The following is a 116,706-nucleotide window of genomic DNA, read 5'->3' as shown; positions in this document are numbered from 1 at the left end:
AGACTAACAGTGAGTCCACTGATAACGCAGATAAAATGTTTATCATTATTAAGTCCTTGTAGAAAATCCCTCTTCCTCTCTCTGGGGCTGGCTGCAAGATGTGGCTTCCTCATCACTATTGATAGTTTTGACTTTGTGCTTTAATATAAAACCAGTTGCAACTATAAAAATATAAAATTGGAATGAAACTCCATGTCTGTGCTATTTTGTTCTTTGCAACAAACCATTGGGTGGGAATTCCTTGAAGTGGTGTACCCTGCTACAGAAGGATTTGAGCTTATTTAGCGCTTGTCTGGTCTCCTGGCTACTCAAAGCACTTTTAGACTGCATGTCACACCTACCCATTCACACACTGATGGCAGAGGTTGCTTTGTAAAGTGACCATAAGAAGTCACTAATCCTGGGGGTCACAGTAGCCTTGTGGTTAGTGCTGTGTGAGCCATGTACAAAGACCAGTGCCTCAAAGCGGGCGGCCCAGTTTTAAATCCGACCTAGGGCTCCTATATATTTACATTGATTAGAAGACGGGTTGTATGAGCTTCTTTCTGAAATTACCAACAGTGTTACCTTCATATGTACAGCCATGAAATTCATGATTATCTGGTGCTGAATCGTTTGGACACAAATACTGCTCTTACACCAAGTTTAGCATGTGCTTATCACATTATGGGCTGAGATTAACATGTAATAATACTTACTTAATAATACTGGCAGGATGGCTAATAATGGTTACACAATATTTGAAGGCAAGGTGGTGTGCACCTCAGTGTTTAATGGAGGCAACATATAGTATATCCCTATGTATCTACACATTTCATTGTAATGTATCTTGCCTAAGTCATTAACTCTTTAGTGAAGACAATTCAATTCAAAAAACTTTATTTATTCCCAGGGGGTAATTCAAAACAAAGACAGTTCATCAGGTCCCTCAAAAAACACTGGTTTCATATTGTGTATATAATGTATTCACTTTGGGCAGCTGGTTGTCTCTTCTGGAGAATTGTACTTACTGTTCTGCACTGTACTGTACAGGTTTCAGGTATTGTTGTTTTGGACTGTCTCATCCACTCTATCGGGGAAATCTGTAAAGAAGACCTGAGCTAGCTGTGTACTAGTGTTCAGGGAAGGTGGCTGTCTAACGACATTATGAAGAAGCTGCACTTAAAAGCTTTGTTTGACCTGTGAAAAAAAGGTAAAACGTTTGCTTTGTCTGTTTTTTTTTGGGAAAAAAAACTACAAAGACATAACTTGCTTGATTTGGCAAATGTCCATCTGTTTGCTATCTAAAACCTCGCTATTGGACGAATCTTGAGCTTGCTGGGTCTTAGGGTTAGTGCTTTGATGTCTAGAGGATCTCATGGAAGGATGTAAGCTATACAAATCATTGATAACTTTATTTAAGGAATCACTCTTTAAATCCTAGCACTAATTGTTTTTTGATTGGAAACATCTGCGAGAGAGGCAAATTCAGCTGGAACTAACAAAGCTTATTTCCAGCTGCCCATAGAAGGATGAAATATTGGATCTGTGGGTCTCATTGAGATAAAAATATTTTTTTGTTCCTGTTTTAACTTTTTAGTTCCAGCTTCGACCCTGCTGTGCCAAGAGACAAAGGCTTGAGATCTCTCATGCTGTAGACAGAAAATAAGCCAAGAGAGATTCTACTGGAGTCAGGGAGTTTTGAAAAGGCTCACAGAACAATGACTTGGTTAATGTCCAGTCCAGTTAATGTCAGCACCAATTAGCCCAACACATCTCTGACTGAGAGGGAATGATTTTATGATGGACAATTTGTTTCATACAAATGTCCGAAACAGTCTTTTTTTAAACAGTGGATCAGTTTGTTACTGCAGCCTGTAATCGCCAACAGTAACAAAGGCTTTAGGGTTCAGTCTGTAAGGACTTGGGAACCAGAGGGTTCCCAACTCAAGACCCGGTGTGGGACTTGAGTTAGGAAAGTGGTCTGGTTGCTGAGAAAGTGCCAGTTCCCTTCCTGAGCATTGCTGAGGTGCCCTTGAGTAAGCTACCGAACCCTCAACTGCTCTGGTTTTCTGGAACTTATGGCATTCAAATTCTCTATCTTGTCTATGCTCAACACTTTATGCAGCTCCTTTTGTAGCAGGCAGCCTCACTGAAAATGAAAACAAAGCTCAGATAAGCTTACTAGCAGCAAAGGACAGTTAATGTTAGAAAGTGACGAGCAAACATTATGTGTAAAGATAAGAGTAGATGGTGTCAAACATCTTGAGTCGATATAGATACATAGGTTAAACTGAAAACTAAAATCTGTATATTCAAGACAGCACAAACATGAATCAGTCTACATCAAAGCTAGTCAAATTCACTGTTTATTTCTCGTCTCCATCACAGAAAACAAAGATGAAGCACTAACAAATGGACTATAAAAAACTGTCACGCACACAAAATGTCCATGTCGCTCGTCATCTTTGAAGCCACACCGAGGTTGTGAGCTTCAAAATAAAACTGAAAGCGAGAATGAGATAACTGTGGTTCTCTGAGGCAGATACTAAGATCAAGAATGAACCTAAAATGCAAATATCAGTGATGACAGTAAGGAGGCAGCTGAGTTGCTTTCACACCTCGGTGTATTTGACTCTTAAATGGGTTCTGATTGAAGGAGAGAATGTGCCAGAGGGAATGTAGATATGCAAACAAGCATCATCTTTTGAGGAGAGTTAAACCTGTACAATACAGATACAATTGTATATTATATTGTTTGTTCTTCATTTGAGGGATTTTTCACCTTGCATTAAATGTTTAATTAGGAAAATAAAATACTTTATAAATAAATTTCTCATAAAGTTCTGATTTCTCATTTCAATGTGGCTACAAATATTACTTGTGCACAAAGAAATGATATTCTACGGATGTTGCCCTGTTAACAACGGTGGACTGGAGCTCTCCCAGCTTGCATGTGATCCAGGCTAATGACTGGTGGCTGATAATTAGTGGCTGAGGCACATCAGGTGTGCACCTACTCTCACAGGGCTTCATCAGACACTGTTTTCCGTCATTCCACTCATGACTTGACAAAGGCCTTGTTGTCAAATAAATCTCTTTCCTTTTCCAGATGAGTGTGCGACGTTTCTCTCGTCCTCCTATTACCAGCACCTTGGAAAAAATACGGTGTGCGTTCTCTCCTCATCTCAACAACGGTGGAATGAAAATGTCTCCAACATGATAATATGTTTTGTTAACACAAAACTATCAAATTTAGACCAAAGCCCCCAACAATGAAACTGACATGTCTCAATGACATCAGCTGGACAATGTAGCTGGTTAGAAGAATGTATGTTGAAGAAAAATAAATATTATCCAAAACAATAATAGAACTTGAGGACCAAACTATAAACAACACTTTTTAAACCAGATCATTTTAACCCTTTGAGAAACATTAGATACATGATCAAGTCGGATACTTTGTACTTTCAGTGCCTTGAAAGCTAACTCCAATTTACATCACTGTAGCTCTCTTGCAGAATGACAGGGATGCCCATAAATGGCAAATATATGTTCCACCTTCTTTCAAAGATGCTGAGCTTCATCCCTCGATGTAACAGATGTGAAACTTTTAACCCAAAGAGGTATGTGCAACATGATAGAATTTGCCTTGGAAGGTGTTCAACCCAATGATCAACGATAGAGCAGTTTATATGGTGCTATACTTCATCACACACTACATACTACTGACTACTATTACCCCCTTGTAAACCTTTGGTGCTGCGTAACTAAAGCCGATTGGATACAAATAAAAATGTCCACTTTTGAAATTTCATCCTGCTATTGAAGAGTGTTGTTGATGCTGTTGAAGTCTAAAGCTCTGACATATCTTGTTTATTCTTCAAAACATAGCAAACAACATTTTAAGTTATGATACAATGTATAAGAGATGAGGCCTTTTGCTTCTCCTGTCACTTTATTAAAGAGTTCTGCTGGCAGTCTTCTGAGATCTGTGGTGTAGAACCGCTGCTTGATGTGATCCAGATGTGGAACAGGTCTTTGTGTTTCAAAATGAGAAGAAATCTCAAAACATTGGCAGTGCTCTTCAGTCAGTGGACCCAAGTACTCCTCAGCCAGTGGTTCTTGATCAACATGATTCATTTGTCTGTTTTACAGCCAACTCATGTTCGAGTAGATGTCCTGCATATGTTTGATGCCCAGCGTCAACATTTTAAAATGTAAGATTGTGTTGATGCCGGATCAAAGACTGAATATCAAGATGATATATCCTTCTTTTTAACAGTTCAGTTTGGCTCACTGTAGACTGTTTAGATCAGAATGTCTCTGATATCAGCTGACGACATCACCAATCTGTCCAGTCAGTCTCATAGGGGTCCAATAGAGTACTGGGACTCATTTTCATTGGCTAGCATGGTCCGTCCGTTGTCGCTGTAGCTGCGGTTAGGCAGGAAGGACAATCTGAAAAAGAGAAAAAAAATGGTAGTAAACAAAACTTACAACCTTGTAAATAGTCTCGATCTTATATAGCGCTTTTCCCGTCTTCCCACAAATCAAAGTGCTTTTACACTGCAGGTCACACCTACCCATTCATACCCCTTTACACACTGATGGCAGTGGTTGCTATGTAGTATCATCCATCAGAAGTAACTCATTTGTTTATGCACCGCCATTGAAGCAGCAGGAGCAATGCAGGGTTAAGTGTTTTGCTCAAGGACACATCAGATATGTTGCTCAGCTGAATTAGATCTTGAATGAACCCTCGACCTGCCAGTTGACAGACAACGACCAACTGAGCCACAGCTGTAGGTGACTGTCCAAAATGTGTTGTTCATTTGGGACAGAGACTTATGCAGATGTGCCATGGTGCATCAAACGAGGTATCACACAGATGTTTGGTTCCATTTCATAGGATTTTTAATAAAACAACACAACAGAGCAGCAACATAAATATTCAAAGCTAAATTCTCAAAAGGAGGACTATTCCCAAGGTCACAGTTAAAAATTTCAACAAAAGTAAATAATAAATAAATAAATGTAAATGCTGTTGAAACTACTAGCAGCCTGCTGTAACATAGTCCATCAAGTTTTTTTTATTATTATTTTTATAATTCAGATGAATTTATTTATCCTAACCCTACCAGGGAAAAGGATAATCAGAGTTTAGTGATGTTGGGCTGGGCGGGCACAGCCCATACAACCCCTCAATAACAGCCTAACTTTTCATTTTCCTACAGTACAGCTGTGTCGGACAAGTACAACGCATATACAAAACTATCCTGAAATAAAAACAAGTCAATTTGTGATCTCTTCTTCTGTGTGTAGTCTGCATGTTTTTTTTTATTAAAAAGAGACTGCATACACAATGGAAAACATGCAACTGATGTGGAGGCATGTCCGGGGTCAGGAGGTGAAGGGTAAATATAGGTCCAACACCTGCTCCTTTATTTGTGTGTGAGTGTGTGAGTGTGTGTGTGTGTGTGTGTGTGTGTGTGTGTGTGTGTGTGTGTGTGTGTGAGTGTGTGTGTGTGTGTGTGTGTGTGTGTGTGTGTGTGTGTGTGTGTGTGTGTGTGTGTGTGTGTGTGTGTGTTTGTTAAGGCTAGACTTGTTGAAATCTGTGTGTCCTCAGTCAATGCTATGTCATAGAGCTGATGGAAAGGGGAGGATCAGGACTAGACAGTTCCCCGACTGAAAATGGGAAATGTACTGGAGTTATAACAGGATTAGAAAAACTTGACATGCGAGTCCGAGGCCAAAAACCTCAACACAAAAAATGTGACTCAATTTGCTACAAACAAGATTTGCACGCAGTGAATTAGCATTTGCATATATGTTGTGGAGGGAAAGAAAGGTGGACTGGGTTCATGCTGGGCACTCTAACACATCATTTAATTTACCGGTAAGTAATTTAGTATTCCTTAAAAAGAACATCCAGGTAGGTTTGTTTAGAAGTTTATTGAGTTTATCTGAACTGATCCTGAATGGAGAATCCCTTAAATATACCCTAATGCAAATCTCAGTTTTTCGCAAATGGATTTTTTTTAAAGCGAAAAACTATCCCTGCTCTTCCACGGGATCTGGACCCTGACTGGATTTATATAAACTGTTCATGCAATGTCTTTGTCTGGATCAAACCCACCTTCTATTAATTATAAACGTATAAATTATATCTGTGAAGCATCACTACACTTCTATAACATCTGGGGACATTTTCAGATTCTTACTGCTGCTGAAAACTGATGCACATTTTAAAATAAGACATACAAATACGAAAATACTTCTTTGCCGCTGATAAATTTAAGACTTTGTTTATGTTTCTTATCACCACAAATGAATTCACGTTGGGTTGAGACTCGGGTCACTTTTCTGCACCTACATATATGGTTCTGTTCAGAAGGAAAACATGGACATGTTATCTTTAAATCTTATCCATAAGGCAGACGCAGATGTTTAGATTGTACACATTAGATGATACATGACACTTAAACACATACACATTAAATATCTCAGTCTAATACTCACACGGCACATATCTTCACTTTAGACATTCAGTGTGGCAGCTGTAAACCATGAGCAGCATGGCTTTAATTTGGCCAGTTTTAGAAGAAGCCTCGTGGCAAAACATTCTAAGATTTTAAAAAGAGAGGATAGAGGGAGTTCAAACATTCCCACAAGTTATATCAAATCTGTTGACATAAGTTTGATGATAAAACCACTGGACCAACATTTAAATAGCTTTGTGGTTAAACGTTCCCTTTAATGTCTCCTCTAATCTGTGTCACTCTGCTTTTACATTATCGAACTTAAAAAAAAAGAGAAAAGGAAACAGTGAGGATTTCTCTGATATTACATGTGCATTTTGTTTAGTCTGCGGTTGTGGAAAGGTTTTCTGAGGGGATGTCAGTCGGGTAGGGAACAGCAAAGCGGCCTGCATGATCCGAAAGAAAGAAACAAGAAATGACTTGTGGTATTTTTCTTATTACTCTCATGGGGATCCTCATATTTATTTCTTTTTAAATTATAAATCTTCAAGCATAAACTTAACCTGGAGTGAACTGGGGCGCTGGTTGCCCCATGTATGGAGGCTACAGTCCTCCAAGCAGGCGGCCCAGGCTCAAATCCCACCACTGGCTCCTTTCCCCCTTGTTGTTCCCCACTCTCTCTCTCTTTCTCTCTCTCTCGTTCTCTCCCTCGTTCTCTCTCTCTCTCTCGGATTTCCAACTATATCCACTGTCCTTCATTAAAGGCACATAAAGCCCAAAAATAGCCTGAAGTGAACTGAAGTGATGTAGAAAGCAAAAGGGACCATCGCTGTAATCACAAAAAAAACGTTCACGTCATGTCTCGTTGTTGGCACATGACTGAAATGTCCTCTTATGTGGGATTTACAATAAATGATTCAGCATGCAATCCAGTTCTTCTCTTATTAAGATCAGTATCATTTATTCTTAGAACAGGATGAAGTCAGCCACAATTATATTTACTGTAACTGGTAAAAAAAAAAAAGCTAAACATTGATCGATCATTAAAACTATGTTTTGAATGATTTCTTTATTAAAACGTTGGCTCAACATCTTATAACGATTGCTAACTTTTTGTTTCATAAATACAGAAACTCTTGCTGTGGAAGCTTCTGAGAAGCAGGTCTCAGGAAAAAAAAAGATTAAAATTAGCTTCGTACAGTTCACTATTTATCTAACTGTTCATGAATACATACAGTATGCTGCCTATACGCTGCCAGATTTTTTTTAATCCACAGATCTGATCTGTGGCAGAATTCCAGTCTGATATGAAAACAACAGATAACAGACACATGTCAAAAAACTGGAGGCTTAGGAAAAGTTGGACTTCTTGATATGACTTTTCCAGCATTGTGGGAAAAAAAGGCTTTAGGTTTTAACTGACAGCTTGAACAAGCATATTGATTTTTTAATTGAAATAACCAAGATGCTATCCGTGCACAGCCAACCAGGTGTCGCTCGGTTGCAGGAAAATACAATGAAGAATAAATCAATAATCCGTGGCACACTGAAAATTGCTTTACTGTAACTTTATTGTGAGCGAACACTAAGTTACAGGACCTAGAGGCCAAACGTATTGTGCAGTCACAATAAAGTTACCGTAAAATAATTTTTGGTGTGCCACAGATTGATTTACTTTTCATTATTCATTCATTGTTTTATTGTTTATGTTGGCAGTTTCCTGCACTTCACTGTGTCAACAGTGTACTGCTTCAGGCCGTTAATTGTCTTTGATGGGAAACTGCCTCCTTTAATTCTCTTGTAGTAAAATAGAGATTAAGAAAAAGACACGCACACAAACAAATGAAAAAACACAAATGTTGATGTGTCGAGTGTTGTGTGTTGACCTCTGTTGTGATCTGGCATGTATAAGGTAACGCCTGCGAGCTAGCTCGGGAAGACAATTTGAGCTGCAGTGATTTCACACTTGACATATGTCATTATCCATAATAAACGGACAACACCTCCTCCCAATTGGCAGTATATTTAAGCAGCAAGATTTCTGGTCTCACCCTCTGCTCTTTCATTTGTGCAGCTCTAACCTGCACCAGTAATGCACTTTTGTTTTACAATAACATCCCATCAATCCCCCTTTTAACATTGACCACAAGGAGGGGTTGGAAGCTCTGTCACATTATCTTGAAAAGAGACAACCAGAACAGATTGCTGCTTTCATCTTGCAACTTTTACAGCATGGACTTTATCTAACAATGTTTTTTTTTGTTTCAGAATCAACTCTATAGACAGAAGAAAGACACCGCTATGGGAGCATGTTTTGCACCAAATTACTCTAATTTGTTTATGGGGTATTGGGAAAAAAAGTTTTTGTTTTCCAGCCTGAACGTTTACCTTGACAAAATCATTTGGTGGGGTAGGTACAGTATATAGATGATATTTTGTTACTTTGGTTGGGGCCAGAGTCTGGACTTTTACAATTTCATTTATATCTTGATGAAACAAATAAAAATTGAAAGCTAAGCCTTTACTTTTCATCAACTGAAATACATTTCCTCGATCTAAATATCTTTAATGATGATGTTGATAAATTACATACAACCATTTTTTGAAAACCGACGGATTGTAACACCCTCCTAAGGGCAGACAGTTTTCATCCTCCTTGGCTGATAGCTAACAAACGGTACCATTTGATCAGTTTCAGAGAATTAAACACATCTGTGATTACAACTATGATTTCGAGAGAATGTGTGTGTGAGATATGAGACAAAGACTAATGATACAGCTTACAAAAAAGCAAGAGAACTTGCTAGAGAACAGCTCTTAGTCCAAAGGCAAAGGCAACAGCAGCCTTCTAATCAAGTTTGTAACACACAATATACAGTAGCTGCAAAGCAAACCAGATTAAAGAAATAATAAAAGGAAATTGGAACATAATACAAAGCGACAACTCTCTCGGAGAAGCTTTTCTAGATGCTCCTACCATCAGCTTCAGAAGAGCTCTGACCCTAAATGATAAACTGGTAAAAAGCTATCTCCCATCTGGAACACAAAAGTGTCATTAATAAATTCTAATACTACATGTGTGATCTATAGATTTAAATGTCCTTGTGGCTGTATTTACATCGGCAGAACGAAATGTAAACTGAAAGCAAAATTGGCTGAACACAAACAATTAGGTAGGGGAAACCCTCTATATCTAATGACCTTACGTTTTAGAGATGCTCATCATGGCAGCTGTAACTCTTTAAAAAATGCAGGTATTGATCATATACCAAGTTCAATCAGAGGTGGAAACAGACTAAAAAAGCTCCCACAACTGCAGATGTAAACTAGCTCTGAGCCAACTTCTGGTGTAATATATCAAATGGCAACATGTATGTTTGGTATTGTAAGCATTTGTGTTTAGTATTTAGTCCCTTTACAAATAAAGTTAAAGTTAATTTAAGTTAAAGAGAGTCATTTTGGATTTATAGGGGAGAGTGGGGTAATGTGGGACAGCGGACAATGTGAGACACCCCCTGTATCTAGGCAGCAGAAGACAGTTGTGGTCGTGTGGGCATTATATTTCAAGTCCTTCCCATTCCACACTTGCCAGTTAGAAAAAGTTGGGGCTGGTGCACTGATAAGTATGTTTTTTTTCCACAAAAATGTGTTTTTCATATGTAAAAGTACATTTTCTTGCTGAGAACATTAGTAAGTGTTGCGCCATAGCAAATAGCTTCAGGTAGAAAAACTTATACAAGTTGATGAACAGCCATGTGCTTGATGCCAGTCAAAGATCAGCCTGAATTGCTAGAGAGGTTGTTCTTTATAAAAAAGTGGCTATGGGGTAAAGATGGTGTTGATCGCCCTTCATGCTGATCTCTAGACACCAGTTGTTCTGATACCCACACTGTAAAGGGTAATTAATACATTTTGAGTCATTATGTTATATTTCATTTACAGTAGCCTACTTTGGAACGCTTTCATTGTTTAAAAATGCTTATTTGACGCCAAGACAGTGTACAAGCTGGTTCTGATTGCCCTGTGGTGACCCCCAGACACTAACTGTTATGACCCCCACACTGTGATTGTTAATTAAAACATTTTGAATTAATTATGTTGTATTTGATTTTAGCCTACTTTTGATCATTTTCAAACGTTTAAAAAAAAGCTTATTTGACCAATTCCCATGATTCTGTTACAAGTCCAACATTAGTTTCTGAATGTGTGGTTGTCAGTCTAGTTTTTATTATTATAACATGTGTTCTTATGGTAATTTTAAAGTGGTTCACTTTATCCCATTGATTTCTATTCTCTGTCTCAGTTTACCCCGATGGTGGGGTAAAGTGAGACGCATGACCACTTTTTTAAGAACAATCCATGACCCTTTGTCCTAAAGACATTCTGATCATTTCCATAGCAAGGAAACATCCTGAATTAATGGGAAATGTGTTAATTTTACCGATGTATCATTTTAGCTCAGCTCGAGGGAAGCAAATGTAAAAAGTGTATCACATTACTCCCATACATTGAAAGCTAAGCAATACCCAGGTCTAAATGGAGAACTGGACTTTTCTCCTTTCCTCTAAGTGTCTTGGTTTTGTTTTTCAGCTAGCAATTCTGTCAGAAATGTGCTAATATATTGAGGTACTTCAAAAAAAATATTGTAATTATCTGCTCTGGTCTCATGTATACATTTTGATGTTTAACTTTCTTTGTTTAAATGTACAACCCCTTTTTTGCTCAACCATGTAATAACTACTGAGCATGTGACTGGCTGTAAACCTCTAAAGGAAGCTGCCATTTTGCATCTGCCCTGATGAAGGCCTATATGGCTGAAACACGTCATGTCATGTCTTTATGAACTTTTAGAGCTGATAAATTTAAGGTTTTTTATACTCAACTCCCTCAGTGCCTTAGACTCATCCCTTCCATCTCTCTTTAAATTTCTGCTTGTAAAATAAAACTGTGAGGAGGGCTGAGATAGGAGCCTTAATGACAATTACAAACTGTTATGCTGCTGCAACTAATGTATTTAAAATGTGCAAAAATGTGTTGTCTGTCTGAAATAAGCAAGCTGAATGGATTGATTGTCTTTCTATTACTATCATGCATACAGTATGATGTTATGCAGTAGCTGCAAGGTGGTGCAGTGCTAAGGTCTGTAACAGAAGATACCTTTCTTCCCCTCTGCCTCTCTCCCATAGACTGTATGGACACCCCATGTCCCTGAATAAGCAGGATAGATAATGGATGTGTAGATGTTAGTGTATCAAATGGAGATCCAGTTCTTGTCCCTGTTACGGAGTTCAAGTACATAGAGGTTGAAATGAATATTCATATCAAATACACATAGATTTCTACCTGGGTGCTTGCATGTCTTCTGTGAGGTACATACTATTGTGTTGTTCCTGCCAAAACATACCACGATTCACCATCCACACACACTGTCAAATTGACACTTTGTGCACCACTCTAACAGTCACAGCAACATTCTTGTCTCGCCCCGAGTCACAAAAAATACTGCTGTCCTGTAGTAAAGACAACCAGTCACTTGTGTGGAAATCAATTTGATCTGTAACGTGACCTTAAAAGAGATCAAGTGGAGATAGAAGGGCGGTTTGTGTTCCTTTCATTTTGTGCTAATATCTTTCGAGGACATTAAATAATCAAATTTCACTCTCATCTCCTCGCTTTCAGGGCTGACATGAGATCACAGATCAGTGTAGTAGATATGACAGGTTTTCCCACAGGAACACTGAGGAGCAGGGATGCAACACATTCGTCTGTGCCCCCCTCACCAACCCCATGTGCCTACTCTAAATGTAAGTTTTCACAATTTACTCATTAATTACACAGCTGTGTGAGATTCACTGAAGAAAAAATACATATAGTATTTGGAGGAATAAATACATGGGCAAACCTCTCTGTCCTTGTTGTTTTGTCAGTGCACACACGTAAATACATGTGTCTAAGCACACACTTTTGTAGAAGAGCACGTACAGACAGGAGCCATGCTTGGACAGATCCAGGACTCGAGGGAAATTCGGTGGCGAGTTGGCAGTGTGAATTCATTCTGTACCTCCTATCTCAGCCAGTAAGGCTTCATTATTTCCAGAACAACAAATATGCTGGACAGATCAACTCAGAGTCAAAGGATACAGGCAACTGTGTACCTGAAATCCAACTAAGCTGGGCTCTACTTTTTATGATTTAGGAGCACCTGAACTGTTTTGACTGTAAATCCTAAAACCCCCAAAAATACCTAAAAACAGAAACAGGAAGCTAGTGCAAGCTCTCCGATACAACATATGAGCTCTTCCTGTGGCAAACAAAACATATACTGTATTTGAGGAGGTAATACCATGTCACAGATGTATGATTTGTTTTTGTTCTTAAATGAGTGTGGTTCCAGGATACAGGACATCACATTTTGAAGTTTACTACTTTCCACACACTGCAGTAAACTCCTTGTGGGAAATATACAAGACGTCTGCTTCTCTCATCCAGACAAGCCTAATTTCTCAGACAGACATTTCTTTCCATAACCTCCAGTCATTCCTAAATGAAGATTCTCGTCTGTCTTCCTGAGACAAAGCCAAATGAAAACATAAAGGAGGAAACCAGAGCATCAGTTCATGAATAGAAAGTGAACTTTAACAATCATGGCACCATGGCAAAAATAATCATTTTTACAGTGCTTACATGTGCATCTCACATCTCAAGTGCCCAGTGAAAAAAATGTCTGGTGTTAGTTTTTGTGAGGATGTCTGTCACAAGTTCATTAAATTGATTTGCTTTGGCGATAGTGATAAAGAAGGATTGGGACTCCTGGCCCAAATTCACAAATACTTGATCGTGATCACTATGTCTGCCCCTTTAAAAAAAAATGACACTGACCAGCTGAGACACAAACTGTTCTTTAGAATTAATTCTGACTTCTGTCCCTTTTTGGAGCCTGATCTGGGTTTCCAGGACAGAAATCCTCTGTGTATCAAGTTTGGCTTCCAACTAGTTTGCAGCAACAGCCATTTTTTATGAAGTATACTTTACACCATCTTCCAGCAGGTTCAATTGCACATAACCAGTGCAGGTTTAATTTATAAATGAAATGTTATTTTAATACTGTTAATATTGACTTTTATGTGTGTTCATGAGAGTGCTGCTTATGTCTCTTGTGTCTTTAACGGAATAACGTGCAACACATAAATACAACAGAAATCAAGTATAACCTCTGTAAATGTATTTCTGAGTCATGACTGTCTACAAAGTCTATATTTAGTGACAATATGGAATGGGAACCATTCATTGCATCTCATTAGATTAAATAGACTTAAAATACATTTTAATCATGTTTTCTACAGTGCTGTTGACAACTTGGGGTTTAAAATCTTTTAATTTCATAATGGTTTTGCTCTCCTCCTGTTAAACTCAATTGTTGTCTCCAAATAAAATAAAATGCCAGGTAAAATGTGTGTTTGATGTTTTATATGGGTTTTTTTTTTAATCATATAAAAACACCATCTCCAAATCAACTCAAATTAGCAGTTGTTTTTTCATAATTGCTTTAAGCTCTCTATAAGTTTTGCTTTAAACATGGAGATACACAAGGTGCAGTAGGTCCCCTCTCACTGCCACTCAATGGCAGCTAGGAGTGGCTACAGCACCCAAGGATATCAAGCAGAATAAATGGATGGATGGATGAATGGATGGGTAGATGGATGGATGGATGGGTAGATGGATGGATGGATGGATGGATGGATGGGTAGATGGATGGATGGATGGGTAGATGGATGAATGGATGGGTAGATGGATGGATGGATGGGTAGATGGATGGATGGATGGATGGATGGATGGGTAGATGGATGGATGGATGGATGGATGGATGGGTAGATGGATGGATGGATGGGTAGATGGATGGATGGATGGGTAGATGGATGGATGGATGGGTAGATGGATGGATGGATGGGTAGATAGATGAATGGATGGGTAGATGGATGGATGGATGGATGGATGGATGGATGGATGGGTAGATGGATGGATGGATGGGTAGATGGATGGATGGATGGATGGATGGATGAATGGATGGCTAGATGGATGGATGGATGGATGGATGGGTAGATGGATAGATGGATGGGTGCATGAATGGATGAATTGGTGAATTGGTGAATGAATGGATGGCTGTTTGGATGGATTGATTAGTGGATGGAAGGATTGACATTTTTTTCCCAAAGACAAACATCCTTATAGAATGAAAGGCTGTCTTATCTTTCAAGTACTAAAAAATCAGTCTGACCCATTTTTATGACTAACCCTTGCAAAAAAACTGATTTCTTTCTACCTGTTGCTAAGGAAACAAATAGTTGAAAAAACACTAAATGCAAAATACAAATATTTTTACAAAAACTCTTGAAATGTCTGGTTAATTGGAGGGCATAGCAAAAAGAATATTGCAAAAAGAAGTAAGAATGTGTACTGAAAAAATGATTGAAAGGTGTTCTCGCCCTCTTTTGTAACCACAGTGTTTACATGACCACAAAGCAGAGCAGGTCAGCAGCGAACAGCAGAGGGCTGAGTAAAGCCTGAGCTGTGTGAATTTGTGTGACAGAGTGAGAAGCTGGCCCTCAATAAAACTCCAATTCAAATTTCCCTGAATAAATACAGTAGACACAAACATCAGCTGTGTGCTGATTATGAGGAAGTATAATGAAAGTAGTACAACACACATTGACCTAGTTTAGCTTCGGTGGCAATCTCACTTTATCAAGTCTTTCATGCTCTGTCCTCGTGTTTAGGCCTTTGTTAGTCTGATGGTTACATTAGAAACAGTTTTTTTTTCTTCAAAAATGCTTCAAAGTGTTTACACATAATAAAGCAGGTCATCTTATAAACAAATTCTGAGTGTGTCCTGTCCTCTGCACTGCTCAACCATCTCCCTAGAATGGCATACTATACAAATAACTATATTCAATTCAATTCTATTTTATTTGCATAGCATATTTCATACAAAAAAAACCCCAATGTGCTTTCAATATTTATATGAAAATAATATGATGTTTTTACCAACAAGTTTTAGGTATACTGCTTTTTTTTTGCCCATGAAGAGTCAACAGTGAAAAGAATCTCTGTGAGGCTGTTAAACAGTCTTGCTGTGCGCTAAATGTTAGTACTCATAATAATTTAACCTTCAATTTGTTTCTTCATCAAGACAGATAGAAAGATCTAGACAGCACTACAGACAAAAAGAACCAATTCCCTTGGGATAATAAATAACGACAGAAAATGTCATGGTAATCCATGGAATAGTCTTTCAAGTATTCAGTTTGTCCAAAATGGTGGACTCACTGACTGAAAGAGCGTAATGCTGCCAGTAAGGTGAGAATTCAATTCGGGAACTGGAACTATTATACAACTTTTCTCTTTTGAATATCAACTTGAGTTCACTTTAAAGATGAACACATTGAAAAAAGGACAACTTTCTCGGAAATCAATCATCAATGCAAAATGTAACTACCTAACTAAATGTCCAATAAATTAAAAATCGAAAAGATACATTATAAAAACACCAATACATGCTAAGTCCATCCATCAAATTTCACTTGAAGAAATAGCTTCATGCCTTTCCATCCTAGAATAATAGTAAAAAAAAAAAAAAAAAAAAAAAAAAAGCTGCCAAAAAAGTGTCTTACACATAGGAAAATATCAAAATGTATTCATGGTGATAATCAAAATGATGCAGGATACAACCTGTCTTCTGTCTTAAAGAAAAACACATATCTGTGTTTTCTGATGTCTTCTCTGACTGCTTTGCCACCTAAAGTGTTGAAAAAGTCTTTTTCACAGAACATCCCACCACAACAAAATAAAAACTATAATAAACTATAATACAAAAATAACATGAATCTAGTAGTAGCACACAGAGTTTAGAGTTCATTCAGCAGTGAAGCGCAGCAGATTAAGTTTAATTTTTGGCAAACAGGGAGAGTCTTTAAGGATTTAACCAAGAACACAACGTCCAAACAGAAAACAATTTCACAAACTGAATTCAAATGAATCTAGGAATTATATCTCCATGAGGGAAATTTGCTCTAAAGACAGTTTCAACTAAGACTACATGATCAGGAGGAGAAAAGAAAAAAAAATTGAAAAAGAACAAACAGATCCTAAGAAAGCCTGAACCTCAACTCAAATGTAATATCAGCTGTGCACATGCTGTCTGCCAGTGTTTATGTCAGATTGAAACTGAGCTGTAATATTGCCTGTTCTTTTTCTCTCTCTTGAGCAGACGGAGAAATGTAAAGTATGTGATTCACCTGAAGCTAAAATAAGGTCAGCCGTTAAAGACTGACAGAGATTTCTGGCATTTCATCTCCACTGGAACTTAACAGTTCTATAGTAAACGCAATCTGATCAGCTAGACTCTGATGTTTTTGAACATCAGTTCTTGGGTGTCCATCCATTTCTGAACAAAATAAAAAGATCTACTATACAATCTACACAAAATACTAAACCCATGAAGCAGGAAATGCTGTAGATCAAAAACACAAGGGGTTATGGGTCACAGATATGCAGTAGGTGCTTATGCATGGAAAGCTAATCAGAATTAAATTGAATCATCACATTTGTTTAATCATATGTATTAGTTAAAAGAAAAAAAGAAGAAGAAAAAGAACCTGGCAGGAGGACTGGATATCAACACTGTGCTGGGTAAACTGTTAATAAACTGCTTGTGACTCATGTGATTGTTTCTTTTAATTAGGTCATAATTACCAAAACAAACCAAACACAACATAGCTGACATTTCCAGAATAGTTTGGACTGTTTGCAGGTGTGATTGCACCGTTACTCATCATCAAACGCTACCTTTAATCTGCTCTTCTTCCGTGTGTTCTTGCCGGAATCACCTGAGAAGAACACGGGACAAGCATTTTTCACAGCTAAATAAGCTTTGTGACATTTTTCAGTAGCTATGTTGGAGGATTTGCTTCCTTGCACAATTCTGGGAAAGCAGTTATAAATAATCTGCCAATGGCAGTGTGTTGCACATCTTCTGGTTTGTTTTGTTATGAATGACAAAACAAACTGGCAGACAACGCTGTTATCCCCTTGTTATTTCTTAGAGATATATACCCTCATTTTGAATTTCAGTGTCATTTCCCAATGTGATAATGGAGAGCTTCAGAGCTCCGGCCCAGTACAATGTATCTAAATTAGAATCCAAGAGTTACAGTAATTAATATTATAATATCTAATATTGTACATCTATAATATATAACACACAAAATAGTCAAAGTCATATCATCAACTGATATGAGGCCGGTAAAAATAGCCTTCAGCCATTATCTGTCATGACCACTGCTAAATCCTGGCCTGCAGTGTGTGTGTGTTCTTGATTGCAGGAGTGGACTCAGGTGTGTAGGAGTTGGGCTGCAGCTGCTCTTCATCTTCAATCAACTCTGCTACAAATACTGGGCTTCAACTCCACCACTCTGCCAGATCTTAGACTCTGTTTACGCAGTCAGTCTTGTTCTAGCTGCTTATTAGAAAATGGGTTTCCTATTGTTCTGTACATATCATTCTAAACCTTGTTCTCCTTCGTTGACAGTTTCCTGGCACTCAACTCCTGCCTCCATCCCACTCCTGCATCTATCTGGATTCCTCAGTCAACTCTTCACCCCAGCAAACCCAAACGCACCAGCTCGACTCGGCCCTTGACCCTCCCCTGAACTTCAGGATCTTCAAAGAGTCCTGTTGGTCATTAAACTTCCTTTTGCACCTGCTTCCTGCCTCTGACTCTGTGTTCTGCATTTCTGGGTTCTCGAACTCTTAGCCCTGCCTAACAGTAAGATCTGGCCCAGAGATGAACCCAGCAGACACAGACCCCCGAGAGCCCTCGGATTTTTTAGTTGTTCAGAATGCTCTATCGAGCCAGGGCAGTCTTTTGGGACAACATGAGCAGGTTTTAAGAGCTCTCTCTGAAAACAATGAAACTATGTTAAAACAGATCAGTCTTCTCACTAGTCAAGTGGCCACCCTCACAGATCACCTGACCCAGATGGTCATTACTCCACCAGTGCTGGCCACGCCCCCTCAGCCTCCACCTCCTGCTACAGTTAACCTGGATCCAAACCCTACTCATGTGGGTCGTGAGCCCTTCGTGCCTGCACCTGAACGTTATAATGGCAATCTCGGCTCATGCAGAGCCTTTTTGACTCAATGTTCTTTAGTGTTTGAACAACAGCCCCTCTCTTATGCCACCGATCGCTCCCGTATTGCTTATTTGATTAACTCCATGTCAGGAACTGCACGTGATTGGAGTTCAGCCGTGTGGGAAAGCCAGTCAGCAGTGTGTTTTTCGTACAAGGCCTTCATCACGGAGATGCAGAAGGTCTTCGATCATCCGGTCCGAGGAAAAGACACTGCTAAACGTCTGCTCTCCCTCGCAGTGTGGCTGAACTGTCAGTGGATTTTCGTACCCTGGCGGCAGTCAGTGGATGGAATGATGAGGCTCTGCAGGGGGTGTTTCAGAATGCCTTGAATGACATTGTTAAGGATGAACTTGTTTCCAGGGACGAACCAGAATCCCTTGACGAACTGATTTCGCTGGCTATTAAGATCAACAATCGACTCAGAGCGCCGTCGGGAGAGGGGTTCTAAACTCCAAAACATCACTTCTGCAATGCCTGGCCGCTCTAGAGCTCCCGAGCAACCCCAAACTCTAAGAGCCGAACCAGAGCCTATGCAGTTAGGTAGAGCCCAGTTAACACCTGAGGAGCGAACCCGTCGCCTTGCCTCCAAAGCCTGTCTCTATTGTGGCCAGTCTGGCCATTTCATTTCCACCTGCCCCACATGTCCAGTAAAAGAGGTGGCTCACCAGTAATGGGAGAGATCTTGGTGAGCCACACAGCTAGTTTATCTCCCTACCGTATTCAGCTCAGTGCCTCCCTCCTGTGGCAATCACAGTCATTATCCCTTTCTGCACTTGTTGATTCAAGAGCTGATGAGAGTTTCATTGATCGTTCGATAGTCCAACAAATGGCAATAGAGACCAGGGCTTTAGACACCTCCATAGGTGCTAAAGCTTTAAACGGTTTATTGCTAGCTAAGGTGACCCACCAGACTGTACCCATTATGCTCAGGTTATCTGGAAATCACCAAGAGAGAATCCAATTACACATCATGGACTGTCCTCAAACCCCTCTGGTTCTCGGAATTCCCTGGCTTAAATTGCACAATCCTCAGATAGATTGGTCTAAAGGGAGTATCACCTGGAGCACTTTTTGTCATACTAATTGTCTGCACTCTGCCCTTGTCCCAGCCTTCACCGAACCCCGGATCCTGCCTAAGCCTCCTGACCTTTCTGGAGTTCCTGAAGAGTTTCATGACCTTGCACCAGTCTTCAGTAAACATAATGCACCTTCTCTACCACCACATCGTCCGTACGACTGTGCTATTGACCTACAACCTGGAGCCCCTCTCCCCAACAGCCGTCTTTTCCACCTCTCCCGACCGGAACATGAGGCCATGGAAAAGTATATTCAGGATTCCCTCGCTTCAGGAATCATTCGTCCATCTTCCTCTCCGGTGGGTGCTGGTTTTTTCTTTGTGGGTAAAAAAGATGGAACCCTTAGACCTTGTATAGACTTTCGTGGGCTAAACAATATAACTGTTAAAAACAAATACCCATTGCCCTTAATCAGTTCTGCTTTCTCCACTCTCCATGGAGCCACTGTTTTTACCAAATTGGACCTGCGCAATGCTTATCATTTGGTTCGCATCCGGGAGGGTGATGAGTGGAAGACAGGATTCAACACTCAGCTGGGGCATTTTGAGTACCTGGTAATGCCTTTTGGTTTGACCAATGCCCCAGCTGTGTTTCAGGCCCTCATGAACAATGTCCTTCGAGATATTCTATACAGGTTTGTTTTCGTGTATTTAGACGACATCCTGATATTCTCCAAGACACCCTCTGAGCACAAGCAGCATGTACGGTTGGTCCTTCAGCGTCTACTGGAGAACAAGTTGTTTGTTAAGGCAGAGAAATGTCAATTTAATGTCCCTAAAATCTCCTTTCTTGGCTACATTGTTGCACAGGGAGAGGTGCAAATGGATCAGGCAAAGGTTTCTGCAGTGACTGAATGGCCAACACCCACCAACCGCAAATTGCTGCAACGATTCCTGGGGTTTGCCAACTTCTACAGGAGGTTCATTAAGAATTACAGTCGCCTCGTTGCTCCTCTTACTGCTCTCACCTCAACACTGCTCCCCTTCTGTTGGACCTCTGAGGCTGAAACGGCATTCAAAGAACTCAAGCGTTGTTTTGCCACTGCTCCCATTTTGGTTCAGCCTGACCCTGCCCGGCAATTTATTGTAGAAGTGGATGCCTGAGATATTGGAGTAGGAGCAGTGTTATCACAAAGAGCTGCTACAGATAATAAGATTCACCCATGTGCTTTTTTCCCCCGTAGATTATCGCCATTGGCTGGAAAGGGCAGAACAACAGTTTGTGGTATGGACAGATCACAAAAATCTTTCATACATTCAATCAGCAAAACGTTTGAACTCCAGACAAGCGAGATGGAAATTGTATTTTGGCAGATTTAACTTTACACTAACCTACCGCCCAGGTTCCCGCAACACTAAGCCTGATGCATTTTCAAGTCAATTCTTGGAGGAGCCCAGTTCTGACCCGAACCTATACTGCCACCAACCTGTGTGGTAGCGGCTGTTACCTGGGAGATTGAGTCCTTGGTTAAGCAGGCTCAGAACAACCAAGCAAACCCTGGTAATGGTCCCCCTAACCGTCTTCATGTCCCTGATGCTGTCCGTTCTCATGTGGGCTCACGCCTCCCGTCTAACTTGCCATCCCGGCATGATCCGGACTCTAGCCTTTCTTCGTCGTCGGTTCTGGTGGCCTACCATGGATGCGGATACCCGTTCGTTCATCTCTGCCTGCTCCATCTGTGCTCAAAACAAGACATCCAACAAACCAAGCTCTGGTCTCCTTCGTCCTTTACCCATTCCCAGCCGTCCATGGTCACACATTGCTCTGGACTTCGTTACTGGTCTCCCCCCTTCAGATGGTAAAACTGTCATTCTCAATATTATCGATCGTTTTTCTAAAACAGCTCATTTTCTAGCCCTGCCTAAACTTCTGTCAGCTAGGGAGACTGCTGACCTTCTGGTTAAGCATGTTTTCTGTCAACATGGCCTGCCCACTGACATTGTCTCTGACAGGGGACCCCAGTTTACCTCCCAAGTCTGGAAGGCTTTCTGTTCTGCCCTGGGAGCCACCACCAGCCTTTCTTCTGGGTACCATCCTCAAACAAATGGTCAAACAGAAAGGACTAATCAAGAATTGGAGGCTGCACTTCGCTGTGTCACCTCCTCCAATCCATCCTCCTGGAACTCTCTACTCCCTTGGGTAGAGTATGCCCTCAACACCCTGCCTAACGCCTCCTCTGGTATGTCACCCTTCCTTTGTTCTCTCGGCTACCAACCTCCCTTATTTCCTGCACAGGAGCAAGAGTTGGCGGTCCCCTCTATTCAAGCCCATATGTGGCGATGTTTTAAAGTTTGGAGACAAGCCAGGACCTCTCTGCTCTGTTCATCCACAAGAATGAAGGAACAGGCTAATCGCCGCCGGACTCCAGCTCCCAGCTACACCCCAGGGCAGAAGGTATGGCTCAACGCTAAAAATCTCCCTCTCAAAGTGGTATCACGGAAGTTGTCACCCAGGTTTATTGGCCCCTTTGAGATTGAGTCTGTTATCAACCCTTGTGCAGTTCGCCTCAAGCTTCCTGCCTCCTTTCGCATTCACCCTACGTTTCATGTCTCCCAAGTCAAACCTGTTTCCTCTAGCCCTCTTTGCCCTCCCATTCCTCCTCCTCCCAGGTTGGTGGATGACCAGCCTGTCTACACAGTTAGATGACTACTAAATGTACGCAGGCGGGGCCGTGGTCTACAGTATTTGGTGGATTGGGAGGGGTACGGCCCAGAAGAGCGCAGTTGGATCCCACGCCGCCAAATCTTGGACTCGTCTACGGTGCGGGACTTTCATCGGACTCATCCTGACAAACCAGGAGGTGCGCCAAGAGGCGCATGTAGCAGGGGGGGTACTGTCATGACCACTGCTTAATCCTGGCCTGCAGTGTGTGTGTTCTTGATTGCAGGAGTGGACTCAGGTGTGGAGGAGTTGGGCTGCAGCTGCTCTTCATCTTCAATCAACTCTGCTACAAATACTGGGCTTCAACTCCACCACTCTGCCAGATCTTAGACTCTGTTTACGCAGTCAGTCTTGTTCTAGTTGCTTATTAGAAAATCGGTTTCCTATTGTTGTGTACATTCCAAACCTTGTTCTCCTTCGTTGACAGTTTCCTGGCACTCAACTCCTGCCTCCATCCCACTCCTGCATCTATCTGGATTCCTCAGTCAACTCTTCACCCCAGCAAACCCAAACGCACCAGCTCGACTCGGCCCTTGACCCTCCCCTGAACTTCAGGATCTTCAAAGAGTCCTGTTGGTCATTAAACTTCCTTTTGCACCTGCTTCCTGCCTCTGACTCTGTGTTCTGCATTTCTGGGTTCTCGAACTCCTAGCCCTGCCTAACACTTATCAATCTGTGACTATGTATCCGAAATACTTAATCTCCATATCAAACAACTAAGTAAATAATAAAGCTCTTGTTTCAAGGCTGGAGCTCAGTTTGAGTTTGAAGCCATTGAAATTACATGCGGAAGGTCTCCCAGGCACAAAATCCTTTTTAAATAACAAAAAACTAAGCTGGCCTTTTGTCCTTTACACAAAAAGACATCCTTAATTTAATTTCAGAGAGCTGATTAGGCCAGGTGGGTCCTTTCTACGGACCAATTTGTCACCAAGGAAACTATATTTCTATAACACGGGGGAGCAGAGCGAGAGACGGATGGAGGGAATGATGGACCGATGAGTTTCATTTAGTGTCACAGATGAGTTGACCAAACCACGTCCATCATGAGGATTGAGATACCTGAGAACAGCTGACAACAGTCAGTTCGTCCAACTTTTACTGTCCTATTTTTTTTCTATATCCTTTTCTTCCCTCCAATTACACATTATAAAACCAGCAATTTGCCCTGTTTAAAAAGGCAGGAAAACCCTGCTGAGCAAATGGCCAGTTCAGACCTACTGAACATCATTTCCCACTTTTCTCTTCTCACAATGATTTTTATCATTATTTACCCTTACCACATGACTGGAAAAAAGCTTCGCACAGAAAAGAAAAACAGTTAAAGTTCTTCATTTAATAGTCAAAAACCCTTTGTAAAGAGGGAGAAGGAAAACACGACAAGAGAAGAAGCATAAGCATGATTATTGAGAAAAAAAGAACACTATGAGAAAAAAAAGAAACAGAAGGCAGCAGTAGCGGTGTGGACCAAATATGGAAATTTGTCTGGTAGCTGGAAAGGTGCCAGACCCCTTCCTGAGCACTGTTGGGTGCCCTTGAGCAAGGCACCAATGTAGATTAATGTAGTTGTTGCTCAGTCTATAAGTGTATTATTTCTGCTGTTTTAAAGACCCATGTGAGGACATTTCGGCTGGTTCAGAAACAGAGATTGCCACTTTATGAACTACATTAAGTCATTAGACTGTAACACGATTGATCCATTCTATACGGTTATTTTTAAAACCTCTAACTGGTGCCATTTGGTAAGTGTCAGGAGGCAGTTAAACACACGCTGCCATAACAGCCTTTGTTTACAATATTCATGTTTGGATTGACAGCATGTGACACTGGTGGACTCAGTGGGGTTCGAAGAGAAAAAAAACGAAGTGAAAGAGCTCTCTTGGATGCCCCTGTGTAAGATATCACATGATAAAGTGCCCTCCAGTTGACCAAACTATTTTACTCTGAATGTATGATGTACTTTATATGCACTTGTTCCCCACAGCACACTGGAGAGCAAGGGCCCTCTTTATTTTTTGCCACTGCCCCTCCAAAAACATCCCCAGTCTGCCAGTGGTGAGTGATGTGTTTGATGTTTAAAAGGAAGCCAGACAAGACTTTTCATTGGAAAACAACTGCATTCATGAGAGGATCAGCAAAAAGACACGAGGCTGAACAAAAAAAAATCACAGAGACTGTGTTGAGTCAACTTTTCAATTTGCCTCCATAAAAGAATGTTGTCTCTGGCTTGTAAAGTTTCAACAGACTGCTTTAAAAAAAAAAAAAAATTATGGGGACAATCAGATAGCAGATAAAGCAAATACACTGTTGATATATTTTGTCCAGAGTTTGTCAAACTAATTCATCACAGACTGTGCAGAAACAGCTTTGTACGGCAGGCACATATTCATAACTTCTTGCAACGTGCATATACAGGCAATCGAAAAATCCAATCGAATCTAACAAACTTTGTAAGAGTGACTGGTGATCATCCATAATCAAACCTTATTTTTTATCCCCAAAATCCAAATAATGACAATGCATTTTGTAATAAATTCTGATAAACTACCAAAGCTTAAGATTCAAGAAAAGGCAACCCAAGGTATTATATAGTTGTGTGCTCAGGGACCTGGTTTACTTTTAACATGATCAAAGTCTTGATTTGAATGCAGATTGAAAAAGTGCCAAGCTTTAAATTAAGGAAATAAAACAAAAATAACTGAATCAACCCTGGGTCATGCTTCTCGTGTTGTTCCTTCATGATGTTGACAACAGGCAGTTTAAACGATGAGAAATGTCAAGCTCGATGCAGCAGAGGTTAACATTTCCTGACTTTTGTATACTTGTTGGGTAAAGCTCTATGGAGTCTATACTGTATGTCCCGTGAGGCAGCTTGACACAATTCATCAGTTCATGTGCAGTTGAAAAACCTTGGGGAAGGGCTGTCAGACTTGAGGACGATGCGGTGGAAATGCACCGCAATAAAAAAATACATGTCAGACTTTTTGAAGTGGCTGAAGAACATGTTAATTTGAGGTCACATCTGCAGTTATCCATAGCTTAGCTTGTGTGTAGGAACTCCAGTCAACTCCTCTAAACAGGGGGCCAACTTGACTGTTATCTGCCGCCCCTTTATTGTGAAGCGAGTCTGAGTGAGCTCATGTGAGAATGCAGCAAGATGTTATCCACAGAACTCACCTCGATATGCTGTGACAAGAGTCAGTGCATAAACTGTATGCATGTGACTGCTACGATCTCCATGCACTTAATTAAACCGCTGCTGATTAAGGGTTGAACATGGCCCTCGTCTGCAGAGACAGGAGCCTGGCTTCTATGTCAGCACGACCGGTTTCTTAAAAGACTGGAAAAAACGTACTATTAACAATACCTCATAGAACCCAAATTCAAAAATACTGCACCACGCTGTCCCTTTTAACACTGCAATCAGAAGTGCATTTACTGCCAAACAACAAAATTAGACTAGTCAATGATCTTATATGTACATGTCTTTAAAAAAATAGTGGGATCCTTCTTTAGTATATCTCAACAAGAATTGAAATTAAAACCATCTTTCTTTCATTATCTGAGTTTTTCACACCCTCTTACCTCATATGTTGTATGCCTCGCTATGACTCCCTAATGCCCTTACATGGACTTGAATATTTTAAGTTATCTTAACAACAACAACAGAAAAATTTAGAAATTTAACGCAACGTTGAGCGCAGCGCCAGAGTTTTAGGCGCCTGTATTCCCACATGACCCTCACTCTAGTGGGATTTTAAATTTGGCTGTTGTTAGGTCGACAAACCTTGTTAAAATTGCTTAACAATCACGTTGATTGTTCAGGCTTATTACATTGTCAGGCTTTTCCACTTCATTTTGATGTTCAACAGGACTCGGGATCTTCATAGGGCAGAAGGTGAACTCAAGACGGATCACTGAGCCTGATTTACTACAACAGGAAGAGTTTGACATGAAGAGATGTAGCATGTTATTTATCCCATCACTCACTTGATACTTTTCAAGGACAAGGATTCCTGACAGCACATTGGCTCCCAGAAATGAATTAACTACGCAACAGTTTAAATCTAGATGTTTTTCTTTGATATGCACCATGATCAGCTCAGGTAATCTGCCATCTGCCATCGTCTACTTTGAACAAACTCAGCATTGCACCAAACTCTTATCTTGCACCTTTCACTCTTGTTTGACTCACTCCCAAACTTTATTTCTGAGTTCAAGCTCACACTTTCAGCCCACACTGTTTTTAGGTAGTGATGTCAGCTGCTCTGAAGGAGGGGAGGTGACAGCGAGAGAATCACTGATTAACCACAGAGGACCAAAGACATGAGATTAAACATCAATAAATTTATACTACTGTAGATAAAAACAACATGCAGCGCTAACAGCCCCAGCATGCTTAAAAAATAAATAAATAAAAAATAGAAATTCTCACAGCATTCATTGTGCTGCTTTTTGTCTAACACTGTGAGCCAATAAAAATATAGTAACCTTACTCAAAGCATTAATATGAGCTCTGTAATAAATTGCAATGTTTAAAATGAAAAAAGCAAAGTACAAATTACAAAGGACTACATTTTTTTACCCACAAGATATACATTTGTATAGTCTTGTAAGAAGATAAAGCCAGCAGACTACTAAATAATCATTTAAGACTGTAAACAGGCAGCTTGACAAAGTAGAGCTACCAGCATTAGTAAAGCTCTGTAGGTGTCAAATAAATGCCTAGTCTACTTATTCTCAAAATGAAAAGGCATCTCTGTTCATGTCTTTCGATTTAAGAATAAGGCAAAGTCCAATTAAAACATTAAAGGGGCTATATGTAACTTTCAAAAATACTGCGTTTGAGGCGAAACTGCATGGCCGTCAGGCAAACTACCTAACGGCCAAATTATTAATATGTAGCTACAAAGGACACATTAACATGTATAAATGTTTTTTTTATCGCCCTATAATAAGTTAATGTTCAACTGATGTGAAAAAGAAGATGTTCACTGTCTAGCTCCAGGAAGTGTCATTTTATTGTCAACCTCCTCACTCCTCTCTGCTTACAGAAGTCAATAGAAACAACAAACTCGTCACACACTCCAGTCCTTTACCTGCACCTACACCTAGGAGTTCTCACTGGCGGACAAACTCATCACAAACTGTAGAGGCGGCTGTGGATCAGTGGGTAGAGTTGTCGGCTCTCAAACCGGAAAGTTGATGCGAGCAACATGTCCAATATGTCCTTGGGCAAGACACTTAACCCCGAATTGCGGGACACTGCTCCTGGGGTCGACCGCTTGGAGTGTGAATTGCCCCACGGGGAGTTTTAAAAATAAATAAATAAAAAACTCTGCTCTCAGGCCGTGTATAGAGAATGAGACCAGTCTACCTCCTCTGGAAACATTATGCTGGTTAACATCCAGTGTTTCAGAGACTATGTCAATGATCGTTTGTGTATGTACGAGCGCGTTTGACAAGCAACCCGGAGGTTTCTGGGATGTTCGCCTGACGGCCATGTCATATTACTACAAATGTAGTTGAAAGTTACATATAGCACCTTAGATATACCCCTGAAGTCTCTACAACAACTTGCCAAATGTAATGATATACTTGATAAGCATGCAGCCTTGTTCTGTCAACAGCACTATATCTCTTTTCATGACCAAGTTGTTCCTTTTAGGTGAACATTTTGCTTGTATACAGTGTGTGTAGTTCCTCTGGAAAATCAAGGAAGACAAACAAACTGTGTGATATTTTAGGGGACTTAATTTGACTTTCTTAGGGAAGTAGTTTCTGGAGTTGTTACTTAGAATTGAAGTGCAGAGCCTAAAGTCTATCAGCTTCCTGCAACAACAGCCCAGGAGAAAGGAATAAAATCATGTGTATTCTGACTGAAACTATATCTCACCTAATGCCATTAGTGGGTAGTCCCTTGACCAGTGGTTCCCGAAGTGGGGGACACCAAAAACATTTTAAAAAGGAAAATGGCTTGGAATAGCATATTTTACCCATTCATTGTTAAAATATATACAACAATATGTTTGGGCTATTGTGTGGTGGTGGTCTAATGCCAGTGTTTGGAGAGGGTTGATCATGTGCGTGGCTGTCAGATGTTTTCAGCACCTAAAGGGACAATGGGGGTCCCCAGTCTCTAGCACCGTTATATTAGGGGTTGCAGGCTGAAAAGTTAGGGAACCCCTGCCCGAGCCAATGTGCAAGACCTTTTCTACTCACATTTCAAAGTTCTGCTTGAACTGAATGAAACTACAGAGCAATCGAACTGAAAACGGTTGCATGGATAATTGTACAAGATGTCTGACTAATATTTGTTTAATACAACTTGTAAAGTATGATCTAATGCGGCGGTTCCCAACCCCCGGGCCGCGGTCCGGTACCGGTCCGTGAGTCATTTGCTACCGGGCCGCACAGAAAAAAATAATAATTTACATTATTTCCGTTTTATTTGTAATCCGAGTCTGAACACTGTTTTATTTTGAAAACCACCGGATTCTCTCGGTTACATCTGTCAATAATGATTCGCTCGTCTCGTCACGTGATACATTACCGCTAATTTTAAACCCACAAGCTAGCAAAATGAATAACAAACAGACGTCTTTGAAAAAATTCTTTGGGAAGGGGAAAAGGCCCAGTGAGGAGACAGAAGAAGAACCTTGGACCACAAAGAAAAAGAAACCTTCATTTAACAGGAAATATTAGGAGTCCTACATGAAATATGGATTTATCGCGACAGGTGATTCCCACGCATCAAGCCCGCTCTGCATAATATGCGGCGACCGGCTCTCCAATGAGGCAATGAAGCCTTCAAAACTCAGGGCTCTCATTGATTCAGGGTTATGGTGAGTTATATATTTTCATGGACTTTATTTTATTTTTGATTTGTTTGTGGAGTATCTTATTGTGAAGGCATGTTTAAGCGTTACCATAGTGACCTGAGAGCGTGGGGACAGAGAGGATGTTACTGATGTTATGTTGTTGGCGCATTTCATGAAACGCTGTTAATAAAGTTCCATAGGATTACACAGTGGATTCACGTTTATTATTATATTTTACAAAATAGCACATTTTTTGTGTTGATCGTATCATTTTATTGTGTTGTATTTTTCCGCCACACCTTAGAGGCCGGTCCGTGAAAATATTGTCTGACATTGAACCGGTCCGTGGCGCAAAAAAGGTTGGGGACCGCTGATCTAATGAGTATCCAAGAAATCGTATTTACTCAACAGCTTTCACTTGTTTCAGATTATAGTAAAGCTGTCTTCTCTACTTTCTCTACTAGTGGGCACAGGGTCTTTGTTATGACTCTAATCACAAACCAGTTTTACTATCCACTGCTGATGCGTGGAGTGTCTACATTGTGTGTTTCTCTGTCTGTGTTTGTCGATGGGAACACTGGAGAAAACGGCCTTAGGATTTTCATTGTGGGAATGTTCTTTCTGATGCTGTTTCTTTCCTGCGCACATTTTGTCGGAAAAGCAGGAATCTACAGTTAATCAACAACAAAGTAAGTTGCACAAATAACTAAGAAAGCAGATATCAATAAGATTAATTTCAAGATTTAAGAATTGTATAGCCATGCTGTTTCCTTGCAACAGGGTCTAGCACACAAAACCTGAGATTCCCCCCCCCCTTTTTTTTCAACAATGTGAAAACATTCTCATGATTTTTTCCAGAGAAAATTAAACATTTTATCAGGACTTGTCACTCTTTTTAAAGAGCACGCCACAGAAAAACACACGCACCATCCACCCACAGACTAACCCAAAAAAACTTTCCAAAGTTATTCTACAGGATTCCTCCACTACTTTTATCTTTCTGTTGGCTGCAATCTGATTGTCTGAGTCTGTTTTCTGTCCTGGACAGATTTTAAGAGGGGACATCAGATTGGACTTAACACTGTTTCTGTTTCCTCTTCTCTGTTTCCTGTACATACAAAAGGAGATCCTTAAAATATGCAAACAGGCACCAGAGAAACACATAGTCGATGCACACATTATTAAGAAAACTGCAAGTGCTGCAAAAAATACAGGCAAACATGCACTGGTTTTCACAAAGCACATGGGTAAGTACTAATACCCGTATGTAAGTTTCATTTGCACAGTATATGGAATGTCCAGTGTCAAAATCTCTCTAAAACTCTTGTTACCGTCCAAATTTTTATAAATAATTTGCGCACTTCGTGTGTTACTGTTTGAATGTTTGTCCACTTTATTTTTGAGTGTGCGTGTGTGAGAGAGCGATTGTAATGTGTATGCAGTTGCCTCTGCGTCAGTGAGGCACTTGTGTTAAAGTTAAACAGTGCAGACACAAGCAGGTCACCTCCTTTATCATCCCCACTTGACTGGGCTGAGAGCACAAACACAGATGTCAACTAAATGACAGCTTTCAGCTTCAACAGAAATCTTGCTATGCAAAACATTTGGACTGTTCAGTCTATATACTGGATGTGATCATTAACGATCTGTGAAAAGACACATTTGGATAAAGCGACCAGTCAAACCCCCCCCCCCCCCATTACTATTTCAGCAGGTTAGATGACACCAAGTGAAAATGTACTCCATAAGCTCCATGGAGAGATGTCATGTGATGACTCATAACTTAGATAGGGCATGAGCAATACGTAAGCGTAGCTTTCAGTTTTCACTGAATACTTTATAAGGGCAATAAATATAAAGATAATAAAGTTTATAGCCAATGTAAAAAATATTAAAAAAAACTACCGGACATCCTCTTTATATAATACTTACACAAGAGATAAAAACACATTACAAAAGAAAACTTTATGTGTGAGATCCTTCAAAGAACTATATAATCTGTAGCTGCAGTTCATGGAACGCATGGCTGTTAAGTTCACAAATCTTAAAACAACACAAAAGTCAACCCAAGTGATGGAAGTTGAGAAGAACAACAGAAAGTGGGGGCAGCGTGAGTCAGGGCAGCACAACAAACCTGTTGGCTTCTCTTATACGATTAAGATTATCAGTAAAGCTTTCCTTTCACGGTGGTCATCATGCTAGTTTCGTGGGATAGCATGTTAATATTAGGGAATAGCAGAGTACAACTGCTGTAAAGCTTATAGGAATGTCAATATTTAAGCAAATGATAATGCAATCATTCACCAAGCACTTGACAAATATTGATACACTAGGGGAAGTGTATAATAATCTTAAACCCCGATCATTGTAAAATAATCTTTTAAAATAACTCGCTTTCGCCTGCTCGGAATGATGTTGGAACCGCTCCGATCTCAATCAGAGATATTCAACATCAGAAAACGAGATGATGTAGTGGCGAGGAAACACCGGGAATCCAAAAATCAAAACATGTTTGCTCTCGAGAGGTTTTGCGAGATTTCCCGCCTGATTGGGGGATGTTTGCGAGTGAAATCGGTTTGTGTGTTGACACCACGCACTGTACAACCAAAACTGTAAAACCTCCTATTATTTATCACCATGTGTGGTCTCTAAGGTTTGGGAAATCAACCGACAATTTTAAAATCCTGCCGTGTGAATCAAGCATTAGGCAAGCACACATATTTAGAATGCAGAGAAAAATCTGTATGCAGAATTTTGAGTTATTTCAGTCCAGACAAAATCCAGCAAATAGACTCTGCCAATAAATGGGCTAAAATGTAAGCTAGGCCAGAATAGCTTGACTGGCATTTCTTTGAAAATGCAAACTATGATCTATATCTGAAAATATATTAACACAGCAAAACATAACAAAATATGATGCGATTAAAGTTGTAACATCAAAATACTACTTTGAATCAGAAGGCTTTGGAAAAAACTTACTAAACTGATTACCTAATCCAAACAAGAAATTCTTACTGACTCAAAATTCAATATTCTGTTGTTACAGTCTATGTTAGTTTCTTGCTCTTTCTCCATGCCCAGCTTCCAATGTAATAGTTCATGCATTCAGGCTCAAGAAAGTTTAATAAGATTGAACCTTAAATCATAGATCAATGATTGGAGCTAATAGCTAAGCTGATTTCACCATGATGTTTCACAATACTCCTGATTCTATAGTTGATGAATTGCTATCATTACAGCAATTTTTTAAATTTCTAAAAAAAAAGCAGACATATTTGATTTGTTTACATAGTTTAACTGAGAGACAAACACATACATTTCATATATTACAGTCAAGCTGACCAGAGTGTGTGTTACTGAGTTTTTACCTCAATGCCATGGACGTCCCATTGACTGATGCAGCTGAGCATGCTCTGTGGGTGTGTCCATAAGAGCAGCTGGCCTGCCGCGCGTACCGCTCATCCCCACAGCATAGAATCACCAGAAATGCCCTCCGAAATGCCCGGTTCAGAAAGGCGTAAAGGAAGGGGTTCAACCCTGAGTTAATGTAACCGAGCCACAACCAGGCTGTCCACAGCTGCCAGGGCACTGAGTAATGGATGAAGGGATCCACCACATTGGTGATGAAGAACGGCGCCCAGCATAGACAGAAACAACCCATTATAACTGCCAGTGTCTTCGCAGCTTTTGTCTCAACACGCATTCGGCTGTTCGATATGGGAGCATGGTCTGAATGGGAGGAGCCCGTTGGTGTCCTTATGCGATAGTGCTCCATAGGATCTGAAGATGTAGAGGACCTCACGGTAATCACTGGAACTGTACCAGGAACAGGAGCTGAGCCAGCTCGCTGAAGTGTCTCAATCTGCCGCACATGGGTCATGGCAGTTACATAGATACGCTGGTAGGCCAGGACCATGAGAGCTAATGGGACGTAGAAGGCCACAGCAGAGCAGATGAGGGCGTATGGCCGATTGACCAAAAATACACAACTGGTGTCATTGGAGCCCCCTGCCAGAGCTCGCCTCTCCTCAATCTGGGAATAAGATCAATAAAAGAGTTACATAAATGTGAGTTAGAGCTGCAATTTGACAGTAGAACAGACAGTTTTGAAGTCAGATTACCAGATTATAATACATTAACTACATTTCCACAGGGTGTGGACAACGTTGTTAAATGAAATAGATCCATCCTTCAATTAAAATGACCACTATTGCAATGTGAATTTCTTTAGCCCATTACTTGCTATCTCTATTTTGAGTCTCCACTGAGCTAACAAACTCAGATACTGTACATCCTGGTTTATTTGTGAAAGATATCATATAATCATATATATTATTATTATTTTTTTTTTAATATACTTTATTAATCCCGCGAGGGGAAATTCGTTTTTTTCACTCTGCGTTAATGGAGAGGTCTCAGAGTGAGGTTGCTGCCCACAGCGGGCGCTCCAGAGCAGTTTTTGGGGTGCGGTGCCTTGCTCAGGGGCACCTCGGCAGTGCTCAGGAAATGGACTGGCACCTCTCCAGCTACCAGACCAATTTCCGGACTTGGTCCGTGCCGGGACTTGAACCGGCGACCCTCCGGTTCCCAACCCAAGTCCCTACAGACTGAGCTACTGCCGCCTTTGAGCTACTGCCGCCTTAAGAGTTACTGTTTGACAGAGGAGTGGGAGTTATATTTAGGAGGTCTTTTAGGAGTTGTTTTGAACTGCTATGCTAGGATTAAAAAATGCTAATATGCTACATTAAAGGGGTAGCCTACTGGATCTAGCTTCTCTGGATTTTTTTTTTGTTCATCGTTGAAAATATGGGCAGTTTGAACTGCATGAAAATCCTGCATGCAAATTTGATCTCATCACCTTGAGAAGAGGTTGGGCTCGAGGCTACCCGCTTGAATCAGTCCGTTCAAAACTTGGTCCTTTTGTGTAAATGTATTTTCCAGGATTTAATGCACTGAATACCTCTTGTTTCATTGCTCGGGGAGACAATGTATTCCCTTGTTCGAATCACCTTGCCAGCAGAGTGTAGTGGCTTATTCTTTTATTATATTTACTGCACAAAGTCAAGGCATTATTCAAGCCAACGTACATGAGCTACCGTGGTGTTTATCTCATATTCTAGTTTTTTTTTTATTTTTTAAATCAATTAATGTATCTTGACAGCTTAAGAGAAATGTTGTTTTTTAAATTAAAACTGAACTAAAACATGGCTTAAATGTGCAGACAAGCATTTAAGGCTTACACATCTTTTTGTCTTTAACACGAGTTAAAGAAATATCAGCTATGACAAAATCATTTTCTTTGGATGTCTGAATCAAATACAGAGAAACTCTGACTGAATCAATACATCTATCCCCTCTGCCCCTAGGAGTCTTGCAGCTCATTACAAGTCAGCTCTAAAAGAACCTCACCCCAAAACAGAGCCAAACAAGCAAAAAAAACAAAAAAAACTTGTTGAAGTGCTGTCTTTGCTTGCAGCAAGAGAGGCTCCACAGGGACTGGGGAATTGTTGTGTGATCAGTGTATTACCTCTTCATTGTACAAGGGATTGGAGATTTTATTAGAAACACAGAGTATGAATTTGGAGAGGTTCATGATGCATTTGCCCTCACAGAGAGATGATCTTTCTCTTTAGGCGATTTGTAAACGAACTCTTAAATATAAATATATAAATATATATATATATATATATATATGTACATAAAGTCACTTTTTTCTCTTTTTTTGTATGAGAAGAAATAAAGGGTTACAAACCAAAGCTCAACACAATAGCAACATATATCCGGTAGCACTGCCATCAAAATAAAAAACCAAAAAAAAACCAACCCCTCTAGCATATTTATTTGATGCAAAAATATGATAATAAAGTAATAAAGTAACAATCTTTTTGTTTTGACTTGTTAGCTCTCCCCCCTGATTGATTTCTGATCAACTATACAAAATAAGACTTACAATGTCTTCAATGCCGATTGCGTTCCAGCTTTGCATTATGGGTAGGAAGGAGATTAATGTGGGGATGAGCCAGCAGCCGCTGAGCATTGCTGCCACTCTGATGGGGGTCATTTTGTGTCTGTAAACCAGAGGCTGGCAGCAGATAGCATAATACCTGGAATTATAAACACATGTAAACACACTGTACTGTACACTATATTTTTTAAATGGTTCGTGCACATCCATTGTTCTCATTGTTTGTATAGGACTGTCTTTTCAGAATGCAAATGTTCTATTTCTTTGATGGGTGTATTACATTGCAGTGTTTAAGGTTTTCAGAATGGTCGACAGACTGAGACAGGATTCTTTCAATAGAACAACTTGTTTCAGCCTAAACATGACGTTCAAATCCTTCTCATCGTATATAAAGTGCAAATACACACAAACCTGTCCAGTGCAATGCAGCAGAGGTGAAGGATGGATGCCGTAGTTAAAAGGACATCCAGAGACGTTCGGACCAGGCAGAAGATCTCTCCATAACGCCATTGGCCAGTGGTCAGCTCAATCGCAGCAAATGGCATCACCACAACCGCAACCAGCAAGTCGGCAAATGCCAGTGATACAATGAAGTAGTTAGTCTTCTTCTTTCTAACAGGAGATACCGAAAAACAGGTGAGAAATGAAAATATAATCACAAAAGCTATCATTAAAAGTTCAAAGTATACTTAATATTGCACTTAATCATCATGTCTTAATAGAGTATTTTAAACTAAAATCTATTCATGGGAAACTTAATGATTGTGATTGAAGTCATTTGATCGTGGTGTAGTACTTTTATAGCCTAACATCTGTATCTTACCTTGACTGATTGTGTTTAATCTTTAGAAATGATGTGCTAAGATTGTCTTGATAAACTATTTTCAGCAATAATCCAAAAACACGTGGTCAAAACGCAGAAGCTTTTTGTCCATGGAAATTGCACAATGCCAACCGCAGGGATGGCCTAGGTTATTGGAAATCCATTGTTCATGTTGCTGCCAATGCTCATATGTAACTGTTGCTGTTGTTTTTTGGGGGGGTTTTTAATGTAAGATTTAGGCTGTTACACTTTTACCAATTCATGTCATCGATGTCTGCTAAGTGTATTGTTTGTATTTTTCTTGGAGTTTTATTCTGATTCATTGTTGTCATCCAGACTTGTCTACTATAAGAAAGAAGTAATTAAAGGAGCTATCATGCTCACTTCCTGGTTCTTGAAAAGACTTTGTCTGGCTGGAGTTTTAACTTGTGAGGCAAAAAACAAAACATAAAAAGAGCGGTTCACAGATTAAGGCTTGGTGATATGACCTCACATCAACACCACGATCAATTGAACATTTTACCTTGATGACGATTAATGAAGGATTATTTCATATTTCATTATTTGTTTAGTTTTTTGCCCTCATGGTTCACTAATATGGTTTCCACAGTAAATATGCTCCACTATTAAAGCGGAGATAATTTTCTCATGAAAGAGTGCATATCTGATGAACTGATTTGTGGTTATTTATGCTTCCATGTTGCAGATTGGACGTCTCGTCACGTGACCTTCAAAATAATCAACATGGGCTAGATTACGTCGGTTAGAGGTTCTCAATGTTTGTTTGATTAATTTTTGATTAGTTGTCCAACCCTATCACACATGCCTTACAAGAACATGAATTTCAATCCACTAGGGATTGAAATGCAGGAATGAATGCCATGGCTTTTATTGTTTTGACTCAATTTTCACATTAAAGTCACAACCTTCTTAACGTCAACACATTTCTGTTCTATAAACTGCAACTTTTTAGATCCACTTTTAGCTTTCTGAGAAATACAGAAATGCTTGAAGTACAGCGGTTTGACAGGGCAGGGAACAGAGTCAAAAAAAATTAAATCAGAGAGACAACCTCAAGGCCATGTTTTTAAACCCAGATTGGATCACTCATCTGGCTTTCAGCATTGAAAAAGACAATAGGCTCACCGTAGATGTCTGTCCTTGCAGAGTGCCACCATGACCAGCAGGTTACCAAACACAGTCATGACGATGATAATGGACAGAAAGATGGTGAGGACAACAGTCTCCAGTGAATTGAGAAATTCTTCCTGCTGCTGATGTTCCTGTTGTTGGCCAGTGTTTATTCTTTCATCCAACAAACTGCAAAAATAAAATAAAAATAAAATAAAATTTCACAAATATCCATCTGCATTTTTTGGGGGAAGAGAAGTGGAAATCTCACAAATAGATGATCAAACTGGAGTGCCCAGCCTCAGCATAACTTTGATTTCATACATCAACAACTTTGTGCGAGGCCTAGCTTGTCAATGAGCCATACTTCCATAACTGAGCAATTGATGCTTCATATGAAAAAAACACTTCCTACTCCTATCTTCAACGAACACAAATATTACAACTAAGAAACTGTTCGGAATACTGAGTGCAGCAGCTAGGAAAGCAGTCACAAAGAAATGGCTTAAACCAAATACCCCATCTATTAAGGAATGGTATGACATTATATATGAAATATATGTAATGGAGAGAATTACTTTCTCTTTGAGGCTCCAGGACTGCCAATTTGAGGAAATTTGGAAGACATGGAAAATGTATATTTCCCCGAGATGCCCGGCCCATGTTTGAAAGGGAGGGGAAGGAAGGGGAAACCTATTAAACTGTTTTTTTTTTTTTCTTCTCGTTTTCCTCCCTTTTTTTGTAATTTTACATAACACCCCATGTTTTGTTCTGATTAATGTTGTAATACGATGTATAAAAAAAAAGAAGAAGAAGAAAAAGAACAATGGATCAGACTGTAAAAGAATGTAACCCGCAATGACAGTGTGTTGGAAATGCAATGATCCTAAATAAAGAATAAAAAAAATTAAAAAAAACCCACTTCCTTTAAAATACATACATTCGTGTTTAAATGTTATGACTTACTGTTGAGGTGATGCTGTGGCCATCACTGGTCATCTGCATCGAGATCAGCAGAGGATAGTCCTCATCACCCCATGCTCTGGCCCTGTTGTTACACACAAACACATTCAAGATGTCCTTTGCTGGCTGTTGCAATAATTTTGCATTTTTCTGAAAATAGTAGCCAGCTTGCTCGTACAAAGGGGTTGGATTTCTTCTTGTTAGTCCTCGTAAGGAGGGTATCAGGGTGCCAAAAATGTGTTATTTGTTCCTCAAATAAGTAACTGGATCACAGCTTGAAAGAGCTTAATATTTATAAGACAAACAGGCTGCAAGGAGCAGAAGCTGTCTCTGCCAGATCCCATCAGCATGTTAGTTTGTCTTTGTAATGGAATGATAACACAATGCTAAAGGGACCGCCACAAGGGAAATTCTCCTTTCTTATTTCACTGTCAAGGATTATCAAAGGTCAAATATCAGCTCCTCATCTCTGAGGCTGGTAGAGATCCTGGTTGTACTTACTCAAGGACAGCTAACTAAAAAGGCCAGGTATACTGTGACTTACTCTTGTATTATGATGGGAATTCCTTTTTCTTAAACCAGGCGTTTAAGAGCCTGTGCTGGTATAAGTTGCCGCAGTGCAACTCTGTGCTTAATTCTATTTAAGCATGCCAACTACCAAACAATGATAGCACATTAAAACCATGATCTGTAATAACGCCTGACATTGTCTAAATGTATAGTTGTTGTTTAGTTGTTTGTTCATATTTTCTCTCATTTCCTACTTTATGTTGTTACTTACCTTCCAAATCCTGCTCCTCGTGTTTCCTGCCTTATGTGTCCCCACCCTGATTGCGTTTCTACCTATAATCATTTTATACCAATAGACATCTGCCAGATTTTACTTTGTGTCTTGCTTCTGAGTCTATTGTGTATTCTTTGTGTGTCATAAGCCTTTGTTAGCATGCTAACATGTGAGTAAGGTACACAAAAGTACACCAAAATTGAAAGGAATGTCATCAGATCTGAAAGTACTGTATGTCATAACCCATTGTTGGACTAACAACATTGTTGAAAATGTTAATGAAAATTCTCTGTAACTTAAATGTTGCTCCCGGGAATTATTGCAGTCAATTTGGTAATTGTTGAGATCTTTTCTTTCTTGACTAAAGTGTTGGACGGACTGCCAGACAGACATAATGGCCTCTACCACCAAGCTTTCAAACCTAAAGCTACATAGCAAAGGCATAGGTTTATTATAGAATATATGCAGAGATGTGCTGAACCAGGGAAAGATACAAGGACATATTGTTTTTCCTAGCATAACTCATGTTTGACTTGTGTAAAAAAGGAACACTAATGGCTAGAGTAATGCTTTGACTCATTTCAGTGTACGTATTGTATATGTTGAGGGAAGAGCAGATAGGCCATCATGGTCTTGTTCCAGGCCTTATCGGCTTTAAGCACCTATTACAACATCTGCCATGTCTCGGCTGTTTTATGACAGATACCTGTTCTTATTGCACTCAAGAGTCAATATCATCGCCTGAAAGATTTTGACAGGAAAGCGATAGAGTCAACAACATGTACTTGTTCCAGTCAGATCATTATTTGCACTTTGTCACACCTGCAGATAATGTAGTAAAGAAACACTCCTTGACCTGGCGTCCATATAATGAGAACTATAACACTTGATATAGTTTAACTTTAGATTTTAGTGACCATGCTCATGTAATTACCCGTAAATAACGAAATGGAATCTTGGCTAAGGCTTATTTCTCAGGTCTCAAACAAGGATAAAAACGTTCACAGTCCGACTGGTCTTGATTTTCCTGCTGGTCCACAGAGACATAAAAAGTCGAGATTTCCCATAGTTCTGACTTGTCCAGCAGATTAAATGTTGACATATCTGGGTTGTGAAAATAGATAGTGTGTGTTTTTCCTTGAAATGTCCTGAAAAGGGTTTATAAAGCTGAAATAGAAACTTAGGTCATAAGAAATTAATAATGTCTTTTATATTAACACATATTCCTTTCAGACAACAGAGAGGCAGGCACAAACAACATCTAGCCAGAAAGACGGTATGTTATTTTGCAAAACACACAAGCACCATAGACAGATTATAAAATGCCAGCACACACCAAATGATGATGTTTAGTAATCAAGCAAATTCCACCCAGTCAGAAGTGTAATCAAGAAGGATCATCTTATATCTCTTGGAGGTGTGTCAGGTAAATCCAGTATGCTCTCTACTAAAAGAATAATTAATGGTGCTTTTTGTCAAGTTCCTACAAATCCCACAAAAAGTAAACAAGTCAGTTGGTATAAAGGCTCTTTACAGTTTAGCGTCCATTAAATAAAACTGGCTGTAGGACATGACAATTAATGTACAAATGCAGTTTTTAATTGCAGGAATTCAGTGTCTTCAAAATGATCAACATGATAATGCATTTGGGATAAATGAAGAGAGCTTGAGAATGTAGTTAAACACCTGCAAACACTCTTTGACAAAAAAAAAGTAAATTATATATATATATATGTGATATACAATATACATAATGACCCCATGCATTTGAGCCTGTATTCACATAGAACATTAGAAGACAATAGAGACAGATTGTTGGTGGGCTATGATTAAATTCAAGTTGCTCAAGGAATAATTTAAGCAAACAATTGTAATCAGCATAGATGGTGTTTAGAATAGCTCACTCAAGTTTTCAATTGAACATTGGAAAATGACTGATTGCAGTTTGCATCTTGAATCCTCCATAGAAGATCTGTAATGATCAAGATTCTGTTGCTCTTTCTCACATTCAAACACAGTATGTCACCAGTGGACAACAAAACTAACACTACCCACCATTTAGCCTACTCACTGCCCATTCAGTTTCTCACACATTGTAATCGAAGGAACAAGAAAATATTTATTCAATCTGAATTTAAATGAGGTTTAAAGGGAAGAGAAAGAAAGAAAGAGATGAGAGTGAGAACATGGAAGAGTTGTATTTCAGACAGGTTACTGTGATCCTCCTGTCTGATGTGCATCCAGGGAGGGCACATTTTCACAGCTCACCGTGTCAATTTCACATGTGACTGACACAGCACTGAACTGAACAGGATGAGATCCAAAGAGCATGGGGAAACAAGAACACTGGTTCCTTTCATCTATTTTATGTGTTAAATTATTGATAGCGGTTTATTGAGGTGATACAGTCATTTCTACCACAAAACAATCCTTTTCAGCCTTTAATTTAGTCATCCATACTGTGGTTGCTAAAGGGAAGTTCTGCTATTCTGCACCACCTTCAATTTGTTAATGTTCAACCTCAAAAACCACTGACATTGCCACAATTTGCAAAGCATTGACTATTGCATACAAGCCCTACTATACTTTTAAATAAACCTGGCTCCACACAGGCTGCACATACAGAGAACTAATGTGTACAGGAACACATGCTTTTAGAGGAGCGGATACTGCACATAGTATGGATACGCTGTAAAAAAAAAAGTTGTTTGATTTTATTTATTTATTTAGTTTTGTTTCAGTGTCATATATATTATCTTACTTTTATATGTACAGACTCCTAACCTGCAACTGAAATCTCTCTTTGAAGGGAAGCTGGTTGCTGGCACACAAAGGTTCTTTTTTCCACCTTTTGAGAGGGACTGCCTCATTTTCTACACAAACTGACCTGCAGGTAACCAGAAGGTTAATTTCAGGATATTCATTCAGTTTTTCACTCAAGATTTAATTGGCCCTGAATTTGTGTCTATGAAAGAGGCTTTGTTCAATATGTCATTGGTGGATGGATCGGTTTATTTGTCATTTAGCGATCTACAATATAGTCATAGCCCATTATTGCTTCTTCAGTTGACAGGATTCGAGTTTTAAACAGTTCTGTGGGTCACATACTCCTCAACTGAAAGACCATCAATGAAGTCCTGAAGTGGTTTCAGAGATTTGTCTCCAAGACCTCTGTGTCCTGTCAGGTAGGGACAAGAGGCCTGGTTTTATTGTCAGCAGACAGGACTTTCGTAAGTGCTCTTTCCTGCTCCCAGACCCTAAGTCAGCTCTTACACAGGGAAATGGCCATCATCCATACCATGTCCGATGTGATCTCCTGTGCGATCTTGGGGAAAATAGCCGGTTTGGAGAGTGGAGACATGCACTTTTCATTTGCCAGTCTTACATCTAATGTACCTTCCCACACATATGGCTCAAAGGTCCTGCTGGAACACATAAGCCCCATTTCCACCGAGCGGTCTGGCTCGGTTCGTCTCGGTACGGCGTGCATTTTGCAGCATTTCCATAGACTAATCCCGGTAAACATTCCCAAATAACTGATCCGTACCGTCCGACTTTTTGGGACCCTTCCGTTGGGGTGCCAAGAATGTCGAGCCGATCTGAAAAGGTGGAGCTAAACACTGCGCAGGAAGAAAGAATCATCATTTCCCGTGTTACGTCGGCAAACAAAACTCCGCCGTGTTTAAAACATTGACTGTAATATACAGCTGATTGTTTACATCTGTATTTCTCCTCGCGGCACACAGCCTTCTCTGAAACAAAGCTTGATTGAGTTTTTATAATATCGAGTCACATGCCAGTGACAGAGTAGATGAACTGCTGGATGTCTTCCAGCATTGGTTTGTGTAGTGTTTTTCTCCTTTGTTGAATTTATAAGTGAGCGGTTAGCTGTTAGCTGCTATCATATGACGCTATTTACATAGCAGCTATTGTCATCCGGCTTACACGCCGCCTACCAAAGAGGGCACAGGTGGCTGTGGAAACACAAACGGGATCAGGCTTAATCGAACCAAACGGTACCAAACTGTACCGATCCGTAACTGACTGCTGTGTGGAAACAGGGCTATAGGTGTTAAAAATTAAATTGTCTTTGTAACATCCCCCACTTTTCTTTCTTTCTTGTCTTTCGTGAGGCACAACACAGGTAAACAAAGTGTTCAACAAGGTTTTGGGTTTTTGGTGCAGAAGGTTTCATAATATTTAACCTCTGGGTTGCGGCAGAGTTTTACAAAAACTTTGTCCTGAACTTTGTGGAGCTTCTGTAACTGGTAGAAGAGGTTTTTTGTGCAAAAACTTTTCGTTGCTGTTTGTTTTCGACATTCTCTACAGAATACATTATTCTGCTGCTCATCTGATATTTTGAAACCGAACCATCTCCAAAAGAAATTATTATTATTTTTTTTTTTTACCGGCCAACTCTTCTTCAGTAGCATTGCTCAATTATCTGTCAGTCTCCTCAAGGCAGGGCTGGTTTTGAGTATCACTCAGAGAGGAAGAGAGGCAGGCTGGAGTGAAAAGAGACAGACAGTGATGGGACAAATTGGCCAGCTAGCAGCTCTTTGTGAGAAAAAAAAACTGCAAATGGACATGAACTATATTGAAATGGATTTATTGTTTTCATACCTTTATAAAATTCATATATTTAAAGTATATATAAAATAATCTCATAGGGCTTTCACACTTGCAGAAAACACCTGAAATATTGTGGCGCTGTATGAGTGACTGCAAACCGCCAAATTTTTCGCTCAGACAGCCAGATCAGGAGAATCTCTGCAGCAGTCCCTCTGAAATTATCTGTGCATGGGTGAAAATGGCTTTCAAAACTTGATGCACCGGCTAATTCTAGCCCCTTTCCCATGCCAGTCTTTGAGGGGTTTATTTTGATGTCAGCAAAAAGTTAGTTAACCCAAATAGTTAAAATGTTTTTTTTATTGTATGTATCTTTTTTTTGCCACTTCTTTTTTTTTCAATCACATTAAATATATCACAATGTAGTAATTTTAAATATGCAGCTCCAATGAATATTTTGGAACATTCAGTTACACAAAAACATAATAGATAGACAGACAGATAGATGGATGGATGAGGTTGGACATTAACTGATAATCAACAACAAGCAGGCAGACAGACAGACGATGTAGGAGGATTTGACTGACTCATCTGATGTGAGCTGTAATTAGAAGATGCTCACTCGCCATCTGGGAGACTTCCTGATATAAGGCCAAACAAACTGCCTACCTGATGCATGTCTGAAGCCTGACTGTACAGTCTTTAACTGTACAAGTTAACGTTCTTGTCAAAGACAACCTCTAAAAAAAGGTTCTCATTGTGCTTTTACATTCTAAACAAGCATTTCAAATCAACAGCTAACATATCAATCATTTGTTGTGAATAATGCGTGACAACTGGTGGTGTTGAAAGGTTTCAGAATGTGTGATTGAAAAATGCACATTTTGTGGTGATTCAAACAACGGCATGTGGGAGCCAAAAAAACACACTGCAGACATACATTTTGAGAACAATGAAGGACACACAGCTAAAGTTCTAGATTTCTGAATTTAGTTTGCTAGAGGCGTATCTACAAAATATTACCCTCCAACTCTCACTGGGCCAAGGGGTCAGTGAGAAGACACTGATGCTATTTTTAATTTTACATCAGGACTGGAGTATTTCCTGCTCCTGTTCCATAACCCTGTTTTAATAAGCTTCAGGCTCTTAAAGCACAGGAAAATGTGGAACAATATTAAATTGGTATTGCACTTAATGCAGCCAGAAAATCCTGTAGACACGGGCTAAACTCCACACTACATAAACAATGGCCATTCAGCAAGTGTGTAAAGAATGTAAACAATAATTATGTGTAAGTGTGAGCTGAGATCATATTCATAGTCACAAAAAGTCTAAAAGTAAAAATTAAAATCACTTCATGTTGGTCAAACAGTGAGAAATGTGCCCATTGTGTCACGGCTAACAAACAAATAGAGCAAATTGAATGCTCTTTAGCTCGCCACTCTTTTGTTTTCTTGACAGGTGGAAAGAAAATACTTATCACATAATGTCACACCTCAGATTGTGAGAAGGCTGAACAGTGTGTTTGTGTGCTCATATGCATGTTGGTTTGTTTGTAGGAGGAGGAGTCTTCTTCATTGGTCTTGTTGCCAAGGAGACTGAGAGGTATCATGCTCTGCAGACTATCCTCTGGTATTTTTAAATGTTTGAGTAAGGAAGGCCAGCTCTTAAACAAACTCATGGAGTGACTGATGCTCTCACCACAGTTTAAAATGTACACAATTGTCTTGCGAAGAAGCTGCTGATTAGTGCTGATTATGGTCTGGAATTAAAAGTCATGTAGTTGTTGCCTCACAAACATTTTAAACTTTGATTTGATTATATTGTATGATGCTATCAATGTTTTATGTCCAATCTGCACACAGTGATAGTGCAGAAAAGGTTCTGGATTTTTTCTAAATATGATTTATAGACCCAAATATTCCCCCAATGTATCATCCATGATCCAGAAGTATTGTGTCAGTATTTGCAAAGATTGTACAGGTATGTGTATGAATGTATATGAATCCCCTATAGAAAGGTAGTCCCAAGTGATAAACCTGGAAACCTTTTTGAATATTTACTACATAATTACACTACCTAGCTGCTGATTCCCATGTGTCCATTTGTAATTGTATGCATTCAGTGTTTGCAGATAAATAGTGATAAAGAGAAAGACAGGGAAGAACATTTCCACAATTTCCCAGTTTGGGATCAATAAATTAAATCTGTCAGTCTATCTATTGAAATAGGCACTTATCAGGCTTTTCTGTGGGACTATATTGAATTCCTCTCTTCTTTACTGACGTGACAATTTTCTACATTAAATCTCATGTTAAATAATGGAATTACAAAAGCACACACTCTTTTCCATTTGCATGTGTCAATAAATTTAGAGTGCGCTTAAACATTTGCCAAATGTGGGTGTATAGTGTGACTGGGGGCTCTCTGGTGGATGTGATGGTTAATCAAATTGTTGAGAGATGTGTCTAAACAATTTGTTTGCTCAGCAAGTTGTTTTTTTTAAGAAACAAATGTTTCTCACTATTTTGCTGCTTGAAAATTAACCACAGCTAAAACTGCAGATGCTGCCTCCATCTGTTCTTCCCTTTAAAACACTGTTTACTACATTACAGACAGACAGACAGACAGACAGACAGACAGACAGACAGACAGACAGGCAGGCAGGCAGGCAGGCAGGCAGGCAGGCAGGCAGGCAGGCAGGCAGGCAGGCAGACAGACAGACAGACAGACAGACAGACAGACAGACAGACAGACAGACAGACAGATAGATAGATAGATAGATAGATAGATAGACACTTGATCCAGAGGAAAATTCAAGTTGTTGATTGAGCAACAGATAAAACAGAGATTATACCTCACATAGTTCTCATGTTCAGAGTTGAACTTCTACTGGATGAACCTGCAGGTGTGGAAAATGAAAAAAAAATTTGGCAAGCTTTTTTTTTTAGCTGCAGAACTTTAGCACAAAACATAAAACAGAACCCCAGTCCTTTTAACTCAGTGATGATCAGCCAAAAGCAAAATATACCATCTGCTTCCTCTCCTCCACACATATATAAACACACACTGAGCTCGGGAGATTTTCATTATACAATATTTAAAAAAATGATACCAGTGTCAGGAAACAGGGATGATATGTATATGATAGAAAAAGATGATATACATTCAAAATAACACCTCCAACCAATGTGGAAGAATCATTTAAGTGGTAGTGTTGCATACATTTGTCTTACTGTTACTGTTTGTTGCTCATGCTAATGTTTCACAACGGCAATGTTGATGAGTAAACTGTCAATCAAATTAAAATTAAGCTTGAGAGTGCCTTTTCTTTTCTGTTAACAAGTTACCAAATGACAAAAGATACCCAAAGGATAGTCTGGGTGGGGGGTCTCCGAGAGGGAAAAAGAGGTTTGAACTGTCTTCCTTTGTAGTTACACTACCAAACTCTGCTGATCACATTTTAATTGAGGAGTGTTCAATGAAACCAGCACTTCACAGGGTTTTGTAACACAACAGCATAACACTATTTAAAGGCAGGATTATTATGACCTAATGAGGGTGAAACTTAAATTAAAGTGTGTTGCTAGCTTCATAAAATAAAAAGAACATTTCCATTTATCTAGGCCAAACAATGTTACTACAATGTCTACTTTGACAGCAGTGCACCTTAAACTCAAAACTTCTGGATTATTGTTTTAAATTGTTGCTTTATCGACACATCCGTTTGACAAAACCAGAATTAAAACTTGTTTCATCAAGTCAGAGGTCATATATGAGATCATTTCTACATTACTTGATAGCTTTGTCTCCTTTAGAGTCCAACATTAACTGTGGAACTTAATGTGCAAAATAAAGTAAATCTGGTGGGTTGTTTTAACTACTGCTCCTATGAACCAATCAACGTCTAAAGTTTCTGCAAAAAGTTTAAAATACAGCAATTTCCCATTAACTTCAATATTTTTCTTTAATCATGCTGACAGAGTTGTTGACTTGTGTGAATAAAAAATGATAAAACCATTTTCCAAATTTCATACTGTCCAGCAAAATAAACCTACCTACCCTTTCATTAAGGTTGGTCAAACTTGCACATTTCTTCAAATCTTTAGTGTCAACAGTTGTTTAATTTATAAAAAGCCTACTCCTTCACTTATTTCCTCCCGAGGTTAAGGGGATTTTAATATTCCATGTGCTCACAGGGTCGCATCAAATCACAGCCTCGCCTCCTGCATGCATGACTGGAGCAAGATGCAACTGTAAGCGAATGGAGCGTGTCTTCTGAATAAAGCTGTGTGGGTGAGGGTAATGGGTTGTGAGCGGGTAATTTAGCGTGCAAGGCTAGTGACAATCAGAGTGCCAGCTCACTGGATGAAGGGGGTGAATGGAGAAAGAAGTGAATAACACACACAAAGATGCATGGAAGCACACACACATGCAGAGTTAAATGGGCACACATTTGAAAACCAGGCAGGCAGTGGAAATAAAGCCTACCCAGGGCCTTCATCAAATGTGTGCCTCCCCATGGATTTAGTGAGGAATAATCAGTTTTCCACTTTGTCATACCAACACTGTCCACATTAATAGACCTTCATCTGCACATATGCTGCCAGGGAAGGGCCCCTTCAATATGTTCAATATGCTTTTTCAGCCTCAAGCAATTGTTCAACTTAAGTTTGAAGGTCCGCTCATTAGCTGGTAGCAGAGTCAACTCACTCTTCATGACAATAGTTTTGATAGATTCTCTTGTTCTTGGCAAAACAGAAAAGGATGTGATAAGGAAATCTTCCACTTGATAAAATGTGAGAAAATACTTAGAAATCACTGTGATAGTTTCCTAGAGCCCAAGGCGACATCTTAAATGACTTGTTTTGTTCAATGAACAGTAAAAAGCAAAAAAAAAAGAGGTGTTGCATATTTACTTAGCATATCATAGGTACTTAGATGATAAAGTGTAAATTTGCTAGTCAAAAAAATGAAACACATTTAACAACATTCTGACTGTTACAACCCCACATTCCTCCTCTCTACAAGGAGACATGCTGAGCACCAGAACACTTGTAGAGTAGGTGTATTCTTATGTGTCTTCATAGGTCTGGTTATCGCAGTCATTGTTTGATATTTTCACACCACAGAAAAAAGACTGTAAGACTAAGAATGATACCCAGTTGGCAAAACTAGACGATTATGTTACTTTGACAAGGAATAAATCCTGGCTGATCTTTCAAATCAGGCTAATGAGTTGGTGATCGTATAGCCAGCCTAAAATTAGCCTGAAGATAGTGGCTCTCTCTTACATGTCTACATGGAGCAGCTAATAAGGAAAACTCTGTAGGTGATAACACAAACAATATGTGCCTCTGGTTAACTCAAAGACAAGGGCTAAAACCTTTTTTTTCTGACATAAAAGAAGAAGGATGAAGTTACTTAATTACATTCGCGCTCTCTCTGCACTTCTTTCTTTCACCTGCCTGATTTGTTTACAGATGCTAATACCTGTAAACTGACCAAGGTGCCAGTCTGCTTATGGTGGCTTTAGTCATTGTTTCATTCGTTCCTTGCTTTGCGTTTTCAATGAGTGGGTAAGGCTGGTGTGCTTTTTACAGATTCATTTTTAATAGAAAAGCAATGTTGAATCACTATCCCATACTACTTTCACAAATTGTCTTTCATTTATCTCTTCTTTTCCCAGATGCTGCCAGAGGTTAAAATGCTAAAAGGTCTGGGACAGTTTATACCTGGAAAATAACCTTTGAGGATCTACTGGTTCCTTTTCCTCAATCCTGAATACGACCAAAGCAGTGTTGTCTAAAGGACATTCATTGTGAACTCCATTTAGTATGTTTTCAGACAAGCCAAAAGATATCAGCAACCTAATAATGCTTTGGACAAGATTTAGTTTAAGACTGATGTCAAGGCAGACCACTGAAAGTGATTCAAAGCCAGAGAGGGGATTTAAACAGTGGCCTACAGGGAATTGCTTTTGGATGACAGAACTACAGTATATCAGCCTTGTTTGAAAATGCTGCATGCTGTGTGGTAACATAGACAGGTTCCAGTTAACTGAATGCTAGTCATGCCTTCATAATATCTGTAAAACTTACAAAGAACTATTGGATAAACGGTGGGTTATCCTGGTGGTCTTGTTGAGCTGCACTGAAGTGGCAAATATTTGAGTTGCCATCGGTGAAGGTGTCCACTTCTACCTTTGTTTCAAAAGCTAGAAACATGTCTTTAAAATGCCAGATAATAAGTCAGAATACACACTTTATATTCACCAAATGCACGATTAAATGTACATCAGCAACAATAATATACAGTATCAAAACACTGTATTTGACAGTCTTAGATACAAAACCATTAAATCAATGAAGCATTTAGCTTTAATTTACAAGGTAATTTAAGAAAAAAAAATTAGGTTTAGATAGTTAAACCTATGTGTCTGTTTATTTCCAGAAACTCTCTGTGATGTATTGGGTAACTGTGTTGTTCCCCACAAACCTATAAGGATTTTTTATCACACAGCAATGAATTAGATGTAACTATACCTGCTTTTACTCAAATGCATAATGTAAAGCATTAAATGGCATTGTTTCCATCTTTGTTTTCTTACCGCTGTTTTGTCTTTATGTCACTTGTAATGTTTGTCATGTTGTTGCATCACCTAAAGAATAGTGATTAAAATACTTACACCTATTGTAAATCAAGAAAAAGGTTACTGATTTGACAAATAAAGATTAGTGGATTGGGCTCCATGCTTGACTCCAGCCCTCAGTCATTTACTGCATGTCATCCTCTCCCTTTCTTCCTATGGTTCCTGTCACTAGGCTGCTCTTGAGAACAAATTCATATTCCTATACACACATTTTTAAAAAGATGAAAAAAACAACTTTAGACAAAGAATTTCAAGTGACCCTTTAAGACCTTTATTTACTAAAATAGTACAATATTTGAATATAGGACACAGTATGGCACTGGGCCTTTTCACAGCCCGCAAGTATCACAAACTTGTTAAAATCTGTCACTTAGCTTTTTTCATAATATATTATTTTATATATCTATATGTTTCTATATATATATTTATATCTATATATCTATATCACAATATACTGCAAATAAAACAGAGGTCAAATAGAAAAAAACTGCATGATCTACAGTGCAACAGAACAGTTGTCTTACTTTTTTGCAATATCAACCAACCAACAATTCAACCAACTGAAAAGCAGTAAAGGTGTTGAAAGGATTTTGTCTATTTTTTTATGCCGTTTGTGGGCAGTTCTTGTTCCTAACAAACAAACTATATTGTAAAGTAGTAACACGGGCAAATAAATTGAAGCATGTCTGCTATAAAAGGTCACATTTGAGCTCCCTGTGTTCTGGATAATTGAACAACAGCAGACCTTTTGATTTGTTCTGAGCCAGCATACTCTTTTTAGCAAAATCATTTAATGAAGGTGTCAGGGGAGTCTGCAGACCCAGCAATGACTGAATGATGCTGCTGAACTCCTGACCCATTATTTCACCTATTGCATACATCAACTTTATTATAATCTTACAAGGACACGCCTCTCAAAACAAAAGACACAAATATATAAAGAAAGAGAGAGACAGAGAAATAGAAGTAAATTTAAATATTCTACCATCATGTAGCCTACCAGCATATCAGTGAAGTAATACAGAAATGAATACAGTGCACAATCTGCTGCATGTAAGAAATGAAAAGGTCGCTTTCGATTTGTTTTCTATATTTTCTCAAATCTACACTGTCATTCTGAACTGACGGCTTCAGTTTATATTGAAAACGATATGGCAAAACACTCAATAACATCCATTAAAACTGAACTTTACATTAGAAACATTTTCTACCTTGCTCTTTTCGTGCGGTCAGACTTTTAAAGTTATTCCACAGTCTAATGCACTCACCTGTGTCGTGCTCCTCTCCGCTGTACTTCAGACACAAGCACCCTGCTGCGTACGAATGGCTCCCATGGTCAGGCACATATGAGGAGAGGCAGAGGAAAAACGCCGCAAACTCACAGTCCGTTCTGCACGAGCTGCAGATGAGTGACACGAGTGACAGTCCGCCTCATGCCATTAAGATTTTGGAAGAGGGAGGGAAAGACGGGGGGAGGGAAAGACGGGGGGAGGGGGGGGCGAGAGAGAGAGAGGGAGATGATGCTGCCATCGTGTGGCCTCATTATGTAATCAGATATAGACAGTGTAAAACAGTGCAAAGAAAAAATCCTTTTTCGTCTTACCCAAAATTCAGCCTACCTTTGGTACCCTATTGGCATTACCTGCTTGATATGGCCTATAAGATAAAATACAGTACCATACATGTACCAATACATATTCGGGGAAATGTGTGAAAAGTGTGTAAAGCAGCACATGTAACGTACAATGAAGGTGGCGATACTAGCAATCTAAATAACTATCGCCCAATCTCCAAACTATGTTTAGCCAAAATCCTAGAAAAGCTTATCAACCATTAAATCACCTTCTCTCTGTGCACTCTATTATAAACACAAACCAGTCTAGCTTTAGACCTGGGTATAGCACTTTGACAGCTGCATATAAAGTGGGAAATGATATTATCTGTTCAATGGACAAAAAGGAAATCTGTATTACCCCTGATTGATTTGTCAAAAGCCTTCTTCCACATAAACTTAGAGAACTTGGATTTGATACAAATGCATGTTAAGGGTTTGTCAATTATCTTACTGGAAGAACTCAAACCCTCTCGCTGATGGCTGTAATAGAATTGCTGTAATTATTTAATTAATGTGTAATGTTAATTCCCTGGTCATGATTTCAGTCAGACCTGATACAGTTCAGTTTTGTCTCGAGATCAAGGACAGCTCGGGGAGTGTCAACAGCTCTTCCTGATATCTGCAAGGATGTTTGGGAAAACATGTTTTTCCCTTTAAGCTCCCAGACGTCACAGATTGTTCTAGGTGGGTCAATGTGATACGACCCTGATAATGATAATATCTTTTTGAATACATACAGAGCCTTTGGAAGTATCCAGCAGTTGTGTTTGAGCATGACACTGAACCATAAGTGTGATCCATGTCTCCTGCAGTATTCACCTGATGTATGAACTTTCATCAACGTGAGTCTACCTGAGTCTAAAGCGTCTTATTGTGTGGAGTCAAGTCTTGATCATTTCCTCAACAATGGTCATCAATCTTGTTTCTGTGAAATTACAAAATGTTTCCCACAGGGCTCAATATTAGGCCTTATATTAACGACTTATGTAATATATTCATCAGCATTCTTATGCTATCCAAAAGGCTCTATTTGGACTAAAGCTTGGATTAAAAAGACGAGTGACTTTTGAATTTGATTTATACATTGTCTTGTATTTTATTTTATTTATGCAATGTATTTATGTTTAAATATTAATACAGGAAACTTTTGCAAAAGCAAGTTCTGCTCTCAATTGGTTCCCCCTGTTTTAATAAAGTTCATATGAACAACAAGCTGTAAAAACATTTTTATTACAAGTAATAGTCTAGCATTAAAACACTTTTTATACACGTATTTATATTGTTCTTTAAACAAGGTTTGCACAGTGTCACACACATTTCGTAATAGACAAGATGTGTGCACACTGTTACATGAATTATGGCATTTAGTTTCAATAGTACTATAGTTTAATTTTTATAAACCCTATCCCATCCTTAAACAGACCCGTGTGCCAATAAAATAAAATAAATAATATATTAAAAGAATATAGAAATAAGGTAAGGTAAGGTAAGGGGGGGGGGGTTGTTTATGTTGATGAAGGCATTTGTGTTCTACATTTCTGCACATCTATGTGGGGAGAGTCACAAGTCTGTCAATATAAACCACAGAGGTTTGTTGATCCTCTTAGAAAGTATTTAAATTGTGTACTTTCCGTTTTGGCGGCTGGAAAAAGATGATTGTTATATATGGGACTTAATATAGAAAGGTCAGACAGATATGCTTACCTATATTGTATCCAGATCCATGGTGATGAACTAATCACTGGACAGGAGGAAAAATGTGATAAGTAGACTGGGAGTTTTGCTGTAATCAGCGCTGGAAGTGATGTCTGTTTACAGTGTGGTGAGTACTTTTTGTATGTTCGCTGACCAATAGGTAGATCCTAAAATTTGTAAATGCCAATCCACCTCCGTGCCTTGGTCTTTCAAGCAACATTTTACGTATAGTCTGGGTAATTTATCCCCTCATATAAAACCTAAAAGTATCTTATCTAATGAGCAAAAGAAGGACTTTGGCAGGAAAACTGGAAGACTTTGAAACAAATACAAAAATCTAGGCAGCACATTCATTTTGACACAGTTGATTTTTCCAGCTAAAGAGAGAGAGAGAGACAGAGAGAGAGAGACAGAGAGAGAGAGAGAGAGCGAAATGGCACAGACCAGAAAAGGAAGGGGTGATATTATTTCAGATACTTGAAGCCTGACTTTGATTTGCAGAATGGCAAGTCTGTATCCTTAATCTGATTCCCCTTATCATTGACAGGGAAACATACACTCTTTGAATAGTTAATTTTATAGCCAGAAAAAAATGCTAAAGTCATCTAGAATCTTCAAATCTTAAAACACTTTAAATATATACAATCAGTTACTCAGACTAAATGTATGAACATGTTTTACTATCATTTGATGCTTTTAAATGCTATAGATGCTAAAGGTTGTGTAAAACTACTCAGGCAAAATAAAATAATCTCAAATATAAGTGTATTCCTTGACTAAATGTTATATTTTAGTTGCTATTAAGCATAGACAGATAATGCTCCTGCCTTCAAGAGATGTTATCACAAAACAGGAATAATAGAAATGATGATACTTCTGCAGTAATCTAATACAAGGAAGTGCCATCATTTGCCAGGTAGAGGGGATGAAGGACATCTTCAACTCTCTGCAGCAGCTCTCTGGGATGTTGCAGTGATCTCCGATGTGCTGCTTGGTGGGATTAGCAGGAGAGGTTCCACAGAGTGTAAGCATCCTTCAGCTGCTGGAGGTCACAACAACAAGGAATGCTGCAGAGAGGAAATGGCGAGAGGAGCTGCATGAAGGATGTTGCTCAGAAACACTCTCCCTTGTGACGCCTTGCTTTGAATCAAACAAGTCTAACTTAGTCAATTTCAACCAAAACCTAAAAGTCTATTTAGAAAAAATTACCAACCCATCATTTAATCAAACAACCGGACAGCCCATGAAACCAAACAATCTCACCCCTTATGACACAATCTGAATCGAGTCTTTTAAATAAATGAATTGTATATTAAACAATGCATTTAATTGCAGTACATCTAATTTAGATAGTTTACCTCATAATCTTTGAATAACCTACAAAGAACCTTTAAATGTTTAACCCTCGCAGCAATTCAACTTCTCCATCTTAACTTGTGTTAACTCTTTGTTTATTTAAAGAACTGAAAAGAAATCTTAAGATAGACAATGTGACATTAATTACAATTAAATATGGGAAGAAGAAAGAGAGAAAATACGAAAACTTTGCTTTACTTGCTGCAGGTGTATCGTTAGGCTTTAAGACTAGGCCGGCGAGCCGCAGGGAACGCAGGTGTTAACCGTTAACAACTGCATTAGTAAAGGGAGCCCTGAATTACAGATCGCACCTGAACGCGTCTCTAGCCGGCAGCTGGATAGTTTCAGTAACCTCAGAGAAAACAGTGCCAGTGCCAACGAGATAGCAGCAATTTGATACACTGATAGTTTATGTTGTGCCACATGGATTAGAATGATTAACAAAGGATTTATGCGGAGCCAGGATCTAGTCTTTTAAAGTTTATAGTCACTGTATTGTGAGCGCTGCGTCGGTAACATCAAGTGATTCAACCCTTTAACTTAAAACAAAAAGAAGAACTCCGTATTCCACGTCGACCCTGAATGTCTAAACTACCAGGAAATGCAGGTGTGTCGGTGCTCGGGGACAAGTCGCTGGAGTTTTACCGGGACCCGGTCAGCTTCTGCCGGCAGAGGATCGAGAAACACCACAGCAGAGTGTTTCAGTGCCGTCTCCTTAACAGACCGACAGCCTTCATCTGCTCAGTGCAGGGGATGAGAGAGCTGCTGTGTGGTATGTTTTATGTGAAGGCTACTTTACTGTAGCCAGGTGTGTTATGTAGGTACGTGCGCGAGCGTTTGTTTATGAATGCGCACGCCACGTGAGCACCACAATCTTATTTAGGAAGGAATAGTTTTTGTTTCAAACTAGAAGAAGTCGCAAGACCATTTGTATTTGTAAGGTGAAATATAAATTGTTAACCCTGCGTTAGGGATGAGTTCATTTGATAATTATATGACTTATTTATCACAGCAAAGATTTGGCCTTTTTAAAAGGATATGTCTCTATTTAAAATCCCGTGAGCTCAAAGTGATCTTTCCTCTCTGCCTCCAGACAATGAGTCAGAAGGGAACAAAGAGAAACGTTTCCGTGCATGGAGTAAAATCATCCCTAGGATTAGTCTGATCTGTCATGGGAGAGACTCGTGATGTTGCTGCATAGAGGAGGAGGGTTGTAAGATGGATTGCCATTAGTCGTTAATCATTTGTTACGTTAGTTTGCTTGTGTATTAACACTTATGGTACCACAGGATAACTGCATTAACCCCGACTGTAATGTTACCATAGGTTGTAACATATAACAACAGAATGGGAATTTAAGAGGAAATAGAAGTACATATTTATACTTCAGTAAAGTTCTCTAAGCTCTCCAAAAATAAGGCAAAAAGTAAAATATTTAAGTTGTTGAAATATTGGTAATTTCTGATAACAGTGAAAACCTAAAGATGAGTTTTAGTTAAAAAGTGCTTTATTGATCCTTTAATTTGTAGTAACTGAATGAGGGGAAACACCGTAGAGTTTATACAAAACCAATCCTGCTGTAGATTGGAAAGAGAACTTCTTAGCATGAATATATTCTTGTTTTCTGTTACCTTGAAACTGTACACTGCTGACAGCACTGAACGGAGATCATCCTCGGTATCTTTTCCCTCACACTGCGATAGTGCTTTGTTTGTTTGACCACACATACTGGCAGGTGGAATCAACAAGCACACTAGTATGCTCACATGTATTCCCACTATACCATATATGTGTCTATTTACCATCTTGTGTTTCAGAGAAGTCAAACTTGTTTCTGAAGGATCCAACGGACTTGATGACCAACATGTATGGTGACACTATTGTCACCACTAATGGTAAACACCCACAAACGCACACACCAACCCATTCACACCCATTCAATTCAAAAAAACTTTATTTGTCCCCGTGGCGCAATTCAAAGGCACACAGAGAAGTAGCGACCTGGACAAGATTGCGGGTGTATGCAGGAAGGGGATCTGTGTGTGCGTCTATTTGTCCGTGAGAGACCATGTGTTTACAGTATGTTTGTGCATGCTTGGCTTTGTCCTGCCACTTAGCCTATAGGTCAGAATGTTCTCCAGTCCGCGGATAGTAGGCATTAACACGGCGCGTTGCATCACACACCAATGAAAGAGGCTGCCATGTAAAGTGGACATCAGAAGTAACTAATCCAATTTACCAATCCAATTCACATTCATACACCAGCAACAAAGCAGAGGGAGCTACTTGGGGTTAAGTGTCTTATGGCTGCAGGAGCTGAGGATCGACCTTCAGGTTTAGAGATGACCGACTATCAACTGAGCCACAGCTGCCACAGTTCCTGCAACCACATGTCCGATGTGTCCTTGGGAAACACACTTAACCCCAAGTTGCTGAATGAATGGAATTAGTTTGTACTGATGCTAACTTTACATGGCAGCCTCTGCCATCAGTGTGTGAATGGTTGTGATTGGGTAGGTTTGACCTGCAGTGTGAAAGTGTTCAAGTTCATGACCCATTCCTAAGAGTCTGATTCTTCTATAATAGCAAACTAAGTTTTTGCTATTGTTTCGGTTTCAGACTCTTTTCACAATATTTGCAACTTTCCTGACCAAAAGAGATGAGTTAGATAATTAATTGGCAGATTAATCTGTTAGAAACATGTTTGTTTGGTGCAAGCAGTATTGACCTTGTTCTTTCCCAGAACTTGTGAGCTTCTGCATTGCGTCATTTTGTAATCTGGCTTTTTATTTAAAGTGAAAGTAGTACAACATCAACTCTGTCTTCATTGTGAGGGGATGTCACAACAACTAGGGGAAGAGAAGATATAATTTGACATATTATTAAATTATCTCTTAAACACTTGCTTTGCTAAATCTCCCTTTGATTTGCATGAAGGGTTTGGGACAGAGATCATATAAGGTTTTGGCTCAAGCACTTTTGAATAATGCGCACAAAAAAGGCGGCTAACATGACCACGACGTCTGAATAGTTCTGAATAGTCTGAGAGGATGTGTCTTTTTTGAATATGGCTGTAATGGCACACAAAGACGTGCAGTCCCTCGAGCTCTTCTCTGCAATCATCATCATCATCATCATCATCACAGGTCATTTAAGTCCACCATCGCGTGCTTCCTCAACTGATACGTAGCTTTGGTTTCGTAAAACTATCCAACCAGATCAGAAAAATGTGCCGGGCAACCAGAGGTGTAAAAAGATACAAGCGTCTCGAGTTTCTGCTCGTCAGAGAACAGTGCTGTCCTTTGTACACTTACTGTTCTGCACACAATGATCACATCCCGAGTGTGTTGGTGAAGAAACAAACGAAAAAAATATGTTCACACAAATACACCGAAGATATAAATAAAGCAAACCATACACTTATGAAGGCAAGATGCTGAATGGGAGGCTTTGATTAATTGTGATTCTACAAGTACGGACAATTATTAGTCTGAGTAACCCGTTTGTTTCAGGGGAGGAGGCATGTCTACTCCGTCTGTCTCTCACAAACCTGTTCACTGGAAGCTGTTTGGAATCATCCAGTGATTACATCAGTAGGTAGGTAAAGAAACGGTGTTCTAATCATTTCTAATCATCTCATTCGTTTTGTTTGATTTTTAAGTTGAACTTTTCCAGATGGCTTTGACTGAAGCATTTATTGCGTGTTTATAACCTGGAGAGTCACATGATCTTTCTATAGCTGCGTGTTTAGTGCCTCCTATTTAAATTCAAAGTTTAAGGAGTTCATTCATTAATTGATACTTTATAACAGAAAAGTGATCCAATAGAGATGTAAGGCTTTAGTTTGTTATACTGAAGATTATTTTAGCAAAAGCGGATATTCGGTATATTATATTGACCTGAGAATCTCTAAAATAAATGTGTAATGTGCAATATGGTGATCCAAATAATTGATAATTGAACATGATTGTTATAAATGTTAATTAGAGACCAACTTATCGGCAGCATCAATGAATAATACTAGAGGTGGTGGAAAACTCAATACATGTAAAAATTTGAGATTCTTCTCTACTAAGATTCAAAATCAATTCATAATTCTCAAAAATTGATTTTAATTAATTGTTTTTATTCTTTTGCTTTTTTTTTTTTTTTTGCAGGTGGCCTAATCGGTCACTCCCTGCTCTTTAAATCAGTAGAATGCTGTTTCCCACAGATGACTTGAGTAGATCCAGCAGTATGTACCAATTCAAACACGTATTTTGAATCCATGGATCAATGAATCCAGAATCCTTTATGATCGCAAATCGATTCTGAATCGAATCGTGACACGCCCAGAGATTCACAGCCCTGTTTCATTCTAGAAGTCTCTCTGGCTGTCACCAGCAGAGTGGACTATAACAAGCATTGTCAATTTCCAGAGTGTTAGAAGTGACGTGCGTACATGTGCAGATACTTTCCAGCTGAGTGTCAATCTTCTCTATCTGAACGCATCAAACATGTTAAGATCCGTTTTTTTTATGTCATCCTGTTCAGAACTGACGTGTGTCTTTTTTTTTTTTTTTTTTTTGTCCCCTCTCTACAGTGTAAGTGACCGCTGTCTGAAGGATCTTTCTAACAGGTAACACTTCACACAAACCTCAAGGACTCAAAGCACCTTACACTTTGTCAGCAAATGTTTTTTTGTATAAGAATTGCGCTGTGAATCTTGAACATTTAAGATATTTGAATAATCTCTGACAGCAGGGACAAAAAGACAGAGATGGGGAGTAGGGTGTACTTCAATGTGAGTGTATACAAAAAGAAGAAAAAAATACATAGCAGCCACAAAAAAAAAAAAAAATGAAAGATTTGCTTCGAGGCAACAATGCAGAAGAAATGATGAGAATTTCCTTTAAGGCTACTATTTTCACCTTTTTTATTTTGGATTTCATTTCCTCTTTTAGTAAAAATGTATTTCCAGTTTTCAGATTTTTTTGTAACCACAGTTACATACAGTTTATTATGAGTTACAGATAAAAGTTTAATTATGCAATTGTTTACGGATTTCATTGTGTGTGTCTGTGTGTTTGTGTGTGTGTGTAGTGGGCAGCCAGTGTGTGCGTACTCTGCCTTTAAGCGTCTGGGGACAGAGTTGGTGTTGGGACTTTTTCTGAACGTACGAGCAGAAGAGCAGCCTGAACTCTACCAGGAAATCGCACAACTCTGCACCCAACACTGGCATGGTAGGGAGACCCAGCTTTGTGAATGCAGACAAATCATGCTAATTTCTACTGACTTCGAAACCTCCTTAGCTGCCAACTTTTTGTGATTGTAAGTAAAAAAAAAAAGCTTTTAAAAGGGTTCATGTAAGTACATCTGTTTGAACTGAAGGAATCTGTATCTCTCTTTGAGGCGCGTCGAGCAGGTCAGCTTAGTTCAAACAGCATTGCAAAATCTCCCACTTCCCCTTCTTACTGGAGTTCGAAAGATAGTTGCTTTTGTGTTGTTCCTTCTTTGCATGTTTGGTGAATGCCTCCTCCTCTTCCCCTGCAGGGCTGATCTCTGCCCCGGTGAACGTGAAGGTTCCTCTGTGGTCGTCAGGGTTCTCCACCGCTCTTGATGCTCGAGACAAACTGATGGACATCATCAAAGACAAACTGGAAAATGAGAAACGTGGGTAAGGCCATCAATCCCTCTGCACCTTCGCACACTGTCTTCTTTAAATGTGACCTATTGACCTAAACTCCTTCAATCTCTTTAATTAAAAAGCTAATTGAAACAAATTGAAAATTGCTTAATAGACGGTTGGCACATTGACTGAATGATGGGTTCTCTTCTCTTCTTTGGGTGAGTTGGGAGGTTTAGAAATATGTGAAATGTGTGAAAAAGGTATTTGTGAATGTCTGCATGTAGCACTTTCCTGTGTGCCGTAAATAAAAGCCTGGAAGAGGCTGGAGCTCTCTGGTTATGGGATTATTGCTTTATTATAATTAATCTATGGATTTGTGGTTAGCTGTTAAGAGCGAAATCTTAATCTGACTCGTGATGTCTCCTCTCTGCCTCGCTACATCTCTCTCTTCTCTCTAGTTTTGTGGGCTCTCTTGCTTCTTTGCCGCTGCCTGACTCAAGCTCCGCCTCCCAGCATCTCCTGCTGTTCATCTCAGCTCTGATCCCCAAAGCTCTGGCCTCGCTGCTCACGTCCTTTACACTCGCTCTCAGTGGAAACAAACAGGTATAACCATCAAAATACATTTCTTTAAGGTGCAGAAAATAAAATGAGATAGCTTGAAGATTAAATTGTTTGATTAAATAGTATTCGGAAGGTTGAAAATCAATGCATGCTCTTAAACCTAGTTGAAACATACATTACATTGCTTACCTTAAAATGTCTAGCCTTGTTGAAGGTCATCTTGAGACTTGTCAGTTTATCTCATGTTTTCAGCTGTAGTAACGCACTGTACTCTTAAGCCCTGTTTCCACACAGCGGTCCGGTACGGCTCAGTACAGTTTGGTACGGTTTGGTTCGGTAAAGTCTGATCCCGCTTGTGTTTCCTCAGCCACCTGTGCCCTATTTGGTAGGCGGCGTGTAAGCCGGATACCGATTGCAGCGTCAGCTACATAATAGCATCACATGATAGCAGCTAATTGCTAACTAATAAATTCAACAAAGGAGAAAAACGGGACACAAACAAAACCAACGCTAGAAGACATCCAGCAGTTCACCTCCTCTGTCACTGACTTGTGATTCGTTATGACAAAACTCAATCAAGCTTTATTGCAGTGAAGGCTGTGTGCCGCGAGGAGAAATAAACAGACGTAAACAATGGGCTGTGTATTTAAACACGGCGGGGATCTTTCCTGGGATTAGTCTATGGACACGCTGCAGAATGCGTGCTGTCCCGAGACGAACCGAACCGCTCGGTGGAAACGGGGCTTTAGATCAATGCATAAACCTTGAAGATGGTATTCTACTACTAGAGGTTAAATGAAAGTTAATCTGAGTGATTGTTTTTTTTAGTATAATGAGGCCTCCGTAGAAACAACTCTGTGTGATGAGATTCTATGCAAAGTGTTTTCTGTGTCATTTGAAACATGAAAAAAATATTTTTCTCAATGTTCATTGGAAGATGCGCCAGCAAGCCCTGGAAGAGCCTGATTCCCTGCACAGAGTTCTGCTGGAGGTTCAGAGACTTTGGCCTCCTTTCATTGGTGGACGCAGACTAGCTGATCAGGTAAGGCTGTTCATGTGAGGACTTCTTTGCGACAGATCGATTTTTTTCATGCAGTCATTAATGGTGTCCAATATTTCTCATCTTGTTTTCAGAAGTGAGAGATTGAGTGTCACTTTAAGGATGTGTATTAAAGCTAGTATGCTAACCATTTAAAGCACATGGTTGTAAGTGTTGATAAGAATATAAAAAAAAACTGTGCAAAAGTAGAATTAGCTACCAGCTGTCCTTATTAATGTTTTTTAAAGGCTTACAAGTCGGATTTGTACGTTTCTAAATGTAGGGATACTTCCTCTCTCTGAGACAATAGCCTCTGTTTAGCATGTCTCACACTCTCTGTCCCCTCGTAAGGATTTGCCATAGCTTTGATTGTACTGTGTATTTCCTTTTATATTCTTGTTGTCTTCAGAAAATGACACATGCCTTTATTTTATTTTATGTCTGTTGTGTGTTGAACTTCTCTCCTCTAGATGGCGACATATTACTTTAACAGAAAGTATCTTCCACTGTGATGTCATATCTTGTTGTGCCCAGTACAAAGAATCCTGTGTGTTGGACAAGAAACATGAACACCAGGTTATCATATAAAGTCCGCACTTAAATGAAAATGTCAAACCTTAAGACTACTCAGGTTATCCAAAGCTTTAAGCTGCTAGTGACTTTTTTTTTTTTTTAGATATTTAATACATTTTTCAGATATCGTCTACAATGTGAGGCACTAACTGCAGTTACTTTGTAGCAGTATCACATTGATGGCTAACAATGTGTGCCAGTTTAAACAGACCTCTGACTGTCATTGTTGGATCCGGATGTGTGTTTTCGACGACCCTGTTGAAGGCCACAAGTCCAATCTAATATGTTCAGGAAGTTGATCTCCATACTTCAAGTGTTGCTGGAACGTTTTCACCTCTTCCAGCTGTCCCATGCAGCATACTTTATGAACTTGTGACGTGTTATCTATGAGCCATCGTTAAATACTAGTCTATGACCTCTGTCTTTGGTTAAATCTGTATCCATTACAACATCTTCTATTCTGTAAACTGACTGTATTTGTCACAACATCGATTTTTATTCTTTATAATGATTGCTTTCTGCTTTGACATCAGCACCGTTGGCCAATAGAAATCCTTCTTGTCTCGAAGCAATGTCTCTCGATTGGCTGGTAGCTTACAGTCGCTCCGCCTCGTCTCGCTCCGACTGTCGTTCATCATTGAGGCCTCATCACACAGCCTTATGCAACAACCCAATCAGAGGCATTGATCCATCTCTGTGATTGATTGGCTCCGCTTCCCCTCCGGAAGGATGTGAGCGTGGGGAGTGATGTGACACTGAGGCCGAGTGGAAAGTCATTTGTCACTTCTAGGAAGCGCAACAGTTCACAATGATTCGCGGCCTCAGTGGGACACAGGCTGGTGATATGTGGGTTTGAGACAATTTTAGTGAAGATAGAACTCCGCAATAAGATGCCTTGTGTTTTCTGAATGCCTAAATACAAAGTAGGATAACATGAAAGAGAAGAGGATTTGATCTGGTCATTTGAATTTAAAAGTCCTGAAGCTTACATCCAAGGGCGCTTACTCTGAAATGTGAATGAAGTATTCTGACTGTGAAAATATTAAACATGCAGAGCAACACGTGTATAATTCAGAGGTCTCATTCCTTTAAAGATGTCATCCAACATTGAATACGTCAAATGTACTTACCATGTACACATTGCACACTATTTCCAGAAGCCTGTGGGAGGCCACGGCTCAATGGTCAAAGCGGTCGTCTCTCTCTCCGAGGCACGTTGGGGTTTGATCCTGCAGCCACATGGCACTGGGAAACATACTTTTGCTCCTGAGTAGCATCATCAGCAGTGTGAATATTTCGCTTAAAGCACTGAAATAGAAATCAGGATACTGTGCAGGTAAACACCGATGCAGGTTTCTATTTTGGCACAAACACAGTGACTGAGGCGAGGACATGTAAAGACACATCTACAACAGATGATCATAAACCTGGCTTCAGTGACGACGATATAAACAGGGATTTAAATGACTGAGTCACTGAGATACAATGAGGCACATCATTGAAAATGAATCCAACAAGAGTCAAAGTTGCTTTTTCCACTTTTTAAGATCATGAAAAAACATCAGCCAGGGGGAAGTCCTGGACCTGTATAGAAACAAGTTAATGAGATGTTTATGTGTGCAGGAACTTGTATAATAAAGATAGACGGTATTAGTATTCACAATCAGGTGGAAAAAGTCTAAGCTCCATTCAGGTGGAACTAAGATATGGAACCGTTTGAGTGTGTTTTTGTGTGAGAGGTAGAACGCAAGAGTGCGAGAGTGCGAGAGAGAGAGAGAGAGAGAGAGAGAGAGAGAGAGAGAACTCAACAAGGGCATCTGTTTCTGAAAACAGAGCGAGGAAGAAAGAGGAGATTTGTAAAAGATTTTCCACTCCAGCAGAGAGAGAAAAATGAGTAAGAAGGAAGAGGAAAGAGAAACAGTGATCATGCACTGTTATGTTCCATTAGTGCAGCTACTAATGGATGGGGTGAAAAGATGAATTTAAAGGGCAACAATCGAGAATGTGGTCTTTTTTTGCCCCAAGGTTGCTTCTTTCAACAGAGCTTAATACCAGCTCCGGATATTTGGTTGGAAATGGAAATGCAATTTTACTTAGAGGCAAACATTTGAGTGAAAGAGGTCACTCATTCCCTTTGGTTCAAAGGGCTACTTATGGCATGTTGTTGAAGCTGCATCAACGCTGTCTTACCATCTCATTATTTATCATGGCGGTCCAGGATAAAACTACTTTTGTAGTTAGTTTGAAGCAGGACCTTACCATTGAATCACGTTTGAAAATTAGGTAAGAACTAAGACCCAAGTGAAAGCTGTGTTCTTTCCACAGGGTGAAGAAACAGTCATGGTGACACTTCCTGTTTTCCAAAGCTTTGATATATAATGTAGTAAGAAGAACCTAAGAGATATTTTTACTCACTCACTAATATTTCACACTGGTCTCTTTCAGAATCAGAATCTTTTTTTTTTTTTTTTGGCCAATAACATTGGCATACATATACAAGGAATTTGTCTTTGGTGTATTAGGAAAACACAGGGTGGTTGGAAAGTTTCAGAAAAAGTGAAGAACAACAATGATCATGGTTAACATGTTCCACTGTTTTACAGACCAGAAAACTGTTGTCAGCCTAGTGTTTCATGTCACTTGATTTAGAATAAGCCCTTAATGTTCCATGCCCTTCACTTTCTGTGCGTAGGACGCCACCCTCGCAGGGTTTCATGTCCCAAAGAATCACGGTGTCGTCTATGTGAGCCACTCCGTCCACCGAGACCCTGAGGTCTTTCACGAGCCAGACAGCTTCCTCCCAGAGAGATGGACCGGACGGTAAGAAACTTTGATTTGTTCGTCTCTTAGTGCAGTAATAATAGAAACGCCTATTTCGGTAACCTCTACTCATGTGATTTGGTTTATCTCTTTATTTGAAGACGTAGAAAAAGAGCGGAAGTTTCTAGTGCATTGACACACTTGTTGTTCAGGAAAATTAGGGAACATTTACAAAAACTAAACATTAACACAAAACCCTATAATGAAATATGTTAGGTTAACTTATTAGGATATTTCCCTCTCAGACTAAATAACACTTACTTTGAAACAAACTTTTCTCCACGCATGTGTCTATAGATTCAACAAAGTCATACTTTCATTTTCTCTGTTTGGATTTGAATACAAAATGGTGTAATAGTTGATCAAAGCTTCTGATTCAGTGTGGTCAGTTGCAGTGGTATAATCATACATACCTGATGTTCTGAAACAAACGAGTAACAGACTAGTAAAGCCTCAGGTGAGAAAGTCCTCTTTAGGTTTGCCTACATCATGCCAAATCTTTTGCCAATCAGAATACGGCTTTTTTTTAATAAAAAAAAAAAAAGAATCAATGTGTAAAGTGTGTTTATATTGTTATTCATTCCATGAACAGTAGAGCAAATAATTTTTCAATTGTAGAAAATCTGTTTTCAATAAATCTGTGTGGAAAAATCCAGTTGTTATTGCTCCATATACATTCACCCATAATCTTACTATAGTAACCAATGCAGATAAATGAACACTGCCTGAGTACACAATTTTGATCACTGTTGCATCTAAGAGCTAACAGTCTGACAGAAATACAACATCTGGATTTGGAAACAAACACAAGGTGCACAAAGAAACAGTTGAAGACTACGTTAGCTTAGCATCTCCTGCTCGCTAGCTAGTCTACTGAAAGAGAGACCTTATCTGACTCTCGCCTAATTCACGCTTTTCTATTCATGCATTTCCTCCATTCACCTGTTTATTCTCATTCATGCTTGTTCATTCAGGCAACACAGCAGAGAGTCTGAATGTCTATGAATGTATGAATGTAAGAAGCTGCTGCTATGGAAACTGGTCACCTGACACTGTCTTTACCAATAGGGATTCCCTCTCTGTGTGTGTGTGTGTGTGTGTGTGTGTGTGTGTGTGTGTGTGTGTGTGTGTGTGTGTGCAGGGTGGGGGAGAAAAATGCCCTGTGAAAAGGGATGGGACACCAAAAATAAGTCACAGTAGATCCTATCCTTTATGTGTGTGAACAAAAAAGTGTGAATCCTCAAAAATGTATATCGTCTCTTTTTATTTAATCCGTTAAAAAAATAATTCCTCATTACGAAAACCTTTTCAATGGAGATTAATCAAATTAACAGACGCACATAAAGCACACATCCGCATCAGTCGAGGCAATTTCACAGTCAGGATTATTTCCTTTTTAATCTGTTTTTTTTTTTTTTTCTATCTTGGTCATGATCATGATAATAATGTGAGATTTGGTAAAGAGAAAACACATGTTCAAGGTCAAGAGATGACCTACAGTATTTACAAATACAGTGTCTGATGGAGCTAAGATGTTGGATTTAATGTGCATGCCAGATTGTTTTCTTTTTAACTGTCATGCGAGTTATTTTGCTTATTTTGGAATGAAAATGACAAATTACACGTTAAGCCATTAAAGATGGTGATCTGCTTTGTCCCAAAACAATGTTAACTGACGGATGGGTGTCGTTTAAAAAATGTAATGATATTGATAAAAAGATAGCTGCTGCCATGGTAACTGACTACCTCATACTCATTTATTTTACCAATGGGGATTCCCTGTGTGTGTGTGTGTGTGTGTGTGTGTGTGTGTGTGTGTGTGTGTGTGTGTGTGTGTGTGTGTGTGTGTGTGTGTGTGTGTGTGTGTGTGTGTGTGTGTGTGTGTGTGTGTGTGCGCGCGCATGTGTGTGTGTGTGTGTGTGTTTTCTTCCTGATCTGCAGGATGGGTTGAATATGAGTCATGATGGGGGTTTTTTCTCGAGAAAATATGATGTCAAATGTATCAAACCCGCTTAAAAAGACATTACAAATAATATGATAAGAGATTATGAGAGGAAACTCAGACTTGCGCACTGAAACCTTTTTAAAAAATACATTTGGAAAAGAAAAATACAAATTTAAAATAAGAATGATCTGCAACATATTGACATTGATAACATGATTTTATGTTACATTAGATGGTGACAGAATCTTTCTCTGGTGTTATCCCATTTGCATCACTTTGATGCATTTAATCATTATCTGCTCCAACTGAATGATGAATAACTACAAAAATACCTGAATTTAATTAAAGAAACGTCTATCTCTTAACAATTAGCTTGAAGTTGAAAGGTAAGTTGTAGAAGATTCAATGTTTTGAATGCAACTGAAAAGATGGACTCTCCCTCTGGAGACATAAATGAGGTATCTTTTTGTTTGTTTGTTTGCTGTACCAGTCCACTTATCTTCCGGTCTGTTTCTTTATCTTCCTACCTGCTTCTCTCTGCTCCTCCATCTGTCAGTCTACCTGGAGATTATTTTCCTGTCGGCCTTGATAGCTGCCTAGCTCCTCTCTGTGCCACCTGGCTCTTTAAAGTAATGACTGCAGTGCTGTTACATAACCAGTCCACCTACGATAACTACACTTTCAACACATTGTGTGTGTGTGTGTGTGTTTCCGTATGTGTTGTGTATGCGTGTGTTTTTCCAGTTGGAAGCTAACAGCATTGCCCCCCTCCCTCCCCAGTCTCCGGCTGTAGATGAACGAATCGGAAGCACTTCCAAACACAGATACAAATCTGAGTTACTGCAGTGAATTAAGTTGCTAGTTCCACATCTAAAAACACTGTTTACTTTAAATCCAAAAGATTTGAAATAAAACCACAGCAGTTTTTTTTTTTAAATCCTTTAAATTTATAATCTTTCAAAATCCTCTTACATACTGACTGTATGCATGTTAGTGAGCCTTACAATCACACTGCCTTTCCCTTAGTTTATCTTTTGTTTAGTTTTTGGTCTAACCAATCAGGAGCAGATCATTAATCCATCCCAAACTCATTTTGAGCATTTTTTATTTTGCAAAAAAAATATTTAAATTTGAATGAAGGTGGAAACACGAGGCGCACTGAATGTACTTTAGCAGATTTCATTTCCATTTTTACTCTTCATGTCTAAACAAACTTTGGACTGGACTGTACGATTTTACTCCGCTGTGTCTCAGTAATGCAGGACTGCATTACACACTACACGTTTTACTGCTGCAGGATGGGGCCTAATAGAACATTAAACCATTAGATAGAAGATGCAGAGAAGAGATACATTCTCCCTTCTTTCTCCGTCTTTAAGTCCTACACACACACAAAGCCTCCAACACACTGGACTCAGACTGTATACACAGCTAATGCTTCCTGTTTGCCTTTAATCAGAGCTCAGGTTTCAGGAACACAGGATACATTAGTGGTGAGAGGGGAAAGATGGCCTGCATGATCAGACTTCTGAGAATCAGCAGCTCTTTATTTAAGGTATATTTTTAAGGCATTTCATTGGAAATGTATTATGGTACACATGTGGCAGAGAGTCCAAAAGACGCATCATCTGCTCATACGTATTACTGCTTCTTAACAGGTCTGTGTTTTTTCTTTTTCACGTGCCTTGTTTTTAACCATCTAGCGTTATTTATGTACCTGTTTCTTTTAGTCTGTCTGATTTGAGGAGAACGGCATTTCACCTCCATGTTACCTGTAATTTATGGGAGTGATGTGTTGTGTTTTGGTTACTGTCATTCATTTGGGTGAGTTAGCAGCCATTTGGCTCAGTTGGTAGAGTTGTCGCCCCTCAATCAAAAGGTTGAGGGTTCGATCCAGCAGGATGTGTCCTTGGGCAAGACACTTAACCCCAAATTGCTCCCCCTGCTGCGTCTGGGGCGTATGAATGTGGCCTGAATGGATAGATACTGGATGGGCCACATATCCAGCCCATCAGTGTGAATGGGTGTGAATGGGTAGGTGTGCTCTGTGGTGTAAAAGCGCTTTGAGTAGTCGGAAGACTAGAAAAGCGCTATACAAGCTCAAGTACATTTACATTCATGCTAGCCAGAGTCAAAACATAAGTTTATCATTCCCAGCCAGATCAGATGTGTGTGTGTGTGTGTGTGTGTGTGTGTGTGTGTGTGTGTGTGTGTGTGTGTGTGTGTGTGTGTGTGTGTGTGTGTGTGTGTGTGTGTGTGTGTGTGTGTGTGTGTGTGTGTGTGTGTGTGTGTGTGTAGAACATTTTGCAGAAGCTGTTTTCTGTTTTTTGTGTGTTGAAGACATCAACGCTCCCCACAGTGACAGATTGGAGCCGCTTACATCTGCATCATTTTGATTTAAAATATGAACCACCATTTGGATCCCGTCATAGGCTGAGAGACATCTGACCATCATTTCATCATTATGATGTCCCATCTTATGACCATTCCGTGAATAACAGTGACTTCTTTGACAGTTTTTTTTTTTTTTTTTGAGGAGCACAAACAGAGTTATGCTAAGAAAAAAGCCCTATGACTGGGATGTAAATCAGTATTGAAGAACAACACTAGCTTTAGCCCTCTTATTTGTTCATATTTAATGGTTTAATTTGACACTGCACACGATGGAATTTTGTAGATTTCCAGCAAAGCTTTTTTACACATGTTATACATAAGATACAATTAGAATAAAAATAACTCTCCAAGTACAAAAAAAAAATCCAATGTAAAAACAGATTAGAATTTAAAATGTACATTATACAATATCATTTAAGATGTGTGGTATATACTACCTACCTGTGTTGAGCAACTTACATTAGAGTTGTTGTGAGGGTTCTTAATTTGTGCCAGCGCAACCTGAAGTGTCAATTAAAATTGAAAATTGAAGATGCAGTGTTAAAAATTCCTGCAATTGTCCAGGCGTCCATACATGTTTGTATGTAGACTGAAATACTTACAGTTCAGATTGTTAGCAGCCTTTGACAGGGTTTTACTTTTATCACAGTGTTATTCAGTCTGTGGCCTTGACTCCCTCTGGATAGAAATTTAAAAAAAAAAACTGAAGTGAGATGAATAGGCTGAGGATGTGATAGAATATATTGTATCACAATTCTAAGCATTTCGCAAATTGTTTAAAATCTCATTGACATTGAATGATGACGCAATATTGTGATAATATCATGTCATATCATGGGTCCTCTGGTAATTCCCACCCGCTAATGTATGTATGAACAAGTGTTTACTTTTTCTCTTTCAGAATAAGGATGTCAGCACATGTGATTTCTTTGCAAATATGTTGTGTTTGTGTGTAACCATGATACTCTTTGTACAGGAATGCAGGTCAGGAGCACTTGCTGTGTTCCTTTGGCAACGGGCCAAGAGGCTGCATTGGAACTAAACTTACAGATGTCTTCCTGAAGGTGACTCCCATTTCTTTACTCATTTCACAGCCATTCACAAACACATGGATACAAACACGTGGCACACATTAATCAGTGCCATGCTGCTGCTATTGGTAAAACTTGGTAAAATTGTGACATTTTTGAGAAAGGGGAAATAATAAACGGAAGGTGCTTTTTTGCTTCTTTTTTTTTTTTTTTTCCACTCTCTTTAAGGAGGGGTTATAATGCTGAAAAATGTGTGGTTCTCCAGCTTCAGCTTTGCATTTTTCATTCCAGCTTCAGTGTCACAGGGTATGAAGGGGGGTCTACAGGCCTCAGCAAAGAGCTGCTGAAAAATCCTCTACCAATCTGTTTAGTCTCCTTCATGAAGGACAGCGCTGATTCAGAATAACACAGGCTTTATACTGGAAGTGTGAGAAGTACAAAGCTAAATAAAATATTTACAGGACTTCGACCTTGTAATGTAATCACACATTAGTATATATTACGAATCAAATTCTGACACTATGATAAAATCCACATTTTATGAGGCCTGGTTGGCTTTTTAAGAACAATTTTAAAGCTATTACCTCAAAAAAGATGTCTGACTTTGAGACTGCACACTGGAGTTACAATACTGAAAACAGTGATTCAAGAATGGGGTAATAATTAAGGAGGATAAGCTTCTTGGAAAGCCTTTAATCATATTTTTTTAGAGGACCTTCAATGTACTAATATTAATATTGAGGAATTTTACAAGAATTATAAATAAATCAAGAACCGTCACCGGTATGATGAAAGGCTTGGCCGTGTGTTCGTGTGTGTTTAATAGAGGACGAGATCACGTGGAGAGCCCAGGTACAGACTGTTCTGTTTGAACCACCTGTCAGTCCCCACGGCACCTCTCACCATAACTACCGTCTCCTATATACTCGAGAGACATGCAGACAAACACTCACACGTGCAAACATGACCGTCGGGAGCCCCGAAAAAGACAGGTGTGTTACAGGTGGTACAACAGGAAGGGGGGAGATTTATTTCCCATGGGAGGACGTTCCCTCCAAGAACAGCTGTGTGTGTGTGTGTGTGTGTGTGTGTGTGTGTGTGTGTGTGTGTGCGTGTGCGCGTGCGTGTGTGTGTGTGTGTGTGTGAGCCTTGACACCGGAGAGTTGAGGGGTAGCACCAACTTCAAAACAAACACAATGAGCTAGTGGATTTCAAAGGGTTTAAATGGAAACTAATGTAACCTCCTTTTTTTTTTATTTCTCCAAGAAAACCCTTCTGGACAGCCAGGAATGAAGATATTTACTGAATTAAATCGTAACATTTTCTTACTATATCGTCAGAAATTAACGAGACGTGCTATGTTGAAGTGCCGTGCTTCTCTGTCAACAAAGCCTCCTTCTAAGTTTGATTATGGTCCAAAGTACTTTGTTTTTGTTTTGACCAGAGAAGGAAGGTGGTTAAAAGGCACTCTCACATGGCTTTAGGTTTTAGATGCCCCTTAGTTTGCCAGGCAAATAGCAAACCAACAGATGTTGGTCATCTGTTAAACTCCAGGACCAGAAAGGTGGTAAAACTTGGATGACTAAAACGCAGAATGGTTTCGAGCCTAATGCAGAGTTAGCTAAACACTGAAGCTTCAGTGTCTGCAACATGGCCTTTGATTCTAGGAAGGAGGGGCCGGGGGGGAGTAAGCTCCTTAAAACTCCAATGTTTTAAATAATTTTGTTGTTCAAACCATTTAAATGAACTTGATTGACTGCACTCAAAGCCCCTCTGTCTTTGAAGCTTTCTGTTATCACAAACAAAGTTTACAATATTGACAAGATAAAATTCAATATTAAAAGTTTGGGGGGGTGTAATATATTATCATCCAGGTACACAAGAATGTACTGAGTGGGGGGCTGTGCTTTTCAGGAATTTTCTTTAAATAACCCCACAACTTCCAGGTGACTAATGAAAGCTGCTTGGTCTTTTGCGTAGCAGTATGTTGTTGCCCTTGTGAACCATCACTTCATGGCTTCATTCACTGCCATGTCAGCTGCTAATCGTTGCTGTTTCCCAATAAACCTGGCCAGAAAAAAATACCAGAGAAGACGGAGCAGGGAGGAAGGAAATACAAGCAGATTGCACTTGTCAGCCAATGAAAGGCTTATCTCAGCAGTTCACATCCGTTGAGTCAGACTGTTAACCAACTCTGGAAGTGCGTTATTTCACCGACGCTGGTGTTTACACTTAAAGAGACGCTGTCTGTATGATCTTGACAGAAAAAGCTGCACAGGCATGGAAACATAATATGGATGTGGGTGTTTCAGCAAAGTCAGAAAAATGGAACAGAGATGAATGAACCCCCCCACACACACACACTCCCATGAGTCATTGTTAATGCCTGATTTATTAGAGCTCAGGTGAAATGTCCAAAGCGTTTAAACGATCTGCCGTCCTCATTGTTTAGCAGGACAATCCTGCCTCAGTGTTTAGAACCAGATTACTCAACATAACCAGTGTCATGGAGACAGAACAATGGTTTTATTATATTGCTCTTCAAATGGAGTAATCAACTCCCGTCTTCAATTGCACATAGGGAAGTTGTTCTTACCAAATTCAAGTGATGAAAAAAAACGGCTAAGTGGGCTACTGTAAAGTACATTCAATCTCAAAATCACAAACAAATTAAGCAGGCTGGGAAACAATCGTTGTGTCTTTTGAATGGGCCGTAATGACAGCCACTTGAATTGCACTACAGAAATAATAAAGCCCCTCTTCATTCACCTATAAGTCAAAGCAAGTGACTATCAATGTCATGGCAATGCTTATAGACATGGCAAAGTTTATTAATCCTGTAAAATTGATTATTCAGAGGAAAGGGGGAATTTCTGTAAGAGAGAGGACTACCACAGAGATAACCAGCCTCCACAAATCAAATAGACTAAAACATGTACTCCACTAGGACATGCACTTCAAACTGGCTGGTAGCAGAGAAAAGGGGGCATTAATGTGCCTACTGCTGTTCCTACCGAGGTTTATAATGAGCCACGCAGTAGAAAAAAGCTGGTTACTGTGATCTCAACAACGCTTCTGCAGCAGATGAAAAGTCATCATTGCTAATAATCTGATAACGCTGCAAATTAAACTTTTTTTGAAGTGAATTCTTTCCCGGAAGAAGTGACCTTAAAGTGATGTAAAACACCCTCAGAGTCAAAATCCATAATTCAGTCAAATGTCGGGTCTTTTCACATCTACAGTGGGAAAGTATACAGAGCCCTTTACACTTTTCACTCTTTGTTTCATTGCAGCCATTTGCTAAAATCAAAAAAGTTCATTTTATTTCTCATTAATGTACACTCTGCATCCCATCTTGACAGAAAAAAAAACAGAAATGTAGAAATTTTTGCAAATTTATTAAAAAAGAAAAACTGAAATATCACATATTCGGAAGTATTCAGACCCTTTGCTCAGTATTGAGTAGAAGCACCCTTTTGAGCTAGTACAGCCATGAGTCTTCTTGGGAGTGATGAACAACTTTTTCACACCTGGATTTGGGCATCAGCATTGAACAAACAGATTTGTATAGGTTATATGTCATGACAAAAAAAAGGTACAGGACATAAATAACAGAAGCCAAACAGTATTAAATATATTTTTTGAGGGTAAATGAAAACCTGAACAAATAAAACAGCAAATGTGATCATCAAGGGGGATGCAGCAAATTAGAATCTGGTCATACTCTTGTTTATGTAAAATAAACAAAATAAGACAAACATAAGTTAAGTACATCAAAGTAAAGGTGCAGAAGCGAGTGAGGTAATACAAATGATTAAATTAGAATATGTCAAATATAAGTATTTTCAAAAGAGGACTCTTTAGTGTCAAAAACTAGGAATGTGCAAAATTAGACAAAATGTTCACAATGGAAAATCACATTTTCAATATGCAAACGTAAAAATCTTCTGTAAATAATTCAAACTAAAAAAAATAATTATCATGGATCCAAAATATAGCATGGGCAAAGAAAAGAGTCAGCACCAGGTTTCCCCCGAGCTTTCGCGATGAGGTCATCTGCAGTCAGGATTAATTTTTAATTTCACTTTCACTGACGCAGCTGGTCACCTGTCTTCTAATCACTGTGGTCTGTATTATTTCAGAAACATGATGTCATCCACAGCAATAAGGTCAACTCTGATCCTCTGCTAGCAAATGTTTCCCTGTCCCTCAGTAGAAAAGCTCTGGGTCAGTGGCAGCAGTCGCACCCCGTGTAAAGAAGAAGCACGAACGACTGATCCTGCCATCACAAGAATGTTATATCCTTAATATAACATTTAATATTAGATTTACAGTAGTTTGTCCCAATAATGCAAAGGTTGACAGTCTAACCTGACCTCGTATTGCCAGGCCATCTGGCTCTTTAAAATGAGTCTGATTTGCTCTTAACAGACTGACCACTAGCATATACCACCAAACACATGAGGGCGTGACCAGAGTAAAAAGTAGACCACAGGGATCTAGGTCAGAGATGTGACTCATCGCCTGCTTGCTTCATCCTTCCCCTTTTTTCTTTCCTCCCACCCCCACCATCATCATCCTTCCTCCATTCCCTCCCTTTTTTTTTTTTTTTTTTTTTGCTCCCTTCCTACATAGTGTTCATTCATCCTGCACCTCCCCCTCTATCAGGAAAATCTCCATTCAGAAAGTAGAGGGAGGCGGGGCAAGTTCCTGCTACTAGTGGATATGATTGGTCAGATCTCTGGCGACAGTGTCAGCCAATGAAGAATGTTGGATATGATATCACAAGCCATGTTACTCATGTAACATAATATCATGTTATTCCTGTCTTATGGCGCACCTTAAAAAGAAACGAGGAGGATTGTGATATTAACTGATGACATTTTGAAAAATGGGAATTGCTCTTACTGAGCTCTTTTCTATGCACAGGAGCACAGTTATGAACTGTTTATTATTTCAGTCTTTTCTGCGCACACGACATGGACTTAATGTTTCCTTTTTTTTTTTTTTCCCAACAGGGCAGCTAAAACGGTGTTGCATTGCTTTTCTATCTTCAAATCTGGCTGTAGCTTAACAAGTTAGACTCTTGTTCTGCATCCCACTCTGCCAAGTGCATTTTGTGAATTTCCCTCGGGATCAATAAAGTATCTATCTATCTATCTATCTATCTATCTATCTATCTATCTATCTATCTATCTATCTATCTATCTATCTATCTATCTATCTATCTATCTATCTATCTATCTATCTATCTATCTATCTATCTATCTATCTATCTATCTATCTATCTATCTATCTATCTATCTATCTATCTATCTATCTATCTATCTATCTATCTATCTATCTATCTATCTATCTATCTATCTATCTATCTATCTATCTATCTATCTATCTATCTATCTATCTATCTATCTATCTTAGAAGACCATTTTGTTTTTCCATATTACGAAGTCATCACTGACATACACCCTTTTAGTTCTAGTGTGTGAGTATGTGTTGCAAAAATCTGAAATTACAACATATCAAGAAAAAACATTTCTTCTTTTTTTTTTTTTATACCTCCAGGAAGCGTGTATGTACCTGTTAAGGCACTACGACTGGTGTTTGGATCCTCAATCACAAGACCTGGAGTACAAATGGCTGCCTGTTTCTCGGCCCGCTAACACCCCCACCATCTCCTTCACCCGACTGGATCAGACCAGATCTGACAGGAGCAATACCTGCTAGGGATGCACAGTATGCTTAGTGATGCACCTGCTGATAAGTTAGAAAAAAAAAATAACATGTGCACTAAAAACTGCAGCTAAAGGCCTGGTGCTTGTCTAGAATTGGAGAAAAAAAAAATTAGCTCAAACATGGAGACACACAGAGGGAAGCCAGCACTGCGAGGTCGTCCCCCCCCCCCGCTGTGTTTAACACAGTAATCGTCCTGGGGAAAGCCGAGGAGTGCGCTGCTTTCACTCTGTGCGTTCCTCTGCTAGATACTCTGTAGCTTGGCTTGATAAATCTGCAACAGAAGACAAAAATACATGACTCATTCTTCCATTGTAAAATCAGTCGCATCTTGACGGTATTTTGTGGTCTGTGTTTAAATGAGTCATTTATTTTACTTCAAGAAGATGAATCATCGAAACTCTTTGTCTCAATGATCCTGTCATCTGTCGTTGCTTTGATTATGAATTTAGATTTCATTTTGCCGTTTTCATGTTTGTGTATCATTGTGAACGGGACTTGAAATCCCTCCTATAATGCAGCTTCAATGTGGTAGAATTGTATCTTTGTCCCAACACTGCAGTATTAATAGAGAAACCTTATACATCCCAGCAAACATACGTGTTCCCACCCCCCTTCCCACACACACACACATACACACACACACACAGAGGTAAACCCTCAGATTTCATCACTTAATGCCAACCCGTCTTCCCTCCCCCCTCCACCTCCTAGCAACCACAACTGCTTAGCAACAGTTCATCATACTGACACTGACTTGCTTTCTTTTGGTATGCAAGTCTCACTTACACACACACACACACACACACACACACACACACACATATGAAGATGGTAATTTCTGAAGCAGTTAGCTATGATAAACACAACATCACATTGTAAATGTTGCCTGCGGGCGTTTCAGAGCATGCGCCAAAATTTGAAATAACCTGCGTGACCTGAATAATTTTGAGACGCATGAATCATAGACGACTCTCGTTCTGTGTCTTCAGCATTGATTTACCTTACTTTAACCTCCTTATTTATTATTATTTTAGATCTAGAAAATGTTGTCTTTTTGTTTTGTTTTTAGCTCACATTTACATGGTCCAGTTATCAAATGTCTTATGTTAGGCCTTGTGTCTAATTTCTTTTTCATTTTAGTCAAATAAACCATCATTCTGTCTTACTTCAAATGTTGCCTGTGCACTACATTTGAATAAAAAATATTTAATAACATTTAGATTCACAGTAATTGCCTTTTTGTAGAAGTGAAGCGTTTTGAATGCCAGGGACTCATCTTATGTGGCCTCACCTCAGCCACAGTATCTAAAATATACATTGTAGATCATTGAATGATTTAAGGACAAAGGAAATAACTCTGCTACCTTATGTTGCACTATTTTTCTTTTATATTACAATTAGAGAACAAGCTGATTAACGGCCCACATTTCCTGTATAGCGCATATTCATCATTAGAAGAGAGGAATGAACTTGTATTTAAATTTAAATACATAACACATACTTATGTCTGTTTTGTATATTTCACTATACCCAGTATAAAAACATGCACAAGCATAAAAAAGGCCTTTGTCAGGGTAGTTTTTGTTAAGGTTCACCATATTGAAATACATGAACATGCATCAGAACATTATCATTCTGTGAATGAGATATGTCGAAATGTAAGCAATGCTGTCACCCATAGGAATGTGTCTCAGAAAGATGCTTTTGTCCTGCTCAACACACTGACTGTGTCTCACTGCTGTCTCACAAACACATCTATTCTCCTTCCTCACAAAACTGAATCACGATGCAGATGTGCATTTTTCTCACTCAGTCGTATGATGTCTCACTTTCTCCCTCACACATACACATGCAGACATGCATCGCACAGACTGTGGCAGAAAATGAGCTTCTTGTGAACCGTGTGGTGGTACAGTATGACTCACTGCTCTCTCTGCACTTGTCACTTACAGTGAATCCTCTGATGTTTAATTTATTTGTGCTCGTTCCAAGTCCGTTGATTTTGAGAGCTTCGATCGCTCTTTTAATTTCTCTTTTTGCTTTTTTGCACTTTCAATCTTATTAAAATCACTAAGATGATACTGGCATACTAAATGGTTAAAGAACAACACTGTGCTGGTTCATTATTTACAAATCACATTTACTTCAGTGCACATTTTTTCACATAGCATACTCAAAGAATTTTGATTATGTTTCATTGTTACTTGCTTCTAGTAGTTGAAATTTATCTACATGGTGGTGTTAAAAGCACATACAGAGAAGTGAAACATTTGTTTTATGTAGGGAACAAACAAACGATGTGAGCTGAGTCAAGGTATTGTGGTTAAATGCAATGAGATTGTTCAACGACCAAAATATGCTTCTTTGCTTTCCTGACTATAGGTATCAATACCATGCCATATAGTTTATTTAAATATGAAGCCACATCCAATGACATATTAGCTTAGCTTAGCATAATAACTGGCGATGGCAAAAACAGCTAGGCTTGAGCTGTAATAAGGTAACATAATCTGCTTTAAAGTATTTTGATTGACATATTTTTACATGTTCAATCCATATGTACAACTGAAGTGCAAGACCAGCAACAGGAAGCAACTTCCTGTGAGTCTCTGCAGGTCCCTTAGTTATATTCACCATCGTGTAGCTAACAATACAACTGTATATTATCATTATTTGACTTTGGTTAATGTATTGTATTCTTTAAAATTATGATACTTCTACTGGGGATGGCCGGCTTCTTTACATTTGGATATACATGGAAATAACTGGACCGTGACAGAATTGTCCACCACATCCACTCGTAGATCACCAAATGAACAGATCAGCATTTCATGTGGAATAATTGTTGCATTCAAGGCTGAACCAGCTGTCTGTGTGCCTGGTTATGGTCTACTCCTTCACATTCTGAGACATAATTGAATCAACTGACTGTGTGACCCCAGACAATGGATCGGCTTATTGGCTCCTCAGCGTGTTGTGTTTATGAATGTAAAAAATGTGACGAGCAGAGGTTTGCGTACTTTTATTTCATGTGTTTAGATTACAAAAATAATGTGAAGCTCAACAGTCTATTATGTGCACATGATTTTTCATTCAATAAAATGCACAATGCTGCACATGTACCATACGTTAGGAGAGATTTATAATGGAAAGAAACACAAGGTAAAATAAAATTTCACAATTCAAATTTTAAAAGAAAGTTATAACACTTTGAATTAAGTTAATGAAAAATGTGAGGAAAGCATGCATCCTATTTGTTTCATTACCAAGTATGGATAACTTATCCCAATATGTTTGAAGTTATAGATCAATAGATGAATAGAAATTTTAAATATTTTAAAAATGAACTAAACTACAGGTGAGGTAATTTTCTGTCTAAGTGAAGCGTTAAAAAGGGAATCATTGGACAAACCTTTTTTTTTTACCACGCCACATGATGTGTAACTTGTCAGAGAGTTGTATTCATTTCTAATTACATTAATTTGCTTACACACACACACATACACAGACACACAAATGTACACACACACACACACACACACATCTCACAGGAGGTAGGACAGTGTATCCAGATGGCAGAACAAAGCCAGAGGTCAGTTTTAATGAGCAGAGCTAATTACCACATGACTGTTCTATCTGCTCACTCAAGTCCACTGATGGCCTTTAACAGACTATACAACAGGAAGTCAAGGAAGTGCAACCCCCTACCCCTGCTACACGTGCTAAACCACAAGTATGTTGTTAGCCTGCAGCACGTAAAGACAGTGTAATCTGAAGGTCAGATTTGTGGACAAAGTAGCATCATGATGATGTGATGTGAGATTGCATGAGAATTGACAGGGACAAAGTTTGTTTGATGTCTTAACTCCAGCACAAAAGACGTGATGATGACAAATTGTTTTTCTATCTAGCTTATTTCATAGTGACAAAGGTTAAGGCTTGGATGATTCTTCTTTCATAGCCTTGCAAACAATAACCTATGGTTTTATGTTTGAAATGGTTTTCTGGAGTGTTGTTTTAAACATAGTTAAGTGCAGAACACAGCAAACATAGTATCGTCCAGAGCCATATATTGTCTAAGACCAGCTCCAATGGATATATAGCAGTAGTAGTTAGCCGTCTCTCAACCCTGAGGTTGTTGTGTTTTGATCCCTTGGTCCTTCTGTCACATGGTAAACTGACACTGAATCCCAAATTGCTCCGACTGCCCCGTCAGCGGTGTGTGAATGTATGAGAATGGATTAGAACTGTTGGGCAGTTTTGGCACTCTACATAGCAGCCTCAGCCATCAGTGTGTTAAAGTGGTGTGAGCTGGTGAATGAGACATAGTGCAAAAGGGCTTCGGGTAGTCAGAAGACCAGAAAAGCACTCAACAAGTCCTAGTTCAATAACCATTTTACCAAGCGGATTGCAAGGTCTAAAGATGGCATCTTTTTCTTTGTGTGAACCCAAAATGACCACATAGCATGTCAAACACATCACAGATTTTGAAGTTAATGAATGATATGATACTGTATATGAATGATATACTCAGTGAATGATTTACCCTTCTGATATTGCTGTAAAGCCCGTCTTCTACCCTAACAATACTTACCTGTGCCATGTTCCTATCAAAAGTTACAGACCGGCCAATAGAGCAAAATTGTGATTTAAAAAACAAACAAACACGTTTTTTTCATTGTCCCCGTGGGACAAATAACATTTTTTGAATTGAATTGAAAAATGATTCCTGGGAGAAGAAAAAAAGCGTTCCTTCTATTATGCCTCCTGTCTTTATGATTGTCTTAAATGTCTATATATATACTGTATGTCAAGTATTTGTTTAACTGGCAGCTGAAATCTTCAAACCAACCTCCTGCCTACAAATAAAATTTAAAAAAAAAACAGAGACATGCTTGCAAACAAGTTAATGCAGCACACGCTCCTCTTGTTGCTTACTACTGTGTTTGTCTGTGCTCAGACAAGCAGGACGGAAAAGCCATTAGTCACTGAGGTGCCATCAAGCAGGATTTAATTATCTCATTTATCTTAGCTGGAGCTGCTGAACTCTGCTGCTTCTCAGATTCACCACAGAGCCCTCAGGAGAACAGAACCGTCTCCCCAGTACAAGTGTAGAATCACTTCTTATGGTCCTGTATCTTTGGATGAAGGTACATGACTTTGAAAAATGCATTGCTGGTTGCAGCTTATGCCACATCATCAGTTGAGTTTCAGGTTACTCAACTCCATAACATATTAATGAACTTCCTGTGATTTGTTTGGGAAATGTAGGGCTGTGTGGAAACAGCTCATGATGTTCACGTCCTCAGTTCACTGCACTGAATGTCAAAGACTGAATCTTTCTGTGAACATAAAGCTGTATGTTTTAAATCAAACTTAAAGGATGACGATATGACTTCCCAAAGCAGCAAACGCTTTGAGAAGTCATATCCTAAGATAAGATTGGTTGCATTTGTAATGTGATACATGGAGAGGAAAGTCAGATGAGTGATTGGGAGTAAAACACCACCCCTCCTTTTCATTGACAAACTCTCAGTCTGGCTCTTGTACATTTTCCACTACGATACCTCCTCTTCTGACGCTCACATTGCCCCCCCCCCCCCCCCCCCCCCCTTCATTGCTCCCTCACTCTACCCTTTTGGGAGTGTTGCCATTTATTTTAACATCACGGAACAACACTTGACCTGTTTTTAGCTTGCTAGGGAAATGGCTCTGTCTCCAGTGACGTCTGCTTGGGAAGAAGAAGAAGCGGAGGTCGAACGGGAAGGGAAATAGAGTAGGAGGAGGGATGGAAGGAATAAGATGAGGAGAAGAGGAGGGAAATAAAGGTGTATGGAAGTGAGGGTGATTAATCAAAGTTTTTGGACACGTAATTTAACCTGTTAGGGTCTACTGGGCATTTATATTATCATATTGTTCAATCAGATTGTCTTTGTTTGAATCAAACTTTAGGTCCAAAAAAATCATGATTTGGTCTGTAAAATATAATCAGTTTGTGTTCGTCCTGATCATTCATATGTTTACAGACACAGTGAGCAGGCAGCTAAGCCGACCTGGGCTCCATCGAACAGTCGGCATTCTTAGAAAAAATTCTGTGCCATTTGCTTGGTCTTACTGAGCTCAGCATGTTTATCCTCAGCTGTTAGGAAAGCTGGCGGCCTAACACGTTCAGATATATAGACAACAATAGCGGGCCTGTTCTCTTACAGCTTTAGCCATGCTCACACTATTTGAATTAAGAGGTCAGGCCACATTTCTGAGCGTGATTTATACAAAGGGAATTTAGGCGTTCGGTTTTGTGAAAGCACAAGCAGAAACTTTACCATTATTTATTTCAGATATAATTCAGATGAAGAATGATGAAAGAGGAAAAAGGTGACAATCATGCATCATTTTAGTGAACTTCTGCAATTGCCTTTAAAATGTTATTTCTTGAGAGAAAAAAACTCATCTGGATTGAATGGTGTGTTTCAGAGAACAGTAAATATGTGACATTGTCTTCCCCCATATAGGCATTAAAAAAAGTACTTTTTTGGCAAGTGAAGATGGCAACATGGCAGAGCATAAGAACGATCTGAGCTATGAAAACAAAATATCTTATTCAAAGGTTACAGAAAGAAGATTGTTAGCAAACACAATCAGCATTGATGAGTGAGTGTTTTGGTAAACTGTGATGCCAATGAATAACCAGTCACCAGCTGTGGTAGAGCAGGGCATCTCAACAGAAAGGCTGGAGGTTTGAACCCCAGCTCCTGCTGCCACATGGCCAATGTGTCCTTGGGAAAGACACTTCTCATTGTGTATAATTGACATAGGGTCATACTGATGTGCACTTTACATTGTAGCCTCTGCCATCAATGTGTGAACAGGTAGATGTGACCTGTGGTGTGAAAGTACTTTGAGTAGTACAATACAAGCTCAAGCTAAAGTCTAGTATTTTAAAGACATGGGATCATCTAAGCATTCTTATCTCTGAATGAACTCTTACAGTAACTTTTATCATCATGGTAACCTGATCAGTATAAATGGACAGATAGGGCACTCATTGAAATACTTTGAAATTCAAAAATTCAACCTCAGTGTGTTATTGGGGGACATAAAAGAACTTTATTTCTGTTTTAAAAAAAATCAAAAATGTTTAATTTCATTTAGAAAAATAAACACTGATGAAGTTACCATATTTGGTTCAAATGCCACAATAGCAGGATCAGTGACGTATGTGATCTCTTCTGATTGGCTGAATGAGGATCACATGCTTCTCAACCTTACTGAGGTGCAGTAGGGTGGCCATATGTAATGTGGACAGAAATGACCAAAAATAGACACTTGCCCAAAAACAGGTTAATTGACCATACAGCGCCGTAGCATAGGTGTGTCACAAAATATGTACATTAAATTAAGATCTTTAGCAACAAAAAAACGTTTATTTAGGAAAGAAAAGTCATGAAGCACAGGATGGGGAATAATATTTGTAAATGTCAAAAACAGGGTTTTATATGTAGCCAAATCAGTTCTACATATCCTAAACTGTCAGCCTTCACACTTGAGTGAGTGTTAACTTACTTCAATGCAGGGCATCTTCCACGCTGTTAATGACTGTTGTTCCTCAAAACCAGTCCCATTGGGAATGTAGGAGAAGATCTTTGTCTTTGCACAATTAGAGAAGATAACAGCAGTTACATGAACATCGGGAGTTACAGCGACCAGTGCAAAAAGAAAGTATTTTTCTGTTGAAACTGAAGAACAGACTTCCTGTTTGGCCTCTAGTGATGGAGTGAGTAGGAGTTAGACTGTGAGTTCCAGTGAATGTTCAGTGTTGTATCATCCTCTTGGGGGTTTGATTTTTGGTTTCAAGATTTGAAGATGAGTGCCCACAATAGTGTCTGTCAGAATTTGATAAACAGGGTGATCTTTATGTGAAATCAAGAAGGGTAATATTCCCGGCAGGAGAAAACAAATGAGACACATAGCCCAAAATATTATTTAGTGTTTCCTGGCAACCACCAAGATTCAGCGCCTTAAAGCACGACGCTGAGGAGGATGTGTGAGAGGGTTATGGCATAATTTATGGGAAACATTTTGAAGGAAGAAGGATTATTTCTCTGCAAGCTAAGGTAGGTAGTTGGAAATATCTGAGATGGCTAATACTGTCCTTTTAAAAGTATCATTGGTTCCCAGAACTGGGGCCACCCTCAAATTATGTAAGTTCCTGTATTTAACAGCCCATGCAGCTCTGTAAAACAGTCCAAAAGCTGCTCTTTACCAAGAGCTGGTTATTTTTAGACAGGGTGTTACAGCAAAGGACATATTGGGCAGAATTGCTTGCAGCATAAACAGGCAATGGCTATCCATGGAAAAGTCACTGTAGATAATGCAGTATGCTTTAAAAGAGCAAAATATTATGTCAAAACACAATTATATTTTATGAGAGGTCCAGTAAATGTCACTTGACCCTCACATCAGGAATATAATGATATTTAGTGTTCTGGCTGGAAGTTACCATTACAGACATAGGACAGTCTACATTAAGATTTAATAGAATGTGATTTTCAGACAACGTGACGTTGCTGTAACCTTTGACTGCAGACGTTTGACCTTTATGTAATTTGAAACAGATGACTCTGCATGTACAGTTTGCTCTTTTACGGAAAAGAACAGTTCACAAAATTGAACACATCAACACCAGAAAGCTCTCTACTACTTCCTCCACATTTTAAACTTTAACTCATCCCACCTGAAATATCGCCTGCGCCACTAATACAATAGTGAACGCACACACAATCGGTTTCCGAGAACACTTTCTATATATATTCTGCAACCTTTTGAAGATGTCATCAAGTTACATTGTATGATGAAAGTACTTTTAAACATATTCTTTGACAAATTCATATGAACCTGTATCTCATCACGTTTGTTTTTTCCCAAAGATAGCAGTATGAGTTGAGACTCTGATTAACATAATTAAAAATAAAAAGCTTGCATCAGATTCGTGACCAAGTGGTTCTCGCCTCCGTCTGAGAATTTAAACTGGAAATCTTCCAGCTACAAGCCCAGTTCCCACCTACCTTGTACTTGGCACTATGTTATGTTGAAAAACACAAGAGCTCAGCCCACATAGATGAGAATAAACACTCTTCCCATACAAATCTCTGTTTGGCTATCTGGTGATCTATGTTGCATTAATGACCACATTACACAGAAGACTGCATCTTCAGGTTAGCTCGAACTGTTAATAGGCTAAGCACACTTTGAATGTCTTTTTTTTAGGTAAATGGTAAATGAACTTGAGCTTACATAGCACTTTTCTAGTCTTCTAACTACTTCAAGTGACACTGCAGATCACCCCTACACATTCATACACTGATGGCAGAGGTTGCAACAAGTCCTCCAACCTATACGACTGTAGAGGTCGTCTGTCACGTAATACGACCCATAGGAGCGTTTCTTAAATTAGTGCCCCTACCTGCGAATGGAGAAATGCCACCGTCACACTGCTTGATGCGCTTACCAAGGTAAGTGGTAATTAAGTATTCTTTTAAGGGCGGTGTTAGGGTTAGGGTTAGCGTTATCATTATGGGTCAAACGTCATTCGATGACGAACACACATTCCCCGGATCAAAGTTGTTTTATACGTCCACTAGAGGTCGCTTGACTCTACAACGTAAATATGGGTCGTAACTTGACACTTGCACAAACGACCAGTGGAGTCGTTTTTTGTGGAGGACAGGCTCGAGGTTGCTATTTAGTGAGACCATCAAAAGTAACTCATCCCATTGATACACATTCATATGCTGCCAACCAAGCAGCAGGAGCAATTTGGGGTTTAGTATCTTGCCCAAGGACTCATCAGATATGTTGCTGCAGGAGCTGGGAATCGAACCCCCAACCTTCTGGAGATGATGACTCTACTACGGAGCCACAGCTTTATAGTTAATGTTTCTGTCATCTTATAAATGGTCTACTGGTTGAATGGATGGTGTTTTGTATTGTTTTATTTGGAGACGGTTGGTATTTGATGGGGCAGAGATAGACAGGAAATGTGTGGGGGATCAGATGTCATACACCAAATAGTGGAAATCAACTCTGCCCACAAACCCCAGAAAACCAGCACCCTGATTTAAAAGTAATATCATTAGTTTTTATGCTTGCATGCTAATGTTTTTTGTATTCAACAATTATAATGAGAAAATGTAACATTTCATGTTCTACAGTTTATGGTTTAGTGAAGGCAGACACTATTCATTTGGATGTCTTTGTGAGGGTTACATTCTACAGGCAAAGGTAAAGTGGAAAAAGAGACATTCAATCTCCTAAACAAATGCAGGTAAACTAAGCATGCAAATATAGTAGTTTGGTTTAGACTAATCTCGGACACTCCCTATAGACACAAGTTAAAGTTTGGAAACTTCCTACAGGTTAGAGTCCATGTTGTCTTTTTTGCTACATGTTCTTGCTTTTGAGTACAGCATGAGAGCAGGGAGCAAGAAGAAGGAGAGTCAAGTGTTACATCACTCTGCACATAAAATTATTCTGCTGCTTTGTACGGTGGCAGGCTGTGATAACACCTCGACTCTTGAGCTTCCAGCGGGCGAAGAAGGGGGGGCCAGGAGCGAAATGTTTCAGTTTTGTGTTGTGTAACTCAACTCATGTTGTCTGTCAGGCAATTGGGCAATTGACTCATGGCTATACAGTCATAGACAAACACTCACACAGAGGAAATTCAATCACTTAAATGTGACAGTGTCACATTAACAAGGACACTCCACTTCCTTCTGTTCCTCCCCCATTCATCTCCTCTCTTCCTCTCACCCCCCCCCCCCCCTCCCCTCTTCCCCTTTTTATCCTGTATCAGTGGTCAGCTGCATTTCATGGTGTTTTCTGGAAAGTAGCACATCATATGAGAGAGAGGTCAACACGAGTTGAGAATAGATAGACAGTCATTTTGTAGGCATGTGTGGTTGAGAGTACTGTATCTTTGGTTGCTTACAGCCAATCTGTGTCTATAGTCTATACCTTTCGTTCCCATTTATATTTGCCCTGCTTGTTGCCTTAGTAACCACAATTCTCACTCTGTCACATTTTCTCAAAAAAAAAACCATGATTGATTGATGACATCAAGACGTGAGTAAAGTTGAATTCACCTTTGCCTCATAAGATTACCGAAAAAATGTTAGTGCTATATGTATTTGAAGCATAGAAACAGACTAATACACATTGTCGGAGACTAATACACACAAGAGTTTAGCACGAGATATGCTATATCAAACAAAGGAAGCAAGCCATTTACTGTTTTTGTAGTGGTGTAGAAAGGTTTTGAACGCTGCTCTATTTGCTGCCTTTAAACCTGATGTTCTTCTCTGCCACATATCAGATGAACACACACACACACCAAGTTGGGCATCAATACTTCCTGCTTGTGACCTTCGCACAATCTTCATTCATAGTCATTCATTCAGGAACATGCTGAGAAAAAGTTAAGTTAAGCATCGATGCAAATTTATTTTTTTATTAAAAGTTCAAAGATCAGAAAAAAGTGGCAGAAGTGGAGCGAGAGCAAGTTTTCTTCATGATTGTATCTTTTTTCTGAGACATTGTACACATACATTATTGCCATATTCTTTTTTTGTTGTTGTTGATGTTTATATATATATATTTTATATATATATTTTATATATATATATATATATATATACATATACATATACATACACACACACACACACATATACATCATACATACATACATAGAAATGTATGTATGTATGTGTGTGTAGGTGTGTGTGTGTGTGTGTGTGTGTGTGTGTGTGTGTGTGTGTGTGTGTGTGTGTGTGTGTGTGTGTGTGTGTGTGTGTGTAGCACCAGCCAGTAGACGTTTCCTAGATGGCCAAATGTAAAAACAAGCAAACTGCACATGCCTAACCTGTGCTTTAAAAACCTTAGCTTCCCATTGGCTTTGATGATGTCTCTTTCCTATATTACAGTATAATGTCCTTAAGCTGTATTTGTATTAGTTGCGTAGTTTTAAACACACTTTGCATGCTGACGAGTAACAGAAACGTCTGAGTGCACACATGCCCCAGGGTTGAAGATGTTTGAGAAAAATATGAATAAGTTTGAATATGATCTAGCAATTTTATCCTGGGTTGCTTTGGCTATTCAAAGTACATTGACATTTGAATGTGGAAAAAGTTGAGGGGGGAGGGGGTGTATGGGCTTTGGGCAACAATTTTGTAGGCCAATGGATTTTAACACTGTGTACACTTTTGCATTAGTCTCTTTGCCACAAGTTGGAAGGAAAATTTCATGCTAGTGTAAAACCAGTCCTTTATTAATTATTGGCATGTTGAATGTCAGACAGCAATTACTGTTTCCTTTTTTTTAGTGGTTTCAATGGACATTATTTCCTTTTTTTATTTGTGTTCCTCACCTTTAGCATGTAGCATTAACAACACTGCTTGGCAAGTTAACAGACTAGACCACTTTAGAATTTTGATATTTTTTAAAGAGATAAGAAGATTATAAAAATACAAGTCTTCCTCACAGATAATTTAGCTTTTATGGCAAAGGAAATTTTAAATTTCTCCGCTCATGAGACGAATAAAGGATTATCTCATCCTATCTTAAAGGCTCTGTCAAAAAACAACTAATACACAGTCTATTAAAGATTCAGATTCAAGACTGCTTCTTTAAACAATTCCACACTTATTTTTGCAATTCTGTTCAATTATGTTTTTATTATCATTATTTTTTATTCTTTATACAAAAGCAAGTGACAAGATGTGAGGTCAAATGAAATAAAAAAAACAACAACATGAAGATCCCCCGCACTTTACTCTCTTTTTCCAAAACTAAAGGCTGCTCTTTCCATTTAGGTCATCATTGTAAATATGCTCTTCATTGATAAAGTAAAGGTTCAAACCAAAAAGTAAACATACATACTGTGGTCAAGGACAGTCAAATTATTGTAGTGTTGACACTGAAGGCAGAGGAGGAAGTTGTCCTTACCATGACATTTACGATAAATAGTGAGAGTAAAGAGGCAAATCAGATACATGTCTTGGTTTTAAAGGGTTCAGTGCAATGGCCTTGTTTCTGTGAGATTATGTTTATTTGAATGGAAAGAGGCAGTTGGTGACTTACTATCTTTATTACTGATTAAAAAACCAAACTAAAATAACAGAGTTTAAAAGAGGCAGAAGTCAAAGCAATAGCTACTATCATTAACAGACAATGTTCATCGAAACCTTTTCAAGAGCACAGACAGGGAGCAGAGATCTTCTGATGATAGAATGTTATTGAAATATTGCAATAAAACTAATTGTCAGCAAAATCCAATTTGGCATACATTCAATAAAAGTGTTTCAACAGTATATACTTCTAAAAGTTACTTTACTCTGTTTAACTTTTTCATGTTAAGTTTTGAGTAATGACATCTCTAAGGCCTCTAAAACATAGAACATATTGGACATAAGTTTACCACTTAACCCTGTGGGGTGTTTTATTGGCATATTTAACTTTTCTTATCAAAAGATTGTAGTTTAAATATTAATTTAATAATACAACAACTTCAGCATCAGATTGGAGAAATGTCATCTTCAGCTTGCTTTCTTCATTGTCAGCCATGAGATTCATAAGAACTTCAACATCCCTGTCACTGAAAAAAATATGGATTTTTTTTCTGAACAGAAAAACATTCCTTAACCACCCACTCTCACTTACACTGCTAAACTCACATACTGTCTCTGCCTTATTTATTTCCCTTTTCTCAGCAACTTTTGAGCGTCACTCAGATTTTTCTCATATATTTAATCTTTTTTTTATTTTGCACACAGTCACTTCTCCTTCACCCCCTCTATCTGCCTTTAGCAGCACACACATGACAAATGACACGGATTCATTCATGAAAATGTTGCGCCACTCAGTAAAGGCTTAACCACTGGATTATGGGATTAGAGAGGGGGACAGATCTAGAGCATAAACACATGAATAACACACACACACACACACACACACACACACACAGATACTCATAAAGACTGTGTTGTGTGTTGTTTTTATGCTATGTTAGAGCTTTAATTAACCTGCCTGCTGGACTTAATTTCTACTCAATGTAAGCTGAATTTTCCAAATAAAACCAATGCCAGTATTGACTACCATCAACAACATTTTATATGAATATAATACAACAATTACATAATGTTACATTTAATAAAAATACATATTATTTATTTAGAGCTCCTTTTTAAGGGACTTAATTATAAGTAATCCTGCAAGGGGAAGTTCGGTTAACACTCTGTTTAATGGACGTGAACACACACATAGGCTGAAACACACTCATGCACAAACAGGACCATCCCATGGGACATGCATTAATTGAGAGGTCTCAGAGTGAGGTGGCTGCCCACAGCAAGCGCTTCAGAGCAGTTTTGGGGTCTGGTGCCTTGCTCAAGGGCACCTCAGCAATGCTCAGGAAGTGGACTGGTGCCTCTCCAGCTACCAGGCTAATTCCCAGACTTGGTCCGTGCTGGGACTTTAACCTGTGACCCTCCAGTTCCCTACCAAGTCCTTACAGACTGAGCTTCTGCCACCCCATTTGTGAGTACATTTACAATAGAGATGAATATAAACATACAGGAGCATTGTGATCATAGCTTAGCATAATGTATTAATTCATTGGCAATATTGAAGTGGCAATATCCAGATGATTTTCTCCTGCCTCTAGTCTTTATACCACTAGTCTAGAGAACTAGTGAATTATGAACTTCATTATTATCATACAGATGTGGAAGTGGTAAATGGTAAATGGACTTGAGCTTGTATAGCGCTTTTCTACTACTCAAAGTACCTACCCAATACCTACCCATTCACACGCTGATGGCAGTGGTTACTATGACGTGAGACCATCAAAGTAACTGATCTCACTCATACACATTCACAATGACGAAGCAGCGAGAGCAAGTGAGGACACATCGGACATGTTTCATTTCAAACCTGTTTCTTTTCAAACTGAGTTTTCCCTCATTTCCAAAGCTGCTGAGATTACAAGCACAGTAAAACAATACAAACACACATCAAATGTTCCATAGGTGAAAAACTACTGCGAACCATTACAAACAGTTGCAATTTGAAACATAGTGGTTTGAGATCAAATTCCTAAACTCTGGAAGAGAGGGAAGAACTCTGATCTGTAGAGTTTTCTGGAGGGTGTGCCGAGAGTTTGGGGCGGCAGGAGCTGGGGAAGCCCCAACCATCCAGTTGAGAGACAGCAAATCTAGCAACTGAGCCACAGCTGCCTAGTGGTCCATCCACATTTTCATCTGACAGAAAGAACATTATATCTGAAGATGTCTTAAGATTTGTTTAATGAAATGGACAGCACTGATAAAATAAAAAGTAATGCAAACAGATGCTAGATAGACGCCGAGGGGATGTGTTAATTGGATCTTCAGACAACAGATGAAAATTAGCATTTCATGACTGTAATATTCAACGTGCCTCTAAACTGGAAGACATTACAATACAGGGAAAGTATGATGAAAGCGTAAGGTGTCAACAGAAGAGACAGAGTTAAGGAGTAGGGAGAAGAAAATGGAGTAGGTTGGAAGAAGGAGGATAAGTACAAGATATATTTATGAACTAGCAAGCTCATATAAAAAATATCCTCTCTCTCTCTCTCTCTCTTTCTCTCTCTTACTTTCACTATATTGAATGATGACAGCATGCAGGAGAGGAATACAAGGGGATGAATGGATGGACGGGAGAGCAAAAAGGAGGGAGAGATGACATCAGTGCAGAGTCTGTAACCAGCCAATCCCCTTGCAGCCTCCTGCCTGCTGTCTCCGCCCTCCTACACCTCTCCCTTGTTGCTACGGCAGCAACTCCATCCCGCCTATGCGAGGTATTGTTTAGGGATGGTAGTAATGGGAGGTGGTGTGTATGTGTTCGTATATGGTTATATAGGACACTAGAGGCGACACTCCAGCACAAGTAATTACTCCTTTTTTTTCTAACTCAATCATTTGTCTCTCACCTTTCCTTCCCCCTCTCCATCCTTCGTCTCTTTCTCCTCTTCCTCTCTGTTGTGTCTGTCGCTGTCCTCCATTTCACTTTCTCTCACCTCCCTGTCTTAATGGTCAAGGTCCTTCTATTTTCACTGCAGTGCTTCTGACAACTAATCACATTTGAGGATCACACAGAGCAAAGACAATTCATGTTCCATTTGTGATTTATAAAAAATAAACATTTTCACAAACGTTTCGTACAATTTATTTTTTCCCCCGCTCATGTCAATCTACAAACATAACAAATTAAAGAAAACAATTATAAACATGTGGAGGAGTAATATTTGCATGCAATGCACAAAGGATTCAGGTAGTCACTGGATGATTTGATGACCAGCAAGTTAAAGAGCCGTCTTCACCAAAAAACATCAGAAATTCCTTGTGTCAATGGCACAGCTCCTGGAATCATGTCCAATTGTTCAAATTGTTTATGTGATGCTTAATACCTTTTAATATATAAGTTGTTGGTCTTCAAATATTAAAATGACCATTAGTCTAAAACTTGCTTCATATTTTCTCTTCCAAGTTTCATCCATAAAATAAACAAATCAGGATACCTCTTCCTTTCTTTACATACTATTTTAGATATTGCCGTTGGACATACCTCAGTTGTACAGTAAAGCAATATAATTTCTGGAGAAACATGTCCGCTAAAAGTGTTAAAGCAACAACATGGTCTCATATAATGAGATTAGACTCCGATTTAAATCATAGAATCAACATAGAATCTGAGATGCCCTCACACTTTCATATCATACAGAAAGCAGTTGTCTCTTTTTTTTTTTTATTGTTTAATTCAAAATTGCCACATGTAAACAAATTGTTTTAAACATTAAAGACAGAAAATATGAATCGATACATAAATTGTCCAATGAATTCAACAAGAAGCTTGTGAGGCCTGCCAAGCGTGGCTTTAACATTTCTGACAGGTCATACCTGTATTTACTGTAATGACTTCAATCTTTGTGTATTCATAAACAAATATCAGTTATCTGAACAATTGCCTTACAAATGGCTTGCCTATGCTTAGCTCACACCACACAAGGTTTCGAACATAATCCCATTCATAATGAATCTTTTCAACAGTGTTACAGCATTAAAATGATCATATTTGAATTAATGTAGTCTGTTTATCTTTCAGCTGGTGTCTGCTTATTTTTTCTACCAGTCTGCTTGTGTCAGGGTGTCTAGCTTTTTTCTTTTTTTCTCGTCTACTGCTTCTGCTCTTTCCTCTCGTAACCATGGAAATGAGATCAACATGCAAATACCTGAACACGCTCGACAAGGCGGTGTGATAGGAGATGCAAATTACATTTCCGCTTGTAGGATTACACACCCACACACAGATGCATACTCAGACTTATGCACACGCACACACAAACGTTTACGTGCGTAAATAGGCAAACACATCCCAAAGCAGTCCAGTTCATTGCAGCAAAACAGAAATTACTTGTTAAATGTATTTTATTTTTAACAAAATGTATAAAGTGTACTTTAAATATGTGACTATATTTGTAATGGGAAATATTTTCACATGAAACACAGCTATATTCAAGTTATTTAAATTTTTTTGCATTGAGATTAGGGAAGGAACTATCTTAAAACGATATCATTGTTGTAATATATATATATATATATATATATATATATATATATATATATATATATATATATATATATATATATAAAGAATCTTCATAATAAGGTATTTTTGCTTATTTCACCAGTCCAATCTTCTTCGCTTCAGTTTCATAAATGAGTAACCTCCACATCTTCACTATGAAGACCTTGTTTGGCATTGGGCTACCATGATGTTTATTTTGTTGAAGTAGCTGCATAGCTAAATGAAAGTAATAACCTTTAAACAAATCAAAAAAATCAAAGTTAAAGGAGGCTGAAACGCTTAAGATAGCCTGTGTAAAAAATAAAAGTCAAGTATTTTGAATAACTTCAAATAATAAGACAGATTGACTACAATGTTAACTGTTTTTTTTTTCTTTTTCAGTTTTTAAGATAGCACCTTCAACGTGTCATTTAAATGTCCGTTGGTTGGTTAGGAGAGCTTGCAGAGTGCAAATTCCCCTGTGCAGCTCATGGAGTCTAATCTCTATCGCCTCTCGTTTCATTGATGTCTGTTTCTTTTCTTTTATGAATGAACGCTAGAGGAGTGAAAGGGGACGGGAAACTAGACTCTGTGTGATAGGCTTCTATGAGTTGACGTCACCTCCGCTGTGACGCGATGCAGCCATTCATAAAAAAGGGAAAAAAAGAGAAACAACCTAGGAGAGGCACACTTGAAGCAGGAGAGGGAGAAAGTACGAGGTGACCGGGACTGAGCGTCAAGTGCGGTAACAATGAGCGGATAAAGAAGACGCGCTAAGGGTATCCGAGCACCGTGTGCACTGTTTGAGGGCTGTGGGCGAAGAGAAAGAGGGAAACGCAGAGAGGAGTTTATCGACAGCGAAGCCTACATACGCAGTCTGAAACGACGTGTTATGGAGGACTTAGGAGAGATGGACTGCCCGGTGGTGAAGCGGCTCTTAAAGGACGACAGCGCAAAGTGCCTGCTGCTGGACTGCCGCTCGTTCCTTGCCTTCAGTGCGGGGCACATCCGCGGCGCCGTGAATGCGCGCTGTAACACCATCGTCCGCCGCAGAGCCAAGGGCTCAGTGTTGAGTCTGGACCAGATTCTAGCCGGGGACGAGGAGGTTCGGGGCCGCCTACGCTCCGGAATGTATTCCGCGGTGGTTCTGTACGATGAGAGGACGCCGGACTCTGAGACGGTGAAGGAGGACAGCACTCTGACTCTGGTTCTCAATGCGTTGTGCAGGGACTCCTCCGGCACACAAATATACCTGCTGAAAGGTAAATATGGGAATTAAAGACATCAAGCCTCGTGATGAATTTTATATCCTCACAACCAAACTATACGCCATTAGAGAGAGGTGTATGAAATATAAGCTACTACAAATAACAAGTCACAGAGGATTCAATCATGGCAATACTATTAATAATAGGCCTGACAATAATATTATTATTATTATTAATAATAATAATAATAATAATAATAATGAAACGAAAGTTGATATTTGATTTTGTTGGTAATTTAGCCTTTCCATTGGAGGGAGCAACCTCTAATGTAAAAAGTCCTTTTTACAATGTTGAATTTCAGTGATGCTTCAAATGGAACAAATACAGCCATTCATAATATTTAAAGCCTCATTACAAAATATAACTCTTAATTGTAGTAGTATGTCAATGTGCATGTTGGGTATTTTTCTACCAAAAATGATAAATGATACGACCATTGCAATTGTCTGTTATTGATGACCTTTTGTAGTTATTATCTTACAAACACACATTGAAATATATTTCTTAAGGTGTCTGCGCTATTGTAACACACACACACACACACACACACACACACTCACACTCACTCACTCACAGCTACACATTCACACATGACCAATGGCTGTGAGCTGAGTGAATGAGGTAATGCTGATGCGTAGAAGCCACATCAAACCAGAGAGATTTACAGGGACACACATGATCCTTTCAGAAACACTTCACTTCGAGCTGTAAAATGTAAAATCAACACCCGCTTCACCCACAAGGCTATTTTTGGGCTGCAGGAAATCTGAAAACTAAAGCTGCTGCAAGCTGCAAGCTGTGTCGCATTATTTTTTGTGTTGTGCATCCTAATGACGCAGACGCCTTGAAGCACAGGAGTGTATGTGTGTAGCTCGTAAAGATGACATTTCCTCAGTTAATCTGATTTGATCCCAGAGGTGCAGAGAGCAGTGGTCAGCCTGCAGATGAATAAAAAAAGCAAAGGGATGATTAAATTGTTTTCAAATCCACGGCTGTAGATACAGGACAGAGTAGGTCAGGGTTCAGGTTTGAAGACCTTGTGCTACTCGGTGGAGATTGTGCAGATGGTCTTGGATATACATGTGTGCAACGCTTCTTTAGTGCCTAACCCCCCCCCCCACACACACACACACACACTCGCACAGGTTTACAAAAAATCTATACTGCTGTATGTTGTTGTCCTGAATGATGTAAAACTTGCCTTCAGTCCCTAAATGGAATTAATATCTATGCTAAAAACAAGACTGTTTCTTAATTTATTATACTACTGCATACTAAACAATGTGTATTATACAGTATGATACTCGAGGGCTTTTCAAAGCATTGCATTTAATGCACCATATTTAATCACATGGTCTATTTTTCAGGTGGATATGACAGATTTTTCGCAGAGTACCCGGAGTACTGTTTAAAGACCAAATCCTTGCCACCCCTCACCAGCCAGTCGAGCATCGACTCTGCCTGCTCGTCATGTGGAACGCCACATCATGATCAGGTAAAACACAAGGGCAGAAACACTTTTAATAACGAGGTCACGGTCAGCAGTGTCAACTTGATGTAGGCATTACGTAAGCTGCTTTTGAGTGTGAGCACTCAATGTTCGGGCCGCAGCTAAAAAGTGTCTTCATCCAAGAAGAGGAAATGAAGCACACATGCTCAGACTTACTGAATTGTCTCCAATCGTCTTGGTTTGTCAATTTCATCAGCGATACACTTGCAATGGACAAAATAATATTGATTGAATATTGATTGATGGATGAAAACTAGATTTTCTTTCCCCTTCCACACGAGACAACTATTTCAGCTTTTGATCCTGCATAACATCATCAGCGTGTTGACATAGAGAGCTGCCATGTGCAAACACTTCGAGTTATTTACCTAGCCAACTGTCAGTCATCTTTCTTTGCTCAACTTAGCCATGTCCCCGTACAGCCTTGATGTTCAAACTAGTGAAAAGGTAATAACAGATATCTGATTGCTGAAAATCACAATTGTGTGTATACTAGTTTTTTTTGTCTTCCCCCCCAAAACAAGCCTCTTTCAAGGTTTTAGTTCGTCATTGATTCACCAATTTGCGTCACTTCCTGTGACCCAGGTTAGCTTAATTTGTTGGTCAGTGATCTGCTGTTCTGGACTGCAGATTTTATGCCATGTTGACAGTCACATGTGCTCTGCTAATTACCCTGGAACGCATGAGGAGAGAGACGCACACAATCAAGCCTCTGTATGTTCCACAGAAAGGAAAAAAAAAACAACCCACAGCTAGATGGTCACGCCCACACTGTCAGGTGGGAGTTATTTAGCAGGAATACAGCTTCCTGTTGCACCTTAGAAATTGATGAGGGAGACGTACTCGATGAGGATTTCAATTTGTTGTCCCCCCCTTATATTACGTCTTTTAGCCGTATTGATCATTTCCTGACGCTGTGTCAGTAACGAGGTCCTCAGTGGTGATGACATAAACAGACAATACTGGTCAATACATCTCACTACCGGTATAGACCGACGACCAGCTGACCACTCAGATGAAACGGAAGGGAAAGCAATGCTGTAACTCTTATATCAGATTATGACTGGAATTATTCTTCAAGTAGACATTTGGGAGAACACTTTTTATTTTTAGTACAGTTTGCTACAAACAAGATAAGACTCAAGTAACACAAGTAGAAAAGTTGAGCCCCAGGCCACATTTGTATTAATTACATAAAAGTATGTTTTGTACCATAAATAGTATTTTCTTTTAATATGTAGTCGGTAAAGAAAAACAGAGCTGCACATATAGACAATGAGAATCCTCCTTTTCATGATATAAAATGAGACTAAAAGTTCTCAGCACGTTGCTCAAAGTAATTGAATGAACTGCACATTTGTGGTTGTAAATTGCACTTGTGCATACACTGCAGCTTCTGTATCATGTATATGACCGTAAACCAGCTCTCTTAAGATGGGTTACTGTGAAGCATAGGTCTCTCAAAGGAAACGTTTTTTTTCCTGCTTCCTGTGTGATTGTATGAAAAAGTCCAAGTCGTCCTACTCCACGAAAGTATGTTGATTATGACCCACTAAGATGAACCAGTCTATGAGTCCTAAACACGAACAACTGTCAGAGATGGCTGCTTGCACAGCAACATATTTCTTCCATGTGGTGAACTAACTTGGCTCGAGACCTGAACTAACAAATTAAATGGACTGTAAGGGACCCTGGATTTGTCCTACAAGATAATAAGATACTAGAGTCCAATGATAAGAGTTGATGATGTGATTAACAAAGTATTTCTACGAGGTTGTGCTTTTACTGAAGTCCTTTGGTACATGACCTCTGCTGTAAAGTGAGACAGTGAGTTCTTTGTATGATCATATACAGTTGGGTCATACGTTGTTTTCTATATTCAAAGATCTAATGAATGGATGAGTTTTTAAATTAATGACTCGTCTAAATAAATGAACCGTCTTCCTCCTATCTGTTTTTGGTCCAGGGGGGACCCGTGGAGATTCTTCCGTTTCTCTACCTTGGCAGCGCCCTCCACGCCTCAAAGAAAGAGGTCTTAGACGGTATTGGAATCTCCGCCTTGTTGAACGTGTCCGCAGACTGTCCAAATCATTTTGAGGGGGCGTACCAGTACAAATGTATCCCTGTGGAGGATAACCATAAAGAAGACATCAGCTGCTGGTTCTTGGAGGCTATTGAGTTCATAGGTAAGTGTACTCACTTGTGTGACATACTGTGTCTTGTAGTGTGTCGTATCTCAGTGGAGCAAACGCATTTCCATGGTGGATCACCACCAAAAAAAATAGATATGGCTACAGCACATTATGTACCCTTCAGTATAATATTTCCATCTAAGTTTTATGAATTTTAAATCAATAGTCTACATAGATTATGTTTTTTTTTTTGTTTTTTTTAATGTCTGCTCATTGCTGGGTGGGTTCATACACTGTAATCTGAGGATCAGCAATGTTGGCTCATCACAGCTCTGCTTAACAAAAACGCTCATTTTTTGAAATCCTACACTGACCTGTGCTGTAAAGCCCTGCGTCGCTTCTTTACGTCGGAACACACGGGGCTTTCCAAAACATGATCAATGAGTCCATTGTAGAAACGAGGAAAGTACAGAAAATGCGACTTGACGTGAGGATATTTTCCAATCTGTCGTTAATCTGCAGAAAGTAACCGTCGCAGAACTGTGTTGTTTGCTTTGCATTTTGTGCGTAGACGTTGCGTGTGTGTGCTTTCTGTGCTGTCGGTGTATGATCGTGAGCATGTACTCTGATGTGTGAGTGTGTGTGTGTGTGTAGGTGCTGGTATGCGTCATAGTTAGCTGCTGTGGGACCAGAGTCTGACTCATCCGCTGTTACCGGGTGAACAGACGCTGGAGTTGGAGTTACCTGAAATTGTCCGTATGTGTTTTTAGAGAGGAAACGTAGACATTTGGAAAAAGCATAGCAAGACGCAGGGAAAGGAAAAAAAAAAAAAAGTGTGATATATTTTTAAGGAATAAATCGCTGTGTGTTTTACGAGATATTTTAGATGAGAGCGTGAACTGAAGATTCAATTAATCAACACGAGAAAACCAATCATTGAAGTAATTCCATTACCTTCTTCCTGACGTGTGCTTCTGTTTCCCTGCTGCTGCCCTCTCATGAATGTCCGACTAATCGCTCAAAATGAGGCTCTTGAGGAAATTGAGTTATTGTAAATGCTTCAATCAGTCTTATTACCGAAATCTGATTATTCAATGCAACGGATGTAACCGCATGCTTTAACATAGGAACGGAGGAAGAGACATAAATAGGACATGAGAGGAAGTGAGAACGAGGCTGATGACTCAAGTTTTGCTCATGTGTGTTTCAGTTAATGTGATTTGCTGCTTTCTCACTTTGAGGTTAGTTAGCGGGTAGATTTGCACAGAGAGGGGAGGAGGGGAGGTTTAGGTGAGGATCCATGTACATCTGTTGGGTTTGAACTCTTAGTTGCTCTGGGGATAAAAAGATATAGAAAAAAAAATACATCTGGGGTTAAATTGGTTTGTTAGTGGGTAGTGGCTTCTGTGGAGAAGAACTCTTTGTGCTCTCTGAGCAGAGGGGGGGAAAAAGCGAAACACGAGACAGAGCACACATTCATTTTGCTGTATTTCACTTGCAAGCACAGCCATCAGCTTCTACTTCGCTATTTTTGAATTTGATTTACATTTTGAAGTGCCTCGATGGGATCAGGCTATTAACGAAATTCAAATTAGGCCTTTTTACTCCAAAAGAATAACTTAGTGCTATTTTCCCCTTTTTTTTTTAAAGCGAAGGCTACTTGACTGGATTACTGCTAACCGCTCTATAGGATTGTCCTCAAATGATCTGCTCGGAGCACTTTGATTTGTAATTTAAACAGGAAAGCATGCACTTCATTTCACATGTATTTTCCATTAAAAAAAAAAAAATAATAACATCGAGCGATTTCAAAATCACGATTAACAAACAGCTCAGTGTGGCTGACCTCAATGGAACAGTGTTGAATCTTCGCCAAATGCTGAAGCCAAACTAACAATGCGAATACCTTTTTATTTTCAGCAGGTGTAATAAGTGCACTTTTTTTCTCCATCGTAGTTTAGCATTGAAAGGATGCAAACATTTTGTGATTCGTAAACGTATAACCAATTTATTTCACAGGTATCTCAATTTAAAGTGTTGAAGACATTCTATAAATGAACACATAATGGACCTAGATGGCACGTGATTGGATCATGACTTTGATAGAGTCTGACGTGTCACTTACAAAGTCCATGACAATCCATCCACAGTTGAGGATGTCATTTTTATTAAAGCCTCAATCGAAAATTTGGAGCTATGGAATTTGATGCTAGTTCTGTGCGGGTGATCGGTTAGTGATATCTGTACCAAATGAACCTGAAAATAAATGTGTCAATGTCATGAAAACCTCTGACCTCTTTCCCATCTCTCCCCAGACTCCGTTAGAGACTCCAGTGGGCGAGTGCTGGTCCACTGTCAAGCAGGCATCTCTCGCTCTGCTACAATCTGCCTTGCCTACCTGATGAAGAGGAAGCGGGTGCGACTGGACGAAGCGTTCGAGTTTGTGCGCCGGCGCCGCAGCATCATTTCCCCAAACTTCAGCTTCATGGGTCAGCTGCTGCAGTTCGAGACTCAGCTCCTCGCCACCTCGTGCGCCGCAGAAGCCGCCGCCACCGCAAGCCCCCTACTCGGACCCAAATCCTCAACGACCACCACCTCGACGTCGACGACGCCCACCTCTCCGTTCATTTTCAACTTTCCAGTGTCTGTGGTGAACTCTGCCTACCTGCACCACAGTCCGCTCACGACCTCCCCTGGCTGCTGATGGACAGCCAATCATAACCCCCCGCGTCCTCCTTCACCCCAAAAAAACAAAACAATCTGAGAACGGACCTGGCTGCCGTTGTCCGGAAGGGTGGTCAGTCTTAGTGACTGTTGCAAAGATGTACATGCTTCCAGGGCCGGGGGGGGGGATGTGAAAAGCGTCATGGTGCCTATTTCAAAACTCAAAGACTGAAAAGAAAACGTTTTTATAGTCGAGAAACCAGCCAACGCTCCTTCCATTTTCGACACTAGATTTCTTTTCTGATTGACCAAAAAATGGACTGGCTTAACAAAACGGTTTTCAGTAAACAAGTTTGTACGGAGTGTTGGACTGACATTTGGTGAAGCTACACCCTCTTCTTTGTAAAAACACAACACGCACAGAGGCACACTGATGCACACACTGACACAGAGAGGCATTAACAACACTGAACTCTCTGCCTCACACACACACACACACACACACACACACACACATTCATGACTACCAACTGAATAAGCTCAGTATGAAGACAGAGTCTGTTGCTATGGAGACAACAGGTCTTTAGGAGAGGAGATGGACACAGGAAGGAAGGAGGAATTTTAAGCACCAGCTCCTTCCCCTTCGGGTGTCCCTCCTGTTAGCAGACAAAGAGATGGATGGAGAAAAGAGGGGAGGAGACACTGATAGAAAGCAGGAGCCTCTTTAGTGACAGGTGCTCTGTCGGCGATCCGACCAGAGCTTCCTGCCTTTCACGCGTCCTCTTCCTCCCTCTGTCTCTCACCCACACACACCTTCCTCTCCTCTCATCTCCTTTTCATCCTCTTTCATTCACACCCTGGTCTTCATATTCCTCCTCCTCTGATCGCCGCCTCTCATCATTACCCCTTCCACCTTCTTTCATCTGCTCCTCGGCTCTTCAATAAAGAGGCTAAATATATAAAATAAGATGCCAAATATAGGCCAGGGCTCTCCATGTTGGAACTGGAAAACCCCTTTGCCGTGTCCCTGATAAACACAAATGATTATTTTTGATTTTTAGCTCAGAGCCTTTAGGAAATAATGCCTTTACAAAAAATGGTTTCTGCTAATATACGTTACATGTCTTGTGACACTTGGGAGTGATTCTGATGGTTCTTGAACTCAAAGGTCCAGACAAGAAGCACAGACAAAAACAGAGCTGCTGAGAGAACCATGCTGGTGGTCTTGTATATTTTAACCCATTATAAATAATTTATGGCCCCAGGCTTAACTTTTTTTTTTTTTTTTTTTTTTAAATACAAGTCATTTCTTCCCTTCCCCTACAATACTCAAATCTGTTCATTTTCTTAGGCTTCTCAAATGAACTAAAAATTGCTCCTGTGCTTTGAAAAATGGTCATTATTTAGTTCATGGGCAAAAACATGCACCAGCAATGGATCTTTTAAGATGTGTGTGCCTTGTTCATAAAGGTATCCTCTGAGCGTTGGTGTTCCTGGATTCTCCATTGAAACAACACTTTTCTCCTTCGCTGCTAGAATGTGTAACGCTGAATGTTAAATCAGCCTTTAAGAAAACAATCAAAACTTCAGCTTTGCATACCAGACTTCTTTTCCCCCATGAAAGAAAGCTTTGAATTCATCTCTAATCATACATCCATATTTGAATACAAACACACACCTATCATATTTTGATAGGCATCAGACTGACATTGAACTCTACAGACAATTATTCAGGATGGTAAAAGTAAAAGAAATAAATAAAATAATAATTTAAATTGATTTCCCGTGCTACAAAGACCAACTCCCTAAAAACAAGAATAAAAAAAGAATAATTATCACGCAAACGTTGTGGTTTTGTAGTGTAGTGTTGGAAGTGGATCAAAGCAGTTTTAGAGGCAATATTTTTCTTAGAGTTAAATCTTGTGATGTTTTCACAGATTCTCCAAATGTAACTGAGTTTTATAAGAAAGAATATTTGAAAAACATCAGGAAACCCCCGATATGTTTCTCTTTGTGTTGATAAACAAGAAACAATCAAAATCATTGCGTATTGATTTAACATTTAAAATCCATACTAATAAAATATGTAATGGGAAAAAGAGAATGGCCTTGTTGCCATAATCCAACAACAGGAAGTTGTCTTTAAGTTCAGTGTATGTCTGAGTTCTGATGTGCACGCCCACATACAGACCACTACTACTTCTGGGATTTTTTTTTAGGCTTGTCCACATTTCTCCTGGTAGCGTTGAAGTCTTGTAATACTGTTCATTCAGAGAACGAAACAATAGCAATTACCTTTTTTTTTTTTAGAATATCACACCGAACTTCATGTCAGATCCTTCATCACATCACAGTCTGAGACAGTTTGTGTAGTGCTTCTGCCTCTGAACGGGCTTCGCTCTACACTCAGTGCTAGACATCCAAAGGCACAAAGTCCATCCATGGTCACTTTTGTACCCGGGTCCTCTTCTAAGCACTAAATAATACACACACACACACACACACACACACACACACACACACAGATACACACACATACACGGTTTCAAAGTAAACAAACGTTTCTGTTTTTTAAAGATTGTCAGCACCTATCTCTGTAGCACTTTGAAGTGATGCAATACTGTATTTATAATTTTTAGGTAATTTTTACATCATGATTATGGTAGACTGACTGAACTTTGCGGTGTGTGATTTTATTGATGTTAAGTGAGAGACAGAGTGAGAGGAAAGAGAGCAAATCAGTAAAAAAAAAACGCAATACTTTCTACACGTTGTGTGTTATTTGTCTGTCTGTCAGCCTCTCTCTGTAGGTCCATCTGTCTTGATTGTCTCTGTCTAGTCTATGCTGTTTACCCATCATGGCAATATCAATCCTTCACTTGGACATTTATATATATATATTAAAAACAACTTTCCCTCAATTTTATTGTGGAATGAATGATCCGTGCATTTATTTATTACTGAAGAGCCACTGTTGAATAAACAATGTTCTTAATGAAGTTGTTTGCTTACTTTATTCCTCTCAATGTGTTAAAAACAATAAACACAATTTATTATTATTTATTATTATTTCAATAATAGGAGATCATATCATAGGGAACAAGATAATTATTTTTTATTCAAATAGTAAATTAATACTTTTTCAATGTGATTAAAAAGCTGCATAATGCACATATCAACAAAGTAGGGAATGAAATACAATAAATTGACAAAGAAATAGTGCTAAATAAAGCACATCATCATTTCTTCGTTTCATTTCTGACTGGGAAACTTAGCGAGGAAAGAAAAAAAATAATAAGCAAAGCAAAATAAAATAACCGGTGTGGGCTTCCCTGCCCTTTCCCCTACACTATGTTGTGTTTTTCCAAATTTGCTATAATATAAACAAGTCATAAATATATATTTATCATATCATAAATCAATATTTTTAACGTACCTGATGTGAAATCAAAGGATGGCATGTCTTCTTTGCGTTTCAGAGAAATTGAAAGGAATTTTAGCCAACAGCGCCATCTGGAGGTGAGAGTATTTTTTTTCCATTCCTACAATTTTAGAAAACATGAACAAAGCACTTACACAGTAACAGACTGTAATTAAGCAGCTTCAGCTGACGATATTTACAGATATTATTGATACTGTTCAGATTATTGATGAATGCATTTTTTTTTAAATCCACTAATGAGTGCAGCTTCACATTAACATGAAGATTAGGCAGAGTTCTGTAAACGTTACCAATGCAGCAGGAGGTATATTATCAAGTAAGTTTTGGAAGTCCAGGGACTTTTGACAACAGGACAAGCAGCCCCTGCAGTGCTGAATAGCTCTGATTGGTCAGGCACGACAAGGATTTAGATCACGAACTGTGTTTAAAAGACTGCAGATGAAAGCCCATTGTTTTTCTTCCCATCTTTACTTTTAAACTGTGACTTTTAATAAACCATTTTTTTTAACTTTATAAATGAATGACAGGATATTGACTCCCTTGTTGATTGCGGTATCCACTGCTATGATGTTCTGAAAGAAGAGACGTCCTGAGTGGGATTTCCTGAGTGGGATTGTGCAGTCCTCCCTAGCTGCACCTCGAGTGGTCCTGTTTGTAACAGTTTTTTAGTTAATAGAGCCAGACAGAGAAGGGGAGCTTAACAATGACGAATTAAATAACCTAAGCAGACGTTTATTTTTATTTATTTTCTTTATCTGATAAGGTAAACAGACTATACTTCTCTAGGACAAGGTGAATGGATGTTTGTATAAAGTTTTTAGTTCTTTAATAAATCACGGTTCCAGTGGTTTTACAGCTGCAGAGTGTATATTAGACCAACATAAAAGATAATGGGTGATATGAGAGAATCCTTGAGAGGAAGTCTATTTTAGCTGCATCAGATGATAGGGAGTGTCAGATAAATCTAAAATTTGCCAAACATCACTTTTCCACATATCTTTTGAACGTTTTTCTTTGAAGCCGATGAGAACTTCTTCCTATTTGTATTCTGACATAACTTGTTTATTCCTGAGACAATAATTTCTTGCTCAATGTCCACACGGGGCCTTTAGTGAAAAACCTGAAGACTGTTTTTGATAGATTTAATTGTAGAGAGTTTTGGTAAAGGCAGGATGCAACCTTTAACAATTTTCTTAGTTTAAGTGCAATCTCCTCTGCAGTTCTACCATGAGTAAAACAACTGTATCATCAATATACATTAAAATATCACACTGACTGTACATCATTAATTTAAATGCCGAACAGTATAGGGCCCAATATAGAGCCCTGTGGGACACCAGTTCATAAGACCTGTAATTCTCATTTTTTAATAGCTGTGATTGGAACAAGAGGTATGATTTGATAACCATAATAATCTTTGACATTTTATCAAATTGTAAGGTTGATGGAAAATAGTTAGCAGTTTTTTTTGTAGTAGAATGTTATGATTAACATCATTAATTGATGATCTGACTGTTTTTTTCACCTTCTTGATTTCCATCCAGATGAGTCATTTCTGTTTATTTATACAAAGGTGCCGCATGATATAACCCCTTATGGCCATTCACTTACTAGAAAACGTTGAGTACCAATTAAACTGTAGAAGATAATTTAAGTTTTAATGCAGTCTGCTGTCTTCTTAATCTTAGACAATACATGTCTTAAATTATTTTATGTTGTCAGGAGCACCAGTGGTTCCTACCTGCTACGTCAAAATGGGAAACCAGTTTTTGACTGATTAAAACCTTAAAGCTTTGAAGCTGATATGAAGATTGACAATCATCAATAAGGTCAAGTAGGTTTATGACTGAAAATATATTAAATGGCATGTAATTTTTTCAGTAATTGATGAGAAGTTGCTCCTTTTTCGTTCATGTAGGTTGAAGAAAGTTTTGGTTTTGAAGTTAAAATAAGTTTTCATCTTTGTGAAATCATGACGAGTTTCTACAATTCTCGTTGACATTTTTTAGTCATTTCCATATTCATGAAAATATATTACCACATAATAAAATATCGCACTTTACAGTAACATCAAGCAAAAAATATATATCTTTAAAGTTTCATAGAAATGTTATAAACTTCATGGCCATCCAGGGCAGTACTTGGCTTTGCATTAGAATTGACATGTGTTCTATCGGGGAGTGTTTCAAATATTCTGTGTATCATTGAGGACATAACCTGAAACATAACATTAATAGATGAATTAAAGCCGCTCTTATTGTAGGTTAATACAAATAATACATCATCAAAATAAAGGCTAGATGAATTCAAAGTTATAAAATATTGTAATAATGCTGAACAAAAATTATGACTGAGACAAAAAAGACTGTTAATTTCTTTTATTAAGTATTTTCTTCTGTACATGAAAAGAGCATTTGTTCCACATATTAGCTGATTGGCAGCTCTGTACAACCGTCTGTACAACAGGAGTTCAAACTTTACGAAGAGGAAGTGTGATCATCAAACGTGTGGCTTTTGTAGAAGGCAGATCAGAAGGTGAATCATGGATTGAATGATTGGCCACACACACACGCACACACCTCTCGAAAGTATTTACAACACGATGGCTGACTGGCCCTTGTCACAATTAAATAGAGACGAACCAGTTCCAACACAATTCAGATAGTTTTCACATAAAAAAAGGCTCTGAAAAGTTTTTCAAAGGAATAAAAAAAAAAAAAAAAAAAAAAAAAAGACAGAAAATGAACTCAAAATGATCCAGAAAAGACCTAAAAGGCCCATCTAGAGTAAGTTCATGTTCAGTCCTATTTAAAACAGCACCCACAGCTCTCTGGTATTAAATCATAGAGTTTGTGACCACATAAACTCCAGCTGTATTCAGAGACATCCTCTCATTGGAAAGCATTGTTCCATAACTGACTCTGAAGGAGTAAAAAAAAAAAACACGACTTAGTGATTACTTTATCAATCACTGGTTTACATCTAAGGAGTGGTTTGTGTTTGCAAAAATTTCAGAAATATAAAAAAAATAGTTTGTGTAAAACAGAAATGTCCTCTGGACAAATAAAATCTTTTTTTTTTTTTAAATGATACAAGGGCCAATATTATGTTAAGTGTACCAGTGGTCCAACTGTTTAACATATCTCCAATTAAAATGTAATATTACACTTTCATTGTTTAAGTTTGGCTTCAGTCATCGTTTGTTAGTCCATGTACTTTTTTATAAATTGCATCAGTCATACTATACTCCATCTCATTTTGCTGCAAATTATTATTTTATAATATGTTGAAATGTGCTGCTACTGAAATGTTGTATCATTCATTGCTGTTGGGATGAACTTCGGCTGAAATCTGAGTTTGACGAACAAACACTCCAGAATAAACAAAGCCTGGATAAAAACTAAAGATAAACTCAATATGTTAAAATGTAATGGATACAAAACCAACTCTCTCTCTCTCTTCTGCTGTTGCCTGACTTTGAGTCATCACATAAGAATTTCCAGACAAAAAAAAAGTGTCATTCCAAAATGTTCAAAGACGTCATTAACCTCCAGCACTGCTGGACCCGCGGGTGGTCCCATGGTGTACAGCTTAAAATAATAACTGTAAATAAATAATCAACAGAAAAACATGGTCAGAATACGAATAAAAAAACAGAAAACAAAACAGTTTTAGCTTACAGTAAGTAGTGTAAGTAGAATGTTAATCTTGTTCTGAGGTTTGTGTGACATGTTACTTTGTCACGGTCAGTGGTCAATACACACGTGTGTTAGTTCATCTGGACGTACAAACTGCACAACTCTGGTTTCTATAAATGTCCTTGTAAAGCCCGTTACCAGACTGCTGAATACAGTGACGATGATCACTTTAAACATTTGTTACGTTGGAGTTGTGAAAACCCAGGAGTATAAAAATGACGCAAAACAACGGGAACACATATGAACTTGACGAAGAGAATGAAACTAAAACGGAGAATGCCTCAGAGAAATACACGTAGTACTTTGCAGAATGGTACCCAACACAACGTGCACCATTACTAACATCTGTGCTCCACTGCAAAACACAGTGGAGTTATTTTCTTTCACCGCTAGGTGGCAGCAACAGTTCTCGATAAAACGGAATCAGTGCATCGGGCACATGTAAACAGCAGAAGAAAAGAGAAACGCGAGTCCCTTTGAATGACTTTAAAACACAAAATACAAACATGTTCCAGATGTAAAGTATTTGACAAGACAACAGAGAATAATGCCCACAGTCTTGATTTTCCCTACATTATTCCAGTGGTAACAGTCACTTCTCATGCCCATAAAAGGAAACACTGGCAGGCGAGCGCCTTAACAAGAGAGAGCTCGTTTCAATGCATTTTGGACTTTTTTGTGTATCCATCTGTTTGGGTTCTTTTACCAGAAATGATCCCACTTTGGCAGGGTGAGTACACACAGAGCTTTGTGTGTGCAGTTCAAAAACATCACATGATACAGTTCGTTCTTGTTTTATGTAGAGCGAGTTGCCACATTCTGCTTTAGAGGGAACAGTTGAACAAACTGATCAGAGCTTGTGTCAAGTGTGCGCTACGAGTGTAAAAACAACAGTCTTGTGGTCTTCCTGGTTCAAATAAATACTAAATGAAGTTTAATGAGTTTTTTTTTTTTATACATATGTTCACTGAGCTGAAATGCACAGCAAACAAGTCAGAGCCAATTAAAAGCCTTCTTTGCATTAATGGATGTACCATTTTAATTGCAGGGATGGACATATTTGAAAATGACTCTTCAGATGTAAAACAAAAGATCAGTATGGTTAATGTCACGTTGTTTGGAGTGTTTGTCAGATTGATTCAGGCACGTACAGGTTAGTAGTTGCTGGTGAAAACATGATGAGCTGTAACATAAGATGTGCTGGGTTTTTGTTCTCGCAGCACCACGAGGGTTATTTCTTAAAGTGGCCTCGAGATGTTCTTTTGTCGCTGTTGATGCACAAATTGGAATTAAGACGCGAAATCTAAACATCAACATTTAGCTGCTTCTTGCAACTTAACTGTTCCCCAACTGTGAACTGAAACTGTGTGAACTTTTTTTTTTTTATAAATCTGTGATGGACACTGCGTGGATTTGAAGTTTTCATGAACTGCTTCGATAAGAAAGTTGGTTCCTGTTATTTGCTGAAGTGGGAAAGAGGCGACTCAGCGTGTTGTGATTGTGATCTCCTGTATGTTTTCTGGTTCTCTGCGACTCCTGGGCATTTTGTGCGCTACGATCTGTTTGACTTTTCCTTCGTCGCACTCGTTTCAGAATCGCGCCTTTGTTTACAGCAGAAGAGCTGTGAGGGAGCGCGGAGAAAAGCGTCTTGTTGACATGAGCCTCACTGGTGAAAACATGACAAGCCGGAACATAAGATGTGCTGGATTTCTGTTTTCTCAGCACCCAGAATTGTTATTTCTGAAAGCGGCCTTGGGATGTTGTTTTGTTGCTGTTGATGATGCACAAAGCAGAAATAGGACACGATATCGAAACATCACAGGGGATAAACTGCAGAGGAAGAAGAGTATAGAGCAGTGGAAAGGTACAAAATCAGAGATGTTTGTTTTTCTTTTTTTTTTCTTTTTCTATCTGCTGTTTTTATCTCTCCAATCAAGTCTGAGGCCTGCACGTTGGAAAAAAAAAACAAAAACGTGCTTACATGTGAAACTCAAGAACTGTTGATCCAAATTTCACTTTTATCCGTTGTCTGCTCTGCATGTGTCATAGGCGGACACTAAAAGCCACCGTCTCCTCTTATTCTGTTTGAACACATTCCACGTCTCGTTTCTGAGGGTTCCACTCTTCGATCCTGCCTCAGCTCCAGCCAAGCTCCGGACTCACCGGACTCAGTTTAGGGTCTGAGCTTTGAAATGCCAACCTAGTGTCACTCTAGTCCTCCTAGAGACGGGCTCTAGTTCTTTGCAGTCTGGCCTTCTTTCAATCCGGCTGGGATTTCTAGGACTTCTGCTCTGGGCTGGCAGCAGGCGTGGCCAGACTCTCGGGCTTCACTATCTGGTAGGTGATCAAGTATTCTGGGTACGCCTGGGGACAAAGAACACATCATATCAAGGCAAGAGATTTCTTTTTCCTACTGATTAACTCATCATTAGAGAATATTTATATTAATCAAATTGATTAGGATTAATTCATGGTTTGTCTTAAATTAATGCAGTAATACAAAATATATCCATCCCAGAAAATCTGTAGTTATCCACTTATTACAATGGTGTTTTAGTAATGGTGTGTGTGTGTGTGTGTGTGTGTGTGTGTGTGTGTGTGTGTGTGTGTGTGTGTACTGACCTGCTCCCCTCTGTAGATGACGTACTCAGCGTAGGCTAGTCCATTGACACTGGGTCGGCCTATGACGGAGTGGTGTCCTGGGGGTGCATGGGCCATTTTCATTGCACTGAATTGAAGAAATGACTTCCCCAGCGTCACTCTGCAGAACAGCATCTGCCTGAAAATGCAGAGTAGGAAGAAAAAAAAACTCCAGATGAAGGACGGGTCAGACAAGCAGAGGGCAGCTCATGTCAGTAACCGACTGCTCTTTCCAAAATTGTTCTCTGCAGCTCGAAAAACAAAACCACCCAGCGCCCTGGAGATCACAGAAAGAAATGTAATATTTGCATAACGTGTGAGGTGCTGGATGAGCTCAGTTGGCACAGCAGGCCTCCCATGTACAGAGGCTACAGTTCTGGATGCTGGTTCGACTTCAGGCACTGTTGTTATTTGATGCACGTCAGCCCACGTCTCTCTAAAGCGGTCCAATAAAGTCAACGCAAGAAGACTCAAATAAATCTAAAACAACATTTGCAATGTGCCATAATGCCATGAAGTTAACTGCTCAGACTGCTGTAACCACTTTACAGTTACTTGCCGGGTGACCTAAAAGGATTTTCTTTCTCTATCTACTTTGCTGGTAAAAAGCTAATCCACGTTCTCTCTACCTTGAGTTCACATTCTGAACGACAAAACGACAGGAGCCTTGAGAGGATGCAGACCTCTGCCAAGGCCAATAATCAAGTTTAGAATCCATATAGAGCAAATCTTTATATTGAACCGAATCCAGAATAAATAACTGGGTTCAATAATTTGCCTGTTCCTGAGTCAAACTTACACTTACTTCATAAAATAATGGGAAGTGATTTGAAAGGATTAGAAATATGGAAGAATCTATACACTGTCTGTTTTTATTGAACACGTTTTTGCTCTGCTTCTTGGGACAGTCGTCCATTAAACTAAAAAAGGTGGAAAGACAGGTGCATGTAGGAAAGCGTTTTGAATGAATAATTAATAATTAAAATAATATAAAATAAAAGTCATAGATGGCGGAGTTGGGACACTGTCTTTTATCTTCCATGTAGGAAGAACTGATCTGTTACTCAACAAACAGGAGAAGTCAAATGTCTCCATGGCGGAGTCAATTTAGTTCATCTGGACTTCTGGGACATTTCACCTGTGGCACACGTAGCAGGAGCGGTCTTTGTGGGTGGGACATCCCGTCCCTCCACCGATCCCGTACACGTACTGGTTGCTTTTGGAGGAGTTCTCAGCAAAGTAGATGCCAGCGCCAAACATGCCACCGATGTAGGCGTGTCGCTCGTCGAAGCCCTTATGGATGATGGCATTGATGAAGGGAGAACCTTACAAGAGGACATGGTAAAAGCTGTCAGGGACACGTTCGTATAAAGTCCATCACTCAGCAACGACAACAAGAAGTCCACGGCTTCCAAGATCTCTAAAGGATCTGTTTTACCTGCAAAAGCTCCCAACACGTGTGTGTCTGTTTTAGATTCAGAACAGGAAGTGTGACGGGTTAACTAAGGTCTCAACTTAAGACATGTTATTTTGTCCCTTTAGGCACCTTTGGCAGTGTCTCCCTGTTGACGCAGTGAAGGAAAAGAGCAACACTGCTGTGTCCATTTCACTTTTAAATAAATGTCTAAACAGCTCAGAAAGTAATATCAAACATTTCATTTCTTTACCGTTTCTACCAGAAGGTCCTTCCTTCAAAATAAAAGCCGTACCATTTTTCTTAAATTAAGCCATTCATTAAAAATGAAATTTAATGCCATTGGCTTTGAAAGTTAGTGATCAATCACGATTACAGCCCGAATTGTTTCCTTTAACCACAGAGTCATCCAAAAAAAATGGTATATGGACTCGAGCTCGTATAGCACTTCTCTAGTCTCCTGAAATCACTTTTACTCCACATGTCACATCTTCACCTTCACATCCTGATGGCAGAGGTTGTTATGTAATGTGACCATCAAAAGTAACTCATCCCATTCATACACAGTCATACACCGCCGCTGAAGCAGGGGAAGTCACTTGCGGTTAAATGTCTCGCCCATCACACGTCGCTGCAGGAGCTGGGGATCGAACCCCCAACCTTCTTGTTAACAGAGTCGCGCATCCCCCAATTATAAGTAACTATGAAAAGTGACTGTAAGAGTTTCAGAGAAAAAAAAAGGCAATAAGTACGCCTCTCTTTTTATAAACAGTCAACAGCTCTCTTCTTCTGACAGGAAATCACAAATAAATAAAGCTCCAAAAGCATAAAGAGCAGACAGGGTAGGAACACTTTGAATAAGTGTTACCCTGGGAAATGCGTGATCTAAGAGACTTTGAACACAGACTGATCGCCGTGCCAGACGCATCATTTCAGGCATCACAAAAGCCAAAGAACTTCGTGGGATTTTCTGCTCGGCACTGTTGAAAGAAAGAGCAGACGGCTGCAGTCCTGAGGGTTGTGTCCTGACTAAACTGTGTGCTTGAGAGGCGAAGACATGGAAGATTAATGAGAATTGTTCAAGCTCAGAGTCGGGGCTTGCGAGTATGAAAGCATTGCAGTACAAAGTGGAGTCAATCTCACAGGGCACAAACGCTTGAACCTGAGAGGAAAAAGGTCCGAGTCGACTAACAGGAAGTAGCTACGGGGGAGTTTACCCACAAAGCTTAACTCAAATAAGAGGCACTTTTTGTTGTCTTCATCGGTAATAATGACACTGCACGTCACCCACCAACTGTCATCATCATTTTCAGGAAGATGACGTTTGTTTCTGTCTTCTCTGTGCTGGATGATTTTGAAAGTAGCATTCCCTCTGTGCTCCATCTTCATCAAGCTCCGCCCCTCTGTGCTCCCTTAAAAGCCACGCCCCTCACTTACATGCACTCGCGCCATTGGTCCAGAAGCGGATTGAGAGTGGGCTCGTGCATGCATGGGGTAGAGAGCGAGCAGGGAGACACTGTTCGTGCTAAAGATGACTGACCTTTTTTGTTTCTTTTTAAGAGCTCATGAATTATTAATTACTCTCAGGACTTAAAGACCATTTCAAGCAAATTCTTAAAAAGTGTATCTGGAGGAAATGACCAACCCTGCCTTTAATAGAAGCTATGAAATGTTTCAGCAATGATCTGCTTCCACTATTTACAGAAACAGATTATCATTATTTGATGCTTACGTGGACGCAAACACGCGAGTGTTTTAAGAACACAGAGAGAGAGAGATTGACACTGCCTTCAAGTTTCTGGGTTTTACACATGCGTGCTGAGTGAATCAAACCATGCCAGTTTATATTGACGAGATTTTAACTTACCATGAAAGAGCATTCGCTCGTTGTGATGGTTATGATTCTCGTCTGCAATTTCCTTTTGCCTGTGCGCATATCTCTCCCGTAGCTTCTTGTTCACCACCTTCTGTATCTGTGGAGTCACAGGGAGGAGAGAAAGGGTCCAATCAAAGAAGCTCACGCATCGACAAAAGTCTACTCACTCGGCTGATTACGACTGATCTTTATTTTTCCTCCATGAATTGAGATAGCTGGACACACACCTTGATGATATTGTAGCGGCTGAAGACTCCTCCCGCGTTGCCTCCGTCACGGTGTTCTCTGATAGTGCTCTGTAGCTGAACAGAAGGCAAGGCAAAGAAAGAGAGGACACTCTGAATTACACACCTTCAAACAACCTAAAGCCTCAAACAGAGTGATAATGTGAGTGATGTCACGTATGAAAGGCTTTCTGTCCTGCTGTCCCTCTGCACAGAGCAACCAATAAGAGACTCAGTGATGAGACTTCATTAACCCCAGAGCTTATTTTAATATCCAGGACGATGACAAATGACAATACCTGCTATTGTTTCTCACTTTTTTTCTTAAATTTCTGAAAACATTGCATTCTTTAGTTTCAGCTCATGATATTTCCTCCTTAATGAAGCACGGATTGATCGCGGGACTTTTGTGTTTTAAATTAACCTAACCTCAGAGAGAGAGAGAGAGAGAGAGGGGGAGAGAGAGAGAGAGAGAGAGAGAGAGAGAGAGGGGGAGAGAGAGAGAGAGAGAGAGAGAGAGAGAGAGAGGGGGAGGGAGAGAGAGAGAGAGAGAGAGAGAGGGGGAGAGAGAGAGAGAGGGGGAGAGAGAGAGAGAGAGAGGGGGGGGAGAGAGAGAGAGAGAGAGAGAGAGAGAGAGAGAGAGGGGGAGAGAGAGAGAGAGAGAGAGAGAGAGAGAGGGGGAGGGAGAGAGAGAGAGAGAGAGAGAGGGGGAGGGAGAGAGAGAGAGAGAGAGAGAGAGAGAGAGAAAACAGTATGGTTATGTTGAGATAAAGAACTTTTAAAATATAACCTTCAGTTTGGTGCTTCTTATATATGTTTATGTAAAAAAAACCTCATGGTACATCTTATCCGTCTGCTTCTTCGTGGCGCCGCCTTGCCCTTTGATCTTGCCCTTATACGAGGTCGCCTCGTCGAAAAAAATACACAGGCCCGTACTCAATCAATACTGGAGATCATTTATGTAAAAGACCACCTGCATTTGCATTTCAATCTCGTCAAACTTATATAACGCGTCTCTCCGGGTTGTTTTATTTTTTCAAACTCTTCTGCCTCATCATTTCTCACTCCGTCCCACGCTCGCAAGAGTTCAACTTTCCGCATTAGGAGCGTGCTTATGAAGTGACAAAGTAAGGATACAGAAACTGATATGTCACAGAGCTACAGTATCTGCCTTAGTTAACAAAGACTCCAAGGCTGCAGAGGAGCTCATGCATGTTACTGAGATGAAGAACAAAAAACATCAGACTTAGGATCAAAGATGAATTAAGATTTGACATCGAGTCTGATCAAAGACTTTTTACCTTTCACTTGCACAAACGCATGACCGCCTTTCTTCTCTCTCTGCACCGAATATGCAGCTTGTTTTTTTGTTTGTTTTTTAATCACTTAAATTTCTTGAATGAATATAATTCAAGTGATAAAAAGATAATACCTCACCTGATGTAAGCTGGGATCAGTTTAAGCCGGCCTGCCACCCTTAACAGTATAAGCTGTATACATGGACAATGGAAACTGGTTTTTAAAGATAGAAATGATTTTCCTGTTTATTTGCATCCAAAGCCGGGAGGGGAAGTCTGACGGCGTATTACAGGAGCAGTCATTGGATACGCACGCTGAGATGCATTTGTAGTAGAGCCGACATGTTTATCACAGGGTGTAAACACAGCCTGTACAGTCAGTGATGAAGGAGCTGCAGCTCATTCAATC

At 39.3% G+C, this 116,706-nt stretch overlaps 4 protein-coding genes across 5 annotated transcripts in view; 2 read left to right on the top strand and 2 right to left on the bottom strand.

Annotated features, from left to right (window-relative positions):
- Positions 1 to 3,104: 3,104 nt before the first annotated feature.
- Positions 3,105 to 51,519, bottom strand: LOC306837479 (5-hydroxytryptamine receptor 4). The gene is made up of 7 exons (XM_079365179.1): positions 51,363 to 51,519; positions 38,093 to 38,174; positions 37,142 to 37,315; positions 35,584 to 35,784; positions 35,158 to 35,311; positions 32,576 to 33,240; positions 3,105 to 4,440 (listed from the first exon to the last, which is right to left on the bottom strand). The coding sequence occupies exons 2-7, from the start codon at positions 38,113 to 38,115 to the stop codon at positions 4,347 to 4,349; spliced, it is 1,311 nt and encodes a 436-aa protein (XP_079221305.1). The 5' UTR covers positions 38,116 to 38,174; positions 51,363 to 51,519; the 3' UTR covers positions 3,105 to 4,346.
- A 3,555-nt stretch (positions 51,520 to 55,074) lies between these two features.
- On the top strand, positions 55,075 to 77,682 carry LOC306837480 (putative cytochrome P450 120). Its single transcript, XM_079365180.1, has 11 exons — positions 55,075 to 55,532; positions 56,578 to 56,655; positions 58,273 to 58,357; positions 59,343 to 59,378; positions 59,843 to 59,982; positions 60,293 to 60,416; positions 60,827 to 60,971; positions 61,867 to 61,971; positions 65,234 to 65,361; positions 70,677 to 70,764; positions 76,297 to 77,682. Exons 1-11 carry the CDS (start codon positions 55,343 to 55,345, stop codon positions 76,456 to 76,458), a joined length of 1,281 nt encoding a protein of 426 aa, XP_079221306.1. The 5' UTR covers positions 55,075 to 55,342; the 3' UTR covers positions 76,459 to 77,682.
- A 14,711-nt stretch (positions 77,683 to 92,393) lies between these two features.
- Positions 92,394 to 104,700, top strand: dusp4 (dual specificity phosphatase 4). 2 transcript variants are annotated; one of them, XM_079363643.1, is made up of 5 exons: positions 92,394 to 92,454; positions 94,692 to 95,393; positions 96,767 to 96,894; positions 98,876 to 99,095; positions 101,357 to 104,700. In XM_079363643.1, the coding sequence occupies exons 2-5, from the start codon at positions 95,024 to 95,026 to the stop codon at positions 101,743 to 101,745; spliced, it is 1,107 nt and encodes a 368-aa protein (XP_079219769.1). In that variant the 5' UTR covers positions 92,394 to 92,454; positions 94,692 to 95,023; the 3' UTR covers positions 101,746 to 104,700. The 2 variants fall into 2 exon arrangements, with proteins under 2 accessions (XP_079219769.1, XP_079219770.1); XM_079363644.1 differs by lacking the exon at positions 92,394 to 92,454 and having other exon boundaries at positions 94,682 to 95,393.
- A 2,810-nt stretch (positions 104,701 to 107,510) lies between these two features.
- Positions 107,511 to 116,706, bottom strand: part of LOC306837471 (poly [ADP-ribose] polymerase tankyrase-1) — a 79,453-nt gene continuing 70,257 nt past the window's right edge. Inside the window, exons 21-25 of the mRNA XM_079365169.1 lie at positions 115,003 to 115,077; positions 114,767 to 114,872; positions 112,624 to 112,810; positions 111,468 to 111,624; positions 107,511 to 111,209 (exon numbers count right to left, since the gene is read on the bottom strand). Of these exons, the coding sequence (XP_079221295.1) occupies positions 111,123 to 111,209; positions 111,468 to 111,624; positions 112,624 to 112,810; positions 114,767 to 114,872; positions 115,003 to 115,077 (612 nt within the window). The 3' untranslated portion in view covers positions 107,511 to 111,122. The remainder of the gene's footprint in view (positions 111,210 to 111,467; positions 111,625 to 112,623; positions 112,811 to 114,766; positions 114,873 to 115,002; positions 115,078 to 116,706) is intronic.

This window comes from Symphodus melops (assembly GCF_947650265.1).
Source record: "Symphodus melops genome assembly, chromosome: 16".
Lineage (NCBI taxonomy): Eukaryota > Metazoa > Chordata > Actinopteri > Labriformes > Labridae > Symphodus > Symphodus melops.
Note: the sequence above shows the minus strand (reverse complement) of the source record. Positions and strands in the feature narration are given on the sequence as shown.

Bases quoted from the DNA above. Each gene is read 5' to 3' on its own strand.
- LOC306837479 (XM_079365179.1), bottom strand. From the start codon at position 38,115: ATGGCCACAGCATCACCTCAACA. The intron at 35,312-35,583 runs GTTTGTGTGTAT...TTATAATTCCAG, and splicing joins TGCTGCATTGCACTGGACAG to GTATTATGCTATCTGCTGCC. The intron at 4,441-32,575 runs GTAAAAACTCAG...TCTCTTTTTCAG, and splicing joins GGGACGTCCATGGCATTGAG to ATTGTCCTTCCTGCCTAACC.
- LOC306837480 (XM_079365180.1), top strand. From the start codon at position 55,343: ATGTCTAAACTACCAGGAAATGCAGGTGTGTCGGTGCTCGGGGACAAG. The intron at 56,656-58,272 runs GTAAACACCCAC...CGTTTGTTTCAG, and splicing joins CACTATTGTCACCACTAATG to GGGAGGAGGCATGTCTACTC. The intron at 65,362-70,676 runs GTAAGAAACTTT...CTCTTTGTACAG, and splicing joins CCAGAGAGATGGACCGGACG to GAATGCAGGTCAGGAGCACT.
- dusp4 (XM_079363643.1), top strand. From the start codon at position 95,024: ATGGAGGACTTAGGAGAGATGGACTGCCCGGTGGTGAAGCGGCTCTTA. The intron at 96,895-98,875 runs GTAAAACACAAG...TTTTTGGTCCAG, and splicing joins GAACGCCACATCATGATCAG to GGGGGACCCGTGGAGATTCT. The intron at 99,096-101,356 runs GTAAGTGTACTC...ATCTCTCCCCAG, and splicing joins GGAGGCTATTGAGTTCATAG to ACTCCGTTAGAGACTCCAGT.